At 43.0% G+C, this 124,398-nt stretch overlaps 1 protein-coding gene across 5 annotated transcripts; it reads left to right on the forward strand.

The window, feature by feature from the left end:
• Window positions 1-8,183: 8,183 nt before the first annotated feature.
• Window positions 8,184-118,497, forward strand: MITF (melanocyte inducing transcription factor). 5 transcript variants are annotated; one of them, XM_054215872.1, is made up of 10 exons: window positions 8,184-8,399; window positions 68,906-69,152; window positions 96,538-96,765; window positions 97,896-97,979; window positions 99,348-99,443; window positions 105,328-105,445; window positions 108,639-108,713; window positions 109,707-109,782; window positions 111,453-111,600; window positions 114,389-118,497. In XM_054215872.1, the coding sequence occupies exons 1-10, from the start codon at window positions 8,296-8,298 to the stop codon at window positions 114,788-114,790; spliced, it is 1,578 nt and encodes a 525-aa protein (XP_054071847.1). In that variant the 5' UTR covers window positions 8,184-8,295; the 3' UTR covers window positions 114,791-118,497. The 5 variants fall into 5 exon arrangements, with proteins under 5 accessions (XP_054071847.1, XP_054071848.1, XP_054071849.1 ...); XM_054215873.1 differs by having other exon boundaries at window positions 8,185-8,399; window positions 108,657-108,713; XM_054215876.1 differs by lacking the exon at window positions 8,184-8,399 and adding an exon at window positions 49,712-49,732.
• The last annotated feature ends 5,901 nt before the right edge of the window (window positions 118,498-124,398 follow it).

Consider the following 124,398-nt stretch of genomic DNA (forward strand, 5'->3'; position numbering starts at 1 on the left):
TTAAAAACCCCACAAGTCTCAGCAGGCTTTATGTACGAAAGATTTCTTGATTCTCTCACTGCTTACTTTTTATTTGAAGACAAACTCTTCAGGTGGTGACATAGAAATGTATTGCAGCAGACATACTGCAGATGAGAAAAACCAAAGGGATTCTGACTTCAGGTGGGGAATATTTTAATATTTAACAGAATAAAATATTAAATATCTTATTTTGATTTCAGGTGAGTGAGTATTTTAAAACATTAGGGGAGGATTGGTGTTTCATGATGCGTGTGTAAAGGCCTGATGTAAAGGAGAACCGTTAGGGTCTTGGTATTTGAGCTTGTTGTGACTAACTATAAATGTTCACGTCTACTATATAATCTATATTAAAAAAAAAAGGTCTTGTTCTCTTCAAGTAGCGCTTATAATGAAATCCCTCTCAAAAGACAGACAAAGCACAGGAAGTGTTCATCGGACTGTATCAAAATAGAAAGCTTGAGAAAGTTTTCACAGGAAAAAAAAAATCCGTGCTTTTTCCATTCAAAACTATTATTGGACAGTGGGGCAAGAAACAAACACCTTCCCCCTAAACTGATGAGATTATGTGTCTTTTGAAAAATGGGCTGTGATTTTTGGTCTCACCTTTTATAATAGGATTTTCAGGAAACAAATTTAGACCCAAGTGTTGTTGACGTGAAGATGACACAGTTTCTCAGGAAAGCTGAGAATAAGGCGCTGGAGACCAGTGCTGCTGGGCCAAGTCCTCTTTTCTCTATGCACTTTGCTCCTCGTTAAAAGCAGTTTCTTACATGTCTCTACAGGTTGTACTGGTTTAAATACAACAGGGAAAAATTGGCAGAGGTGTACAGCTTGCTTTTGATTTTAAATCAGCCCAGTTCAACCAGCGCGCCAGTACTTAGGGAAAATGTACTTAAACCAGTTAACTCTATAATCAGTTTAATGAGCATAGATACTGTACCAAATTACATTAAATCAGCATAAGTGAGAGTTTAACCTGGTTTATCTACGTCTGCTTTGGCCTTTGCACCAGTTTAATTAACAGGAGTTGTAATGCCACGCTAGCCAAATAAGGTTGCCCTCACAAACTTTATTCCGTGGACTTTTACTGAGTTTCAAGCGATTGTTCCCAGCCTGTCTATGGCTGTGTCCGAGTGCCAGTTGGCGACACGTGCTGGGGTCCAGCTCCAGCTGCTTCTGCTGCTGCCTTTCCCTCTCCCAGAGAGCCTGCAAAAGCCTGGCAGAGCTCAGCAGCAGGAGTTTCCATGCCTTCCTGCAGTGGTCTTTGAGAAGCAAGACCCAAACTATTTCCCACGGGGAGAATAACCCTCAGGTCCTGGGGAGGAGCCGGTCACACATACCCCACTGCCAGCTCTTCTGACCTGTTCTTGACCTTGGATGTGTCTTTCTCAAGGTGGTAGTTCTTAGAGTTCTGTTAGCTCAGGAGAACCTCAGCTTTCACTTAAAGAAAAGGCCAACTGCCTACCCCCCAGCTTGCAACACACCCCCATATCCGAGAGTGACTAGGCGTTACTGGCCGGGAGCCCAGCTTGGAGCCTGTCAGATCCTCCTCTCCAGGCCATGGACTGAAGGGGAGAGTCCTCAGGCATCTCTTCCCTGTCCTGCAAATTCCTTCACTGAATACCTCCCCAGATGAGGGAAGATTGACTGTTTGCCCCTACAGAGGCAGTTGTGACCCCCTGACACCCTCTGCTTGGACCTAGGAACATCTGCTTTGACCACCAAGCTCAGTCTCTAGCATGGAAATTATGAAGGCTATTCTTTTGATGAGGAACCAGAGGGAATGACTTAATCCCCAGTTTAGGCTTTTTTTTTTCCCCTAAAGCCAAGTCAGAATGACATTGCTCTTGCAGCTTCTGTTTGCGCCACTGCTGCTGTTGCTAACCAGTGTCATGAGTTAGTGTCTGGAAAGAGGAACATGTGAAAATCAAAACAAGGATGTTGAACAACAGAGATTGTCCAGTCCCCCTTTGAATTCTTCTGTTACCTATCCAAATATGGCTGAGTTGAAGAAAAGGAGGACTAGGAATTAGTGGATGATTCATTAGAGTAACAGTTCATTCAGGAGCCCCAGCTGCAGAATTAATCACCGTCAATTCTGCTGATAAAACCACCCTGGGACTGACAGGGTTTCAGACTTTGTTCCAAACCGATGACACAGTCTTAGAAACTATATTTTAAAACATGAATTCTGCTTATTTCTCCTGGGGTATTCATGTAATGGCGGGGGGGGGGCGCGCGCATTTTCAGTCTGAGAACTCAAAACTTTTTCTAAGAGAAGCAAATGCAAACCTTGCAGTGAAATTATTAGAGCTGGCAACAACATGTTGTGTGGGGAGAGCAAGGCTGTCCTGCTGAGATGTGGGGTGGCTGGCCTGTTGTTTTCCCTCATAAAATAATTTTTGGATTCCCCCTCAAAACATCTGGTTGCTTCTGGCTGTCTCGCAAAGCCCTGCATGCGAACAGGCAAAGCTTGAAGGAATTATCTCACTGTATGTGGCTGCTGTTTTTCATGTATCTCGGAGATATGCCATGTGCCGTTCCTGTGACAATCAGGCTAAACAGTAATTCTCTGAAAAACCATTAACTGGTATACGCACAGCAGAGCAGCAGTTAAATTTCCATGGGTTTCATCCCTCTCGGATGTTTTCCACCCTAAATGGGAGCAGGATTTCTGAGCTGCTGTGTGTAGGGAGCTTATGCTGAAAGATGCTTGTTTGGTTTATTTTCCTGAGCGCAGGGAGTGGGGAGAAGGAAGCCCCTTGATTTCGTATCAGAAAGGATGAGAACTGCACCTTATGGGAGACAAAGCTCAAATGGCACTCAGGGGAGGCAGGAACCGTGATTAAATCCTAAATAAATGGCATGAGGGTATCGCTGGGAGGTAGAAGGAGATGAGGTCTGAAATAGGGGGAAGCCGTCTTGGGTGGGCAAAGAGATAGGATGGCAGCTGGGGAGGGAAGGAGAACGGGTGACAGATTGGGGGTCTGCAAAGAAATGGTGCAGCTGGAAAAAAGAAACCGGGATGAGAAATGAGGCAGAATGACAGGGAGTGTGGGCAGAGTGGGGTTCTCGGCTACATCTGACCTGGGAAACAATTTTGATGAGATCTTGGGGATGGGGGATTTTTAACTGGCAATATATGCTGCTGGTGGGGCAAAGAAACAGGACAAGGATGTTCCTATGAGATTCTACATGGCTACTGGAAGCTCTCACGTACATGCCATCTTTCTTTCCATGTTGAATGCTGAAAGCTTTTAAACAAGTCTTCTGCTTTGTAGGGAGATAAAGAATGAGAAAGACTTCTTGTCTTTTAGTCTGCAGGGGTAAATTCCATTCTCTTCCCAGATTTCACAGTGTACCATACAGAGTATGAATGTAAAGGTCTGGGAACTTTCTTCAAAATTAAGTCACATGTCTGTATTTTTTTGAATAGCAGCATTGACTGCTTCCTTTCCCCTTCAAATGAATGCACAAATTGTTGGTGTGGGGGAATTTTTCCAAACTGGGAACTCTGATGGGTCGAGCCCCAATTTTTTGCCTACTTATAGAGATATCAATCTATACTGCTGCTCCCTGCTCTCAACTAGAGATCTCCAGACTGTGGTTTGAGTAACATTACTGATGGGAGAACCGTTTTACATAGCATTTGTAGGCCAGAAGAAGAAAAGTACAAATTATGAGAATTACAAGTGAAGATACCACAAATGAGGGAATTGCAGAGAGTAATCAAAGCCGGGGGGGGGAAACAGCAGCTCTGCCCAATGCGCTTGCTGCACGTTACATTGTGCGCCCCGCAGTATCTTTAAAATCATTGCCGAAATCACAGGAAATGTTGGTTCAGAATGAGGAAGAGCTGTGTCTCCTGATAAACCCATCTCCTTGGGAGCTTCGTGGCCAAAGCCCTTCAGTCTCCTGAACCTTTCTCAGACTTGATGAGAATCCAGTCTGAAAAGGAGAATTTCCCTAATAAACTGAACACATATTTTAGCAGCTTTAGCAATATCAGACCCATCAGTTGAAAATGACTGAACAATGCTGACCAGAGAGAGGACGTCTGCAGGGTACTGGGGAGCTCCCCAGAGCCGGGGAGCCCAAAGTAGCTCATGGCTTTGGGAGGGGGTTATGTTAGTTTGGGCGAAGAACAAGGCAGACGTGTCATATAGGGATTAAGACTGCCGATATCACTAGATGTTAATCTGCGTCTCTAGGAAGCAGTTAACAAGGCATGAAAATTTCATTCTGTTTGGAAAAAAAGGAGAACAACAACAAAAAACAAGTCGGTAAATGGAATATTATCTTCAAGGGAACAAACTAACATGTAGTTATCGGTATAGATGCAGTTGTTTGCTTTATTCTGGTTATAATTTGCATTAAACGATTCTTGAAAGCAAGGCCAGTTTCAGGCAATAGAAAACCAAGCTGTGTGTTCCCGGTGATCCCTAAATCTGATTTTGTGGCTGTACCCGCAGTGAAACCTGACTTTACCCCCTAGAGCGTGTTTGGGACTTGCTCACAGGCCATCGCCCATGGCGGAGTGACAGTGCTAGAGAAATCCTACCTGGTGAGAGTCGCAGGAGGGTTATGCCCATCAATGCAAACACTAGATTAAAGTTCACGTTCTGTCACCGATTTGATGTCTGACAAATGGCCTTTCTGTGTCTTGTTTTTCACTTTGCTAAATGGGATAATCGTTCTTGCTCTCCTCCCTAAAGCGGTTTGACAGCCAAGACTGGAAAATACTCAACAGAGCTATACAGAAATCTAGCTATATGGAATACAGAAATCAAAATCCTGCATGACCGCAGTAGTCACTTCATCTCTAATTTCACCTATTCTGCATTTTGGGTTTAATTTAATTTTCTTTATGGCAATCAAACTGTGATATTGGTATAATAGGATTCACCTTTAAGCATCATGTTTGTTTTGGGGCATGCTTACGTATTAGTATCCTGCTTGGGCACAGGGGAAGTATTGTTCCTTCACCCTGAAAGATAAACTCTAAAAAAAAAAAAAAATTATAAGCACAAATGACACCTATTATGAATAGAGAAAGCTTTGTATGAGTCAGCAAAACAGTTTGCAGGTCCCAATTAGCCCAGGTGCAACGAGAAATTGCCCCCATTTGAGCACCAAAACCAAACTTTGCATTGCGCGGAGGAGGGATGAAAGACAGAAATAAAAGCTTCATGGTCTGATGAGAAGAAAAGCAGCTTTCTCTCTCCCCGTGAGCTGTACGCACCGGCCCTACTGAAGCTGCGGTATCTCAAGTGAAGCAGCATTTGCCTAGGACGTGCATTTGCATACCAGATCTCAGCTCTTGAGAACTAGCGCTATAATTAAAACAGAGCTGAAAGCTCACAAGCTGTACGTTTTGAACAGCAGTGGAGAATATCACATTTTTACACCTGGAGAAACGGAAGCAAAGGCATTACAGAGAGATGAGTCCTGCTGCTTACCCCCTTGCACCAAATCGGGCACTATTTCCTCGCTCGTGCAAACGCAGTTCACCAGAAACACCCCCTAACCCACCCAGGCTCAGGATGCAAATGTAGCTTAGCAGTGGGGTTTTTCTCTAAGCTGTTTTTAATTGTTTGTTTGTTGGTTGCTTTTTTTTTTGCCCAAAGCACTGTTAGCAAGCCTACTCCTCTGTCGAGCTATCCCAGCCATCTGCCAATGTGGGCTCAAAAGAACATTCTTCGGGGCCTTATCCAATTTGTTGTATCTGATTCATTAAAGTAATTACTCTTGCTATTAAGTCATTGCTTGGAGTTTGGCAGCTAGATAATAATCTGGGACCTAAATTTCTAAACCGAGCTAAAATCTTGCTTGATTTTATTTTCTCAAATCTCACATCGCCTGAAATGAGTCCTGGGTGCGAGCAGTCCCTGGCGCGGCACCGACCAGCTCTGGCAGCTGTGACCAAGAAAAAGGACATGTGGAAAAACCTCTTTTCTGGCTTATCTTGTCAGCTGGAGTTAGTGGTGCCGCACTGATACAACAGGAGTGGTGTGATTTTAGCTGCGAGCAGTGTGATGGCACCAGAATTATTTGGCATCGGTTACCAACAGTATCCTCAAGTGTCCCGGGACTTTGAGTTGTGCTGTGACTTCATTTAGTGAGGTTAAAGCTCTGGGGAAATGCCATGAATGACATTTCCTATGGCATTTCTGAACTGGAAGGTCCCTTCCAGTAACATCAAAGCAGGTAAGGAGGTAGGACAGAGCTGAGGAAGATTTCTCACCCTATGGATTATGAAGGGGAGCGTCCTGATGATCAGTGCTGACAGACAGTCCCTCGTGAGCACAGCTCCCAAAATCCAGCTCCCTGTGGCACCAAAACCCCAATCTGAAGAAAACAAGCAAGGCCAAACAGGACCATTTACCAAGTCCATAACGGGACTCCACCCCCAGGGTCTTTGAAACTGAGGAGGGACCAACCCCCTCACTCACAGGAGCCAGGCAGGCACAGGACATGTCTGCTCCCTGACACCACGGAATCCCCCTGTGCTGAGATCTCCTCGCCCACCATCCCATCCCATCCCATCCCATCCCATCCCATCCCATCCCATCCCTCCTGCTTCTGTTCCCTTGGGAACCCGGCACCTGCTGCGGGTACGATGGAGCGTGGCAGAGACTTAACCCTGTGTTTCAAGATTATCGGCTCTTAGTTTCCCAATCCTGCAGGAGCCAATCTGGAAAACAAGGCAGCATTAAACATTTGCTGCTGCAAATAATGGAAACGCAGCTGGCTCTCAAATGTTTGATTTTATTGCACCTTTCTTCACAATGTTTATGAGCTTTTTCCTATTTATAAAGCCACAAAAAGTCTGAAGGAAGCCTCTTAGAGATATAAATTCTCATGCTGAGAACTCTGAAAGTGCCAACAGTCCCGGGATGCGAATGCCCATCACTTCTGTACGCAGCAAAATAAATTACCATCAATGTCCTCTTCTCTGTCACCTCTACATCTTTGTCGTTGGCACTCAAACACTTCGCATCCTCCTCTGCCTAATGTACCCCCCGCCTCCATCTCTATCCGAATCCTCACAAGGCCAATCCCCGAGCCTGGAGGTGCCAGGAATGCTGCTGTGCTGCTGGACACCCGACACTATGTTTGACCAGACCCTTTCACGGACATTTTCCAGGGTGTGATAAAACCCCCTTTGCCTTTTGTTATGGTTTGAGAAACCCATAACAATTGATTGTCATTTAGACAATTATTCTATCACCTGATGACCCCTCTCCACCCAGGAAGGGGAATCAGGGAAAAACAAGGAAACACAAGGGTTGAAATATAGATTTAATAGGATAAGACTAAATAATTAACAATAATACTAAAGAATCAGTATTGATCTTGATACCAATATAAAATATACAAGGATTATGCCCTGTCCATTCCATCACAGGAAGCTGTGGGGCAGGAAGCACAGGGGACAGCAAGCGTGGGACACCGTGAGCGCTGCGGCTTCGGGAGGAAGGGACGGACTCAGGGCTCCAGCACCGGGGCAAGGAGTTTCTCTGGATCACTGCCATCAAGGGGGAGCAAGCACTACACAGCAAACTTTCTAATTTATAGTGAACGTGCCGTTCATGGTATGAAATAACGCTGTTGGCAGCTTGGGTCAAGCGCCCGGGTCCGGCTCCTCCTCATCCCTGCACCTGGTGAGCTGGGAAACACCCAGACCTTGAATCCCGCACCCCATCGCTGGCTATAAAGTCAGTACGTTCATGAATTCAGACACTAGTCTTCTAAAAGTGCAGTTTTCCCGAGCATTATAAGAGAAATTAGCGCTGTGTCGCTCAAACCAGGGCACCTTTGCATCTCCCCAAGCCGGGGCCGGCAGGGTCCCCCAGGGAAACCCGCCGCTGTCTGCGCTCGGAGCAACCGTCTCCCGCTGCGGGCAGGCGTGACGTCACGCGCGTCACCTTGCATGACGTCAGAGCGGTGTGACGTCACACCCTCCCGGGCCGAGGGCAGGGAGGGGGCGGCAGGTGTCGGGCAGGGCTCGGCTGGGCCCGGCGCAGTGCCCCCGCCCCCGGCTGACAGCGGCGGGCCCGGCGCGGCCCGGCGGGAGTTGTAGTGCGCGGCGGGCGGAGGCGGGCGGAGGCGGGCGGGCCGGCCCCGGGGCGGACTACAAGTCCCAGGCGGGGCGGGTGGCGGCGCTGCGTGTGCGAGGGAGCGGGCGGCGCGGCGGGGCTGGGCTCGGCCGGGCTCGGCTCAGCGCGGCGCGGCGGTCACCTCCCGTCTCTCCCTCTCACAGCGGCGGCGACGATGCAGGCGGAGTCGGGGATCGTGCCGGACTTCGAGGTGGGCGAGGAGTTCCACGAGGAGCCCAAGACCTACTACGAGCTGAAGAGCCAGCCCCTCAAGAGCAGGTGGGACGGGCGGAGGAGGACGCGGTGCCCCCGCGCTGAGTCAGGCCGTGTGTCAAGGCTAAAATGTCCCCTGTGTGTCGTGCCCGCCACCCCCGGCCGGCCGCGCTGAGGGGAGGCATCCTGCGCAGCGGGGCGGCCATTTAGCGCTGCCTGCCATAATAGCGGCGTTGTCGGGCGGGAGGGCGGGCCGGCCTTATGTAAAGGGCATTGTTGGCCCTGCGGGGGCCTCTCGCTGTCATGCCGGGGCGGCCCCCGCCGCCCCTGGGTTCCTGTGGGGAGGGGAGGGGACGGGGACAAGGCACCGGCGGGACCTGCCCCCGGTGGGCGCCGCCGCCGCCCGTGACCGTCCCCGTTCCCCCCCGTCAGGTGCGGTGGCACCCGGGGGTGTCCGCGCAAAGGTGTTGCAAGGTCTTGTGGCGTGTAAGGTTGTTCTGGTGGCTTTTTTTTTTTTTTTCCTGACTTTGAGAGCAGGTTTGTTACTTGCAGTTGCTTGGGGACTGGAAACTTTTGCCTAGGTACGTCACTTTCTTCCTAAAGTGTTTTTTTCCACATCCCCCCCCCCCCCCCGAGATATATACTCTTTATTCTTATCTGAAGCGGCTGTGTCGCCTAGATATGGTCTGTGGAGGGAAATAAGGCGGTGTGTGTTTCTGTCTCTTGCGGGGTGTTGGGTACCCGCTTTCTGTCCTAGCGCTGGAGGAAGGAAGCTCTCCTGCTCCTTGAGCATCTTCCTTGTCAGCAGTGGCGTGCTGCTCCCTCCTCTGCTCTTTCATTCAAAGTTCTCCGGCGGTAAAAGAACCCTCCATTTCATCACAACCCTCTCCTCAGCTGTACTCGGTCGAATATAAGGTCATTGCTGCGAGTGTATCTTATTTGTAATCAGGTCTGTTGTTAGTCTGTTCATGGGTTTTAGTTTTGAACAATGCGCTTTGTAGGTCTGTGCATGTGTTTGAAAAGTGAATGGGAAGGTAAATATTTAAATAAAAAAGAAGCACGTTAGAATGCGCTTAGGTTGTACTGCCTGTCAGACAGATTTCAAAGTAAACAAACGTATTTGTGATCATGCTCTGAATGTTTAAGAAACATTGAAGGTCTTGTAGTAAAAGATGTTAAAAATTCTGTCACTGTTGCACGGGCTGGCAAACCTGGGGCCACCTCCTCCAGCCTATCTTCATGGCAGCCCTGTCTCACACTGAGCCTTTGGTATTGCTGAGAAATGGTGCGTGTGGTGGTGATGTGCAGCCTTTCGCAGCCTGACAGACCAGCCAAGCTGCCAGAACTCCTCTGCCCTCCAAGGTTGAGCAGGGAAGTTGCCATTACCCAGGTAATTAGCTGGGGGCCAGGCTAAGGTGCAGAGAAAGGACAGTGCAAAGAGGGTGGGTTCCAGCTGTGATGGAGGCAGCTGGGAGACCCACAAGGCTTTGGCTTCAGTGCCCACGTCGCCAGTGGAATGCAGCAATCGCAGGGTAGATCACGACAACCACAATGTTGCCAAATAGCCCTGTTTGCACCAGCTGTGGGTTCTAACTGGTGTGCAGGAGTTGTCTTGTTACGGTTGTCCACTTTGTAGTCAGCAGCTTTTCTGTGCCTTCAGATGGTGTAGGCATGGAGCATAGATAGCAGGTCTGGATTGGAGCTTAGATAGTAGGTCTGCATTTGACCTTGCACAGATGTTCCAACTGCTTTTAATTCCTGTGACTTGATGCTTTGGGACATGAATGCATCCCTGCGTTGTTCACTTTTCTCAGGAGGAAGTGCATAAGGATACTCCGTAATGAAGCACTGGAGTATCTGGCCGTCTGCTAAACGTTGTCACTTCAAACCTCCCTAGACTGAATTGCTCCAGTACATTCTTACCTGGTACTCCTGCAGAGCCAGCACTGCCCACCCTTTGGGTTTAAAGGGACCCCCATGCGAGTTATACAGACATTCTGGTCATGCCTCAGGCCAACACCTGATGTTTCCAGGAGGGCTTGTTGGGTAGGGGAAGTGACCAGCTTGACCCGGTCTGCCTCCCTGTCCCTCCACACGTACCCATGCATATAAGAAGAGGGAGGCCCGAGGGTGGAATAACAACCCATGGTTTTTTTGGCAGATAGCGAACTGTCGTGCTAACCTCAGTGTGGAGTCTGCCGAGCTCACGTACAGCTCTTACCTCGAGGTAGAGTCTCAGTTGTCTTCCTGGTCTTGTGGGAGACGAAGACATAAAGGAGCCAGGGGCCCCTGCCAGGTCCGTATAAACCTGTCCCTGGAGCCAGGTTGATAAAACTTGATGATAACAGGAGGCAAAAGTTGCTCACAAACCTGTTTGCTTCATGATGTGCAGATCATAATCTAAGAGGACTTCTGTAGTCCTTCAGCTTTGCTCAGGCCTGAAACCAGTCTGACTGATGATCATCAAGGGTATCTGACATCACTGTGCTGCTTTCTCTTGTGGATGTAAATCAGGAGTAATTGCGCAGCAGCCAGTGGAGTAGCACCAGGTCAGTGTGGTGTAGCGATGGGACTGTGGCCATGGGAATTGTTTTCTTACCATCTTCTCCCGAGCATTGCTCCGGGGAGCAGGCAAACCAGAGGCAATAACTGATGTTAGGAGATGAGTCTAAATAGCAATGTTCTCTTTTCCCTGGTGAGAACTGCTGATTTCCTAGCAACATTCAGGGCTTTCTCTGATCTTTTCTAACCATAAAGAGGTGAGAAGCATCCTTGGCTTACTCATAGCAGCTGAATTTTTTGAGTACTTAGAAAAAGCCATCAAGCTCAGCAGTATGTGAAAATGCCAGTCCTCTGAACCAAGAAGAAAATTTTTTTGTTGCCCAGTTTAACTCATCCCTGCCGATATTGTGGTCTTTCATGCAGTAAAACTCTCCTATTTGCTTCCTCCCAGGTTGCTTGTTTTCCAATATATGACATCCAATTAAAAGATTTCTCCTCTTCAATGTGTGCTTGCAGTTACTCCATCCATATTTCATAATTCAAGCCTGCAATCCAAAGCCGCAAGGGGTCCAATAATAAAAGCTTTTTGCAGTAAATACTGTACTAACTTAGGCCAAGCCACAGCTGAATGCTAGAGGCCAAGGAAAAATGTAAGCCCAGCAAAAAGCTTTAATCACCGGGGGTGGAGAGAATACATGGGGTTGAAATATGTCAGTCCCAACTGTATTTCCTAAACCCCTCAGACTCATGAGAAGTTAGCTTCTTGTGCTAAGTGCTAGATACATTTAAGGGTTCTCTGGAATTTGCTGTGGTTGAATGTCTTTGAAAACTGAGATGTTTCAGTTGCTTTGGTTTCTCTAGAGTCACTTTTCACCGTGGGAGGAAACTGGGCTGTGTGATTAGCCAGTAAGATGATGGGATTTATTTTTTCTTTTTTCCCCCTCACATTCATACTTTATTCCTCTCCTGCCATATTCCCAAAAGATAATAGTTTTATTTTAGAAGTATATGTACTTAAATATGTATGTGTTTGTGTAATGAACAAGTAAATAAGGTTTCTCTTCTGGTAGAAGCAGTGCACAGTGAAATTGATGGAGTTTTATTTTCAGGCAATCAGTTGAAGAAAATAATCAGTTATTACCAAAAGTAAACACAGATCCTGATGTGTCTGCATGCAGTCATCAAGGTGCTGTAGGCTTAAGTTACATCTGTCCTACAGCTAATATGGGTTCTGTAAATCATTTGACTTATTAAAGCGATGTTTTGGATATCAGACTGGTATCTGGAAGTAAGGACTTTACAGTCTGCCTTTGCAGAACTAACCCAGATGTGCCAAATGCAGCAAAAAAAAAAAAAAATCTATATTCAATTGCTTTTCTCTGTTTTTTGGTTCTCTGTAACGTGTGTCCGTTTGGATGGTATGTGTGACCTAGCAAGTGCCAGGAAATTATTGACAGTTGTTGTAATTTACTGCCTTGCTCTTAATAAAACCATGTACCTGCAGGTAAATTACTGCTATTTGTGCTATTTTCTGTTGCCCTTTCCCAGCTTATTTATTTTTGGACTGGTCAGAAAGCACCTGAATGATCCGGTTACTAAAGTATTTTTAGTGGAAAAAAAAATATTAGGAAATGCTATTAAGTTGCACAGTAATTTTTTAGGGAGCTTATTCTTACTTTATGAGCAACAACGTTGAGATGTAGTTTGTCATTACTAAAGCAGTGATGGTTTTATAGAAGTCTCATCGTTCCAGGTGTCCAAATGCCTTTTTTTTTTTTTTTTAAATGTAAACTTGCAATATTTTATTTATATCAACTAGTCTCTATCCAGTTAGGGTCCTCTGTAAAACACTCCTCCTTTTTTCTTTCTTCTCTTGCTGTGCTAAACTTTAAAGTTTTGACTTAGTAAGAACTTTTCCTTTTAATACACAGTGTTTGTTGAGGAAATATTAATTTCACCAAAGAGGCACACATTTTTAAACTGTATTTACTCTGGAGCCAAAGAGGACTTTTCCAAAGTGCCGTAGTCTGGAGATGATCAAATTTAATTTTGTAAATGAACTTTGCAGCATGATTAAATTTGAACTTGATTATGTTAGGCTTCTCAACATTGAGTTTGTGCCTTATTGGAGGTAGTCTTTTCATATTACTGCTATTTATGGATCTTATTCAAGTGTTTTATATTCTGGTTGGGTTCTGCAATGCAGTTTGTTCAAGCTACTGCTTATATCTGTTCCAGTTGTGCAAGAAGTGGAAAATATCCTTTATTTAGAACAGGTCACATGTGCTTGCATCCAGGAACCACGTCTCAGTGTGTTTAAAAAAAAAAAAAAATGTATCTTGGAGGAACAGATTTAAAAAGTTCCTGAAATATTTTTCCGTCTGTTACAGAGGAACATTACATTTTTTAAACTAAAAGGTAATAATAGCCGAGTTTAAAGTGATACGTAGGCTAGCACTGACTGAAGTAAATGGTAAAAGTCTTAACCGACATCAGTGGGAGTAAAGCTAAGCCAAAAGTACTTCTCTTTGAAATCTCTCCGGTAACATTTTTGTGAGTGAGTCAATAATCCCATGTTTATTCTGCACCTCAAATTCGCTTCACTGGGAAGGAAACCCTCGCCACATCTTTTTGTACTCTTTTATTTTTGAAAACAGTCTTAAAAGGAAAGGCTGCAATTGGAGTGTCTATTGTATAAACATGTGGATACAATAAGCGGTATGTCTTTGTATTTCCTTATACCGGGAGCCGGTGCTGCTCCCTGTCTGTAGCAGAGCATTTTCCATGGTGAGAGATCCTGGTTGACCTTTTCTCTTCTGTGAAACTCTCTCTGTGTTATTTGCAGTAGGCCTTTGCTATTTAGCAAGGAAACAGAAATAGCCCATGAAATTCAGTTCAGCATTTGCTTTGATACGAACTATTGAACGTCACCTTTTTGCTTGCCTCGCCTGCTTTCCTCGGGAGGATTTTGTTTAGCTGCCAAGCCGGTCAGAGAGTGCACAGATATTTTGAGGCTGAGCTGACTGCGCTGACTGTGCACCTATTTTCTTTTTATTTATCGGACTGCTGGTTGTATTGGTCGTGTCTAAGTACATATGCACTCTGCATGAAATAAATCTGTACCTTTCTGGAGAGCAGGAAGCTTCTCTAGCTGGCTGCTATCAATTTACAGAACCCAGGTGATAATTTGAATCAGTGTATTCTGCTTTTTAAGTGGCTGAAAATAAACCGATGCAGCCCTGCTGATGGTGCCCCTGGTGCTGCTTGTTTCCTTGCTTGTGGTGGAGGGAATTTCACAAACCTCTGGACCAGAATTATTTGGGCTGCTGTGAACCTACCAGTTGTCATTAACAAGTCATTGCAGAGCTTATTCTGCCCTATGTATGTTTTTATTTGGCACTTAGGGTGATGTATCGGAGGCCCATTCCAGCACGGTGGTAGGCAGCATGACTAATTCCTGCTGTATGGTTTGGTCAGGATCTAGAAGACTGGGAAACAAGAGCAGAAGAGACTTGCAGATGTGTTATTTTATAACCAAATGTAGCCTCTTGCCATATTCTGTGATTAAAAGTTTAATGGGAAGAAGTCTGTATAGCTGGTTAAAAATGAGGATACAGGAGAAACCTGTTCCAACACTTACTATGCTGTCCTCCTATTTCTGGGTTTGCTTTCCAAAGCAACGTGCTTTTAAGACTTTGAAAATGAAACGGAAGGAGTAACTTTCTGTTTACTTTTCTGCTAAAAATTGAAATTGCCTGTTGGCTGTTAATTGTCTTCTGAGAATGATCTGCTGTTTTAGTGTCAAGAACATAATGAGAGTTCAACATCCATTAAGCTGATCAGGCTCTTGGCCATTATTGTCTGTCTCGTTCTATTTTGGATTCAAGAAGTTTTTGAAACATGTTGGTTTGTAACATTTTTGTTTGGTAAAATTCACGGTCTTTTAATATAGTTTTTTCTGGAACAAAGGCAATGTGATTAAGCAGTATGGTATGGCAGATTTTGCTGGACAGTTAACTGTTGCATCACTATCATATTTTACTAGAACTGTGATTATTATTATTTTTTTTATAATCCCAGCAGCTAAACAGTAACAGGACAATTATTGGCTTGCATGTAGTTTTACACTTCATTTCATACTGGGGAAAAACAGCACAGGAAAAGGAATATTGTTGCATATTCATAATATGACAATGCTACTACTTTATCTGCAACAGCTGTAAAAAAAAAAAAAAAAAAAAGCTGATGCTGCTTTGAGTGTCAAGATTGAAATATTTAGGTTCACTGGAACCAAAGATTGTAATACGGTCTGAGACAGATCACCTGTGCTCCAGCCCATCGAGGTAGAAATTATGTGTGTTTTCCTGTGTTGGACACGCCAAGGGTCTGCTTGCTGTGGATATGCACTAGCAATTTTGGCATGCCTTTGGAAAGGGGTCTGTCCCAGTATCTTTGGTCAGAATTTCAGCTTGCGGCCTGCATAAGCCCTGGTCATCAGTGTCTGTGGGCTTCACCTGCAAATACATGTTTCAAAGAGGATGTAGGAGTGTCCAAGTGAAAGAGGGTGGTGTGGGTACCACAGGTACAAGTACAAAAATTGTGAAAATTAATACGGAAGTCTTGCAATACAACTGCTAGCTAATACTTTAACCACTAATAATGCCTTTGGATCAAGCTCATTTTTTCTGGTAACATCTCTGCTGTAAGGGCTGCTGTAATGTTTGTGTTAGCAGCTTTCTGCCAAGCATGCAAGCCAGGGTCTGGTGGTTTATAGCTTTTTTTTTTTTTCTTCTTCAGTGGTAAGTGATTATGTAGAAACCGTCTGCAGGCTCCCCCCGCCCTGACCTGCTGCTCACAGCTGCTGCGTGGACTGGACTGGCAGGTTGAAGGGCAAAAATGTGTTGCTGTGATATATAATTACTTCTTCCAGCATGAGCCAACAGAGCTGCTTGCTGTGATGATTGTTACATATACTGCTATGTAAAACAGAATGCAAGTTTAATGTAGGGTTCGGGCTAGTATTTTAATGTTGTAATTAACAGCCTCTAACAGTAAACAAGTTGTTTTTTTTTTTTAATCAGTTCCCATGAAGATTATTCCTTTATGATGTAGGCAGACATACATTTGCAGATGTGGAGTTTATGAATTCTGTATTGCTTGGCGAAATGAGCATCAAGAACAAACAAATACCTCTCTTTCAGACCCTTTTTCTCTTATTCTAGAATACCACAGGTACGGTGTCAGGTGGCTGGAGATCAGTCCTGCTGTTGGTATATCATAGGGACATTTCTGCTAAGGGAAACAGTCACATCTGAGATGATGTGGCAGTTCCCATCTCTTGGAAGAACTGGATTCATCCTTAAACGCTCCACAAAAAACGGTGATCTAGTTTCACAGGTACGTTTTGCCTCTGTTTGTGCTGTTCTTTTGACACAAAATGGGCATAAGCCCCGCTGAACCTGCTGCTTAGGCTGGAGTGGCTGGGTGGAGCATGCTGGGGTGTCTGATCTTCTGAGACCATCTTGTGAGACTGCTTGTGAAGAGACCTGTGAAACTGCAGGGAGTAGGAAGAAGGTTTGTATCTGTTCCTTGGCAAGCTTCCTTTGTGTGCGAGGGTTACATGCCTGGTTTGGCCAACTGTTACATTAAAGGATTTAGTTATGATGAATTCTGCAAGAAACAGACTTTACATGGTGGAAATTAGTGTTTTAGTTACCTGGAAAGATGTTGATCAGCTTTGAGATATTTAGGTGCTGGAAGCTTGACAAGTTTAATGTGTTTAAAGCATCACGCCAATAACAGATACTGTATTGTCGAAGCTTGCCTGTAGCCCTGAGATGCTGAGACAGTGTTTCTTATCTACGTGTATGTGATGACACAAATGGCTGTATGAATTGTAGAAACCTAGTAGAGCAGGGGTGTTGGGATGTGGAGGCCGGAGAAAAGTAACGAGAAGAAGTGGGAACAACTGGGTACTGATACTTCAGAGAATGGAGACAGAAGTGATGAATGATCGTTACCAATCTTATTCCTAGCCATCCTGTTGTAACATGTAAACACATAGAGAAAATAGGAATTACTGTGATTCCTTCTGGAGGAGAAGCAGCCAGCTAGAAAACTTGGGATGGAGCTAAATCAGCTGGGAACTGTTTCAGGGTGAGAAGATGGGAGCAGGCTTTGGAAGCTGTCAGATGGCAAGAGATGAAGAATATGGGCAAGGGGGAATTGTGGTCCTGGAGCTTCAAACTAGGAAGCTGGAATAGTACCGCAGAGATGGAAAAGGATCATTGAGTTATCTGAGTGGGAGAGCCTGGCTGAGCATGTTTTGTGCACGTTTACTATTTCCTCTCAGAATTCTTTCGGTTTTATCTAAATAAAGAAGGAGAGAGTTTGCGTAAAATATGACTGACTTTGGAAACGCTTTTTCTGGATTTGTCCCTGCATGTTAATATGCAGCTGTAAAGCCAAACTAGGAATACATAGGTAGAGAGAACAAACCAAGCCCTTATTATTATGTTTGTGGACTTCAGCCTGAATAAATAACAGTTGCAACCTGAGAGAATGAAATCAGAATGATATTGAGATGTGTAGACATACAAGAGGGGATGATCTTACAGAAAAACAAAGGGAAAAAACTCTTTTGAGCTGTTCACTGGAAGCTGGAAGGAGTTCAGGGAGGCGTGGGTCTCTTGCAGTGGGTCCCCTGGGATGCCATTAACTCCTCTGTTTGGGTTTCTGCTCAGTCTAGCAAACTTTATTTTATTTGTTCCAAATATTTACAGTTCTACCCAAGCTCAACCAAGCTAAAGGTACATCCCAGATGTCAGTCTGTCTAGTGGCACAGTTCAGAAGAGTTGCTGGGATCATTTATTTATTTATTGCTGTTGTAACACGAAGGTTGCTATCTGATAAATAATTATTCCACCCTTGGAGAAGGCACATTGTAAATCTGTTAAGCTGCTCCTTTGTTTGTTAGGCTTGTGCATAATGAGTTTGGAATTTAAGATTAGTAGTATACTGTGCAACTGCTCATTTTGTGACCTCATCCTCCTGCTTGGCTCGCCTGCCTGTCCACCTGTCACATCCTGTTGGGCACCTAGGGCTATATTCATAAGGGAACCTTGGTTTAGCATTGCATCATCTCATTTTTATGTGTTCTGCTGCCTAGTGGAATTAAAAAAACCCATGAGGTAGGTGTCTAAGTTCCCTACAGAACTCATGAGGGAAAGGTGGCTTCAAAGAAGGCTTGTGAAAACCAGCATGCGGAGTGGAGGATTGCCTGAGTCAGCCAGCGAAGGGTATAAGAGGCTGGTGTTGGTGTTGAACACTGTCCCTTGAAGATGTGGTTGTCTGGTCTAGGTGAGCTGTTGCTAAACCTTTCTCGGAGTGATGTGACAAAGACAGGTCTGCTCTTACAGAGATGAGGAAGAGCAGGTAGTACAACATCCCCCTACCCCAGCTTTATCCACTCGGGACACAGAAGTTTTGAGTTGCAGTCCTGTCTGTGACTCAAAACATGGGATTGAACATCTCCACCACTCTTTGCAGTGCCCAAACCAATAAACCATGGGCTTTTTAAGGTGTCTCTTTTGCAGGAGCTAGTCCCTTTTGCCTTGTATAGTATCAATTGAACTGCTAGGAGCAGGAGTGGCTCGGTGTAACACAGGGGAGTGAGCATTTGCCTGGGATGGTTCTCACCCTGCTCCAGAAAATAGTTCAAAGTGGAACAGCTCTGCCAGGAAGCAAGGAAGATGTGTTCAGAAATTAGATCGTTTTCAGCTCCATCTGTTTCTAAAAGGCAGTTGTCCAAATCTCTGTAGTTGGGGTCACAACATGAAATATGGGGATCTGCTTGAAATACGAGTGGTGATATTTGAGGCACAGGTAGCTGGATAAAGGGAAAATATCTTTAGGTTTATGGGAACCAATTGGTTCCTGAATTACTGCAGGAGGACAAGGAAGTTGAAGGGTGGTATGAATTCTCTGATGGCCAAAGGGCCTCTCCGAGTGGCATATATTAGTGAGGAAGTCGTCACGCAAAGGTGGATGTTAACAGGGAAGACAAGTAGACGTCAATTCTTGAGAGTGCTTAATTTTTTAGGAAGGTGAAATTATTTGTGGTGCAGCAAGAGAAGCTTAAATCTATGTAGAGGTGGGTTATTTCAAAGGAGTAAGGTGAGTAAGGCAGGAGATGAAATAGGATTATGTCTCTATCACGAACTTGTTTTTTTGATTTAGCTTGTTGCACAATTTACAGTTTCAGTCTAATTGCAAAACTATTCTGCAAGTGATAATTTGGTTCCCAGCTAATACAGCTTTTGATATTTACTGTACAGAGCTGTGCTGTAGGAGCTGCTTGCCCTGAAGATGATGTGGGCCGGCAAAGACTTTCTGTTTTTCAAGCGTGTCGAGTGATGTAAAAAAGGCATGAAACAGATCTGCCTGTTAGGACGATCTCAGAGGTGATGGAGCTGCCTGCAAAGAAAACAGGGCTGGCTGGAAGAGGCTGCTGCTGCTGCATGTTTGCAAAGCTGGGGAGAGTATTTCTTGGAGCCTTTTTGGTATTTCCCAAAGGAATCAGCCACCCTGCCTTTACAGCAGCCTCCTGCTTTCTGGGAGAGATCCCTCTGAGTAGGCAGTAATTACTGTATTTCCAAAGGAGTCCTTGGCTGTGGAGGAGACTGTTAATTATCCCTCACTTAGCCTTTCTAATGAAGGCGCCTGTAAGAGTTGTGCTGGGGTACCACAATCTCCGTAGCACAAGATTTTGCTCCTCTGGGTCTGCAGTGTGCATGGTGATCTCTTGCACTGATCTGGGGAGGGGAGTGTGTGTTCTTGGGTCTCAGGTGGGATCTTTAGGGACTTGCTCTTTGAAACTGTTGACTGTTTGGCCTTTTGCCTTGCAGCACTACTTGAGACTATAAATAAACCTGCGGAGGAACAGGTCCAATGATCTCGTGTTCCCGAATGCCATTCTGCTGTGCCAAGCGTCGTGCTGCATACCAGCTCAATGAAAGGAGGCTGGTGAGAAAAGGTGGCTCTTGCAGTGAGCTGCAACCTGGAGCACCTCTGATGGTGGTTGCAGTCTCAGCTGATAATTCCAGCATTTTCATACCCAGAGCTTCGCCTGGGCATTGCAGCTATTTTAGGTAGGCACAGAGACAGAGGCACACAGAAGGTGACAGGTCCTGCTCTCCCAAAGGGTCACAAGGGCATCAGTGTGCTATCGTTATGGTGCAATGTTCAGCAGATCATGGTGATGCTCTTGTCTGTGCCATCTTGGCGGGCTGATATGGAAAACCAGCGGTACTGCAGGAAAAACCATATTAATGATCTAAAGAAAAAATGCTTCAGTGATTCCTTACTGCTTCCCCCTTGTTTAAGTACTGGGTTTGCTCACTCATCTGCTTTCTCCTATGGTTTTTGAGATGTGCTATCAGCTGGAGGATGGTACTGGTTTGTATGGTTACCAGTCTCATCCCCTGCTATCTGGTAACTCCTGCCCTGTTGCTATGAAACGTTTTGGTGAGATGCTGTGTAAAAGGGATGAATATCCATCTGTAACTGCAGAGATATTTTTCCATGGCTCGTCACTTGCTGATCTTTCTGATCAGTTTTCTAATTCTGCTGTTGGTGGATTTAAATGCTTTCTGGTGCTGTCATACAGTTATCTGATGTGTGTTTCCCATCTGTAACTTAATACCTTTGCATTGAGGTTTATTAAATAACACAGTGCAGAAAATTGCAGTATCTGTCCTTGTTGTCTCTTTTCAGTGGGTTTATTTTTTGTGGCAAGGACTTTCACAGCTCTTGAAATTCCAATTCTGTAATCTCTGTTTACTAAGACAGTTTTCTGTGTATTTAAGATCTCCAAAGCATAGCCTGATTCCGTAGAAGTGTTAAATTTGGCTGTTTGCAGAGTCATCCACAGTACATAGGTTGTTCAGTATGTGCTGTTCGGTTTCTTGCAGTGCTATGGGGAATGCTGGGCTTTAGGGGCTACATGGTGGAAATGCAGTTCCTCCTTTCTGCATGTAGCATGGGAAGAAATAAGTGGTAGAACTAGGAACTGTGTGCACTTTATTTGGTGGCATTTACAGTTGCAGAGCACCCCTGGCAGCAGAAAGACGGGTGCTCTAGAACTGCAAGATTGTATTGATTGTGTTGCATTTCTGGTAGAACAAAAATATAACAGGCTCAGCGTTTGTACTTTCCACTTGTGTATTGTTTTCTCTTTATTTTGTGTATTTAGAAAATGCTATGCTCTGCAAACTGCTGGTTTAGTATTTTCTGTAGAATGAAAACCATCTGGATAATTTAACTGAATTTTATTAAAGTTTTGGTAACAGGCTCTTTTCTGTTTCCTGGCATCTTGTTAGATGAAGATGAGAATTCAAGTTAAAATTCAAGGAGGTAACAATGTGCTGGCTTATGACCTGGAATCTTAGAAACAACTTGGGCTTGTTTGAAGTTGTAAAAGTAAGTGAAATATTAAGATGGTATACAGTCTCTCCCAAAGACATTCTCCCTGAGCAAGTGCCTGCTGTAGGCTTCGTGATCCCCCCGCCCCCTAGTGTACTTGGAATCCTTAGTATAGTGGGAGCTGCAAGCTACAGAAAGCATACAGCATTCATGCTGAGGCTTCTTTGAAAGAGATCAGACTTAAATGCCAGCTAAAGTTAAGCGTATTTTTAAAGACTTCCCTTGATGAAACCTCTGTTCAGCAACACACTTCCATGTATTCTTTATTTCAGAATCCTAAGTAATTCAATTGGTTTTGTACTCATAGGTTTAAACTTGTTGTACTCATAGGTTTAAACAGCCCTGGGGCTGTAAGAAACACGGGAGTGCTCTACTGTGATCCAGCAAACCTTAAGCACGTGAACTACGCTGCTCAAGATTACATGTGCTTAAGTTTCAGCTCGTGGTTTGAATATGTTGCTGGATTGGGAGGAGTGTTCAGCATATGGCAGGCTGTTAAATCTGATGTACTTTTGAGCCTGACACTGTTATTTTAATGTATTTCACTTTTGTTGAAATACTACTTGGAAAAGTAAAAAAAAAAAAAGAAAAACCTGGAAAAAGATAAATGCATAATCCTTTCAAGATGAGATGCAGAATTAACTGAATTTCAGTATAGTCTAACAGAGTAACAGAACTAGCAGTCAGATTTTTCTTTCTCCCACCTGCCCACCGCCAGAAGACTTAACTGCCCATTTAGTTTCTGCCATCCTGATGATAGCATTGGCTTATGGGTTTGTTTGGTTTTTTTTGGGTCCTGTGTTTTGTTTTGGGTTTCTTAGTTGTTTTTGTTTGTTTGGTTGGTTTCTTTGAGAGGTGAAGGAAGGTGATAAAGTTCTCGGGGTTCGAAGTTCTAGGCATTTGAGAGATGAGTATTTAGATTTGCAGGTGCTTAAATCATGAAGAACAGTTCCTTGAGCGAGTACTCGTGTGTGTGTGTTTGTGTGCCTACCGTGATAGCGAGTGCTTGTGTGGCTCCTCTGATAAAAGAGCTGTATATGACTGCAGCTTTCTGAATCCAAACTAGGTTGTTCTCAAAACCAACCGCAGCATTGTTAGTCTAATATCAGGTGTCATGTGGACGGGTTCTGAATATTTGGAACAGGGTTATTTTCAACAGTCTTTTAAGTTTTTCCCAGTGGCTATCCAGAATCACAGAATCATTGAGGTGACACCTCTGGAGATCATCTCGTCCATCTCCGTTGCTTGTCATGTTGAGTAGGTTGCTCAGCGCCATGTCTTGTTGGGTTTTGAGTATCTCCAAAGACAGAGACTCCACAACTTCTCTGGGTACCTATTCCAGCACTGATGACCCTCACAGTATAAAAGTGTGGGATTTTTGTTTGGGGGTTTGTTGTGGGTTTTTTTTTTTTGAGTTATACATAACTGACACATGAACTGTTTTTTGACTTATGTAGCACAGTATGCACAAGATGAAGTATGTGGGAGGCAGCACGCCTCCTCCCCAAGTTGCACTTCTTCAGCTTTGCTTTTCTAAGTAAGAGAAGGGGAGTTACTGCTTGTCTAGACTGTTGCAATTTGTCCTAAAAGCAATTGATTGTACAGGCATAGTTAAAAGACCTGGTGGGCAAGGCTTCTGCCTCCTATTCAGTCTTGGCTCAAAAGCTGCCAGGTTTTCTTCCTCATCTTGATTCAATCTTGTTTGACACAAACTAGTTTTTTTGCTCTGTCATTCCCCATTGCGGATGGATTCAAAGCACCCTACAACATAACATTTTATTCAATAAGTACCTCTGCTTCAGTGCAGAGGTTGTCTGGTGCTGCAAAACTGTACCTTGGTGTTGTTTGTGCAGAGCATTTGACAGATGCTCACCGCTTGTGATGTTATCTGGACTGTCTAATGTATATAATAGTTCCACAAGGTTGTTGTCTAACATATTCCAGTTCTTTGATGCACCAGTGCTAACTTGTCTGCTATGAATTCATACAGTAAAGTTGAAATTACTTCTAAAATAGTAAACATGAACTTTGGCCATTTCATGTTATGGGATAGTTCTAGAATCGGTTCCTCAGTGCGCTGTGCACAAAGTGCCTTTTTGTAACCTGCAGCTGTGTCTGTGTTCATCGGGACAATGTACAATACACTAAGCTATATTAAATAAGTATCACATGGAATTGAGTATCTAAGATTCAGTTGGGACAGATCATGCCTTTGGTGTCCTGTGTCATGCAGTCATCTGGGACTACAGTTTTCTGCAGATTGCTTTTGGTAGCTTCAAGGACCAACAACTTGGAGATCTTAGAGAATATGTTCTTTAGCATAAAAAAGGCTTACTGGAATTACTGGAAAAGTTTACTTCAGAGATGCCTTCCAGGGTAAAATAAGGGTAGCAGTTAAATGTAAATTTTTGATGACACTGCCAATAGCAAGTAAGAGTCCAGTGCTATGCCATGCCATAGCAGTCTTGATTCGCTTGCTGTCGGACACAGAAACGAACGTGTGCTGACTACATGCCTCCAGTTTTGTGTTTTCTGAGGCTGCATTCATTTCTCTGTACTGTCAAGCTCTGACATGTTTAGGTAGCTGGAGTTGACTGGCAATAGCTAAACATGAAGTACAGAAAGTAAACCATGTTTACTGCTCCAGACTTTGTTCCTTTTGCATTTCCAGTAGCTATTGAGAAATAAGCAGAAAGTTAAGGGTGCTTTCCCAGAGCAGCACTTTTTGGGGAAGAGACATCTAGAAGCTTCAAGCAAACTTGAGAACCAATAGTATCAATGGTCCCTCTTGCTTTATAGATGAGGATGATGTCTGCATTTATGCAGTCCTTTTGGGCTTTTCTCATGCAAATGGCTGACTTTGGATGGTAACAAGCGTGCAGCAGTATCTGCACTCTCGGGGTGCTGTAAGGCTTAGTTAGCTGTTAGGTGCCTCTGTGACAAAGTTAATATCCTGTGAATGCTGGATGTTGCCTGATCTTGATGGTAGTTTTTGCCTCTACCTGTACCTGCAGTGAGGGCTCTTTTTACCCCATTGCTTCTGTTTGTCTCCCCTCTTTATTCTAAGGCTCAATGGTACAAGGGAAGTGAGGTGTGGGGAGAGGTCTGGACATCTGCTTGCAAGGCCATCTCCAAATGCCACTTGAGTGTCTCATTGCAAATGCAAGATTTGCTGGCAGGGGTCGTCCTGTCCTTTGTTATCTGGGTAAAACGTGGGATCCTGGGAGGTCTTATTCACACTGTGTGAGCTGCTGCTTGAATAAAGCTGTTGGGGCAGTTTAAGTCTACAATGCTTAACTTCAATTAAGTTGTCAAGTTTAGCATTGCTTTAGGCATTAATAGAGTATTACTCTCACTTAAAAATCTGGTTTAGTAATTAACCTCCATTTTATTCTGGAGTTCAGAAGGTGTTCGTTTAGTGCAGCAAATCTAATGTCATGTGAATTAAAACATGAAAGATGTTCAGTAATGAGAAACTGAAACAGGGTAGTGCAGAAATTAGATTATATGCAGTTTACAGGGAGTTGTGCTAGATGCTGAGTTCTTAATGAAAAGCATTTTGAAGGCACTGCCTTACCTCCGCATTTGCATGGTTAAGGAATGTTCTGAATTAAATTGGGAATTAGTAATAGACTTGGGATTTCTGTTCTTGCATGCTGACTTTTTATTGCACTTGCGTCTGAAATCTGGACGTTGGATGGCTGTGACAGTACAACTGCCGGAAGGTGTGAGGCATTCACAGAGGCTGGGAGAAAAGTGTATAAAGATGGAGGGACCCCTCATTCAGCTGGGCGATATGGACTAATAACCAAGATAACAGTCTCTGCTGTAATTGAAGGTTGAACCCAAACTCCAACGTATTCTGCTGGGTTTACTGTTGGAGAGAGGCACAGAAGGATGGTATGTGGGAGGACAATTACACCTGCAGGCAGCAGTCACTTCACAAGAATTCTCCTGGCCTTTGTGTTTTATCTGATAGTGTTCTTCTTGCTGCTGTGCCTGTATTTTACATCTTGCCACAGCTGTTACTGTTACAAAGAAAAGCGGTCCCCAGCTTTTCTGGCAAGAGGACTGTTTAACTGCTGTCAGCATTGGAGTGTAACTGTGTGCTGCTGCTTCCCTCCGCAAGAGCAGGGCTGCTATGCAAGGAGAAACAGGTTTGATTTTCCCCAGAAATTGCCAGGCTTATTGCACATGTGTGTGGCACATACGTGGAGTATGTGCCAACTGGCAAGTCCCATGCTTTTCAGGACTGGACTGCTAGCATCACATCAATTCATATGGTCTGACTTGCCTTTGGATAGAAGGTACAGGCCTTTAGACAGCCCAGAAAACTGCACCAGTTTCTGTGGCCCAGAGGTTTTGGGTGACTACAGGGGTAAAGGGTAGCTTTCCCCTTTTCTTCTGAACGTCGCGTGCATAGAATGTTGTTTGCGCATCTCTTTTGGTCTGGGTATCAGGGACTACGTAAGAGCGCCAATTCAGAACATGAACCAAAGGCATTTGCAAAGCAATACTGTCTATCATGCTTTTGCCCTGTGAGATGCATTCTCATGTTAAAGTGCACTTCTGCCAATTCTTTGATATTGTCTACTCCAGTAGATTTCCTAGACAAAGATGCAGGAGGCTCAGTGGTCACCCAGCCATCTCCTCTATAGCTTAGATATGTGGAATCACGGACTTTGTCTTTTCTATCATTTGAGTGATTTAAGGGAAAAAATAACCTCTTATCACTTGCCTAGCTACTTTATTTCTCAGGCAGTATTGTGGGGTAAAAGTTCACCTTATGAATACTGGCAGGGGGACTATGCACTATGCGGGGTGTGGTTTTGTGCTACACCTGATCTCCTCTGGCTGCAGGCTGCTGCTGGAAGGTATGGCCGTGCCCATCTCTGCCTTGAGTCTCAGTCCTGCACCTCGTGAAGGAGCTGGTTGCTAAATGGCTGCAGGGAGAGTTGGTTTATCTTGCTGATTCAGTGGAAAAGGACCACACATGCTAAAAAGAGAAATAATTAAAAAGTTTTCCATCATCTTACAGAATTGACTTGTGCCATGGCCACACAGTTACAAGACCCAGCCCAGGGGAGGACTGGGAACCAGGACTGTGGAAAGGCAGGACTCCTCCTTCCGTAGCAGCTTGCAGTTATGTTGGGTTAGATGCAACATAAAATCTTACTGCTGACCTTACAAAAACATGGTAAAAGTGATGTGCAAGTTGTTTGGCTGGTGTGTGGTTGGCTTCCTGTATGCAGCTGAATTTTGCTGTTTTAAAAACAGCATTCCAGTAGAAAGTGACAAGTACCATGCTTACAGTTAGTGATATCTTTACCAACGAGTCCAGTTTGATGACGGTATCTGACTGATTCTTAACATACTGAATCTCTTAAATGAATGAGCAGTAACGCAGCAGTCTGGTAATCGGCTAGGACTCTTATCTTGAGCTTTACGCTTACTCCATAAGAACCACATCCCAAATATACTGTCTTGCTGAGGTAATTGTCTTACAGCTCAAGCATAGTTTAGTTAATTCTGTGTAATAATTTACTGATGTCAGCTATAGTGCAGTAGTTATCTGTGTGCAAAGTCCTGGTCCACAGCAAATATGATGTAATGCAGGTTAACGCTAACCTCTTTGACCATTGACTAAGCTAAGCTGTCTTAGTACACATTGGCTATGGTCTAACAGCACACGTGGCTGCTCTCGCTGCTCAGCTGCTGAGTGGTAACTTGTTAAGCCAAGGTATTTTCATCGGCTGCTTGAGTCCTGCCACCATTGAGACCTGGAATCAGTTGTGTCGACTGCAGCTGTAACATCCAAGATGTCCTGTGTTAATTAGTTTTCCGTGGGAGACAGAAAATGTAGATAATGGATGAAACAGGATTAAATTCTTCCAGTGTGTAGCCACTAGTTTGATGGGCTTCACATCTGTGTTAAGTTTCAGAAGACAACATGAAGCTATTATGCAGTTACTACCCACTCCAGGATCTGCACATCAATTAGGAGAGGCTGCTTACTCATGCTCCTCAAAAGTTGTGCCAAAATAGCTATTACATTATGTCAGAGCCCATATTTTCATCCTGAACAATTAATCAGAATATAAACCTTGTTTCTTCTTGGCAGCATTGTATGTAGACCTAGACTTTGATACAAGGTACTTTGGAGCTGTAGTGGTTCAAGAGGGCTCCTCTGAAGTTGGCACGTGTCAGGGAAAATATTATGAAACGTGACATTATTTTTCCAGCAGTTTATCTGAGGAGCTCCAACAACAAAGACCTCTGTAAACAGCTTTTGTTCTGCATGTTATGACTTACTCTACTATAACGCTTAAGATCCCTGCTCAGGACCCAGCATCCCGTGCTGCTGGTAGGTGCTGTGTGAGGATGAAGGAAGGCGGTGGGATGCTTCACAGCAGATCTGCAATCTGAGAATAAGACATGAGAAGCAGATGGCTACAGGGGGAAACAATGAGGCAGAGCTGTCAGCATGATGGGAAGGAGTCCTAGCGCACCCACTGCCTTGCTGCTGTCAAAACCCTGGTCGGCGTCCTGCCCAGGAAAGAGCTCCTGAGACAGACTTGGTGGAGGATGGCAGGGCAGGTGCACTCGGAGGTACCTCTGAGGACATTCATTTGTAAAGAGGACAAAGCGCTGAGTGGATGCTGTTCCAGAAATGTGGCACTACTGGTGATCAAGTTGCAGCATTTCTAATCTAGCTTCTGGAGCTGGTGGTTCTGCATCCCAGCCCTGTCTCCTTAGGTAGTTGATGACCATTCACTAAGGCCCAGAGGTTCACAGTAGCAGAGACTTGGATGGATGTAGGGTCTCGGTTAAGACGTGATATGCCAAGGAAGTGGCATCTGTGGAGAAGTGGCAAAACCTATTGTAATGAAAACAGAAAAATACTGGCTGGACTGATGCTTTTGGTCTTAAACGGAAACCTGGACGTCTGTTTCTTGATCTTCCAGAATACCATCATATAAGAGCTGCCTGAGAGTGCTATACGGGAGCTCCTTTTTCCAAAGAAGAGAATAGGCTCAAATGTAATCACATGAATTATTTGTACAGTGCAACACACAACTGTCACACTGATGGGAAGGCTAAGGTTTGATCTGTAATTCTTGATCCTAATTCATGATTTTCTGTCCGTTTTGCCAAATGCCTTGTAATGCAGGGAAAACAATAATTCAGAGAAGATGGCGTACAATAAAAATAGAAGTGCTTGCTCCAACTCCTCCATATGTTAATGGCTGGATTTTCAGGCAAGAGATTCCAGTAAGGTGTGCCAGCAGTCTGAATACCTGCCTCTGCTGTGTCCCTCTTTCCATGAAAAAGCTATTTGGGTTAGAGACAAGGGTGAAGTCACTGGGAGTGTTCGGGTATCTCTGAGTTGGATCCAATTGCGTGTGATTTTATTAGAAGAAATGAAGTATCGTAATTCCTGAGGTACTAGTGAGGTTCTTGCTTTAGGAATCCCATCTCACTTCCATTTTTTTCTTCGTTATTGGAAAATTCATGGCGAGTGAATAAACTTGTCGCTTTGGAGGCCATCTGGAAATGGCTAGAGCAGGCTAAATTATATATGTATCTGATAAAAACTTTACAAAGACCCTTTCTCTAGGGAGAGGGGGGATGGAGGCCTGGAAAAAAGATTTAATAGGAAGAACAGGCAAAGAGATTGAGTTCAAAAAATACAAAATTATGGTAATGTTTTCATTCAGAGAATTTTGATTATGATTGAATGCAAATGCTGAAACATTTAAGTGGTACCTAGCCAGTGGCTGTTCTCTTGGTTTATTCTGTCCCCTACCAGGTGATGTATATAACTTCAAGATGCAGATCACCTTGCTATCGTTTGACATGATTAACCTGTGTTAAAATAAAACTAAATACATGCAGTGCAATGATAGAGGTCTGCACCTGGAATTTGGGTAGCAGTTGGCTGAGCTCTGGCAGGTTGGATGTCTAACTCCTTCTTTCTCTAGTTATTTCAAAACCAGGAACAACTCATCAAAGCCTGGGCTAATGAATCATTGCAAATGCTCGATGTGTTGGCAGCTACATGCCACCCAGCTTCACACTCTGTTCTGCTGCCATAATTTTAAGAAACTATTGGAACAGTGCCCTCCCCCCACCCCCCAAAAAAAAAAGTATATCCAAAGATCTGGGAACTAATATATGCAACCCTCCCCCAGTTTATTTGTACCAAGCTGTTTGGGTAGGCCTTCATGCTAGTTCTAGCTGCAGAGCAGGTTTTAGTCAGGAAATCAAAAGCTTGGATATCATTTACTCTGAGTAGATAAATGAGCCAGTTAATCCAGAATTGATGAAAAAAGTTCATCTGAGTTGGGAGAACTCAGTTAAAGACGTCAAAATCTCCTGAGTCCATAAGCAAGAGCTATATGATGCTTTGCTTTAAATGGGTTATTAGTCATTATCCTGTCAATCATATTTATTAGTTTGATTTAGTGTTGATTTAGAGGTGTCTCATGCCAAGCTGTGTTCATCTTCGTGTGTACAGGAGGGTTGTTTATTTTCCTGATGTATTAGTTCAGTTAGATTCGCTGAAATCTGTACTTCCATCAACTATTTGTCATATTTCATTTGACTCACAAAGTCCACATCATGATGTTCTTCAGTGTATGTGTTAAAACAACTTAGTGCAATACTTGTAAAAGGCTGCCTGGCTTTGGGGGAGCAGAGGTCTTGTGAGGGGGACCTGCTCCCCTCCATTTGCCTGAGGGGTCATTGCGTAGTATTTGTGCTTTCAGTAGTGAAGAAATGGAGAGTTATGAAGGTGAATCTCCTGACCAGGTACTTGATGGACCTTCAGTTTCTCACCCCCACCTCGTCCCTTTGCTGTCTGAAGCAGACCACAAGTCACATTGCAGGTGAGCCTGGCCAGAGGAAGAGTTTCCATTTTACGGAGACGTGAAGTCAGGGACAGTCTTTTATCTGGAAGTCGTGAATCAGGCCTTTCCTTCAAATCCAGAGCAACAGTCCCCTTCTCCAAGAACTTAAAACCTTTTCCAGTATTTGAAAAGTTGCCTGGTTGCCCATGCTAGCACTCCTGCCTCTTCCTTTTTCTCCATTTCTGCAGCATCAGGAAGAAAAAATAAATCTGTAATCCAAGTAATATTCTAAATATAGAAGTGCTAGTTTACAAATGAGAAATCTTTCTGGTGGCTTCAAAATGGGTTTTGTAATAAAAGGAAATGTATTTGACACTGCCAGAATTTACAGTCCCACCAGAGGCTTGTGAAATAACTGCTATACCAAACATCCTGGGCTGTAATGGAGCTTGTTGACACGTACGGGTTACTGAAGGGTATTTCTGGCTGTTGCCATGAGGATGGGTTAGCAGGAAAAAAAATACTTTCTTTGCGACTACTGTAGGGCCCTGTCTGTACCGTCAGCTTTTAAAAAGAGCTTGTTAATAAAAGGTGATTAAAGAGGTCTTTCAAAACGTGTCTTTCAAAACACGTACCAGAATATGGCCCCTGAGAGTCAGGAGGACGAGACTATGAGTAAATCTGTTGTAAGTGGTACAGACTAATACTGTTTTTGGCTGTTCAACTGATTAGAAAACTGTTTTGCTGGAGTTCCTGCAACTTGCAGGATTTTCTTGTGTGGTGGTGTTGTTTTTTTCTTTTCACTTATTTTGTTTTTCTTTCTCCAAAATCCTTTTAGGCCTTGACTTCTCTACAGCTACTCTGCAAGTAAAGGTCCCAGTTATTCCAAGGTGGGATAATGACTTTTTAATGTGGTTGCTTATAAAGTAAGTGTTGCAGGAGGGTGGTGTAGTGGTCTGCAGGTGATGTCAAACACAGAGGCTACTCTCAGCCATTTGGTGAGGTTTCAGCTATGGATTTAGAGGTAAAGTTTTCCCTGCTTGCTATTTAGTTTTTTTTCACTAGGACTCAGCATAGTATGTGAATGGTCTTACTGCCTTTGACAGTACTTTATTTGTAGCAATTATTTATAGGTGCATCCAGGGGTCCAGTTCTGTTTGGTACATAGAGGCATAACCATAAAGAAGTACATTAGAAGGAGTGTACTTTGCCATGATTTCCGCTTGGTCTAACTTTGGAGAAACTGAAGAGGGAGAGGGGGAGAGAGGCAGCTTCTGCCTGCTTCTTGTAGTGTCCAAAAGTAAAATCCTATGGGAGAACTTGAAAAAAGTATAATACCGTATGCTTGAAAGCAACAGTTCTCTTACTGAAAGTTAGTTTTCAGATTGAATAAGACAGTTAAAAGAAGTATTGAAGTTTGATCAGTGCAATTGTCTTTTAAAATGAGAAACTGGGGCTCCGATGCGTCATTCTGTCTTCAGACCAAGTTTCCCATCTCATTCACTGCCACACACACGAGGCTTGCGCCATATTATTTTCGTCTGCAGGTTTCTTAAGGCTTTTACTGCTTGTCTGTGAGTCTTACGTTGCCTGCGTGAGGGGAGCAGAAAATGGAACTTCGTGGTACACTGAACATTAAGGATTTGCTTGAATCCTAGAATGGTTTGGGTTGGAAGGGACCTTAAAGATCACCTAGTTCCAACCCCGCTGCCCTGGGCAGGGACACCTCCCACCAGACCAGGCTGCTCCAAGCCCATCCAGCCTGGCCTCGAACCCCTCCAGGGATGGGGCAGCCACAGCTTCTCTGGGCAATGTTTCACTTAAAAATGTTAAATGTTTTGCTTAAGATGGGTTCCCCATGCTGAGTGACAGGGATTTAGCCAGCAGGAACCCAGTTTTAAAGCCATGGTTTTCATCCACGTTTAGGCCTGTGGCTCTGTGTAACCCATTTCTGTGGGAGATTGGGCTTTGCTTTGCCTTTTGCTGTGCTTCTAACTTGTGGGCTTCTGATGCCTAACACACCACTGGCTATTGTCTGAGCTGGGGACCACTGCTCCAGGCTCTGCTTTCTCTCAGTACACAGTGAAAATACCTCCATGAGCTCTCAGAGATGTTTCAGGTTACATAAAACAGAATTTAAAATAGTATCTTTTTCACAACATTTGGAGCACGTGTTCGTGAATATAAATTTTTCAGCGCAGTGCCAGCAGAGTTAGTTTAACAGATGCAGAACTCTGTTACTAAGAATAGTTTCTGCAGTTATCTCCCCACACAAATTTTCTCCTTGGGCATTTGCAATGTGCTTATCAACACTGCAGAAGATCATATACATGTTCAGTTTTTCTGCAGAAAATAGTCTCCAAGCTTTCTGCTTTCAGAAGCTATTGAAAACATGCTCTTCTGAAGCCACGCTGAGTTTCAACTGATGAATCAGAATTCTGCATGGAAGGATTTGGGTACAAACACAATAAGGAAATTTAGCAATATCTTTTATATTCTTTTTTTTCTTTATTCTTGCTTTCCCTTGGTAAACAGCAACACTTGCTGGCAAGAATGGGAATAACAGATCTATCTGCTTATTTTCAATTGTTGGATTCATGTTTGTTAGTCATCCATCTCTTTTCCAGCTGTTACGCAGTGGAGAATTTACGTGGTGGGGAGGAAGATATATAATGTCTTGGCATAAGATGCAGACTCCTTCCTAATAACATTAAGGCCATAAGAGCACCTGAAGTCAAATCTGGATTTTATTCGTTTGAATGAAACCTGAATTCTCAGAGTTTTCCCACCAAAAGAAACAAAGTGCTGTCGTGAGTTAGGGAAACAGAATTTGGTCCCCAGTTAGCACACAAAATTGTGTTTAAACAAGAAAGAAAGTTAATTGAAGGTTGCCTGTTCCTCATTTGCTGGGCAGCAGAACTTTTATAGGGTGTGAAACTGTGGTTATTAACCATAGTTAATGGAGATTGTCTCATTCATTACCATACGCTGTTAAGAGTAACTGTTGGTTACTCTCTGTTCAAGCGACGCTTGTGTTGACAGTGATGTCAGGAGATTTGCTTCATTTAAAAAAAACAAAGACCTGGGCTTGGTATATTAGTAGTCATTGAAGGTGAACATAAAAGAAATACAATAGGAGCAACATACTGAAACATACGCAGTTTGTAAGGTAGTTGAGTGCTTAGTTCCTTTTGTTATCAAACAGAAGTTAAGTGCCCACATACAATAAAAATACGGCCTGGAGAAAAGAAAGGGTGAAAACTAGCAAAAAGACTTTGGGTCTGCTAAAGTAAAGCCAAAAAGCGAATAATAATAAAATAAATAAATAACTGATTTTAGTGAAGAGTAGAGGAGCTAACTTGGTTTGCCCTGCTGTCCTTTCTGGGTCCCGTTATGTCTGGCAGGTGGCAATGGAATGTGGAGGTTCTGCATTAGGTGTGACCGCTGTGGAATTACTTGTCTTCTCTCTGCTTTGATGTCCAGTAACTTATCAATGGATATAGTTTTAAATAAATGTTGGTGTTGCGGTTTTGTGTCTTTGTATTTTTGTGCGTATTTTAGGTTATGTTGTTAGATTGCATTGTTTCTTGTGCATGGGACAACACAGTCCTAAATATTTGGATAATTTTAAAAAAAGTGTGAGTTTCTGTAAAAGTATGTGGAATAAGATGTATTGCTTTGCTCAGGAAAGAGAACGCTTTGTATGTGACATAATTCTCCTGTAAACATCACTGCTGCTGCATTGATGCTCTGGGATTGGCAGAGCTGCATGTGCTCGGCTAACTCTAAGGCAAGAGAGGGTCTGCTGGAGTGAAGGCAACTCTCCATGCTTTGGGAATAGCAGGGAATAAGCTTCCCTGCTGACTGGCTCTTGTCATTTCTTTTAATGTACTTGATAATAGCTGTTGTGAAGGATGGGTGGCATTGATGTTGGTGGTCTGTAGTGGCAGTTCTCATCTTCCTAATCTGGGGTTGAGTTTATTGGCATCGCCAGCTGTGGTAGGTGCAGCCTCCCTGGGTGTCGTCCCCTCCCCACCCCTGTGGTTTCATAGAGATCTGGTGTGGGTTTTTTTCAGCAGTTTAAAACTTTTTCCAAAGGTGGCATTTCTCTTACTCGGTTTATACAGGCTGCAACAGCATTGGTGGTGCAAGCATTTCTTAAACAAGAGGTGGGGGAAAAATCTGTGCTGGAGTATTCACAAGATTTCCTAAACTTGGAGCTACCACCCCAAGTCTGGCTCTAAGAATTACAGCCCCTTTCCTCACCTAACGACTGCCAACGTGCAAATCTACCTCTCTAGCACAGGTTCATCTCCTAAGTCATTTTAAAAAGTGGTGTTGGGAGAAGAAAACCCATCTGGGCCAAGGAGCCTGGAGCCCGCTGGTGCATACTTTGCTTGTGCATACCTGGGGCAAAACTGATTCCTGAAACTCTGTAGGACTTCCCCCTTGAAACAGGGAGTATAGGAATATTGGGAGGCAAAGGAAAGCTCGGGATTTTCCGTATTCTTCTGCTTAATTTAGAACAGTGATTCAGACAGCAAAGGGAGATGGTTTATCTGTTCAGTTATGGTATAGGCGTTGCCTCTTCTTGTGCCAAATACCTTTGAGGATGGGAAGAAACCACGTGGTCCTTCTTAAAACCTGAGAAGAATTTAGATCGTTAAAAAGTAATAAACTTGTAGATTTTGAGTCTGCTGAGCCTCTGCTGCCATTTACACCTTGTAGAAGAGGGTAGGGATAATAATATGAGTTCAGGAAAAAAGCCTTTACTCAATGAGTATGCTATTGTTTAAGGACGCCTCTTCTTCTATTTCTGATTTATCTGGGTAACTTGATATTTTCTGTCTCTTGGAGAGGCTACTGTGTGTGGCTTTGTCCTGCCAGCAGCTGCGGTAGCCTGTAATGATCGAGTGCTGTGTGCTGTAGGTCTGAGATAAGTGTTGGAAATCTGACTGTTTATTTCTGAAACATGATACAAATGTAATAACTTCTGAGTATCAGCTATAGATTAGCAAATTCTTGGTGAGTCATACATTCCCCTTACAGCTTTTTTTTCTTTAGCATGTCATAAACATTTAGGAAAGCTCATTCATCCCAGGTAGGCGTGAAATCAATCTTTGATGCATGGGATTGTGACTCAGGGAGTGGAAACAAAAAGGCCACTTGGTGTAATGTCTGCTGCTATCCTCTTGCCAAATGCCTCGAGCAGAGGGGGAAATCTCCTCTGCTGTAGTTTGTTTGGAAGATGCTTTGAAGATTATGGATCTCTTCAATATAGTGTACACCAATTAAATGTGATTAGGAGTGTTGTAGGTAATAGCTCTGCTATGAGGATGAAAAGAAGATGAGAAAGATGAATAGCACAGGATATGAAGGTATTGGCTGGATGCGTGAGGGAAGGCAATGGGGTATTGGGAGTCTTGGGGAACAAGGCAGCAGGAACCCGTGAGACAGTCCAGACTGGCAGGAGCTTTGTCCGGAGGGTTTTCTAGGGCAGGCGGCAGGAACTGGCTGGGAGCTGATATCAAGGTGAGTTTCTGCTTAATCTTCTTGTTCTATCTGCTGGCCCTCTTGTTGTATATGTGCCTTTGGCAGTTTGTATAGAGTAAGTGGGAATACCTCTCTAGAAGACCCTTTGGTCTCTTATGCAGCATGGCGGGGAGCTCAGAGTCTTCAGTCTCTGTCTCTTGTCCATTCTTTCTTGCTAGAAATTAAGTATGTCAAATATATCCTTAGCTGTGAGAACTTGCCTTATCCTTTCACATCCATCTTCCGTCCCCCAGAACCCAGCAGTTCCACCAGGCTCCCCATCCTTGTTTCCCATACTTGCTCATCCATCCTGGAAAGGTTTTTGTCTGTTGGTAAAGTAAGTTAACTGGCTGCCGTAATATCATATGTGTCCTTCACCTTCTCTCTTCCCACCTGAAAGTCACTGTTGTAGATTTGTCTTGTGGTACAGCACATCTGCTTCTCCTTATGGAAGCTTTTGCTGTGTGCTCATCCACCTTCTCTAACAGAGCACTATTTCACGATCATTATCCTCGTGAGCCTTTTGAAATGGTCTTATTAATAAATAAGTAAGTTGAGAGACTGGCAGTGGGTTGGTGTCATGTTTTTAGGGCTGTCTTGGTGGCACACAGGAACCTCTGGGGTGTTCCCAGTGGATGACACCCATTCTGGTGCTTGCTATCACAGGGACAGATTATAACCACCTTCTTGCACCCTGGCAGCGTAGGGCTGATGGAGCAGCTTTCAGGGTGCTCTTGTGTGCTGTGTGTGTTTGAGCAGCGTTGGTGTTCCTGTAATTTGCACTGGGTGGACAAACAGGCTGCTTATTGCTCCTGTGATTGCCCAGGAAATGTTCTGTCGACTCCACCCTTTTTCCTGATGTGTAGCACTTCCCTCTGATCCAGTGTGGAGCTAAACTGGAGAGGAACAGAGAACTGGGTGAGTCATCTCACAAAGCTTTTACAGCAGGTGTCTCACTGAGTCTGCTTACCTTGCTTTCTTTTCTCTTGTGAGTCTTTTTCTGCCCCATCTCTTCATTTTCTTTGGGTTGTCTTTGATGAGATGCTCTTAATAGAAACAGTCTTGTTAGCTCAATTTTTCCATCTGTCTCCGTCTTCTGTTCTTTCCCCTGAGATCTTCAGCTTGCCAGCACAGGGGGTAAATTGGCAGGTAAAGATGATCTTGAGATGCTTTCTGCTACAACACTTCTTCATGGCAGCATTACATAAAATCAACTTCGCTTATAGAAAATGAAGGGGAAGTTTCAGCAGAGCAGCACCTGGGGAGGAAGGAGAGGGAAGACTAGCAGCTACAATGCTGTTTCAAGTAAAACGTTCTGCCTGTTGGCTTTGTTGTATCAAAATGAGTTGACCATTAACTTTAGTATGGAAAAATTATTTCTCCTTCCTGAGTATTTGTCCTTCTTTCAAAGGGAAGAAGAAATCCATGGTAGGAATTGGTTGTTTGTTTATTATCATTATTAAAAAAAGACAAACCGGCCCCTTTGGCTGGGATCTGTTGTAAGGACTGTCTCCTGGCATGCTTTTGTCTGGCCCTCCCGTGTCTGACTTCTGTAATAAGTTCTTCAGGACGTGAGTGGTCATGTTTGCTATTTATGTAGTGCGGTTTGGACAAGATGCCGATCAATGTTGACTGCTCCTGTGTGCTGTGGCAGTGGTATATGTGTGGCCCTTAGAGACTTGGCATATATATGAGTGAATGTGCATGACCCCATAATATGCTAATTTATGGCGGGGGGAAATGTATAAAAAGCTTGTGACTTCGATAAATAAGCTGTTTTCAGGTAGAGGGACAGAGCAATCCCCCCTACAGTGGGTAAAATAAGCAATATACTGTTGAATGGAATGTAGCGTAATAGAAGCCTCTGGGTATGGGTTACTGTCCGTTGGAATCACGGAAGCAAGTCTTTCAACAGCTGGTTTGTTTAATGCTTTCAAATGTAATTGTAACTTGTAATGCAGATGGGCAAAATCTTTACCCGTTTAAACAATTATTTTTTTTCAAATGTGTAGAGTGGAGTAAATGAATGCTTTTGATTTTCATCTTTTTTTTTATCTACTCTGAAAGAAGAAAGCTGTAATAAGATGCCTCCATTAAGTCCATTTTGACTACAGCCACTCTTCAGCTCTTCCATCACTGGGAGAAATGTTGTATGGTTTCTTTTTACACTGTAAATATTTAAGGAGAACATAACTTCTTGGTGGAAACGGTCTAATTAAAAATATTAGGAGCTGTGTTTATTTATAAGATGTATGAATAATTATTACTCAAAGTCTGAGTATTATTTTCTTGGGAAGTCCCTCATTAGAAACTCTGCATCATCCAGGGTGAACTGGACTGTTACTTAACTAGTTTTGGTTCACATCTGGGCAGAGATGTAAAGAAAAACTGCAGAGGCAAATGCAACACGTTGTGAATAAGAAAGCAAATCTTACAGCATCCCAGATACTTTTCATAATTATTTTTCTTGTTGTCTGGAACTTAAGCGCAGCCAATGCTTAGCCGCTTGTACAGTGAAATGTTAAGTTTATGGAATATTGTTCTGGGTGGTGCTGGGAGGGAGGGAGGGAGAGAGAAGTCAGGGAGGTAGGTGTGTGCTTCCCCCCCGCCCCCACCGTAATGCCAGCACTGCTGGAGATCTCTAAGCCTGCCATGTACCTTCTACCAGGCTGCATACCCTCGGTGCAGCTCTGCTTGGGTTATACATACAAGTATTTGGCATCTCTCCATTTTCTTCAGAGCAGGGACCGTTGTTTGTGCCTGGACAACAGTGGCTGTGTTTCCTAATTCAAAAAACGCCTTAGAGAAGAGGCCTTTATCATCATTCCTCCTTTGCAAATGTGCAAATAGAAACAGAAAAGGGAGCAGCTTCCCCTCAGGTGGTGTAGATGCGCAGCAGTCAGGATAAGAGCCCTCGTCCTTGCCAAGTCCTATAGTTAACTTCATCTGATGTCAGCATCACCACGCAAAACTCTCTTGTGAGCTTCTGAAAATAAGAGTTTATTACAAAATATTGCAGAACATAAACAACTCTCCCCTCTGTGCAGACAGAGCTAGCTTAGTTGCAATTACTGATAATCACTGCCTTAAGCTACTGGCCATGATATTCTTTGACATAGGAATAGCTCAATAGTCAGTGCTGGCGCTGTAGGGTTGGAGACACATGGCAGACAATAGTAACACATACAACAGGCTACTTCTTATCCATCAGGTTACTGGAAAAGGAGGTTTCTGCATTGTCTGCTCATGGCCAGGGCTGGGAAGTGTTCTCCTGCATGGTCCCACACACTGGGAGTGAACTCTGACCAGCTCACTTCTTGAAGTTGTCGTTTAGTTTGTGTTACACAACACTTGTAGCTTTGACTTTTCCTTAAACAGAACAAAACCTAAAGCTTTTGGGGTTTTTTTGTTCTTATTTTCTCAATTCTTCAATGGTCTCTTTTTTTTAACTTCTCTTTTTTTTTTTTTTTGAGAGCTGATGCTGTTCTTCTTAGGCCCATAAATATGCATCTCTTGCTCCATCTGTCTTTTTACCACACACACCAGATGAGTATTCCGCCATCCTTACTACGATGGTACTCAGTCACACTCTCCACACTTTTCTGGCCCTGTCTTTCCTTGTCTTCCCTCACCTGCCCTGATACCTGGCTCCTACCTTTCTCATGTGGTCTCCGCCTGTGCCGTATCCCTTGGGATTGTTCCATGCATGCCGACTGTTGTCCTGGCACCACCTGCTCTGCATCTTGCTTTTCTTGCATTTTCCTTTGCCCTCTTCACCTAAAGGAGAAGGCCTCTTGTACTCCTTTCTTTTGATGCAAAGACTTCTACTTTATTCTCCCCTCTGTCCTCTCCCTGTACCATTGAAGACTAAATGAAATGTGTGTACCTTCCTGCTTAATAGCCAGATCTTGATTCTTAGTATTTTCACAGTACAGTGGAATCCCAGCTACACTTCTGTACTTCATATTTTTTTGTACAGCACAAATCTAAGGATGATACCCATAACTCTTGTTTTGTGAACTTGCTTAGCTTGGATAGGATAAGAAAGTAATAGATACAGAAACAACGAATGGTAATATTAGTTACAGATACAGGTTGCAGGGAAAGGAGAGCCCACTTTCGAGGTAAGAATTTTTGTGCTGTAAGGATTTTGCAAACTGGACATTCCTGAGGCCAATGTAGGGTGGGAGAGCATGCACTCATGCAGGACAAGAATTTTGCATTCAGGAGAGAGCGAGGAGTTGTTCTTATCTCTCTGCCTCTCTTTTGCTTTTTATCCTCTGTCTGACTATCCATTAATTCTTATGTCTGTGCTCCAAACCAGCCATAATGTGCGCTTTGTGGCTTACATCTCACTGTGATTTATTTGTGGCTGTTTACTCAGAATTGTTTGCTTCTGTGGCTGGTCGTGGGGTAACTAGATTTTAGCATCAAAGGCTGCACTGCCTGACATTGGTGATGTTAAAGTCTCGCTATTCTCCTGTCATGGATGGGGAGGAATTCAGATGTGGTGACTTGATTGAGCATGTTCCTATCATACAATAAAGGAAAACTTGACAACTGAATTGGAAGTGATGGCTTGATTGCGTTAGGACTTTTCTGCTGATAAATGATTAATTATTTCTTGTGTCCCCCACGCCCCTCCTCCCCAAAACTAATCAAATTTAAGCAGAGTTGGCTTTGCATCTAAGAACTGGGCTTCTGCAAAATGTAGCAAAACGCAATCAATTAATGTTTTTATGGTTCAATTATTAGTTCATAAGAAATCTCAGTTTTTCCACAATAGTGGCATTTTTCTTGGTTTATGCAACCAATGGTATGTGAAAAATCTCTGCGTTGCTAATGATGATCCATCTGTTGACATGCTACTAGAACAGCAGTGCACATAACGGCATTTTATGTTTGGTCAACCATTAGGCAACCATTTTCTTACAATTTGGTAGTTTTGTTTCATTGTGTGAGAAAGTAGATGTTAAAACTGGTAGACCTGGAATATAACTGTGCTGACCTCACAGGAGAGAAATGGCTTTGTCCAGTGTCCCATCTGTCGTCTTGACCTGCTTCTGTCTTTTGTGAGAAATACCAAAACAAAAAAAGGTGTATTTTGGAGCTTGGTGGTGGTCTGAGCGGTGCTACGTGTGAGCACCTGGAATGAAGAATTTGTCTGCTAAAAGCGTATGTTTTCCTCCTCCAAGTGTTTCTGTTGTTCTAATGAAGTGGTCTCCTTATAAACTCTTGAATTGCTTATATCCTGTGATCATCATGGCTGCAAGAACATCACTTTTTGTTACTACAAGAATATAACTTTTGATGTTTCAGGCAAATGGATTTGTTCCTCAGCTGCTCTTAGCAAGTGCTTTGTGGATGCATCCCGCAGTCATCTGTCCTGGTTTCTTTTATATTTAGGGAAGGCAAAGGAGCTGTGCTGAATACTGTTAAGATTGACCAAGGGTGGTCTGGGCCATCTCCTTTGAGTCTCTGTTGAGTTCTGGCCCAAGACCTTTAAACAATGGCTTTTCTATGTGGATGTGTCTGAGTCCAGCTCATGTTATCTGCAGCCTGTCATCGTAAGCTTGGGGTGAGGGGTAAGAAGGACTAAGCTGGAAGAAGAAAGGGGAAGGAAAGAGAAGGGCAGGCAACGTTCTGTCTTGAAACTTGTAGCCTGACTTAGGGAGGTGGTGAGAGAAGTGGGGGCTTCTGTCTGATTTTCAGAGACCAGTCACACTGACCTTTCTGAAATTGAGGAAGATGGTGACTAAGATCTGTCTGCTAAACCTGTAGATGTAGCTAGCCTGCCATCTTTGTGTGGTGGTGGTGGTGCCTTTTCCTGAAAGCCTCTGGAAGCACAAAGTGTTTGTGGCCTCTAGGTTGAGCATCGAACAGAGTACAGAACCTGGAATGGCTGAATCCCGTCCCACCTCCTGCATAGGGTATCTCACAAAAAGCTGAAAGAAATGGTATCCTATGGACCAATGTTCAACCTTACACTTGAGAACAAGGTGGACACAGAAACTAGAAAACATATGCAGCGAGACCTCTCCTGCAGCAATTTCTGGTGGCTCCTGCCAGGAGGAAACCTCTTTTCTCACATCTCCCGGCTATAATGTTATATCACCAAATGTGAAACTTTTTTTTTTTTTTTTGATTGTGAAATGTGCCAAACCCTTAGCTAGGCTTCTTTTCAGATTACTTTGAATTTGGGCTCTTTTTTTTTTTTTTTTTTTTTTCCTGGGAAGACTAAGAAATAGAACAAATTACCTGTACAGGATTTATTTCTTTACCAGTTTTTGGTCTATTTGAAATGACTGAACAATCTTCAGTAACATGGTGCTTTGATTTATTATAAAATAATGAGCAGATTTTCTCCAGGTCTGTCTTTGTGGGCCTAAGATAGTGTCACCCTGAAATGCACGAGTCCTTCCCTGAGCGTGAGAATCATACTTTAATTGTCCCTAAAGCCAGACTGCTGCTACTGGGAGGTGTTATTTGTCATGGGAGTAGTCATCCTTTGGGAGCAATCTCTTCTGTCTTCAGCAAGAAGTTTAACTTTTGTTTGTACCTGAAATTTGACCTTTGGTAATAACATGGTGAATGTCCTTTTCTTTTGAAGTGTGAGTTGTTTGCAAGAAGGATGCTGGAAGTTAAGTATTTTGCGTGACAGCGCACCCAAAGTAGAGAACAAGCAGCTAAACTGAAGTCATCCATTCTTTATTTCCCAACAATTAGGCACCATTTATTATCTCTGTCCTAAGTGTCTCTGTCTTGTCTCTGTATTTTACTTAGTAATTAATACTTGCCTTCTAGTCAACGGCAATGCACTTGAAATCAGAGGCAAGTGCTGGGACACTGGTGTCACCCCTCTGCGCACCGTCACTCTGTGCAATGTGCTCAGCAATTACCAGAGGGATCGCGAATGCTTTCTTTAGAAGTTTTGGGAAGCCTTGCTGGCAAAGTGTATGTGCTCCAGTGCCCATAGCTTGAATGACACTGCCAGATGGACTATATGCTCAAGTGGCTCTGACCACTGCCGGGGTCACCGTGTGTCTAAAGGCTTAGTCACCTTTTAGATTAAGTTTTTTGAAATAATTTTTTTCTTTCAGTTTACCAAACAAAGCTCACTGAATTATTCTAAAATTGATTAAATATTGTTTGTTCTTAGTCCAATAGAAACAGTTTTAAAAATGTTTGGAAAAGCGTTTTTCAACATTTGCATTGGTCTTTCTGTTGACCCAAAATTGCTCATTAACTTGGTGATGCACCCAGGCTGCTCTCTGAAATAGATAGTCTAATACACCCTCTGCTGCTCTGCTCAGTCGGTGTGTGTGTTTCCTTTAAAATGCTACAAGAAGCACAAATACAGCTGGAGCACCTAGTCTGGAGTTGGGAACAAAAATAAACATGACATTATTATATTAGACTTGGACACAGTTCTAACTGGTGGTGTGCTTTGATAATTTTGACATCTAATATTTTTAAGCAGACTTTAAGGTTCATTGGCTTTGCTAGCTTGGTGGCTAAGCCTTTCTCAGTCCTTCTTTTTTCTCTGAGGTTCTTGGTTTGGTGTTTGTGTCCTTCTCCAAAGTCTGCAACTATGGAAAGCCATGGTTGTGCTTTTCCCTGGTCATCCGAAAGTGGCTGTTAGACTTGATGCCCCAGCTGCCAACTGCAAACACTGTTTTGCACAGCAAGGTCAAATTACACAGATTTCCCATCAGCTCGCGCTCTAACTGTTACTAATGCACTTCTGTCGTTCTCCCTTCCTGCACTGAAACTCCTCAGTTTAGTAACCTTGGAGCCCAAGGGTTAGAACAGACTGTGAATTTGCCACGATTCGTTTCATTTGCATTCAGACTCTTAAATGGCTATTCCCTTTCTTCTGCTTGGGCTTTAGGGAGCCATGGGCAGCTTGCCAGCAGAGTTTTGACCACAGGGTTGCTCTGGGTCTATGCCACTGCGATTACTCCCACCGCTATACCAATAGCTGTATTTATATTTGCAGTCTCACCAGCTACAGATCTTTCTATTTTAAGTATCCCTGGCATGCTGTAGGCTTTCCAGAACATGATTTGCACTCTTAGGGAAAATGAAAGATGCATCCAGAAAGCGGCAAGCTTGCAGAAGTTTGGATGTACATCAAGTTTCCTTGAGGCGTACCTTAGGAGAAATGACGTCTGGTTATGAATTATGACTGCTAGAAGATTTCTATCACTTATAGAAAACTAAAAAGGAAAGATTCTGACTGATTCTGCTTTATTTTTTCCAATGTATGTACATTGGTACAGTACTTCTGTTTTCAATGCTGAATAGCTATTAACTCAAAGCCTTAAATGCAGCGCGTCAGTAATGTGGAGTTGTCACTGACAGTAGTGTTTGGTAAAGAAGGTGCTCTTCCATGCTTCTCCAACCTACAGTCTTTTCCTAAACTTGCTTAAAGGTAATAAAAGGTTATCTTGGCCACTGGCACTGTTGCAGAATAGCAGTATGCTGAACAACCTGTGTGTGTGTGCACGCGTCTTGGATTTGAGCAGGAAAAACGCTGAGGACTGACTCACCAGAACGTTGCTTCAGGGGAAGGAGGGGGGTTCAGCTGCTCGTCGTTCCCTTGCAGTCAGATTTGATCCATTAGTATTTTAAGAAGGCAGTTAGGGAAATTTGCCATCTCTACATGGCATTCTGTGCCGGGCATGCTTGATGGGGAGAGAAGAACGTATGTGAGGGTTCAGTGGTTTCTTGTTGGCTCAGCTAACTGAATGTTAGTAATTGTCAACATTATTAAAAGCTTACATGATATCTCTATCTAATTCCATTAAAACAGTTTGGCTGGTAGGAACGTTCAGCTTCTGAATCTCTTGAAATTACAGTAGGTCAACAGACAAACTTACTTATGAGGATTAATAAAGACTATAACAACAAGGGCCCTGTGAGTAAATGACTTGTGTGTAGCAATATGTGCGCAGAGCAGTTACTGAAGAGTAGCAAGAGTCTTGTTTCCACTATAAATGTTCTTCCGTGTCTTTCCAAGGGGTGATGTGGTACCTGGGCCACATCATTCTTGATCCCATCTGCCATGGCTGAAACCTTTCAAACTTGGACGAATAAAATATTTTAAAGCATATGATAAGTAATTTAAGAGACAAAGACTAAACTTCAGTGTTTCTGGACCAAATATAATTTGGGTTGGAAGGGACTTTTGAAGGTCATCTGGTCCAAACCCTTGGCTCAATGTCCAAGTTTAAAGTTGGGCAAGGCTCTAAGCAGCCTTATCTAGTCAAGCTTTGCTTGTCTTCCAAGGATCACTAATGGAAATGTTGGACAATGTCGATCCCAGTGTTGACCCCACCAAGGACGGCTACTATTAACCACCCTATCCAGTGTGGGCTGACCTGCTGACCACTGCCTGTAGAGCTGGGCAGTCTGTCCAGATCTCCTTGCATCTTCTAGTCATGTAACCAGCGATTGCTGCTCTCTGGTTCTGTCTGCTGAGCCAGCCATCTCACTGTAGCAGGCAGTCACTTTGGTGAGGCACCGTTTGCTTGGCGCAGGAGCTGTCCCATCGCCTCTCCCCGATCCCCGTGTACTTTAGACACGTCTGACCCGTTTGCTTTGCCCTCTTACTAACAGCCCCAGACCTACGTGAACTTTGCAGTGAGCAGCCACTCAAGAATCAAGGCAGAGCGGAGGACCATGGATTTCTAATGTATTTCTTTTTGTCAGAGGGCTTAGCAATACTTATGTTCGCAGAATGACCTTACAGACCAGAGCTGTGGGGCTGTGGCCTCTCCTTCCAGCTGTCAGTGCCGGACACTTCCCAATGCATTTCACTGCCTGAACGTTCCAGGTTTCAGAACAGTCTCAGCTGTACTGATAGGTACATTGAGGGTGGGAAAAGTTTGGTTCCTATTGAAGAAATTAATTGCTGGTAACTTTCCACATTCTTCTTTCTCAGTTTTGCCACTGAATATTTTCCAGGACCCATTTTTTCCAGTACACTGTTCTGGCTGCGAAAACTATAGGCTGGTTTTCAGTACAGTTTAGTCAGGAGCAGCTAATATTAAGAAGAAAACTCATTTGCATTTTCAGAACTTGTGGATGATTAAGTTTTCAGTAGCAGAGATTTTTTTTTCTTTAAGTGCTAACAAAATATGTGTATGTACAAAAGCTGTATTTGAGTGCACAGAGATTAAGCCAGCTATAAATAGCATCTTCCATGACCCTGCTGGAATTTTCTTTAAGCTTGGAAACACTGAAGTGTGTGTTTTGTCAGATTTGAATCATGAACCTTGAAGAAGAGCTAATGAGTTCTTATTTCTTGCCCCTAATCTCCAACTAGAGCGTTGTTTATATGAAGAGCAGATCAGTCTGAAACTGTAGCTCAGGCTTCAGTTGCCTTATTTAACTTCTTTTACTCGCTTTGTTTATTGTGATGGGTTTTTTTTCTGCTCCAGTCGGTGTGTTTATGAAAATAATTAATTTCAACCCATATTATCAAACCCATGCAGGCCGTGCAATTGTTGCTGTGGCTGACAGTTTACAAAATCTACTTTATTTCCTTGTTTCAAAAACAAACTTCTCTTCTTGTAACTCAGCCTCCCCGTGAAATGCATGGCTTTCTCTGTTGTTCTCTCTAGTTTTTGTGGCAGCTTAATGAAGAGGTGTAGCTGGAACTAAATGATCAACTCTTGGGACAAGATCTGTGTTCTCTGCTACCTGTCCTGGTGGATCTGGTTGTAGGCAATTGGTGGCAAAGAAGTCATTTGCTTCTGGGGCTGAGATTTGGTTCTCAAAAGTGGGCTTCAAAAGTGTTCCCTGGCTGTGCTGCACCCGAACTGGCTGGGGTGCAATTAACATAATTGTTAATTAAGTTTAGCCAACAAAACAACAAAAAATGATAACCACCCACCCCCACCCACCCGGTCAGTTGAAATTGAAATGTTTTGTTAAGAATACATTGACTTTGACATCTTTGGTAGGAAGCAATCAGAATGCTTTGCATGTCCTTTTTGCATGCAGAATTTCTTTCAGCATATATTAGTATTTAAGCTATAATAGATGTTTTGGTAATTGGTTGAATCCTTGCTTCAGAAATCTTCTCTTTAAATTTCTCTTCTGTTTCTGCATAGAACAGAATTGTAAAAAATAAATTCCAGTGCTTGACTAGCTCTTGTTTGGCATGAAGTCGTAGAGCACTTAAAATTCCTCATACAACAGCTTTAATTGCCTGCTAATCTTGCCTAAAGATTGGCTGAGAATGTCAGCTCGGTTCTCCTGTTGCTTATTTTCAGTAGCATAGACTGCAAATGCTTGGAGAAAATGTATTGGGAGTATTTGCTGTAGAATGTGGGTAAAGAGGTATGGAAACCCTTGCCTAGAGGTCAAACTGTGGACATTTAGGTTGTTGGCTATTGATCTGTATCGCTAAGATGCATGGCTTTTGTAGAATTGAGTTAATAATTTCTTGGTGTAATGCAAAAGCAATAACCAGTTGACCTGAGCCCCTGAACAGGACCCCAGTGGAAGGAGATGGTGTGCGATGCTGCTCCAGCGCTGCTGCTCTGCTCCGTGGAGCCTTCCTCGATGAACCGCTCTTTTGGACAAAGACTGACCGATAGCCGTGCCTTCCTCTTTCCTTCCTACGTTGTGTTGAGCTTTGATGAATGTGTTAGTGCTCATGTTGTTGGCTGTTCCCTTTTTTTAGAAACAAATCTTGGCCGCAGTAACTCTATATCTATGGTGAGTAATGGAGAAATCATTGCTCGTTAATGATTCACTTACAGGTTCCTGTATTGCTGTTGCTCAGTCACTTGTGTTGCAGTTATCTACAGAAGTATTGCTCGGATGAGCACTTAATCCTGATTTTCATAGTTTCAGTAGGGTTATTGTAATGTCAGGATGGCGGGTGTCAGCCTTCCGTTACTGATCATCTGGTCCAAAGTGTATCACCCCAGAGCAGGTCCCGGTGATGCTCTTCGTAGATATTCTGTGCCTTTGAATCTTGCAACTAAAATAATGTTGGTGCTACTTAAAGGCCACTTTTAACAGGGTTGCTTTTTCTTTTGTTGGTTTGCAAGAGCTGGGCTTGGCTATTTGCTTAAGTTACTATTTACCTGTCCCACTGTGTGTGCCTTTTGTATGCTAAAAAGATTAAATACTAAATTTTGGTTTTCCATTTTGAAACTTATTTTCAGGTAAAGTTCTCATCACAGTCTCTCCAAAGTATTTGCTTTCTGTGAGCTCGCTTGGTGATTCGCTTTTTTGCGAAGTGCCTGTGCTTTGCTGCCGCAGTTACAGGAATGGTGCATCTGATAAATGAGCAAAAGCAAACTTCAACTCTTAAATAACTCAGTTGCAGAAACCGAGTCCTGAAAGAGATGCCTGGGGTCACTGAGTCCAGTCCTTTGTCTTCATTGTGCCTGTCATATCCTCCCTGGGCTGATTGAGTTACGCAGGCGAAGCTTGCCTAATAATTCAGCTTCCTATTTTGTAACAGTCATTATTGTAAGCTGTTTCATGGTGCCATTGTTCAAATAAACTAGAAAAAAAAAAAAAAGGCTCGCACAAGAACAAGAGGATGCTTGCGCTGCTTCTGGCTTGGTTACATCCTGTTAAAAAAACAACACTTGCCATGCGGTGCTAGGGATTATTCAGCAACGTCAACCCAATAATAGAAATTAATAAATTAAAAAGCACTGGAAGCTTAAGGATGTTAACAATATGAAAACGCTGTGGCCTAACTTTTAAATATTCAATATCTTTTTTTTTTTTTTTTTTCTTGATGTCTACTTGCCTTCCAGCATGGGCGGCCAAAGCCCAGCTGCTCTGAGCCATTTCCCAGGGACATCGTGCATGCTAACGGAGGCCCTGGGCTTGGCGGTGCTATGGTTGAACCCACGGTCAGGGTGAAAACCTGCGTGCCAGAGCAGAGCAGCTGAGAGCCCGGCCCTGGGGAAGAAGGGGAGGCTGTGGCAGACCCCGTCCCAAGGGGGTGTGCAGTGTGAGGCTCCCTCAGGTAGAAGCATGGCAGACTTTCTGATAAGGAGTGATTTTCAAGCCAGTTATTTCCGTTGCTTTTAGGAGTTGCTGTAATTCATTTGATTCTAGGGAGAAAAATCAGAATTTTTTAACAAAACTTTTTTTTGTGGTGGTTTTTCTTTTCTTTTTTTCTTCTTTTTTTTTTTTTTTTCTTCTTACCAGTAGTGAACCAGTTTGGGGTTTGTGCAGGGGAAGGCTTTCTCATCATCATTCCCTAAAGTCATTTCACAGCAATGGCTTCATACCCTCTCCATTTTCTTCCTTGTGCTGTCCTTCTCCCCTTTCTCTTCCCGCACACCGCCCTTTCCCTCCCGTGGTTCCCGGAGTGGAGCGGGAGCTGGCGGCGAGCCGGGAGCTCAGCCTGCCAAAGCACCTTTGCCTTTCTGAATTCATAAGCTCCAGGACGTCGCATACCAGAGAGCTCAGATTTGCGTTTGGGTTCAAGTTAGTGCAAAAAAGTGGGAATATCCCTGCTCAGATTTTTTTAATAGCTCTTAATAGCTCAAGTGAAGGAGCACAAAACCTGATTATTTTTAAATTTTTTTGTGAGGGACGCCCCTTCAACAAGCCTGAGATTGTTCCGCGTCGTGTTGATCCACATAAATTGTTTGAGGGACCTGGGCCTAAGCTCATATGGGAAACGGCACTGGATCAATGAAAGAAAACATTCAGCAATGTGCATTTTATACAAGCATTTAAACTTTTTTTTTGGTTTTGTTTAGTAATAAAAGGAACAAAGCTATTATTAGTGACCACGGGCTTGGGAGTTTGCTAAAGCAGCAATAGTTACTCATCTGTTTTCATTTGCAGAAGTATTCTAACAAAGGCAGCCACAAATGCAGCAGCGGGGTTAGGAGGTGGATGGTAGGACTGGAAGTGCAGTTTCTGGAAGCCGGTGCTTACTAAGTCCTTTCTGTCTAGTCTTGGTTTTGTGGCCATTAGGAGCACGGTTCCCGGTGAGTTCTTGCTTTGCTGGATTGAAACGAGAAAGAATGAATCCCCTGGGTAAGTTCTCGGTCCTTTTTCTTCTCTCTGCTGCAGCAGGGTTGTACAGAGCAATTGTCACGGCCGGTGCCGGCCTGGGGTTGCGTTTGCATGTCTGCTCCTCAGCTGGCTCACAGGAGTTGGAGAACAAACAGTGTTGTAGGATTTATTTAAATTTTTTTCTGCCCACTCCACTCCTGGCCCAGATAGCAATAAAATTAAGAAATTATCAGCCTTAACAACAACAACAACAAAAAAAACCCCCAAACTCACACAAGGTGGTAAATATTTCTTTGCTCCTTTCTTTTTCCTTCTACAAAACAGCCTAACAGGCATGCACAAGACCTTTGTATGTGCTTTAATGTTCAGCTAGCTGGTCTGTGGTTCGCTCCGTTGCAAATGCTGTGGGCTGCAGAACTGATGCTATGGGGTCGACGCTACTGTGCCATTGCCATTTTGGTGCAGTTTCCTCAAATAGGCAGTAAGGGCAGGCAAGTTTTCACCTGAAAATGCTGTAGTCAAATGCCGGCTGCATCAAAAGGGTGTTAGTCCATGGGAAGGAAGAATGAAATACTTCTATTGATTTCCTTGGGTTTGGGACCATGTCCTAGCTAAACTTGGTTAAAATGTGCTGCATGAATGTATGCTTGAATTTAGCGTTGTAATTAAATGCTTAGTGAAAGTTTGCTGTCTAATAATCTCATTAAAATCAGCCTCTTTTTCTCCCCAATCCTGCTGCAGTTAGGAGTCTGACCTTGCAATTTGAGTTTAAATCCTAAGGCTCCTAGGACAAATACCACGAGAAATATCTTGAATAAGTAATGTTAAACTTTCTGAAGTAACTTTCAGAAATTGCTGTTTGCTTAGACATCTGTATGCTGAAGATATGGACTTAAAACCATGGAAGACCTAAATGGAAAGCAAGGATGGAGAAGGAAAACTCATGTTTGTACAGAGATCTGTTGGGGTGGCTGAAGCCACAGTGTAGAAAGTTCCAAGTATTTTTCTGGTGTCTGAAATGATATTGTCTGTGGTTTTTAGATAACAGATAAGCAAGGGAGGAATAATTGGGCTGCTTTATCGGGCTGCTTACAGAACCTTGAAGTTTAGCATGATAGTTGAATAAAAGGTCTTATCTGTATTTACGGTTGTTAATGGTCAGAAACTGCCATTTAAGAGTAATTTGTATTTTACTTTTATTAAAATTGTAAATATGTATTTTTCCTGGATTCTGTACAAACATTTTTTCAAAAAACATATCTTCTCTCTTCACTACATGAAATAATATTTTGCTTTCAGATGCCAAGCTTTTGGGAGTAGACTGATAGAATAGGAAAAATGTTGCACTTGGTGATACAGTTACACGGGGCATTTAGCAGGGCTTTTTTATTTTCAGGAGTGAAGTTTTTTAATTTTTAATCTTCCAGTTTTCTTTTTTCTTTTTAACAAAGGTTTTGCAAGCACAATAAAATACGTAGACATAAAAGTTTGAAATGACCTGGTGCTAACGGGAACAAAGAAACCTTCGCACTCTTGAAAAGGGATTCTGTGCATAAAACTTCAGTTTGCTTGGGTTTCCTCCATGGCAAACAAATTTTTGAAGTTTACTTTGGCAGCAATTCATACCACCATTATGTTAAATAGGAGTGGAAGGATGTTTCCAAGCAGCATGTTGTTTCATTGCTATGCAGAAATGCAGGTTTAAATCTATTTTCTGTAGGTATTTTCGTTTTTTGTTGTTGGGGGTTTTTTTGTGTGTGGTGTGTTTTTTTTTTTTTTGGGGTTTTTTTTTTTTTTTTTAATTTCCTTGTCTTCTTCCCATGCATCTGTAGGTTCCCAAACTCATTGGAAATAGTTACATGCACCTTTTAATTGAAATGAGGGAAGTATGTGATTTAACTATTCTGGCTTGAAGTTCGCTGTTTAAATTTTTATGCACGTGAAAAGTTAACCAATACAAAAATGCATGCACGGTGGGTCCCATCTTGCATTTTCTTATTTGACTTATTAGTTCCAAAGAGTTTCATTGCATTTAATCTCAAATGAAAAATTATGAAGATGGACTTTGCTATAGATGATTTTAGCACTTCTCTGCCAATATCAATTTTTCTTTTGCTGCTCTGGTTATAATGGAAAACACTTACAGAAAAACTCCTGGATATTGCTTCTTGGAGGGTGGTACATGGATAGTTGATAAAATGGTGCCACTGTGGAATAATGCAGTGCTAAACAATGTATTAGTTAGAAACTGGGGTTTTAAGCTGCTGCAGATAAATGTAGAACATGCTGGCCAATTTCTGACAAAATTGACTTTAGGTTTTCTGGAGCGTGGTGTCTGTGTACCTCTGGCAGGGAAGCAAGATTGGGGGGTGCACCTTTTTGTTCCTATGGAGAGTATCAGCACAGGAGTGTGATGTTGGAAAATGGGTGTTAGCCATGAGTTATTCCTGTAATAATATGTAATCCTTACAGTAATACATGAGGAGTTGCCATGGTTTAGTGAGTGGTTTGGGGATTTTCGTGGCTTAGTTTTGTTTTGAGGAGGCTACTCTCAACTTATTTTCCTTAGACTGTGTTGGAAGTACCATGGTCCTCTCCTAGAGGTGAATCAGACCATTTCTAGCAGCTTCAGTCCGTTACTTGCATGTGGGCATGGAGAGGGCTTTTCACCCTCTCAAACTGCGATCTTCTGCATTCACTGGAACCTCAGTAGCCTTTTATTGCACTTTTTTTATGGCAGTATATCAAGGTTTTCCTTTAATATGGAAGGATACAACTTACCTGAAGTAATAACTGTAAGGCTGTTTTATTGCTTGTAAAACTGTTGATATCAGAGTCTTGAGTGCCTCCCTTGCTGGCACTCGCTGGTGCTTTCATTTCCAGTCCTATTCCAGGCTACTACACTACCAAGGTCTTGGACCTGTTTAAAAACCAAACCCCTTTGGCCTGGGAATAGCATTATTCTAGCTGACTTGGCAATTCTCAACTTACCTGGTGCTGGTTCTGCGGAGGTGTGTGGTGGGATGGGTTATGAATTTTTTTTTTTTTTCTGCTTAGGGCTTTTTTGCTCTTGTTTCAGGGGAATTTTTGAAACCCAGTCTGGAAAGATTTAATGTGCTGGCTTTTTAGTAGTACTAAACACTTGTTTGATTGTTAAAAACTAATACATAAGCTTTCAAATATTAAAGACTTCAGTTTCAAACAACTTTGTATATGGACTTAATCAGTAGAACATATTATCTAATGCATTTGATCTGCTTTATGTTTTTTTTTCAATGGAGCGTTTTCACCTTAACACTGCTGTGTATTTTGTAGATGGTCTCAGCTTTCTCCCAGTTATTTTCTAAAACAACAATTCTAGCAGCATGAACTAATGTAAGTGTCTTTAGAAAGCACTTGCTCTGCCAGACAGGAGGGTGTTTTTCAGGTTGCATACTTTGGTTTTGTGTACTTCTTAATTATTACTTTTTTTTCATAATAAATTAGACTGTATTAAAAGAGCACCGGAGGCTGAAGTTCTTTGTTCCCAGGCTGGGAATAACGTGGCTAGTGAAGGTGTTTTCATTCTGCTCCACTTTTGAACTTCAGTGGAAATTTTGGATGGCGAGTCCGGGACGTTGAACAGTAATGGGATGCCAGGGGTTTGATGTAACAGCTGAAAGAGTTCTCTGCTAAACTTGGGAATAGGTGTTGCAAGAGCCTGGCAGGTTCACCTTCAGTTATGTCTTGTGTTGCTTGTCAATGCCAGGTAGGATGATGAAAGACACATGACTGTTGGCTGCAGAGGATGGATGATACTGGGATTTAGAGATGTGGTTTCAAGTCCTGCCTAGTAAAGGCGGTGCATCCCCAAGTTAAGTCCCCTAAGGGGCTCTGCTCAAAATCCTTGCAGTCCTTATGGGTGATGGCATCTTTGTTAGGTGATGTGTGGCTGTTGGACCCTTCAGCTGCTGTCTTTGTCTTTGAAAGGTGTCCCTCTTAAACCTGCTCTGGACTGATTCTCTGCGTGCCTTCTATCTACTTCAAGTTTTCTCTTTTTGTAGTAGGTATTTCTTGGATTTATGTTGTTGTTGAGGTGAACCCCTAATCTTCGGGTTATCGGTTGTCAATCAGGAGAGGAAGGGCAGGTGAGCTTCTACAGATTAGATTAGCCTATGTAGCCTGGTAGGTTAAAACATGAGAGCTCCAGCTTTTCAGGATGGCAGAAAGTGGTGGGCAAATGGAGGTGTGATGTTAAGACTCTTGAAGGTAAATTGGCTTTGTTCTCCTTGCAAAGCAAACTCCCTGGAAGGGAATGTGAGTTTTCTTCCTCTGTCAAAGTCTGCTGTAAGTTATATGCGTGTTATAAACATCTTGACCTGAAATAATACTTAAATTGACTGACCAGTCTGGACTGCTAGAGGGTACCTCCAGGCTGGAAACCAGGGGAGGCTGCCTAGGACAAGAAAGTATACATCTACTGATGTATCTTTCATTTATTTTCCTATTTTTATTTTGTTCTGTGACTGAATAAACAAGCGAATATTTTTGCTCAAAACTGGTGACCTACTTGAACAATATTTGATTTCGGCAAAACTTCTTGATGCTGACTCTGTGGGCCAGTTAAACTGAATAATGTGGTGTGGTCAACAGAAAGAAAATAGGAACCAAGGGTGATTGTTCCGATGTGAACAAGTAACAGCTTCTCCTTTTCATCACCTGCTCCCACAGTTTTCTATCTCTAGCTTGCTTTTTGCACTATTATGTCAGTTATTTGTACCGCTTGATGAGAGTTTTTGCCTATTTAAGAAATATTGACTTGGAGGAGCTCCTTGCATTTCAAAAATGATCTTTATTTGGAGCCTATTCTCAGACCTTTTCCTAATGGTAGTACCTGAAATTAGTTTTACCCATTGACTTACTCCATTTCAACATGTGGCTGTCCCAAATTAAGGAAGCACTGGACCCCCCTGGTCTCTGCTTGGTTCATTGCAGAAATCTGGGGAATAGTGTAGCAGCCAGACACAAAAGGTGGAGTCAGCTAAACTGTAGTCACTTACTTGCAAAGTGGTGACATAGGCACTCCAGTTATTTCTAAATTAGTTAGAAAGGAGGGGTCACATTTTTGAGGTCTTATTTACTGCTTCAGTTCAACACTTCTGAACTCTGGCTCACTCAGCTGGGCTAACGTGGGAGAGGATACGGGCAAAAGTGTCCTTGAAGGTGGGGGCGAGGGGGAAGAGAGGACTTCCAAGAAATTGCAGCATGGTGACTGCTGACACTTGCTTTCTAGCCAACCCAGTGTGCCAGATGAGGAATGTTTCCCAGTGTGCCAGATGATGAGGAATGTTTCGTTAGGGTCTGGATAGGCTGGTAGATCTAGAAGAGCATCTTCGTTTTGGTGGGACCTGCTGAGAAGTCTGTTCAAGCTAGCATGGTGCCTTCTAGAAGGATTCATATGTGAAGGCAACAGCTCCAGTTGTGTGCATTACTATATTCCAGCACTACTTCAGGTATATATGCTCTGCCAAAGAGCTTGCTTTGTCCTGCATCTGTCCTGTTGGAGCTTTTGGCTGGAGGGCATCTTCTGTGGCCTGTAATTCGCTGCTTCGTTCCACAGTGACCTACTTTGATTAGGCAACAAGTTCTTTATCTGAAAAGAAGCAAGTTGTTCCTTTGCCAGTCCTCCAGTTGGAATTGGTTTCAGGACTGGACTTCTCAGAATGAGACTGCTGGTACCAGTTTAATCTTGTTCGTAGCTGGTTCATATCACTTGGTGAAATGCCAGGGTTGTTCTCTCCTGGGTGTTTGTTTCTCTGCTGTATTTATAGACAGCAACACTCATCCCTGTCAACCTCCATTTTGTGAAATTAAAATGCCAAACTTTTCTTTAGCTTCCCACTAAAAAGTGGGTTCTTCTTTCTTTTGTCACTTCAATCTCAGCTCCTTGTTCTTCAGCAGAGGGGCCCAGGCAGGACCCCTTGCCTGCAAGGTCTTAAACAGATGTCTTGGACTATGGACACTGGTGCTTCTCCATCCTCTCTGGTGTTACCTTGTCTGATAGAGCCTGAGGCTGCTACTTTTTATGCTTGGGTTGCAATGCTGGACACTTGTGCCATTAGGAGTGACTCATTCCCCTGGGCTCTCCTCTGTCCCATGGAGTTTAAATTCATCATAGAAATACCAATGACGGACCATATCCTGTTGTGCTTTGAAAGATCCTAATGGACTTGTGGCAGCTTACCAGAAGGATGAGCTGGTTTTCTCCTGAGCTATGTTCTGAAACAATATAGACCGAATCCAGCAGACACAAGTAAAGGGGAATTTTGCTCTAATCAATGAGTTGTTTCCCAGAAGTGTCAATGGATCCAAGTCTGGAGCCTTAGCAGAGGCATTAGGTACAGATGTTTCAGGTTACTAGAGAGGAGACTGAAGATTGAAAATATGTGGGGATGTAAAGAGGGGTACAAGAAAATATATGGGAATATAAAGAGGGGTACAGAAAAGCCAGTGAGCAGTTTAGGTATGTAATCTGCTAATAAGCTTAAATGCTGTCCCTTTATGGGGGGAGAAATAGCAATGTAATTTTAATGTGGTGGGAACTTGAGACAGTGCCTCTTTTGCCATAGCAGAGGCTGGTAGAAGTTGTAGCGTGTTTGGGATTTGGAGTTGTTGACATCTTTGATTCTTTGTAAATGACAAAACAGTGCTCGAAGGAGAGATTAATGGGGGCAGGAGGAGGGCAGGACCGGGGAGGGCACGGTGAGAGCCCAGATGGTGGGCCACTCTCCTGCTGTTCCTGACGCCGTTGTGCGCGCTCTGTTTGTCTGGTGGGAGGTTGGCGGTTCACCCTTTGCCTCTTCACCCGTTTTATCCCTAACTCTGTGGAGTGCCAGCCAGCAGGCTGGGGAACCAGGGGACAAAGCTCCATCTAGCGTGTAAAGAAAGGGAGATGTCTGGGAGCTAGCAAAATAAGCAATCCTACAGTAGATGGCTTTGCCTAGTCCAGGCATGGGGCTTGTGGTGGTTTTTAGTGGTGGTTGTTTTTTTCTTTTTTTTTTTTTTTTTTCATAACTTGTGAGTAGGATTGCAAATCTTGTGCAAGTGTTAATTGAATAACTTTGGCATTCTGACAGCTGATGCTCATTTTCTGTACCCTGGCACATGTAGAGGTTAATACCGGCTTTAATACAGTTTTAAGTAGTCTGTAATGTCAATTCTAGACAAAACCAAATATATATCCTTCTGTTAAGATTAGGAATTGTATAGTCAGGTTATAGCTCTGTGAAGGGAAGAGTCAGAGAAGTATAACAATATATAAGGTTAACACTTTCAAGGTAAAATATCTTTTGACCCTTCTGGGCTGATGTGTACAATCTTAAACTACAGTAAGTGTTAGATAATGCAAGTATAATTGGACAAGGCATTTTATTATCTGCTTTTAAAAATAAATCAAGAATAACAAGTCCTCTTGCTTGTTCTGGAGGTTGCTAAAAAAATAGATATTGCTTTTCCTATTTTTTTTTTTCCCTGAACACTTAGAAAACCAATTGCAGTTCCTGAATGTGGCTTTGCAGCAGCGTCTGTAAAAGTATGGGAAAAATATTTTCAGTGTATTAGATGTATATTGGCAACTCAATATTAGGCAGCTACTAAATTTCTGAATTCAGCAAATGGTTCTATGGCAAAAACAAGCTACTAGGATTTAATCCAGATTTTTTTTCCATGGATAATGAAGGAAACTTTTTTTTCCTTAATCCATCTATGATGTCCCATTCTTGTCCAAAAATATACTGCTTGTCCTTGTACCTGTAGTACCTCTTCTGTAGTCCAGTGCCAAAGACCACTTGGCAGAAGTCGTCCCTGCCTGCAACAGCAGCTCTTTGAAATCTGTGGGAATTTGGGATCAAGCACCTGCATGGGTTTTTGTTGTTGTTTTGGGGCTTTTCATGGTTTCCAGCGTGTTGGGAATATTGGGGATTCTTCCTGCTGGAGGAGGATCAGGAGGAATAGAAGGTGAGTTTGCATCCAAAGTGGTCGGTTGCGGTGAGGGGATTGTTTCTAGTGCTGACCTTTCTCAACCAAAAAACTAAAGAAACGGGAGGGTCATTTTGCTCCCAGCAATATGTTTGCCAAGCATTTGTTTTGCAGAAACGTGCAGCTGCTACTAAGCCCAGGCTGAGAGCCATTATAATGTGTTTTTTTAGGGACAGCAATACTGTTGGCTGCTGGGCTCCAGCACGTCTGGGACTGCACATCATTTCCAGGTGACTGCTGCAAGATTATAAACCTGGTTGAGTAATGTAGTGCTGTATAGTCATCTGCTGGAGCCTAAAATAACAAAAGGTGTGAATTGCTGCCCCACAGTATTGGTGGGTGCTCCCGCAGGTACTTTGCCAAGGTCACAAATGCTAAATAAACCAGATTAAACAAAACCCTGTTGCGAGAATTCATGATTAACTGTAGTCTTTGCAGGATTTATTGGTTATAAACTAAGTGCCTGCCTTTATTTTTTTTTTTTTTTGTCCTAGTAACTAAGGCAGATGTGAACTTCAAGCCCAGTGAAACACTTTTTTGGCTCTTGCTTCTGTTTACATGATTCAGGAGTTTGCAGTAGTTCACAACAAATATAGCTTTGAACAGAAATAGCCATTCAAGTGCTATGCTTCTGGCAGTGCAGAAGAGATTAAGAGAGTCTAACAAAAGAGCTTGTAAACAGTTTTCAGTTGGTCACCTTTTTTTTTTTTTTCAAAAATAAACCAATAGCTGTAATGTATTTTGAAAAGTGAGAAGTGGTATTCGTGCAGCAGGTTACATGGACAGCATGTCTCCGTTGTCATTAAAACTGAATGGTTTAGGTTAGAAGGGACCTTAAAGATCACCTAGTCCCTACCCTGCTGCCCTGGGCAGGGACACCTCCCACCAGACCAGGTTGCTCCAAGCCCCGTCCAACCTGGCCTTGAACCCCTCCAGGGATGGGGCAGCCACAGCTTCTCTGGGCAACCTGGGCCAGGGCTCACCACCCTCAGAGTGAAAAATTTCTTCTTGATATCTAATCTAAATCTTCCAGTTGGAAACCGTTACCCCCGTCCTATCACTACACTCCCTGATAAAGAGTTCCCCTCATCTTTCCTGTAGCCCCCTTTAGGTACTGGAAGGCTGCTATAATGTCTCCTGGGAACCTTCTCTTCCTTATGCAACCTTATTTGGTTGCATAAAGTTATTTCTGAGGATTTTTCCTGATGTCTCCTCTTTGAGAAGAGCTTATGCTTTTTAGATGCAACATAAGAAAGATGGAGAACAAAAGGGTGATGGCAAAATGAAATTAAGGCTGTGTATTGGCAGGGCTGTATTTGAGGTGTTAAGAAAAGACTTATGAATAGATTAAGGAGGATCTTTTTGTATATATTTTGACACTTTGTGAAATCAGGAAGTAAAAATGTTGCTTGCATGTTTTTATTTTGAATGAGACTTCATTCTGTATCATGTTTTTTGATTTGGTGTTTCTTTTATTTACATGCGATCCCAAATTTAAGTAATTATTTTCCTCTTTCCCTCTTTCTGGTGTTAATGAACAGTTTCTGCCTAGAAACAAGGTGCAGAATTTTTTTTACGGGGGTGGAGAGGGAATTGGCAGAACAATCCCTGGAGATGCCAGTTCCTCAGTACTTCAGCCTTTAAATCAATACTGCATATTTCTGTGAAAGACTGCCATTCATACAGTGTCATGAACTTAAAATGGAATTTAGAGCTGTTGGATGGCAGGTGAAGAGGTCCTCTAATCAACACTTGCACTGACCTACCACAGCCATCCTGTGCAGCTGCAGAGCAGTCCCTGGGGTGTTCTGACATGACCCACAGCCTACCCCTGAAGGTTGGAAGCACACAGAAACCGTATCCATCTTGGGAAATCCCCAAACTGGGAGTGGTTGGGATTTGGGATAGGTACTTAGAGACAGATGGACCTTATTGCTGGATGTGGCTGTACTGAGGATGCTGCTGGATCCCAGGTAGCTTAGCAGTGCTACCTGATGAACTGCTGGGGTTTGCTTTCTCCAGGAGCCTTGGTTTGATATTGCCCCATGTCAGGAATGGTGTCAGTCACATTGAATGGTTTAAGCAAGGGAACTGAAGGTCATATCTTCTATGGTTGTTTGCAGTTGGGCAATTCCTCTGGTGAGCGACAGTCGTTTTGCTTGGCCTCAATTACCAAGTTTGTAAACATCAGTAATGCTTTCTTACGTGGACAGCTGGAGCTTATCCCACCTCCCTGTCTGTGCTGTGAATACCCAAGGTAGCAAGACTGGTACGTCTGTCCTGCAATTGCAAATCACAATTGCAGTGTAAATATCCAAATGGATGGTAAAGTAACTTGTTGCTGAAAAGGCTTTTTTTTCCCCCTAAGTCATTCAGCCTGGGCAGTAAGTCAATCTTCTTTGCCCCAAAAACTCTTCCACAAATAGCCAAAAATGTAGAAGAACTATGGGCAATGCTTAAGTACTCTAAAATTGAAGTTTGTTTAATACGTTTGGATGCTGAGGAATTGGTTTCTGCAGTCTGGAGAGTTGCTTTGCTAGAAAGAAAAGTTGCTGAAGACACCCCCTGATCTGCTCGGGTCCTGTAGCGAACAGCTAGTGCTATGGCTAAAGATTGAAGGGCGAGTTCGCATAGTATCTGTCCAAGGTGATTTTAATGTTAGAGTTATTGCAGTAATGCCCTAGGGGGTTGGCTGTTCCCATGCATGTAATATTCACTGTAATGAGCCAGTCCTATACGCTGATAACACCGACCTATCACATACTGAGCGCTAAATTCACGTTGTGGTTTTCAGTATGACTGTTTGGGGTTCTTAATCATTTAAAGCAAATCTTCCATAAACACTTTCCCTCTTGCTCCTTAATATCCTGTTTGCTCAGCATACCAGAGCGAGGATGTCATCCGCGCAAGATGAAGCTTCGAGCTGCCTCCTTGTCTTTGGAAGGCATTGAATAGCGCTGTAACCATGGAGTCAGTAAGCAGAAAACTCGGATGAGCGGAACAGTTTAGGCTGGGAATTGCTGGGTCACTGTAAGCCTCAAGGAGCATGATGGCTTTTTGGCTGGGAGGGACTCTGAGCATGCGAATGACGATGACAAGCTGTGAACACAATATGGTTGAGTCTTGTATTCTGCAGGGCTGCCTCTGGGAATAAACTTGCTATCCCACCGTGTAAGCAATAGATAATTTCTAAACCAAGATATGGTGGAAAGGTGATGTGGAGTCAGATCTGAGCACTACATGGTTGCAAAGTATAAAAAAGTGCGGTGATCATACGTCATCTTCCCTCTCTGGCGACAGTGTTATCTTCTCTATTTACCCAGATAAAAGAAGGTAAATTCTATATTACAAAATCAAGCACTACAGAGTTTGTTAGTGGAGTGTTATCTCCTCGCTTTTTCTTTTATCTCCTCTTGGTTGTTTTAGCTATCTGGCTTTTTGTTTTGCAAATGTGCGTAAAGCCCTTTAGAGAGGGAAGTACCCATAGATGTGGTGTCTGAAAAATGGTTCAAAAAGCCTTTGACAAGGTCAGGCTTTCCAGTGAAAGACAAATCTACCTCATACCTCTCTTTTTCTTTACTTTTTTGTAATGGCTTCTCTAAGTTTGTAATGGCTTTGAAAGTTTGAGGAAGAGCACCAAACCAATATTGAGTAACACAGCCCGCTATGTTTTAAATTCTTTTAACCCTTCATGGAACGTTTTTGGGAGCTTGGGGTATTTGTGTGTGTAGGTGTCTTCACCTGCCTGCTCCTCTTCTGCTTGAGGGATTCAGGATTCAGCCTGTTTGAGCAGAAGTGAAAACAGGGAAAGGGTGTGTACGCCGTCACACCGAGTGCTCTTGTGAGATGAACCTCCAGTTCACTGAAGTGAACCTTGAATATGAAGGAGTTATGTCCCAGAAAACAAACTCGTCTTGCACCCACCCTTCCCCTTCGTCTTTTTGGTGATAAAAATCATGAGATAGCTGTGCTGTTACAGGCAGCCCTTATCTGCTTGTCTGATGGCATTAATGGTCTGATCACACCTCTCTTAATTAATGAATGGGAGAAGTGCTCTCAATGCCAACCCACATTTTCCGTTTCTTCAGACCTGCAGCGGGTTGTTCATCCAGGGGATGGGTCTGAGGATCACGCTCAGCCCCACTGTAGTGCCGAGCATTTGTCCGTGCTTGCTGCAGGTCCGTGCCTTGCTCCGGGCTGTCTCCATCAGGAGTTTGTGCAATACCCTCATGCAGGTGAGGCAAGATGTAGCGAGATGCTGGGTCTGAACTTCTGGGCTGTTCCGGAGTACTTTCGTGATCTCTGAAGACCTTGTGCATGGCTGTTTCAACCCCCCCTTCTCTTCTCTTCCTCGGTAGGTGCTGGATTGCACAGGTCTGCAGTGCTGGCAGGCACCGGGCACCTGCCTATGTTTCTGCTCCATGGGGATTGGAGTTGCCAGGTCCTTATCTGGAGCCACCCCTAGAGACAGGGCCAGCCAGGACGCCGCTTGACTTTCACCTGAGGGTTCTCAGCAAAAGCCCTTGGACATGAAGGGGGGGGGGAAGATGGAAGCTGTTAAAGTTCAGATGTTCATGCCCTGCCCCTTTGACAGCTTCTGTCTGTAAGTGGCGCTTTCCGGGAGCGACGGCACCGTGAGCAGGTTGTGTGATTGATTTGTTGGGATGGAGGTTGTGTTCTGGGAGCTAAAAATACTGTGCTTGGGAGCTATCTTGTGCAGAGCCACGGCAGGTGTGACTGACCGGCTGAGATAACGATGGTGACTTTCATGAGGGGAAGACTTATAAAATACTCCACGTTTAAAGAAAATTATAAATATATATACATATATATATGTATATCCTTCTGCAACTTCACGGCGCAAACACATTTGGGCTAACAGAGGTTCAGTTTAGTTATAAAAAGACTTGGTATGTTATGGTGATTATTATATAGAGGTCTTTGAGGGTATCCTAGGTTTGCAATTATTCGTCTACCTCTAACAGGAATGGTAGTAAAGGATTGTAAAATGCGACCTTTGCAGCTTCTAGATTGAACCTATTTAGTTTTACCTTGTTCCTTAATCTGGTGGTGATCAAGCTTTCCAAGCTATACTGCAAGCTGTGTCCCCAAGTAAATGGGCATTCAAGCAGATCAACTTACGGCCTTTTATTAAGTCAACACTCATGCAAGAGCCACCTCCAAAGCTTAATAATTATTTACTCAGTGCTCCTGGGTCATGAGAGAGGTTTTCATTAAGTTCAGAAAGCATTATGTTCAGCAGCTTGTGAAGGTGTGTTTAAAAGACAGGAAGAAAAATGGAAAACTACTAAATGGTGTACAGCTAATTAAAAAAATTCTTAGCTAAGGATTAAAGGAAGTGTTTTGTGTGGTTGGTTTTTGGTGGTGGGTTTTGGCTTTTTTTTTTTTTTCTTTAAAGACAACTGTATCCACTGAATTAATTTGATTTGTAATTAAACCCTTAGCTCCTGGGTAGGAGATCTGCATGGTGGATGTGTGAGGGTTTGTTTTTTTTTTTTTTCTTCCTTTCTCCTGCCAACCAGGTGCACTCCATGTGCTCAAGTGGGTGGATGGATGAATGGATGGATGGACGCCTGTTGGGCTGCAAGTTGTACTACAGGTGCAGCCCATGATGTAGGGTAAGCAGTGCTGCTGCAGGAGAGCAGCTCTGAGCAGGTTCTGGTGGGGATAAGAAGGCACTGGAGGGAGAGAAAAATGTTAACCTTGATGATGGAGCAGATGCAACAGCAGCCAGTGTGGCTCTTTAAACGCATAACCTTCAAATGCGGAAACCTTCTTTCATACAGAGGCCTGAAACACAGTCGTTGCTTTGTTATAAAGGCTGATAAAGTCTCCACACCGTTTATGTAATTGCTCTGTCCTTGGCAAGAAAGGACATAGGAAGGCGCCAGCTGTTGGTTTGGTTTTTTTAACATTGATACTTTAAGTAGCACCAGCCAGTTGGCGTGGTGAGCGGAGCATCGCTGTAACCCACAATCAATTATTAAATTTTAGGAATGAAGTACAAAGTGCTCTAGGGAAAATGCCTTAGTAGTTTTCTTGTATTTAGAATCCTTTGCTTTAGCTGAAGATAGGGGAGAAGAGTTTGTATAGCGGGCTTGTTTGTTGTTTGTGGTTTTTGTTTTGGAGTTTGGGGTTTTTTTTGGGGGGTAATCTGTCTCCCTCTTGCATTTATCTTTGTTCTTTTGGTATCCTTCCCTTTTCTGTCATCCCTCTGTGGCAAAGAGTGATGCTGGCTGGCAGGTTAGATGCTGCTAGAAGTGGTGTTTCTGCCACATATAGAATACTGGCAACAAAAAGTTTATTGAGGTTTTACTGCCTGGTAGAGAGGCTGAGAACAGGATCTGGACAAATAAACTTAGTTTTGAGGAAACTCCAGAGGTCACTGAAGAAGGAGGGGTGTTGGAAGGGGAGCTGTGGTCTCTTCTGATAGTGTCTTCTGGAGGTGAAGCCAAGTATTTGAGCTGTAACATTGGCAACCCCTCATCTGCTTGCTTTAAAGATCAAGATAGTTTTATGCTAATGTCAGATACTTAATGTGGATGCTTTCTTTTCTCTATAAATAATTATGAATGGGATAAGGGTAAAACATGAAACGCAAGCATTTAAATCCCATGCTATTTCTTACCTCTGACCTCCGAGAACTGGTGCAGCTCAGTGGATTTCTTGAGGTGCTAAATCTGCTTTTCTTGGCTGATTTCTCTGTGGACTAACCTATTAACAAACAGTTGGCATGAACGCAGGAGAGCGACAGCCTCCCTTGTGTGCCATTTTTCTGCGTATAGCAGGGCAGTCAATCCTGCAGAGCAAGTGGTGTTGAAACCTCTTTTTCTTCTTTTTTTTTTTTTAATGCATTTTATCCAATTCTTGTTCATCTCTGAGGAAGCTTTGGGCTTGAGGAGTTGCTCTGTGTCTTTAATTATTATAATTTGTCTAAGAAGCTTTATATTGGTGGCTTTTATTTTTTCTTTAAAAAAAAACAAATAACGTTCTCAATCAGTAGTTAAAAAGCAAAACTGAGTTAAATAATGTTTTCGAGTTCAGTATCTCCAGAGAAGAATACAAAATAATGTTTGTAAACCAGACAACTCAGGTAAGTAATGCATGGGAACCAGAGAATTTGTTTGATCAAATTATAAGAATCTGAAAACAAAACGAACCAACAAAAGACAAGTTTGTCTTTTTGCCCAAGGAGACAGAGATAAAATAATCAGTACACATCTGGGAAGGTAGATGAGGCTCTAACAGGTCTGGTCTCTGTAATCTCTTCAGTTGAGGGCAGCAAAATTAAACTTGGTTTTAATCTGATCAGTTGCTTTTTATTATGCAACAGCTATCTGCATTATAACTTATGTATGCAGTAAGTAACATTTCCCAGCCATCTATGCAAAGGATATATAATTTAAACTTATTTAATAAAATGTTGTCACTTCATGATTAATTGGATTGGCACATGGCACTCATAACTAATAACTCTCAGTCTGTATTACACTATGCTTATTAGACTGCTAATGGATAACCAGTTTAATCATATGTCAATTAAAAGGATGAGTCGGTTTCATTTATTGCAATCAAATGGTATCCATAAACTGTGTTTGCAGGAAGTATCTAAATCACATCATGTATCAGTTGTATGTGTGGGCTCTGTTACCAACTCTACGTAATCCGGGGGTGAATCAGTTCACGTATGAGAGCTTTGAATCCGCGTGTCGGGGTACTGGATCGTACCGTGGTACATGGCACCGTGCTCAGTCATGGGAGAAGGTCTGCTTGTGCAGCAGCACGTAAAGGTCAAGAAGCTTTAAAAATACAAATTTTCAAAACTCTCTTGATGAAGCCTTTGACATAACAAGTTTTTAATTGCTTTTTGATTGGAAAACTGAATTTCTGACAAAGTTTGTCCTGTTTGCTCTCCGGCGGGTACGTGGTGATGAAACCCAAACCATCTTCCATTCCATCTTGGAGCTTTGCGCGGAGTGTCTTGCAGAAGAGGAGCAGATGAGGTGGGGAAGGGGAAGCTGGGCGGGAAGATGGTCCATGTTGGGCATGGGACAAGCTTAGAGGCTGAGATACCAAAGTTTCAAAAGAGTTTTCCACGTTTGAGTGCTGCGAGTGGACGGAGTGGTGGTGTGGTGAGACCGCCCTGCCCACGGGAGGAGCTTTACAGCCCCTGGGGGAATAAATAACATAGATCTTGCATGGCAGGAGCTGTCTTCTGTTTGCCCAGTTTCCTTCACCTGGCTTGTGACAGGAGCATCTGGTCAGGCAAGCAGATGTTGGGCAGCAGCTTTTATGCCAGATAAAAGCATTATTTGAACTCAGATGCGTTGAGAGCAGTAGCTGCGGTCTGGCAGCACATTGCTGCCAGCGCTGCCTGCGTTCAGGGCTTGTACGCCTCTGTGGTGCATAATATCATAACGTGCCCAAAAAAGAGAATTATGAGAGTGATGTGTCTGCTGAGCCCATGGCTTTGTTGCAGCTGTACTGGTTTCCTGCTTCTCCTTTGAAATCAGAATGAACGAGACATTCAGTGAACTCCTCTTAAGCTTTTTCTTTCCCATCATCTGGCCACCAAAATCTGGTGTTCTGGATGTGAATAAGATCAGACTCTTCTTCCCCTTGCTGGGTCTGCTCTTCTTTAATGCTTCGTTAAAAAGTACATTGCCCAACCTTGCAGTACCTCCTTAATTACATCTAAGCTATTTTCTTCCAGTGAATAACTATAATATTGAGAAGAATTACAAAAGAAATAAAACTGGAAGAGTCTCTGCCCTTTGGGGAAGAATTTGTCAGAACAGCATTTTCTGGGATTATTATTTCTTTTAAAGACACAATATTTGAAGCTTTTGTTGAGAATTTTCTATCAGCAGTAGACCCCTGATTCGTCTGCAGGAGGCCGTAAGGACAGTTGTTGAGTTGTAGGTGTGAGCAGGTACAGAAATCGCGTGACTGAGATGATGTTCTTGGCAGGGGCTGTTTGAAATGCTGTGGAAATAATTTCACCTTCCTTCCCCTTGTAATCCCCAAAATTTTAGTGTAGAGGAAGGTGTTTCTGAGACGGTTTTCAGCACACTTGCCTCTGGGAAGTGGAGAAACAGTTCAAAAATGAAAGGTGTGAGCAACTGCTGGGTTACCAATTTTGCAGCATTAGGTATCTATTAAAAAATGCCAATAGCATGCAAATGAGATTCCTGTTTATGGGATACAAAATAAGCTTTTTAACAAATGAGAAGAATGAATCCTTCCTTAAAAGCAGCATTTGAGTGCCTTTTTTTGCTCATCTATTACAGCAGTCTCTAGGGCGCGCAATATTTTTGATGGGCAGGAAGAAAATATTATCACTTCAGTAATACATGTATATAATTCATAAATAGACATATATTGGGGGTGCATGTGCAAACACTTTTTATTTTTTTTTTTTTTTTTTTTTTTTCCTGGTAGCAGTGTGTGATCAAAACAAATTGGGAGACCGCTGATCTATAACCGTCCTGGTGACGGAAATAAAGCATCTCCTCAGTTTGGAAATGTGCAAGCGGTTCAGATGGGCAGCCAGGAAGCAGGCGGCTGGGTTTAGATGTGAGAATGCTTCGCCCTTAATTGAAAGGGTGGTGTTTTTTACAAGTATCACAGTCAATGACTTGTCTTGAGCAGCTAATTAGTGCGATTATTCCACAGCTGCATTAGTTTCACCACAAAGGTTTTCTCTTGTTTTATCAAAAGGATCAGTGTCTCTGTGAATGCTTCAACCTGACAGGTCTTAAATAGCAAGATGGTCCCCTCCCTCCCTGCCTCCCTCCCTGCCCCCAAAATGTGTCTCTGGAAGAGCAGAGTTTGATCTCTTGGGGGAGTAAGTGTGGGTTTTCCTTCTTCGTTTCTACTCTGAACTGTTTTCAACATCGGTCCTAAACAAAGCTGGAAAACTTCCAGCAGCGCAGTGTCCCAAGCACAAGAAGCTCTCGGTGCCCGCACCCTCCAGGGGAGACCTGGAAGGGATGCTGGCTCCTGCACTCCTTTGTCCCATCCGCATCCTGAAAGTAGCACTGGAGCCAGAGGTGGGCTTTTCAGTCACCTCCTGGAGCAGGAGGGGTTACTGCTAGCTTCCACAAGCATGGCCCTGCATCACTATAGACTAACAGCCCTTTCCTTCCATGGACTGACAGCAATTAGCTGCAGCAGTCAGAATCACAAACTAAATATCCTGAATTATGCGCACTGTAGCTCTTGCTTACATGGACTCATGTATTCTTAGCCACTTCCAACATCCTTCCCTTGAAGGTACTTATATACCCTAACTGTTCTGCCTTGTGCTACTGAAATGTCTTATAAATGGATTTTACTTCTGAGGGCTAGCAAAACGATGGGTTGCTTCAGAAGGTGTCCCTGCATTCCATGGCAAAGTCCCGTGGTTTGTCCTGTGCTGTCTGGTAGGAAGCTCTGCTGGCCAAGGGCTTAGAAATAGCTCTTTGGTGGTGAAGCAGTGCGGGGTGCTGGCTCAGGCCAGCCTGACACGCTTTACAAAGTGTGGCTGAAAGAAAGCCATTATTGTTGTTTATTCTGCCTGTTCTTGTGTCTCGCTGCTCTCGGAAGATGCTGGTAGGCCTAAAGTGGGAGTTGGGGTCTTTTTGGGGAGGGGAGTCTGGTTTCTAGCTATGAAGAGTGTTGACACCATCAAATCCAACCCCAAGGTAGTATTTTGCAGCAAATAACTGAACTTTGTTATGTTACGCTTTCACGGGATAGGTAGATTTACTTTTGTTTATTTTTGAGGTAGATCATTAGACCTGGAGTACTGTCTATACTTATCATTAGACTTGATACAGCCCTTTGTTACTTTTTTTAAAAAAGGCATATGAGTACCTGCTGCATCTATAAAAGCATTTGTTTTTCTTGTGGATGATTGCGGTAAAAATTGGAATGGCAAATAGGTCTTTACAGCTGGATATTGGCGTTTGGAAATGGTTGGCGGCAGTCAAGTTAAGGCAGCCTAATGTGGCTGTTAAGTACCTGAAGTAGGTCGGCTCCAAATTCCCCCTCGCGTGGTGCAGCGTATCCTCATCCATCCTGCCCCACGTTCCGGTGTAATTCCACAAGCTCCGACCGCTGGAGCTGCCATCCCGCTTCTGGAAGCTGAGCTGTCTCTCTCTGGTCTTCCCACAGCAATTCCGAGCATCCTGGCGCTTCCAAGCCTCCCTTAAGCTCCTCCAGCATGACCTCACGAATCCTGCTACGCCAGCAGCTCATGCGTGAGCAGATGCAGGAGCAGGAGCGTCGGGAGCAGCAGCAGAAGCAGCAAGCAGCCCAGTTCATGCAGCAGCGAGTACCTGTCAGCCAGACACCTGCCATCAACGTCAGCGTCCCCACCAGCCTGCCCCCTGCCACCCAGGTACCCATGGAGGTCCTCAAGGTACGCCCGTCTCTCTCTGCCTTTCTGCTGAGGAGCTCTCGCTCATCTAAACTTACCTTATTGAATACGAATGGGGTTATAGGGATTTTCAGCAATTAAATTTCACAAAGAAGCTGTGCTCTGGCTTGATTTGCAGCTTATTTTGGTGTCCTGGTAGCAAAGAATGGAAAACCTTTTTTAAAGAAAGTTTGTGTGACTTTTGTTCTCTTTAAACTTTGAGGTTTTGTTACAAAACGAATGTTTCCGTCATTTTCCCTTTGGAAAATGCTTCTCCGTCTTTCTAGTACTTCGTTGTTTTCAAAAAGAAGAAATTCTAATATATATTCAAATCAATATTTTTGTTTTTAAAAGAAAATGAAATATTTTTGTAAAATGGAGTCAAAACTCATTACAAAAGAGCTCCTCACAAAGTCTTAATTTGAAATACGGGTGAGTTTCCAGCCTCTTGCAATGAGTCTCCATAATCCTTTTTTGCTTAAATGACTTGTTTGCTATTAGGAGCTTTGGATTCCTTGTCCTACTGGAAACCGTAGGAGCTTGTTAGTATCCCTCTGTCAAAGGGGATGTAGCTTGCTAATTACTTGGAGGAAAAATGTGAACAGTTATAAGGAAAGAGAGAACTTCATGCACTGAGTAAGTCCAAGTAGAGTAAAGCGATGTGAAATGTGTGAGTAAAAGACTGCAAAATGTTCTGGAGAAGTTTGTTGGCATATTTCATGAAAATAAGATTTTCATTAGTTTTGAAGAGTTACCTATTTGCTCTGCAGTATTGCTAAATATTTTTATTACGGTCTTATGCTTAGTAACCGCCTCAGCTGGGACACGTATTCTTACCAGATAAGTTAATTTGAGTTACAGAACGCTTGTAGCTTGCTCATCGCTGTTATATATCAAGGATACGTATTCAAAGATTTAGTTTTAAAAGAGACTTGCAGGCTCAGGATTTTGAGGCAGTGTGTGTGACGGGTGTACGGAGGAAATGTAGGGGGCTTTTATGTATCGAATCTGCATTGTGGGATAGCGTTGACAGTGCCAGAACTAATGCTTAATTGGGACAGCAGAGTTGTACTCAAGTGTGGCCTACGATCTAGGAGCAAAAAGACAACAGTTGAATACTGAATTCTATATATTTTTTTTTCTATTAAAAGTTAAATATGATATACTTTAAGCATATGTGCATATAATAAGGAATCCGAAATTGACTGGGGAGAGCTATTTTGTCTAACGTTGTGTGCAATGCACAAAAGTTTGTGTATAACAATTTGTTAAACTTGTTTCCAGGTTATGACTCTGTGGTTATAATTCAGATCCAGCAGATGTGTAGATGCTATGAAATAGGGTTTTTTTGTTTGTAATGCACTTAGTTAACTAAACATATATTAGATTTTTACATCCTTTCATCCTAAGATGTTGTGATGTGAATTTTAGTGTTTTGTTCTGTTTTTTTTAAACTTCTCTGAAAACTTGTAGGGAAGTGTTTATTTTCTGAAGGTTTTTACCATTAAGGAAGGAGTGTAATGCCTTGAAGAAGCATTAGCAGTTGTCTGCGTTGTTCATTTTACAATTGCCTCTTTATATGAGAGAGGAGGGGAGGCAGCCCTTTATTTCTGAGGGACAAAGTACAGAAGACGGTGTGGCCGGGAGGTGATGCTCAGTTGTTACAGATGATGAGCTGGCTTGTCGTAGGACTTGCGTGTGGCTCTGTAACCTGCTGGAGCATTGCTGGGGAACTTCACGTGAAGGACTTGAACCTGAATCCTCATCCTCTGATGCAAAAGAAGTGTCTGTCCCTTGCTCCCTCCTGGAGGAGGGCATCCTGCAAAGAGGGAGGACACCTCCTCTGTAGTCACCTGCAGCCCAAACGGCAGCATGCATGACCCTGTAGAGCAAAAAATTAAGAGAACGTATGCTTAACTGGCTTGTGAATTAAAAGTAATACCTTGCAACAAGTGCCTTTTGGCGACAGAATTGTGCATTGAAGGTGACGGCTGTGTGTATGTGAGCTACCTGCTGGAACAGAACGGTGCCTGTCTCTCATCACCCGCATTTACATATGTAACAGTCAAAATTAGCAAAACCAGGTCCTCTTGGTAGCTCTATGTGCATGAGAGAAAAGAAACTGCTTTACATAGTTGTTCTGCTTGTGGTTTTGGTGGGTGAAAGCAGCTAAAGATTCATCCTTTTGTCCTTACTAATAAAAGTGAACCAGTTCTGTATAAAAAAAAAAAAATAGTACAAAATACCAGGCTTGACGTCATGATCTTGCTGAAAATTCACCACCGATGTTTCAGTGGGAGTAGGATTTCGCTAAAAGGTCCATGTGATTTTGGTTGTGTGTTGTTTTTTCTTTTAAATAGATTATTTGGCTCAAAAGAGGAGATTAACAATAAATCAGGATCTTCCTGGTGCCGATACGTTGTCAGTCAGCTCTGCCCGTGGTAGCACTGTGCGAGTGACATCATTTCCCTGCAGCTGCTTTTTACACTTCAGCTGTTTTTCAGCTGTAGACAAATTTTCCATATGAGCTGTACAGAAGTTTTAATTAGATAAATAGGGAACTAAGTTGGTAACTTTATTATCCAGATGGTCTGGATTTAGTGACCTTAAAGAATGTGATAGACAAAAAGGGGATTTTTAATTTTTTTTTTACACTTTCAGAAATGTTAATCTGCAAGGCAACCTTCTTTAAAAGAGATATTTTTGTGTATTAATTCACAAACAAATAAGACCAAATGTAGTAGCTGGTTTTGTTGTTGTTTTTCTTTGGTTTGGAACTTAGTATCAAAAAACCCCACTCCAATCCTGTTGAATTTGTCATCATTTCATGTTTTTAGTTATGTTGTGTGACTTGCCTTTTCTCCCATATCTCATAATGTGACAAGGAGAATAATGCTTGCATGTCTGAGGATGGCAGTTTGGAATGACAAGTTTAAAAAGAAGCTAAAGGTGTTAATGAGCTTGGATTTTATATTTGTTTTCAAGACGTTGAAGATGCTCATTTAGAAACAATACAGATGGAAAGAGAAATACATACAAATCTATGTCACATTGCATAGGAATCTCCAAATTACATAATGTGATATGCTCAAGGGCATATGAATAAATAGAATTTCATTTTCTTGAGTAATGACGACTTATTGCATCACTTCTCTGCCAAGTAATGTAGCTTGGCAAGGTAGGAAATGACCTGTTGGAATTCAAATTTTGTGTTGCTTTGTGCAGCCTCATTAAGAGATGGACGAGGAGTGGGTCTAATGCACTTGAAACAGTATCTCTCTGAATCTAATAGCAAAAGGAAGATTTGTTATGGCATTCAGTTACCCTTCTGCAGAGCTTCACAGCCGTACAGGCTGATTTATCATTAAGCACCTTCTCATCCATCTCCTGTTGGTAGCTGAGGACTAATGCTGCGGAGAGATGTTGCAAGAGTTTCTTTGCTCCTGCTGCCATTCAACTTCCTGCTCTGCCTTGGAAATAGGAGCAAATAACTTAACGTTGATCATTGGAGTAGTTCCAAGCCCAATCAATGTTGGATCAGGATTCGTTCCTGAGGCACGAAGTAAGTTTATATTTTTATTTAAGCGTTAACTTCTTTGCAAAGAGTTTGTCTTTAGATGTCTTCAGTGGGCTGTTATATGCAGTATCTTCTTCCATACAGGTGTGTTTAAGTTCTGTATACTTAATTGGTGTTAAGAAGCTGTTATTTTTGTTGTTGTTGATTACAGTTACTCGGTTGTCTTATCTGTTGGAGCAGAAGCAGTGCTGCAGATCTCAACTTCAGTATTCCAGAGGTGATCTCTGGGAACTGGTTGCTGCATTTCTGTAAGCAGGGTTAGCCCAGGACTTGAGGAGGTCGTGCGTCAGGTCCCTGCCTGTAGTCACTGAGACCTGATGATAGGTTAGTCCTTTTAGTCCTCCGTCATTCATTTGCAGAACAATACTGCTATTAATCCTGTACCTTGTAGAGTCAAATTTATTAAAGGTGATGAAATCCTTGGCTATTAGAAATCGAGAGAATACACTCTTGGTTTGTAGTGATGCTGGTCTGTTAATCAGCTTCTCCATAGCTGTCTTGGACTTCATCTGTTATTGTCTTCCTGCTTGATACCACGGAATTAGCTTTTATGCTGTAGTTCTAACAGCTATTATTTAGGGAGCATTTCCGGTGGATGTGATATAGTTGCTGGGTTTTGCTTTTTGTGTCTTTTGTGGTCCCCCCTCACCTGCTCACAGCCTCCTTTCCTACCAAGAAACTTGCAGGATTCTGGTAAAGTGAGTGATCTCCTGCCTGCCGAGTTACTGGCAGCAGCAGGACAACTCCCCACCTTTCTGACAGGCAGTGATACCCTACTTAGCCATATTTATAGGATGGGTTTTGGTCTTCTGTGTCACTCCAGGCTGCTGATTTTAGGATTATTTTTTTTATTCAGCAGGCCGAAACGCTGACTTGTATAACCAGAGTTTTACCTCATGTCCCTCTGGCATCTTCACCAAAGCTGCGCTATAGCAGTACGGGTCTGGGGCTCACCATCCTTTACGTGCTTTTAAGAGACAGAGAAGGAAAAGGGTTTTTCTTCATCTAAAAGATCCAGGGAAAAAAAACAAGGAATGACTCCAAAGGCTGAAATTACCAACCATTGTGCGTTATTCCCACAAGCAAGGCTTGCAAGATCCTCTACTTGATTTTTGGGTATGTCTTTGAGAAGTTCTGCTGATAGAAGTAGTCAGACCTGAGGTGTTGATTGGGGCTTGCCTTTGAAGATAGCTCTCTCTTTTTTTTTTTTTTTTTTTTTTTTTTTAAGTCCAGTTGTCTCAAAGTAGCCTTATCTACAGAATTTGCAATGGTCCAGAAAGTAAACTTATTGCAGGAATTCAGAGAAGTGGGCTAGGGGGGGAATGAGGACTCTCCTGTTTGTTCATTGAGAGACGTTACGAAAACTGAATCGTAGTTATGCTGTGTGGTTTGTGTTGCTTTGCCTGATTTCTGGATGAAGTCTCCTGTTCAGAACAAGCATAACACAGTCCCCTAAGTTCTGTGGACCTGCCTGCCCAAAACACGATGTGGCATTGCAGAAACTGCGACTGGTATGAGCAGGCTCATGTCCTCCATGGGAGCGGAAGTGCTAGAGCATCCTCAGGAGTCAGGAAAGGAGGCTCAGGGCCAGTATCAGCCCACAGAATTGCAAATCAGTTCCCTTGAAAACATTACCAGTTCTTGCAGGAGTCAAAACAGTACCGGCGGGCAGCTGACATCCAGCCCCCTGCACATCTCACTAGGCAGTTGGAAGGTGGAAAATCAAGGGTGAGCACTTCTCTCTGTCCTCCCATGTTATTTGTTGGGGTTCCTCAGTTGGTGCATGGATGTGAGACTTGTGCTGTCATGTTTTTAATGTGATGCACCAGGTCATTGATGGAAGCCCGAATTGGACATGTTGTGGTTGAAATGGCATGGTCCTGTCCCAGTCTATTCCTGCTGCTGCATGCTAATGCTCCTGAGGATGTGCTTGGTTTCCATCCCCTTCCTCCTGAGTGTTGTCACATCAAATGAATAGCACAATAAGAAATCTGCTGGGCTTCTCATGTCTCTTCCTCCCTCTTTGTCTGCCATTGGGTATGTAAGAATGAAGCTTCTGTTTGGCACAGGCACTGAGATGGGAGATGCCTGAGAGAGCCGCATCAGATGCTGCCGCAAAGTACAGCCTCCAGGGCTGGGGTGAGAACCCCAGCGGGTGTTTGCTCCATGAACTGGTGTGTTCCTGCAGTGGTGCAGATGTCTTTTGGATGCTGCATAAATGCTTTGTGGGTAATAAGATAAAAGCAGGTCTCCTGACCAGCAGATGATATAACAGGTCCCTTTCAGGATGCTAACATCCCCTTTATCCTTGTTTCTGGAGAGTGAGCAAACAGTTCCCTTGCTCCAGGAGATCTAGACAAGGCAGGTCCTGCTTTGGTGATCTGAGGTTTGAGATCTCTCTTCTCTGGCTGTGGGGTCTGTGCTCCCGCACAGCGCCTGCCCTTGCTTATGGGGCAGTTCACCTCAAAATGTGACATGTAGATAAAAACATATGAATGGAAATATACACTCCAAAAACATTTTTAATATTTGTTATTAACAGATTGTTAATAGTGTATTTGCATACAATAATATTTCTAATAAGCTGGATATTTAAAAATTTGTCTGCCAGTAAGGACCCCACTTAGAATTCCCCCTGCCGTACTGCCTAGGTCGGTGTCTTCATGGTAGATGCTACCTGCTCTTTTGGTGCTAGAGTTACAGCTCTTTACTGCTGCGTCTTGTCATTGTGGCTTTTCTTCTCTCACCTGGGGTCCTAAACAAGCTGAAAACTCTTATTTTCAAAGCCTAGAATCTGATACTGTTTACTGGATTTCTGCTTTAGCATTCTAAGAGCTTTTGCCCATCTCATGGCAGTATTGTGGTCTGATCACTTATGGTCTGGTCCCGTTGCTGTAGTTTGTGCTCATCTTTCCCCTTCCAGCCACTTTTTCCGTGTTGCCATTGGTGGGTGCAGGCGACCAGGCTGGCCTCTTGCCTTCACCCGTGTCTCATTGTTAATTCAGATTTGAAATGCGCCACCACGATAAGCTCTTTGCGTCGGATACACTATTTCTTCGTTTTTAAAATGCCAAGCATGCCTTCTGAGTGATGTTAATGACTATGGACGTATATGAAGAAAATACCCCATCCTAGCCCTTTTTCAGTGTGCTTATTAGGGAGAGACCTGTGGTGGTAATGCAAGCCCTGCGTAGCAGGGGGGGCTGTGCAGTTCGCAATAGTGTTCTTGGTGTAATAATTACCATAAAACTTCATTGTATAGGGGACTTATCTCACGGTTCTGAAGAACAGGAACAATGGGCCGTCAAGATAAACGTGTGGTAGTATCTGCTACAGCAAATGTGTTTGTGGCCACACTTATCTGATTAAAAGCTAATTTAATCTGACCTGACAATGGTAGATAGTAGTGTGTGCCGGTATGTTAAATAAGCGTGGTGTGTATTTGCAATTGAGAATTTAGACAAGTGATTTGCCAGGCTGAGTCTTGGTGAGCTACAGACAGACCATTTAAACTCAGGTTACTTACACTCAGGGACTCTGGTGTATATATATGTAACTTAGGCCTACAGCAAATTCTTCATAAAGAAAAATGTGCCTTAAACAGCTGAACCACTAAAGCCTGCCTTGTTTCCTAGGCCTTTGCGTAAGTAAAAGTATCTCTCAGACCTTAAACTTTTGCTTGCTAGTGGGTTGAAAGCTATTCCAAAACAAGCACTGGTGCTTGATGTCTGTGGTTAGTAATAGAGGTAAAATGTAAACTCTTGCTTAACACCTAAGTTATTAGACGTTAAAAATGCATGGAATTCAAGGGGGCGACATACTTCTGTGTACGAGTACCTGACTGCTTGGCTGCTGGTGCAAAACGCTGCTTTCACCCTTCGTCCCAAATGTCCTTTTCCTATGGATGCAAATTGGTGTGTTGCTTAGCTCTTGAGAGAAATGCTGTTGCGGATGAAGATGTCTGATGTTTCATCTTAGCTCTTCAGTTGTGGTCACTGTGGCACAAAATGCAGCTCCCAAAGTTATGGGACAAAGCGTAAATTGGGCTGCTGGGATATTTCCTGGGCAAACCGTGCTGGGAGCAGAGCACACAGGTAACTGAGCAGAGTGGGAAGGCAGCTGAGAAACTGCTCCTTGTAATAGAGCTTTTGCCTGCAAGTTCACGGTAGTTACCTGGTAGTTTGAAATAACGTTTTTGACATGGAGGAAATAGGGATATATTTTCATAAAATGATAGAGACATCTGGGTTCAAGCTTTGATGGCCTTGCAGAAGGTTCTCGGCGGTTTATACCCTAGTTGGTGGTCTTGAGGATTTGCTGTCTTTCCGCAGGCATGGTAACATCCACAAAGTTAATGAGAGCTTGCTAAGTTTGTTCTCTGATGGCTTCAAAGTGCTGTTTTTTTTTCTTTCCCCCCACCCGCCATGGTCTAGACGTATTATCCGATGGCTGAGTTACCAGACCCTGGGAAAATGGTGGTTCACCACGTGTCAGTGGCTGTTTCGGACCTGCAGAAGATGAGTTAATCTTCCTAAAGATTTGTAGATGCCCATAGTTGTGGGAATTAAAAGCATTGATGAGGCTCCATAGCCCACCAGTAAACAGGTTTTAAGATCTTCTACTATTAAGTCCTTTTTTTGGTCAATGTTAATTTAAAAAACCCTTATTCCACTCTCCTGGTTGAGCCAAGGACGTATGAAGAGGGTGAGTGCTGGTCATTGCAGTAGTTTGTCGAGTCCATGGCTTAATTCGTCAGAAAATAGTTCCCGGAGCCACACGCAGCGCTGGAGAGCAGGGGAGTTGGGTGGGGGTCTAGGGAGGCCTCTGCTGACACCTTCGATAGATGTTAAATTTTAAATGTGAAAATTTAGATCTGCTTAAAGTAATCTTTCGGTATTATGTATGCTTGCAAATATTTCAGTTCTTCAGCTAGTTTGGCAGCATTATTCTCCGAGATGCTGAACCTGTGTAGTGAATGAATTCAAAGTGACAAGCTGGAGACATTCCTGCCATTCAAGAGAGGCTTAAGGAATTTCTTATTGGCTAAATTACAAATATGTAGCATTTTGCCCAGCACTGCATGGCAGTTTCAACCTGCCTGACCGTGACGAGATTAGCACTTTTCCTCCCCTCCCCAGCAGTGATATTTTTTTTAAAAAAAAATTAGATTAAGAAGTACCAGGCAGAGATGCAAAAGCTTGAAAGAGTAAAAACCAGCCTTACCTTGAATGATTCTGTCTGTCACTGGATTGGTTCCTTAATTAGCCCCATGTCCTTTAACCTCTTGAGAAATAAGTAAGGGATAAATTTGGGGATAAAGACAAAGACGCCTGGAGATTTACCACACACCGCTAGGTAATTCATCAAGGAATGTTGGTAATTAGCCCTGCCTCTTTCCTTTCTGGCTCATTTAATAAAACTGGTTGATTTAAAATAATGCCTGCTGGTTCATTATCAACTACTTTAAGAGCCAAGTTATGAACTTGAAACAAAAACTAGTATTGTGTTGTCTGTAAAGGACCTGGCAAGTGTGTTTTGTTTTGTTTTTTAAAAGAAGAAATTACTCAGTCCCGTCATCAGTCTCTTCAACTTGATAATTAAATATTACTTTGTTTGGATTAACATTTGGCTTTTTGGGTGTATTTATTTCTAGTGTCTGCTACTCAGAGGCAGAGAGGAGGAAAAAAAAATCCAAGATCTTGAAGAGGTACATGTCAGATTGTGTTAAGAAAGCATGGCCTGATGGAATTTAACTGAATACGGACTTTACAATAGTAATAGTCGTCCAGTTGAGGAAATGGGTAACTGCTTTAACCCTTTATCTCTCGGAAATGAGTGCCAGCTTCATATCTTGTTCTTTGAGCAAAATGATCCATTTTAGTAACGCATCTCTTTAGTGTTTGCAGTGGAAATTGTCCCTGAATTGAGGACAGAACTCACCTGGTTTGTATTTGCTTAGGAAAATATTCATGCGATGTTCTTTCTATTTCTTTGTAGATAGGAATAGCATTACTCAGAAATTAAATGAGAGGATCAGGCTAGAACTGGATCAATACACTGCTGCCTTGGCACTTTTCTGGGAGAATACCTCTGTATGGCAGCGTCCCGTTTGAATTTGTTACATCAACAGTTGCTGGTCAGCAGATCTGGTTGGGTCTGTCTGTCTGACTTTAAGAATTAAGTTACTATTACTGTAAATCTTCCTTTAATAATTAATGTCAGACTTGGATTGCAACACTTCTGAAACTGTTGTGGGCTGGAGGAAAAGCAGGCTGTGCTGGCCTTCTGCTAAAGATCTGGCTTGACAGATCTTGAATCCCTTGGAAGACTTCTTGTGAACCTTTCCTAACTCAGCAGCATCGTGTGGGGTAGAATTGGACATAGTGTTTCAATGCAAATAAGAAAAAATATCCTTATCCCTTGTCTTTCATACACGCCTTGGGAAGATGCTTGATTCTGATGGAGCTTGTGGTTGTTACTTGCCACTGTGACCCAGCAAAACCGCAAGTCTGCTTTTGTATGCTTGGCAGATTGGTAAATTTTAAAATAATAATAATAAAAAAAAAAATCAATGTGTTGGCCTTTGAGGAAATATTACTCTGCCAATCTTTAGTTGTCAGCAATTCTTTTGTTACCAACCAGGAAAATACCTTGCTGCCTCCAAATGCTTGCAGAGAGGGCGCTGGGGTAACAGCTCAACCCTGCAGGCTCACTAGAGAAACTTCTGCTGGATGCCAGTTACACATGTTTATTATTTAGACACTTCGTAATAACCTTTTCTAGTTTAAATTGACTGAGAATTAGATACATTTTTTCCAGCTTGTAATGATGTGGAGCAGAAAATCAAGTATCTTTTTTTAGGGGGGGGGGGGGGGGGGAAGAGAGGAGGTCCCCCCACCCCCCCAACAAAGAACTCTATTTAATACCAGTGTCTTTGCAAAGTTAGAAAGACCATGCTGGAATAATAGTTTGGGTTTCCCACATCATATTATCTTTTGAACATACTGGAACAATATTTTGTTACAGACCTCTGTGACTTAGTGTCCTCAACTTGATGAGTATCAGTAGTTGAAGTTCCAGCTAGTTCTTTGAAAATTCTTGGGTACCTTACACAATGCAAGCAGATTTATTTTTCTTTTGAACTGGCTCCTGAGCAGCACGCATTTCAACATCGCTATTACAGTAATTAAACAATAGACAAAATGCTGGGAAGCACTGAGAACTCATTCAGGTAAATCATTCACTGCCCTGCATTTTCATAATCTCTCAGCAGATGGCATTACGGTTTCCAAGAGCGCGTGTATTTCTTGGGAAATCTCTCCGCTGATAAGTCATCTTTCTAGACTATTCCTTTCTCTGATGAAAGCTAATACTCAGGTGTTAAAAACTGTTTTGACACATTATTCTAATCGTGTTTTTCACTTGTGTTATTGTATTTTATTTTCATCAACTAATGTCCCAGAGGTTCCTTTAAGCCATTAGTCAGTTAAATGTTGTATGTAATTGTTATTACATGCAAAACCCAATTACTGTTAGAAAGTCTGTGAAAGACAGGCTGCCTCTTGTAAATAAACCTAGCATCCAGTAGAAGTAATAAACTTGTTCAGTAAGTAAGAGTAGAGTGCAAAAAAAAGCTTAAGTGATGAAACCAGAGTGTGTTTTCCATTGAACGTTCCTGATCCTCAAAGCTATGTAGGACACAACTATATTGTGTTAAATTATACCCCCCCCTTCCTGCTTTGTGCTACAAATCCTGGTTTTCGTAGACAATGTGAGGTAGCAAAAGAAAAATCATTTGAAGAAGTGATGGCTTTCTAGAAAAAAGTAGTAAATATTACTGTATTTCTAAACTAATGTGGCTTACACAACCCAGAAACCATCAGCTGTTTTCAGGCAACCCACCTACTTGAAGCCCTGGCATCTGCCAACAGCATTTTTGTTACTGACTTGGCTGGAATCTGCCTTATCTCCAAATGAACACATTGACATCAGCAGGAACGTGGCTTGGGTGCTTAAAGAAACCAGTGTTTCAAAGAGCTGGTTTTCTGTCTTGGAGCAGTGTAGTCCTTGTATCTATCTATCCATCCCCTCCTTTTGATCATGGAGAGCAGCAGAGCCGCTTGCGAAAAAGCATCACAGGCCACGAGTGCTATGGATGCTGAGGGTATGGGAGTGTTGGGAGCTGTCGCTGGAGCTGAGCTTGGAGTGTCAGCAGCAGTCAGGCACCTAAGCATCTTTAAAAGGTCTAAGGGTTCATTGCTGCAAGCTCCAGAAAATCCTGAGAATGAGTTTCAGATGAAAATAAAACCAGGCAACTAATGGAAATTCTCTTTTTAAAAGATACTGCCTTCCTTGAAAGGAACCTATTTCAACATTGAGGTGTAGAAAACAGTTTATCTGCCTAACCCAGGCCTTTATAAAGGTCCTGCCGAGGACCTTCAGGCAGCAGACTAAACCTTGTCTTTAAGAAGATTTCTAGTAGCTATCTAAGGCCGTGACTTCTCTCTCTGCTCGTGTTTTATCTTTAGGCGTGTGGGGGTTTTTGTTTCTTCAGGGTTTTGGGAGTCCTGTTTCAGGACAGGCTTACTCCAGTTTACCTATATCGATTATCCAGAGAGCCGTTGCCCTTAACCAGCATCAGTGTCCTAAGAGCAGCTTGACCGATACACCCAGTTTTGGCGAGGCAGCCTGTTCTTGCTGGGGGGCAGAGCTGCTCTTAGTGCTGCTGCCGTCTCCTGTGGAGTAGGGCTGTTGTGTTAAAGCAATGTGGTGCATTTCAGGAGCTGCTTTAAAGTTAATTCCTGCCTCGTTAAACGGTGCTTTAAAGTTAATTCTTGTCTTGTTTAACAGAAAATTCTCAGAAGTGAGACTTATGTTTAAAAAAAAAATACAGCAATCAGTATTTTCATAATTTACTTAAAAGTATTGTTGTAACTTACTAATTGAAAAGTTCCTTTGAGCAGTCTAATACTATTTTACTATGCTATTTACTTCGCTCTCTTAAAATTCTGCTTCCTGACTCCCACCAAAACTATAATCCTCTGAAGTACCACGATAGCCCGGGTCTCGAAGAAACAATTTGTTCAGGGAAGGAGTAAAATGACCTTGAATGAGTCAGCACTTGTGCGTAGCAATCGTAAGCTTTCTGTCCTCTTTGCTTTCTAAAAGGATATGAATTCTGGACCACAGGCACCATTCATTGCGCGGTAGTTAATGGGCTTCATTCACATCAAAGTTCATATATTCCTTAAGGGTTCAGCCCTGTATGGTTTGCTGTGTAAAAGGAAAAATAGTATTGAATCATGCTACTGTGGCTTTTCAAAAGAGTTTATCCTTTTCTAATGTACGTTGCCTTTTTGAGGGAAGAAAAGTGGTGCCGTCTGCTCTAGAGTGCCGCTTATTCAATAAGCGCCGCATCGCCGTGGATCACTGTTCAGATTTGCTGCCTCCTGCCTTTGCCTACGGTGTTTAATGTAAGTAACAAGGAAGAAGCTCCCAGCCAGGGCTTTCGCCTGTTTGCAGGACCTATCCTTAGAAAACCCTTCTCTCTGAACTTGCACCTTCCCCAAGAAAGCTTATTAATTCCATTTATCTGCTTTGGCTAAAGGCAGTACCTGTGAGGACTGAGTCAAGTCTTAATGGCTCTGCCTGATGTGAGCACACAGTGTCTAGATGTGCCACTTCGGATGCGGAGTGAGGAATGTGCTGACTCCTGTGGGACCCGGGGAATAATGACAGATAACTATTCCAGGAACACAGTTAATCCAACTTTGCATTTTCTTCTCTAGTAGCTGCAATTCCAGATAACATACCGAAATAGCTATTGCTACCAGCTGTATATAAGCAGTAGGCCACCAGATGGGGTAAAGCGGAAGCAGCTTTGGCTGTTACTCGTAATTCCTTATTTATGCCCACTTTTATTTTTTGGGTACAGTTCTGTGATACATTGACTGTGGCAGCTGATGTCCCTTGCAGCCCTGGTAGTTACTGCACCTGTGGCTGCACCATTTGTGGGGCCACACTAAAAATCATGTGGGATTACTGAGGCAGTTTGAGATTTAAAAAAAGGCCTGGTTTTGGAAAGGTGACTTTTAATCAGCCTAGTGGTTTTGATTGCCTGGGTCAATGTAGCGCTGCAAACTGCTCTACCTGCTTAACTGAGGGGTAAGCGCAGCGAGCTGATGTGGTAGGGCAAGAACAAGGCACTGGAGATCACCACCGACACCTTCTCAGACCAGCTCTGCCTTTAGTGCAGAGCAGCAATGCCGTTTTGAGGTGCATTCCCAATTGACGCCACTTTACTACATGTTATTTTTGGCCAGTGCTGTTGCTGGGTACTAGTTAGATTCTTGTTGGAGGAAACTAAATGAGAAGACCTCGTGTTACCCAGCCGCTCCTGGGAGTTCAGGCTAGAGCGGGTCTGACATAAATGGCTTGAAATGCATTTTGTGTTCTGAACCATTCCCCTGCGGGGTCACACGTCTTGCACCCCGCTGCATGAGGATGCACAGCTCGCTGTGGTGTCCTCGAGACCAGCTGCAACTACACCTGCCATTGTCAAACCCAACTGTTTGCTACCAGGGATGTACCAGCATCTCCTCTGTCTCCTAGTAGATCTTAAAAAAAGCTCCAAACTTTTACTGCTTTTACTTTTCCTCTGTCCAAACTTTATTTCATTTGAAATAAACTCTGTTCAGTGTGAATTTGTCTGCATTTTTTAGAGCATTAAGATCTCTAAAAATATTTATTCCATCCTGTAAAGTAGTGACGTGCTAAAATCGGTTTATACTTGAGGTTTAAAAAGGGTGAGGAAGGTGGGGAAGATTGAGTTAGGATCCAGTTAATTCACATCTAATCTGCAGTTATGTCCTTCTGACTCTAGCATCTGCTTGCCTTGAATTGTGTTATATTCCCATACTATTTCTCAGGTAAAGAAGAAACATACACAATGTACTAAAACTTTGTGTATGTTACCAATCAGTGATGAGAGCTACCTTGTGAAATACATGTCATGTTGTTTGTATTTTTTCAGTGTTAAAAGGAGATGCATGATTTTTTTACATAAATAAATATGGCTTTAGTGGAAGATATTGTGCCTGTTTGCCCTTATGAACATAGTTCTGCTCTCGTAATAGCATTTGAAGGGTTACATTAGTGTGGGTCAAGTGCGGTTTAAAATAGGATTCTTGTGAGACCAAGCCTGGAGGCCCTGAATTTCTTTCTCAAAAGGCGTTTTGATCTTCTGACAAAACTATTACTTCTGAATTTCTTGGCAATTCGTATTTGCAACTAACCTTTGGAGAACTGGAATGATAACACACTCTCTTTGTGTTTTATGAATGTGCCTCTCCTGGCGAGCTGTTGGCTTGTGCTTTTTTTGAAGTTCAGATGAAACCATTGCAAGAGTTTTTCTATAAGTTTTTTGGGAAGGTGGAATTTGTCTGGTGTCGTGTAATAAAATGTGATTCCACTCCTGCAGAAGAGCCCTAACCCTTACTTTGGGAGGACTCCAAGCAGTAGAGAATCCTTGTAGTCCCTTGCGGGCTGGAGGTCTTTTATGTGCTCACATGCTGAAAATGCTGCTGTGCCAGGGTATGTGTAAATGCTGGAAGAGCATCACGGCAGAAGTTTAGACCATCTTTTCATGTAACCTGTTTTTCACAGTCTTTAAGTTTTCGTGGTAAGAAACATACTTGTGCAGTATCTGTTGAAGTAATGATCCTGACGGCAGTTTTTTTTTTTTTTTTTTACAACTGCAGCACGAACACGGTTACTGACAGCTAACTCAGGTTTTGTCAAAGATTTCACCTGTGATGGTCCTGCAAGTGCCCCATCCTCTGGCCTGATCAATTCCCATTACACAGCGTAACTAATCATTTGCCTACCATATGTGAAACAACATGAGGAGAAGAGTTTTCAACAGCTCGTCTCTGGAAGACATGGAGGGGCAGGTGTGGGGAAGGTTACAAAAATGGCCGAGTGGCTGGATGTTGTTTTTGGAAGTATAAAATAGATCATGATGCTATGTCTCTATGTATGTAAGGCCTGAGATCTTAAAAGGGTGGAAATGTTGGCATCCTCGTTTAATAAATAAGCCCATGGCAGTCTGGTTTTTTTCTGGGAGCCAGACGATAGCTACTGTCTGTTGTGGGAATACGATCATGGGGTGTAGAGGTGAGGTCATGCAACCTAATGGCTATTTGCCTTAAATACGTCTTTGTGTTACAAAAGTATTACGGCAGCATTCCTTTAGCTAAGAAATAACTGAAACACTAAGTTTCATTGTGGTTTCTGGGTTTAAAATTAGAGTGGAATAAACATACTTTATTTCTTACTGTTGTTACCTGTAATCTCTTGTGGCTACTGTGATGTCTGCTGTAGCACCTACTTTGTGAGTGAGATGTCAGGAAATAAAAGATGCAATGTTGCTTAATGGAGGTGTTGGACGTTAGCACTCTGCTCCCCAGGAAGAGCCACCACCATTCAAAAGTAACCCTGGCAGCGTTGGCTTTCAGTTTCCATGCTCTGTGGCATCTGTTTGGCCCCCTGGGTTAATTCTCCTCCAGAGCGGTGGCTTGTCACCCTGTAGAAGGAGCGTCCCCGCCTTTGTGGCCTGCCAAAGTCCCCCCCAAAAATCCCAATTCTGGTATTTAGCAGAATGCTTCAGATCATAGCCGGTTGAGTTTGCATGAAGGTGACTTGGATTATCTTACATTAGAGAACATGATGATCAAGCACTCTGAGGTACTGAAACTGTTTTATTACAATTCAGTAGGTTTTAATACTGTCATAAATAACATCACAGCTCGTTGAGCAGAAGGATAAAAATCAAGCAGTTCGGTGGTAAGCCAGCATGCATTTCCTTCACTTAAATGAAGTCAGCGATTTATTATTATTTTAGGCTGTGTCTAATGATCATAGTAGGAGTGTGAATAAAATGGATGTATCTCAGGCTGCTTTATTCTTCTGCTTATTCAAGTCTTCCATATTGGGGCTGACATGAGACATCATCGGCTGTAGGCGAAGTGGTACAGAGCCCGACTAAGTCTTTCTAATTCTTTATTAACTGTGGCATGTAGAAGCTCAGGGCATGTTAACAGCGTGAAACTGTTTTGAATTAACAAAATCTTCATTCTCTTGCGAACTTTTTCTTGCGGCGCTGTGTATTTGTCATAAAGCAGATAGCCTCCAAACAGGCGTGTTCCAGAACAAGTGTTCTTTGTGCTGTAGCCAGTTTGTTGCCAAGTGGTTTGTTAAAATAAGTGGTCCTTTTGAAATGATTCTCACTCTTATTTTTGGAGGCTGCTTTAAAAGTTTCGGTGGGAAGGCTTTTCAGTAGATGCACAGGCCAAACTCTTCCAGCACACCCTGCGTGGCACTGGTGGGATTTTGGTGTATTTGTTTTCTGTTTTCATGTTTGTGTTGTGATTAGTGGCGTGTTCTTGAAATGTGCTTTGTAAGTGACCTTAAGAGCACGCCGCCAGCCTCACAGTCCCCATGTAATTATGTGAACAATGAGTGTAGCAGTCTTTCACCTAGGTCATTTTTAGACAAGTATGCAACAAGTGTAGATGTCCTTCTGATGTGCACTGTGCCTTCAAAGTAGAGAGGTTTTTTCCCCTTGAATATGATAACCCAAGAGTTGCATTTGAGTTTACAAATAGCTTTTATTAAGAAAAGAGAAGGATTCACCTGTTTCTGTTTGTGGGTTTTGGGTGTTTGATATATTTTGATCAAGTGCCATCTTTGCATCTCTCTCCCTATCTTCTGTTCCAGTGCTGAATGTTGAAATTTTGTAAATAAATACTTCAGTAGCCCACAGGCAATACTCTGAGTACCAATTCTTTCTCACAAGCTAACGTTGTGGATTTGAAAGAGTTCTAAATCAAAGTCATTTCTTGCTTAGCCCCAGAGTGCTGAAGATTACATTCCTCAACGTTTGAAGTTATCTTGGCTCAAAACTGTGTCTCATGCGATAAAATTGAGCAACCTTTCCCAAACCTCATAGTGACAAATGAGACCAGTGTAGTGGGTATGGGGTTTTAAAATTTGTGAAAGTAACAGGTTGGGTTTTTTCCCTTTCTTAGATTTTTTTTTTTTTAATTGACAGTTTGGCAAAATAGCCTATTTTAGCTTAAATTTTACCTGTGACAAGTCAGTGTTGCATGACACACATGAAGACAAGCCCATGCAGGGGCAAAGTAGATTTACTGCATTAAATCTGCTTTTGGCATGGAGACTTGAAACTTCTTGAATTTTATTTATTAAAGTCTGGATAAGCAAACACCCTGTCCCATTCTGTGTGGGGGTAAGTCCATGTCTCTAGGAAGTTGATAATAAGGATTTTTATTTTAGAGTCAGTGTGTGCTGTCTCTTCTGCTTTAAGCTTGGCTCTGATTACAGTTTACTCAACATCTTGTATGACACTGTTTCTGTTTTCTCATTTGTTTGTTTTGTGTGAAAGATGCCATGATTTTTACCCAGTCCTGTTTGCATTCTTCGCATGTGACAAATGAGCAATGATGAGCAACCTGAGCAAAACCCGCTGTGGAGAAGGATGCTGCGTCTCACCTGTGGAAACGTCTCCCTGGGGGCATCACAGGACTTGAGGAAAAACTCATGTTCCTCCTTTTGTATAGCAAAGTGCATGCTGTCTCGGGTGTGGGCTCTAGAAATAAACCCAGAATCTCTAAATCCTTTACGCAGGTGAAGGTTGGTGTGAATTAAGTAGCAGTCTGACCTGTCAAGGCCCTGCTGGGGAGAAGGGTCGATGTTCTGCACCTCTTCCCTGCCATGGGAAATGCAGTAGGGTGAAGTCATTAAAGACACGGGTTTTTCCAGCAGGCTTGTAGCGAACCAGAGACCTGGAAGTGAAATACTGTGTTGTGCAGGTCTAGCAGGGGTTACTGAGGGCTGGAACGGTGGCTGGATTAGTAACCCCTATGAAATGTAACTGATAGTCTTGCTCAGGCTCTAAATATGTGACTGCAAGTCAAAGCTGGCACAGGCTAGCACCATGCTTGGCAGCCTTAGGAGGAAGATAAGGTTGGACAAATACTCTTACCTCTCTAATGTGACTCTTGGTGAGTGAACTGTGCTAGAGTGATCTGGTAAACCTTGTGTTGGTGTTGCTTGAGCTGTAGGAAGGGCAGATGATTGTGCTTGGGCTGTGGAATGCTTTGCAAGGGGAAGTTGGGAGCAGAGATGGCTTCTGACCATCTGCACTGGCTTTGGGCTTTCGAGCAGCTGAAATATCTGTGGTCCTATGACTCTGCTGCCTCTTGAGTTCGCATCTCTACGCCAGGTCTTGCAAGAGAGCTTTTTGGAAGCAACTTTATGTCTATCTTTGACAGTTCCTGTGAGGAGGAGTCATTCGTGTCCTACTGCGAGCAATCTCAAAAGTGCTGATGAAAGTGCTTCCCAGCTTCCTTATGAGAGAGGAGGATGGCAGAAGTAGATGTAGATATGAGGTGCATGAATTAAGCTTTTTGCTGTGGCAGTACCATAATTCAAACTTGCCTGTCAGGTGCAGTTGTGTGGCTGATCTTGTTGCCTGTTAGTCATAAAATATTTACGCTCTGAAGGTAGGTGAAAACATAGCAAAAGATTTGTGTCTGACATTTTATGGAGTCAATTCCTTGTCTGTCCTAAAATGTTGCAATGCTTTTTGGTATCCTCTCAGTAACTGTATAAAATAAAAATTTATGGCATGTGTGTTGGGAAGTAAACAGCTGAAATACTGGTTTCCTAACAAAAAAAAAATGCAGCAGTTCAAAGGACTGAATCCTGACTGAAAGCCATACTTGTGGAATGGCAGCTAGCACGCCACTAACCTGCAAATTACATCAATTCCTGTTGCCTTAAGCAAATTTGGCTAACCTCTCTCTAATTTCCTTAGGTACTGTTGTCATGTGCTTCTATAGCTAAAGCACAGTTTTTAAATACTAATCCACAAGAACTTTGTTCTTTTCGTCTGCTGCATGTCTTTCCCTTGGATAAAAAAGTCACGTTACACAGAGGAATTTTCGGTGATGGGCAAAACAACCCCGAGTTGTATAAGTGATGTTCATTCTGTACAATGTGCCTTTTCTTTTTCATAATTATTTGTGCTTGAAGATGACTGTTGGATCCACTTAGACTGCAATCATGATGCCAGATCTTAAACAACTTACTTGTACCTGCCTTGGTTTTCAAGTTCAGAGGGTTTTTTGGGTGAATTAAGTAACCAGGGAGTTCTATTGCGCTAACTGATGTCGTTTCCTTGTGTTGGCTATGTCCTAAGGTAAAATGCTGGAATCAACTCATCGTGCCTGGATTCCCCAGTCAATACAAGTGACTTCACCTTTTTTTTCTGTTCTTGGGCGTTCTAGTCAGTGGTCTTCTGGATGCTTTTCTTGAGTTACGGACTAAAAGAAAGGGGAGCAAATATGCTCTAGAAAAGATGGAGGGAAGGGGAGAACAGAAACTGAATAGTTTTATCTATTACTAAATTCACAGTGCACCTGTGGGGAATGATATATCACAACCCAATCAACTGAATTTTGATTACATTTCAAATGAGGCAGCTGTTGCATCTTGGAGGACTGGAAAGGTTTCAGCAAGCAAGAGGACTGAAATTCTCATGTGAAGCTACTTTAGGCCACTGACGTCCTTAGGGGGAAAAATGTGATGCCGTTGCTTAATGCATGTGGGAAAATGTCTTTGAGAATGAGTTAAACCATTGTCTGGCTAGTTATTTGGATTGCTCCGGGTTGGGTGGTAGGAGAGTTCTTCTTGGCATTGCAGTGAAACCCATGATCAATATTTTAATGAAATAATTGAAGTTCTTTATGGTCTTTAGGATTTTCAGGCTTAGTGGATCAATCTGTGGTCAATATGACTTGCAGAATCTTGAACCTGGGTTAGAAAACTTCAGGAGAATAAATCGCTCTTAATGCAAGAAGCACTAATTGTTTATCTTTCTCGTATGTCATTCTCTTCAGATTATTATAGACACCTATTTATGCAGCTTTCTGGTTTTATTCAAAGTCCTAGAAAACAATTTGTTGCTGCTGCTGTCGGGTTTTTATCCTTGAAAGTGAAGGGTCAAAGTAGCTTTAAAAAGCAGCTTTGAAGCCCTGGACTAGGATGTTGAACAGGCTTTCTGGTGCGGGGGACCCAGCTGAAGCCTGTAGCCCTTGCAAAACACTTCAGTGGATGTGGTTTTGTGTAGTTGTTCTTTGGGTGCCATTAATTGTCAAATAACACAGAATTTTAACCTTTATTAAAAATCCCATGACATTTAGCTGTCTAAGCAACAAAAAGTTCTATTGAACTGAGAAAACTGACCAAAAAGTATTTTATTTGTAATCATAAACTGTAAGTCCTAAGGCAATTTACTTGAAACAAATGGTCTTTTTAATTAGGGGTGGAAAAAAAAAGTGAGGGTAGGGGGGAAAAGTCTTCCTCCCCCTTGGTTAGCTGTCCTCTAAGTCTCTGGTATGTCCCTATGCCCCAGCCTATCTCTGCTTAAATAAAGCATTCAGTGGTTTGGCTTTACTTTCACGGGAAGGTTCAGTGATGGTTTTAGTGAGAAGAATCTCCTTCTGTGTGGTTTGGGGAATGGGAATCTGCTCCTTCCCAGCTCGTGGGGGCCAGAGGAGCGGGACGGCCCCGAGCTGCTGGCATTGTGATGGCCTTTTGTCACTTGCGTCGCACCAGAGGAGGGTTTGACGCATCTTCAGCTTTTTGTGCTCAGGTGTGAGGTCTCCATCGCTTAACTCCACGTCCTTGTTGTTAGCAATCTGCTTTTTGCTCAGAAACAGGTGTTGTGTCCTGTAAGCTCAAATGGGAGGAGGAAAGCAGGGAAAGCTGTTTTGGCTGCACAAACGGCTGCCCTCTGAGAAACTGGGCCTGAACATGGCGGAGGCTGAGCATGGCACCGGAGATGGCCAGGGGCTCTGGAGTGGTGGTGGCCATTGCCAGAGGGGGTGAGAGAGATGGAGGTGAGATATTCCCCATGAAAAAAAGGGGTAGATGAGAAGTGGGGAAGACCAAGAGGGCGACAGAGGAAGTCCTGGGGCCAGGAGGTGTCTGGCCCTGGGGGTGAGGAGACCTATGCACGCTGGGCTCCATGAGGTGGGACATGATCACTGTCCTCAGGGTGGACAAGTCTTGCTCTGATATCTGGGTTTCAAGTGTGGCTAGTTCATAACTGGCTTTGTTGTCCTCAAATTCACTTACTGTTTTGTTCCTGGCCGTTTTTCTACTCGGCCTGGTTGCCTTTTCTTTACTTCGTGTGAATGCTGTGTGAACATGAGAAATCCAGTGGTCGTGTGGGTATCTGCAAAAGTTTTCGTGATGAAATTGCATGTTAAATTCCTCAATAGTTACGGGAAAGATCACAAGTGAATAAAACAACTATTAAGTGCTTCAGTTGTATAACTTCAGTATTACCTTTTTATAATGCAGCACCTAAGGCTGTTCATACAAAACTATTCTGTGATCAGACTGAAACAGATAATTTTTTTTCTTATTTCTCCCTGGATGGCAAGAGAAGTTTGAAAGCAGTTCTACTTGGAGATGTGACAAGTAAGACGTGATTTTAAGTAGTAACTGAGATGGCAAAGCCAATAAGCAGTGTTCCACCTTGAGGAGGTACTCTTAACACAAGATACGCTGTATTTGTGCTTGCTTCCTGCAGTTTCCCATTTCAAACAAAACAAATCCTTACGTGGACAAATTCACAAGTATATAAATACCACAGGCCGACTAACTTAGACTAGTTATCTTCATCCAGAAGTACTGGTGGGTCAAAGCTTGATCCTGCAATAATTAATGAACTCGAAGTTTTCCTAGAGGATGATTGGTAGTCAAGCCACAGCTAATTACTAATTTTTATTCTGCTATAAGTTCCCTGTTATTTTAATCATTAGGCATTTAGTTTCTGGATTACACTGTGCAAAACGCATTGGCCAAGCCAATAGGCTTCGCTGCCCTGCGCCTGCCCAAGTGTGAGCTCTCCTCTGTGCCTCTACAAAAGGGATTTGGTTCGTACATAACCACTGGGAGTGGGGGTCCATTGCTCTGTTGCCACGTAGAACTCTTCAAAGTGGTTGCTATCATTAGCAAGTTATTAGTAAATTAAGTCTCTGAGTGATTCCCAGCAAGACTTGACAGGAGGAGCAAGTATCAGAAGCGCTGCTTCAGTTGCTTGTGTTGGCTTCATACAGAGGAACTATTTGAGCCAAACGCTTCGTGCTTAAGCATGCAGCAATGCTTTGTGTTTAAATTCCTGAGCCCCTGATCACCTTAATGGGAAATATTTTTAGTTTTTCAAACTGAAGGAGGTAAGTGGGTCTACTCAGGAGTGCTGTCACTGATGTGTAATATAATACAAGTATTTTGAAGAATGTAGTCTGAAGTACACCTAAAATTCCTGTTGATATGGTGGGTATGCTTAAAGCTAGTGAAAACCATTGATAAAATGTTTGCTTGATTGACTCTAGACCCAAGGGCTGGGAAAAATCTGCTCTGCGTATATGGTTTATTACTATTGTTTCCGTGATGTGGAAAAAAATAAGCAGTTTCTCAGGAACTGTTTTTCCCCTATTCATATACTTGAACTGGATCTATTGTCATCTTCCTGCACTTTGTGTCATGAATTTGGAAGAACATCAGGAACTATTCTTCACCCCAAAGGCAAGAAGAGGCTGAGGATCAAGATTAGATCTCAATTAAGTCAAAGCTTTTATTCATGGTTTCAGATTTGGGGTAGTGGAATTTCATTTTAGGATTTGTTTTGCAGCTTTTTTCTTGTGAGATATTTTGTCAATAAACAAGATTGCTTTATAGCTTATCTACAGGCTGACCGTGACTGGTACATCTTGGAATAATTGCCCAAGTTAGGCACATTTGGGCTCTCTTTGATGTAGAGACTGCAGAAAAGGATACTCTAGGCAAAAGACAGAGTTAGTCTCAACAAAAAGCACTGACTTCATGAAGGTGGTCCCCACCAGATTTCAACGATGGAGCTCCAAAGGCAACTGAAGAGGGCCGCAGGTGACACAACAAAGAATCAAACTGAAGTTTCTCAGATGCCTTCTGTGTAGCTTGTTGGGCCTCGCACTTGGACGGAGCCAGGGTAGTTGAAACTGGTACGTCTGTCCAAAACGGACCGTGTGTGAAGCTTTTTCTGCCCCTGTTGTACTGACATGCAGGGTGGGAGTAGTTATGTCGCATTCTCCTCCATTCAGAGAATAATTTTATGTTCTTGTATTCAAATGTAAAAGTATGATTGGCCAGCTGTGGATTAAAAGGAAATGTTCTGTCCCTGAATCTCTCCTTTGCATCATTTTGGAGCAATTTAATGACAGAAAAGGCAGTTCTCTGTGTTCTTCAGTTCACTATTGTATTTGTGTGAGAATGTGACACGTCCTTGGAGAACTGTGCATATCTAGTGTATAATGATTATGGTTCTTCTGGTAGGTTCTTTCTGTAAAGGCAGTAGAGCGTCTTCTCTGCTGCTGCTGATTTGAAGCCCAGACACCTGACAGTAGATGAATTTCCTGAGTCACTCATTGCCCACGTGTAGCAAGGGTTGACTCTACGTGAAAATGTGGTCTACGGGGTAACTGTTCAGAATGCTTTCAGAAGGACGCACCTTTTTCTGTGAGCCAAAGTGACTGCGTGGCATATCAGGAATTAAATTGACTAGATTATAATTTGCCTTCGCAGTTATGCTGCACAGAAATATGCAGCAATGTGTATCTAGCTGTTAAATTCACTTTAAGGGTGGGCAGAGGAAGAAAGATTCCCTCCTCCTCCCCCCCTCTCCCCCCCCCCAAAAAACAGATTAAAAAAAAAAAGGGGGGGGGAAGGGTGGGAAGAGACAATAGCTTCTGAACTGCAGCTGAAATGGGTTGCCCTGTACCAAAAAGGATCCACTTCTCAGCAAGATGAAGATTCTCAGAGAATAGTTACACTTCTGTATTCAGTAGAAACCTGCAACTTAAAAGTCTGAGAAAGAACGCAGCTCCTTTGTTTAAAGTTCACAACTTTTTTTTTCTCTTGCCTTGCCTGGCATACCGAAGACAGCGCAGCCCATTAAAAATAAAAAAAAAAGAAAAAAAAAAATTATGGAGTAGCAAAATAACAAACTATTCTAATGTGGAATACTACAACAAAAACTTAGGGAATATATATTCTTGTGAAATAAGTATGTGTTTTGCCAACAAAAATCCAATGTGAATTAGTGTGTGTTTCAAAGGTTGGCATGTGGTGGTGTTAGTTCAGTGTATTAATATATATATTATAAATAATCTACTATTTGATGATGCACAGTGGAGATGCGGATCTTGAGATTTTGCTGGTCCCTCTCCTGGGAGCGTGGAGAGGAGATGGGTGCAGCGAGGAGAGGCTTTGCTGCGTCCCATCGCCCTGGCAGGGTCGAGGGGGAAGCGCCGTGGTATCTTACGGCTCTGGAGGATAAGGAACGTGCAAATTCTCTCAGGCACTAGGGCTTGTTTTTTAAAATAACATATTCAAAGATAACTCGTTTACTGATAACTTTATCTACTCGGAAGATGAAAATTTAAGTGGAAAATAGACTTGTCTGGGTACTGTAACTCTTACCACTGATGATATGAAAATTGATAACGCAGTTTGGGACTGACAAAGCAAGTGCTGTACTTATCACAGCGGACTTCTGTATTGTGTTGTCTTGCGATTTAGTGCAACAAATCAGATTAATCTCTCTAGAAACGCTATCTGAAGTGTGCTTCCCTGTGCAGCAGACGCTTTGGCAAGTAATGCAAGTTGAGCAGCTTTTGATGGCCTCTGCTTGACTACAGGCTTTTGTTAAGGAGTTGGATAGAAAGGAAAAGCAAGTTCTGGAAGGTGTGGGGACTGTGCACAGTACAGTGCCTGTGTACAAGTGCAGGTACCTGCATTTGGGACATGCTTTAGCCCATTGTCAGCCATTCCTGAGCTGGAAAGCCTCTCCCAGCTATAGGCTGGGACAGAACTGATGGGCTCTGAAGCACCAGGGAGGCTGAGGACATGGTGGAGCTTTTTCAAATCCTTGGTGTATCTGCATGTCCTGGGTGGATTGGTGGCTGCATGGGCAGGGCAGTGGATGGCTGAGCGTGGAAGCTGAAGATAGGACCACGTAGCCCTGTGGGTTTATCCAGTGCACCCCACTGCCAGGGGATATGCGTTAGGCTCGAGGGCATTTGTTCAGTTATTTCTTATTCTGTACTTAAAAACTTTTAACCTTACTGCTGAAGAAAAATACCATTGTCTATTAGTATGACTGGAACGAAAGATGAATAGCGAATTAGCCTTGAGCCAACTGTCAATCTGACTTTGATAGCCCATCACTTAAAAGGTCCTTTTATGTTTATGAAAAAGCATGACGTCAAAGCCAGGAGAAAAAAATAATACCAATACTTAGGGCTAAACTTGCACAGCTTCCAAGAAGAGCCCCTGTGTGAACTGTTTGTTTCTCTACATGCGTGGCTAATTAGCGTAGGTTACTTTAAGTCCGACCAGTGGCATTCAAGTTTCTTCTGCTGTTTTGGGGTAGCCTGTTTATGGTGCTTCTGTGTGTGAATCCCTCAAACTGGAGTAGCATAGAGCAAAGGATACTGCAGTCGCTTCTCTCGGAACCTATAAGTAGTATGCTGGAAATGCTTGAGTATAATCATTATCAGGTGAGTTGTTATTGCAGACTTATTTTAAAACTTGTTGCTAAGAAGGCTTATGGTATACAAGAAATCCTTTTCCTCAGGTATCGAGTACATATTATTTAATTTCTCCACAAAAGCACACGGGGACATATGTGGTCGCTTGAAACAGTTCCATTTAAGTGACTTTTGTTGTTACAAAACAAAAAGACTTCTCAGAGTATTATTATATTGTGGTTTGTTTTCTACCTTCTGATAAAAACATTAATGATCAAAGAAGGCTGTTAAAGAGTTTCCAGGATATGGTGAACATTCTGCATGGAAAATATTGCCTTTCTTCTTTTGCTTATTTAGGGTGCGCAAGATTAGTTTGGTATGAGTTTTTTCATATTTTGTATATAAAAAAAATTCTAAGTACTGAAAAGCTTGTCTTAAATACAAAAATAACTGTTGCTGAGGACAGTGATTGATCTGAACTGAAACACTTCTTTTCTTGCATCTTATTTGCATAATGTGCTTATAAACAGGCTGTCTTATTTGTATATGATTTAGGCCATATATCTGAGAGAGAAATAATTGGTAGGCAAAAAATGGTGTATTTTTTTTAACCAATGTGCTACTTTAAAACAAACAAACAAAAAAACACAACCAAACCCTAAAAAACCAACAGCAAACCTTTTGATCTCTCTATTACTTGACATCTGATAAAGGATAGCAATCATACTACTTGGTTTTTAATTGGTAGCTACTAACAAGTAAAATGAGTCCTGCAGTGCAACTTGTTTCTCCATATTTTAGTGAAAACTAAATGTCGCGTAGCTGAAGGTCTGAATGCAGAACTGTCGGTTCTGGGGTGTCTGTCTAAACTGGGAAACCTGAGCATTGCTCTTAAGTGGGGAATCTCATGTTGTAGAAAAATACGTGGAACTTCTTGGTTTACCATTAATAAGTTGGTTATAGAAACCACTAGCTCATAAACTGATTTCTTGCCACTAAATGTGAATTAGCGAACTGCTCTTGACTTCCTTGGAGCTGCCCAGGTTTGTACTTTTAAGTCAAATGCTTAGCTGGTATTTATGTCCCAAATTGATAGCACATGTAATGACGCTGTAAAACAATAAAGCACTCTTTAAATTGTGTCATGCAGGTGCAGACTCACCTTGAGAATCCAACCAAGTACCATATTCAGCAAGCCCAGCGGCAGCAGGTAAAGCAGTACCTCTCTACCACTCTAGCAAACAAACATGCCAACCAAGCCCTGAGCTTGCCATGTCCAAACCAGCCCGGTGATCATGTCATGCCGCCTGGAACTGGAAGCAGCGCACCCAACAGCCCGATGGCTATGCTTACCCTTAACTCCAACTGTGAAAAAGAGGTAATATGCTCTCACTGTGCATGTTCTTCACTAAAATGGAATTGCCATCTGCTTTCTTTCTGTTTTAAACCATATTTGTTCATTCTTAAGATGTTGTGTTTACCTTGTTTCCTGAACTATTAACTTTGAAAATGCAACTACTGCCTCTGTGTCTGCCTGATGAATATATATTTGCATAGAACATTTTGGCAAAAAAAAATTGTCCCTCTCTCTTCCTCTTTTTTGAACTATTTATCTAGTTCATGCTTATGAAAACGACTTTTTTTTTTTTTCTTCCTCTTGCGTGGTGCATGCAGTGAATAATTGACCTTTGGAGAATACAAAGCAGTTTTGTAAGCCATAGCTTTCTGGAATAATGTTATTTATGGCTCATTCAGTGTAGAAAGAGCAAAGAGCATAGCAAAAATAACTGAAAAACACAAAGCTTTTTGAGATATTTTAGATACTTTCACAGTAAAATTTGAGCAAGTCTCTTGCTTGGCTGGAAGGCCAGATTATCCCACCAAATATATCCTGAAATATTACTGATTGCTGTTTTGTGATGAGCTCAGTGCTGCAAATGTAAGACTTCACTAGCCTATGCCTGGAAGTCCTTCACAACCTTGTCTTAATCTTAGCTGGCAAGAACTTAGTTGGATGTTACATGTCTGCTCAGGTGCTGAAGGAAGATGATTTGAAAGATGTTAACAAGTGTAAGAATCATGTCAGTGTTTTTGTAACATGACAAATGAGAGACAATTGTAGAGCTCCTCATGTCCCCCCCATCCTCTTCCCTCAAGCCTTTGTGCCAGATAATACAGATGCACTCTGTGAGGAACGCTTTATGCAACTTTGAGAAACAGTTATTACGGAACATGCAAGAGAAATTATTTGTGCTCCATAACTTCAAAAGAAATGAAAATCATACAGTTTCATGCTATTGTCCCAGTTGTACCCAAATCTTTTTTTTTTTCCCTCTAGATATTTACAGCTTCACTTTGCTGTGTCATCAGGCACATGTGTGCATGACACTGTTTAAATCATGCTCTTTTTGGGACTGAGACTGTGCCATGAACTCAGATCCATGCTTTGCTTTTTCTTTTTTTTTTTTTTGTTTTTTTTTCTTCTTTTTTTCCTTTTTATTTCTGCAGGGATTTTATAAATTTGAAGAGCAAAGCAGGGTTGAGAGTGAGTGCCCGGCTCTGAATACACACTCACGAGCATCATGCATGCAGGTACTGGATGACACAGGAGTTGGAGCACAGGTCCCCTTTCTAATGAGCATGTTTCTTTGAATTAATGTTGAAAATAAACTTGCCCCACATTATCTTTAAGAAGTTGAATATAAGATGTATTTAAGAAAGAACAACATTGTTTATTAGCATTGATGTCAAAAGTGCATTAAAACACCCCAAGAGGGCTAATGCTTTTTGAGCACTGTAATGCTGCAGCAGAAGAACATATCAGCTGTGCTCTAAGGTCTCACTTCAGGAAGTCTTTTCTAATGTAGGTTTTCCCAAGATTGCGTGTATGTCGACTGCATTTCTATGTGGATCACATTTGCATTTAAAAAAATGATACGAATGATATGAGATGGCTTTAATCCATTCATGGTATTTTGTCCTCATTAGTGATCCCTTTTTATTATTATTTTATTTTATTTTACTTTTTAGCTAAGGGTTTTTTATTTCTAGTAGCAAGACTTCAGCTATGTGCTGTAACTGTTGGTTCCTTTCTTGCCCTCACTTAGTCAACATAATTCTTTCTGATCACACTTTCTTGATCTGACACAAAAACCCCATATGCTACCATTTCTACCATCAACTTTATGCATTGATTTTGTAGATGACTGTCATTTAAGCTCCTTTTTTATAGTGAGCAAAAAGCAAATACTCAATCCCGCAGAACAGTTTGAAGCACCTGCACGGGTGTTTTGGAGGGCTCTGTTTCTCCTGACCTTGCAGGAGCTTATGGAGGCACCTTCCAGCCCAGCCCCAGACAGAAGATGGCTTGTACCACCTAAAATCATCTCTGAGCTGGTCTTGGGTGGTGTTTCCTGGGAGGAGGGTGCATGAGGGACATGAATCCAATGGTTTCTGTTGTTGAAGGTGGGCAGCCTCTCACCCAGCAGCAAGCCTTTGTTCCCCCTCCTTCCCCTGCAGGTGTCAGGGGCTCGGGCATCGCTGTCTGCATGCAGGTTTTGACCCCAAAACTGTAGGAAAGAGGTGGTGGGTAGGCAGGCAGTGCTGCATGGCGGAGAGATTCACAGCCTTAGTGTAGCTTGTTCTATAGGGAGCTGTTTGCTCTGCTGTTCTGGGAGGAGCAGCGTGTCCGTGGGCAGAGAGTGCAGGGTAGCTGCTGGTGGGAGGAGTGGGTTAGAACATGAAGCCTCAGCTTTGTCATGACCTGATGACTGTCCTGGCTGAATAGCGGGAGTCATGGCCGAGGGGTTGGATCTGGAGCGTGGCAAAACTGCACAGGCACCTCTGCTTGGGCCATGCTGCCGAGAGCCAGCGTGTGGCTGAAGTGCTTTGTCGAGCCTCTGTATCCTAATGGCTTGGATAACTGTTTTCTTTTTTCTTTGTCCACCTTTTCTGCTGCAGATGGATGATGTGATCGATGACATAATTAGTCTGGAGTCAAGTTACAATGAAGAAATCCTTGGCTTGATGGACCCAGCCCTGCAAATGGCGAATACGGTACAATGACCCTTTCCTTCTGGTTTCCCTGTTAAGTCTAATTGTCTTCCCTTGAGAGAATGCAAAACTGTAGCATGACTTTTTTTCCAAGCAATTAAGTAGTTATCGTATTGTCCCATAGAGTGTAATTAGTTTTTCTTTGAGGAACTTAAGGTATACAGTTGCAATGAAAAACATGACTTTAAAAATGCAAGCTGGAGTCAGGTTGAGGGAATACAAAGGACAATTTCGCTTTTCTTATTTCAAAGGCAGGTTAGTCCGTAAGGAGTGAACTGAACTAACAGAAGTGAGCTCATACCCATTGATATTAAAAATCGACACGGACATTATACATGGCTTTAGAAAGCCTAGGAGGAACCTCCAGCACCCCAGGTTCCTCTGTCTTGTCATGTTCACGTAAGAAATTGTGCACCACACCTGAGCATGTGTTACCATCCCTGTCCAGAGACACTCCAGTTTAATTGTTAGCTCTAACACCATAGCTTTAGCTTAACCTGATTTCAAATGGAGAGAAGTCCCTAGCTAGATGACAGCAAAGATGTTACAAAATTTAGAGGGAGAAAAAAAAATAATTAAAAAACCAACCTTCAAAACAAACAAAAGGGGAAGGAATAAAGAAGCTTAAAAACTGAACAGGGGAAGGGGACGTAGGAAGCTCATGAGAAAAGACAAGAACACAGAGGTGCAAAAGTCGGTGAACGAGGGAAGGTGCAGGCTACTTTGGAGTTGCTGTTTCCATTTGCTGGTTCACATTGCTGCGGGCATTAATGTAATCGTACTTCTGGCATAATCTTATTTTGATCTTTTGTGGAGGGTAGCTCCAGTGAATTTTTTGCCTTAGGCTTAAGTGCTGTTAGATCTGGCTGAGTAGATGTCTGCCAGGGCTGGCGTCTGTTTCTTTTTTATCTAGTGCCAAAATGTACAGCTTACCGCATAGCATCAATTTTGTAGCATAGGTTTACATTTGCTGACAGAACTCGTCTGATTTCATGTTAACCTAGTCCTGCGCTCCCACGGATTCCCACAGCCCTCTCGGAGACGTGGTACATGCCCCAGGAAACGGCCCAACACCATCCCTTGCTAAATAGTGCCCTTTGAGCAAACGGAGAAGTAATTGCAGAGTCCTACTGGAAAGAATGAATTTTCCTTTCATCTAAGATGACCTGCAAAATGCATCTATCCTGGAGTTTGGGAGGAAAAATTAAAAACCTGTGAAAAGATAGTCTTCAAGATAGTTGCGCTCTCTTTTTTTTTTTTTTTTTTTTAAATTGAGGATTCAGGTTCTTCTGGAGTCCTTTCTTTGAAGTTCCATTGGATTGGGACCTGTTAAATTAGGGGGGATTTGGGTTTCTTTGTGCTTCTCTTCCTTTCTTGTTTCATAGGGACCCCAGCAGTGGCTCTTTGCTTCCACGCAAGCACATAATGATACTCTGCCTTCTTTTGGTGCAAGGAGTCCATGTAATCAATATTTAGGGTAGTCTGCATCCCTTCACAAGCCTTGTAAAAACTGCCTGGACCACATTTGCTGTGAAACTTCAGAAATTGCTGACTGTATGTGGTGAAGTCTGTAAAATAAGGATCTGAAATATCAGAATTAAAAATTCTTTACTGATACATTTAAGTTGCTGGAGACAAAAAGCATATTTCAGTCTCTGAATTAACCTAGTACCAATCCTGAAGAGATGGAAATTGAACCATCTTTCCCAACAATTGGTTTTGGGGGAAAAAATGAGCCTGATGTAGCAGACACTTTACTTTTGGAACAGGATTTAGCTCTTAAAACACCCAACATTTTACTAATAAGGAATTAATGTCTGTAGACTGAGCTAAGTAGAGGTGGAAGAAATTAAGAGAGGAAATGGTCTCTAAAGAGACACAACCTATAAATAGCTGGGCTGAAACTATGACAAAGGCTGCTATTGTTCCATAACCAACAAAGAACAAAAGGACCAGTTTGTTACATTTGGTAACAGTACTTAATTGATAAGCAAAATCAGAGATTTCTGTGTAGAGCGAGCTAAGGGAAGCTTCCAAGTACCTCTTAATTGAAAAGAGCTCATTGCAATCAACTGCTTTTGGAAACGTTTGTAAACTTTGGTATTGGGTCACAAGTTAACTGGCTTTGCTCCTGTGGTGAAAGGTCTCACAAAATGGTCACTCGTTTGCTGAGAGATGTACTGGCGATATGCGTAGGTATGACCTAGTAATTGAATTGCTGGGTACTGTGTAAAGTACTCCTGTGTGGCAAGTTGAGATGACAACTAATTCACCCAATTAAACAATTTCTAGCAGGACTCTGACATGGAAAGCCCTGTGAGTACATGCAGCTCCCCTTCTAAATGTGACTTTCCTGTGGTTTAAAACTCCAGAAGTAGAGGGGAGTCTTATTTCAGGGGCTGTCGCTGAGCATGTGCTGTAGGTAAAGGAACAACGCAGTACTTGTAGGCTGCATGGGCCGGGGAACAGAATCCCTCCAGTGTGTACTGATATCTCAGAAACAGCCCTGTTCATCACACAGCTGATGTCTCGATGATTTATATAAAGTCCGAATGACCTGAATGTGGGTGCTTGTTTTGTTGGAGTAGTGGAGGAGAAAGGAAAGCCTCAGACTTCCCTGTACATATACTATGATGAGTCTGCAGTAATAATTACTGTGTTTAAAATTTCTGTTATATAAAAGCAGTAATTCATTTGTGCACCTTGTGAAACCAAGGCCTAGAAATATGAAATCCCATAAATAAAGGCTTTTTAAACCATGCTGTTTCAATGAAGATAACAAGCTAAGCCTGGCATAAGCCACTCTTCCTTCATATACTTTTTGGGAGAGTAAAGATTGGATAGTCGAATGATGCTTTATTTAAATTTCTTGTTAGCCAGAAGTGGCTAACAAAGCCTTAAGGGAAGCATTTAAGTTGGAAAGATCCTAGAGTTTGGTGAAGGCAGGGAAGGAGCCTCCTTAACACCAGAAAAAGGACATCAAATTCCATGTCTTTCACGGTTTTGAGACTCACATCTTCCCAATGAAATAGCTGTGGGAATTTTGAACATTTTCCCATTACTTTGTACTTGTGGAAGGGGATGAACAGGGAAGTGGTTGAGTTGCCATCCCTGGAGGTATTTAAAAGACGTGTAGATGTAGTGCTGAGGGACATGATTTAGTGGCAGCTTGGCAGTGCTGGGTTAACAGTTGGATTTGATGATCTTAAAGGTCTCTTCCAACCGTAACGATTCTACGATTCTGTGACTGCCTTAGTAGATTAGAGCTGAAATGTTTGCCAATAATGTTTAATTTTTTCCAGTTTATTCCAATAGTAGGCATTTGAAATAAATACCAGGAGTTGATGCATTGTGTCCACCATAAGCACTGTTTGGTCTGGGGTTTTTTTGTTTTGTTTTTGTTGGTTTTTTGCCCCATTTCAACCTAGTGACTGCTTCTGTGTGCTCACAGCGCTGGCAACTTGTCCATCTCAAACCAGTGCCCCCAGCATAGGAGTCCTCTCTCCTCTGCATTTCCCTGAACTCTGCACTAATAACTATTGACCTTACCTTACAAGTCAACTAATTTTGATTCCTCTGGGACCTGGAGTAGAATTGGCAGCAGAGGATGTGCCTTAATTTTGGCTTAACTGCAGGCATTTTAGCCATGTGAGATGAGCTGACGTGTTGCACTTTATATTTTTCAGATGAAAGGGTTTGTATGGAGTTAGTTTCAAAGATGTGACTTGCAGCCATCCTGGAGAAGAGGCCTCTCAGAGGCTCTTACTGAGCGTGGACCATATACATAGTCACACAGTTAAACTTCAGCTTTGCCCTGCGGAGTTCAGCTTGCTGAGAAAAGTAGTCAAAGAAAGAAGCCGATCAGTCTCTTTGCTTATGGATCACTGATTTAAACTGAGATTGTTGGTGTCTACCTCTATCTAATGTGAATTTCCTTGATAGGCATTCATGTGTACATGCAAACCTGCAACGTTTTTCAGCTGTGCAAATTTCTCCCTTCATCCGCCTTTATTTAGCTAATGCCGCATCAGCAGCGCTTGTGCTTTGGTTGTTGCACAGCCCTGGGTCTGGTCCCTCTGGTACTTGCAATCCCTGCAGGACTTCAGCACGCTCATCAGCAGCTGCTGCCTGCGCTACATTCCCTTTCATGGTGATTGCTGGCACAGGAAATCAGGCACAGTGTTGACACCTTTAGAGAAATAAAAATAAATATCACAAACCTGTTGTAACGAGCACTGTCCATCTTGCACTAAGTAAAGCAGCTTGATGACCTTGACTGTTCTCCATGTTTAATTATAACCTATCTGTTTTATGCAAGCTTTGAGATGCTAGATTCTAGATTTCTGGGGAAAAAATAAAATATGTATTTTATTTCTGCCCCATCCCCCCGCTCCCCGCCCTCAAAATTCCTGATTAGATTTCACATGTCTGGTTCTGAACTTCAAGTCCCTGGGCTACAAACAAGTTCTTTGTGCTCTCCCCGTGCTTAGGAGCATGAATAGAAAAAACGCATCCAAGTCAGAAGGGTGTATGACGTTATTGCTGTGTCTGTGTCATGGATGCGTTTGAGGGGCCAAAAGATACAAGGGTCGGCCTTGTAGAGCAGTGAGAGAGAGAGTGGTCACTCTGACATTAATACCGTTAATATTGCAACTTGGACCATAGTCTGTGATGGGCAGCTGTGACCTTACATTTATTGTAGGTGTTTCTTTTTTTTTCTTTTTGTTTTTTTTTTTTTCAATTGCGTTCAAGAGCTAAGGGGAGGGTGAGGCTGGATCTTGGTGAGAATTCAGTTACGTTTTTCCTCTGTCGCTTAAAGATTGAGTCAGGGGACTTAACTTTTGTTGTCGGCCAGTGTCTGTTCAGGACGAGTATCAGCATGGCTTCTAGCTGGTGGTACTTTAAGGGATGCACATTGACTTTGCTTCTTATGGTAGCTCCAGGTGGCAGAGAAATTTTCATCGGTCTCAGTCTGGCAAGGACCATCAGTAGGAGTTTTAATAGTCCAGGCTGTGACTCACTCCATTGTATTCAACGGCTTTATTTACATGGGTGTGAAGTTAATACTCTAATCTCTGCAGGATCAGTGTCTTGGAGGGGTTGGTTTTCTTTGCAGCACCGATGATAAGAAGTATTGCTACTCAGATAGGACATCAAAGTGCTTTACACCTGTCATTTCAAAACCTAGTTGGAAAACAAAAGAGACAGGGTAAAATAATCCACTCAGGAATACCTTTCCATTTAAAGGGGTAGCTTTGATAAGTCTTGTTGGAATACTATCCTATTTCTGTATTAATGTCCTTGCTTAAACATGCCTAAATAAGAACAGCAGAATGAACAAGCTACTGAGGAAACTTAATGTCAAAATAATCTTCCTCCTACTGGTGCGTGTTCTTGTTACGTAAGTTAAAGTAAACTTAAATGTTTTCTGTGTAGGTAGCTTTCAAATCACATGAGAAATGTGATTGATTAATACAGTGTTCTTCCTCGAGCATGTGACAACTTGCTAAGTACTTTCACTCACATATTACTGGAAAAATGAGGGCTTCCTACAGGAGTGTTTGTAGGCTCTTTCCGATATTTTGAGTAAGAGAAGTGATGGGGGTACAGACGTAAGAGTTTCACAGAAAAATAAGGAGCAACAATAGAGCAATATTGTCAGCATGTTACCTCCTCTGCGTATTCTTGAGAAGACAAAATTTTCCCGAAGTAGGTGTTTTATTCCTCATGCCCCTGCATATCTGTGACTGTTGCCGACCTTACTGCACGCTCTCTTTGCACGTGGGAAAGAGCACAGATTTCTTAGCAGATCCTACCTCTGTTCTTCTGTACCAAGCCTTTCATAGGGGCAAAACAATTGATCCTTTTCCTTGTTTATCTTTTCCAGTTGCCTGTGTCTGGCAATTTGATTGACCTTTATGGCAACCAAAGCATGCCTCCTCCAGGACTAAACATCAGCAACTCATGTCCAGCCAATCTTCCTAATATAAAAAGGGAGCTCACAGGTAAATATGTCTATAATACCACCTAGGAGCAATAATATAATTGTTTTGAATTCAGGTGATATTGGACATAATTTCTGTTATGAGAAAGAATATACGGGTGACTTTTTGCTTTGCAGACCGTTTTTTTAGCAGACGTATTAGCCTGCAATGCAGTTCTGTTTGTGTGTGGGCACGTGTGTGTTCACTGTGACAAATTTAAGATAAAGTCCCGAGTTGTTATAGTGAAATCTGCACATTGAAAACATTGTGTCACAGGAAGCTTCCAAGCATCTCTTGCAGAGCTGTTTTATAGTCTGGGCTTATTATTTGCTCTATCAACACTAGACTTTTAATGGCTTCACATCTGGAGTATCTGTGGGATTTGTGCTGAGGAATGCTACATGTTGAGGCTTTACTCTAGTAGAGGACGGCAGTAATGGACAAATAGCCTGTTGTAATATGAAATCTGGACACCTAGATCCTAAAAAAGGTAAAATTAGACACAAGAGAGAGAATACGCATCTCTTAATTTGCGATGAAAATGAAGTATCCTGTAAATTTCTTGTCATGTCAGTTCTTCTAGCAGCGCTCCGAATATTCAAAGCCAGGAGAGGGAAGGAGGACATTAAAAGCCTCTTTCTCTTAAGCACATGAGCACAGAAGCTAGTTTGAAGGAAGAAATACTTAATTTCCTATTCTCAAGCATGCGTTATTTTTGCTGTTCTGCTTCACTTGAAAGGATATAACCACATGTAGGGTACAGTATACAAGGCAAGCTATGACCGCAGGAGGAACAAATGTCGATCCGTTCTAGAACCAATGACAAAATCATCTTAATACCCAGCAATGGCTGTTCTTAAGCCCAACAGGGAGTCATACTGTATGCACTAGGGTAGGGGCATAGTTTCTTTCTTGTCTGTCATCTTTCTGGGTTTCTGTTGTGAAAACTCACAGGCTGACTCAGTTGCAAAGCAGGTTCTGGGCAGGAATTAGTTTAAGTAGAGCAGTTTTAATAGCCCAGGAGTCAGCTTCTCAGGAGGAAATGCCACGTCTCTGAGCTGGCGGATATTTGCATTTATATGACTGCACAAAATTTGAGTGCAGCACCAAATGAAGACACACAAAACTGCTCAATGATTTGTGGCTGCTAGAAAAAGAAAAGCTTGTACGGCGACGGAACTATGCTAAGAGGAGGGTGGGAGGGGATGAGAACTACTCAAAATCCTGCATTACGCACAATTTCGTTGCCCCAGTTATAGAAAGTTAAAGGTGGCTGTAGACTGCTAACAAAACATCCAACTTGTCAGATGTCCAGGCTGGTGGATTCACTGCAGACACTTGTGTAAGATCAGGCAAAGAAGGTGGAAAGAGAGGGGAAATTAGTGAGTGAGAAGTGGTCTTAGGGAAGTCCTCAGTACATCACAGTAGACCTGAACTAAGTTAAATGTCTGTATGCTATGTTCACCTGTACACAGAAACAATTAAAATCAGTGCTTTTTCTGTTCAAAATACATGCTAGCAGATTGCATTTGATTTAGGAGAGATTTAGGAATAAAACTCAGATTTAGAAGCAGCTGCTTTGACATTGATCTGGCCATGCCTTTGTGCAGAAGGCGCTATTGCTGGTGCTTTCTGACAGCCAGTGATTTTAAAATCAGCATGTTATCGCAGGCAGGAGTCTTTTGGTTCTCCATTTCCTGATTTTGCGGTTGGAACTAGGCTGGAGATAGCTTGCAATATATAAGTCTAGCATTTGTCAGAAACCTTTATCCATCCTAATGTATAAATATCAAAATTATGAAGAACCAAGAAAAGTCCAATCTGTTATCCAGGCAGCTGATGTTGATGATGATTGTGAATTCTCAGCTGTAGTTACTGAAGCGTTCAGTGGGAATCCTCCTCACCTAGGAGTGCAGTTTCCTTCGGTTTTAGCCTTACAAACCTCATACCTGTTTCATAAGGCAAATTTCATTGAGACATGCAACGTTCTTTCAAGTGTTTTGGGGGGATCCTTTGGGAGCCTAGCGTAGAAGAAGATGTCTTGTTATAGTGCATGTAATATTGGAGTAGCTATGTATTCTAAGTAGTGAAGTAGTCATCTTCCTGTACTCCAAGGGAAACCCTTATCACCTGTTATTTTGAATTGGGTGGGACATCATCCATATTCCATAAAAATAAAGGAATACAGGGAAGAAACTTGTTGGAATGAGTGAGGGAATTTGTTTCCATAATGGACTGGGATAATAGATCACATGTTCACTTGTCCTCACTGCGAAACTAAATAATGCTTCCTGTTTTTTCAGATTTAAATGCAACAGGGCAGGATTAATGACCTCATCCTTCTTAAAAACTAAAAGGGATAGAGCAAACAAAAAAAAAAAAAACTAAAATTGCTTGAGAAATGTAAGATCAAATGAGAACTGAAAATAACAAATTTAGTTATGCTTTTGCCTGAACTATTGCATGCTGGAGCCCCATAACAAATGTGTAGAGCCAGGGTTAAGAACAGTTCTGAGTTGAGGAGACAAGTAACTTGATGTGCAGCATAGTTGTCATTCTTCTTCTTTTTGCTTTTCCTGAAGCAAGGACCATTGTCTCGTAACAATATTGCTAATAAAGGGGTTGAATTTTCCATCTTTTTTTTTTTTCTTCATATAATGAGAACAGTTAGTATAGCTGGAAAATACAGTATTTTTAATAGATGGCTTAAGTTATACCTTGAATCTTGTGGTGATGTGTGTGCACGTGCCATAAAAGGACGTAGCCTTCATTCCGGTGAGTAGAACCTCTGACTCCTGACTGCTTCACATCCTGCACAGGGAGCAATGCAATAAGCATGCTGTTCCTCTGGTTCAGCTTCTGTGGTACGTAAGCGTGCTGCCTGGATGTAAACGTAGGAGAAGGTATGTTGGATTTCAGCAGCTTGTTGTCCTCAAATACCTTGCTGAGTCAGGGCCTCTGTGGGAAAAGTTCCCCTCACGGAAGTCGGGATGGGAAGTGTGGGAAGAGTCGCTCCGCAGGTGCAGGGGTGAAGTTCAACACCAGCATTGTGTTTTGGCAATCACAGCTGACTGTGCAGGCCCTTCTCACCCCTTGGAATGGGTGTAATAATTGCTTTGACAAATATCCATCAGGCTTCCTGCGCAAATGTTTCACCAACTGAAACGTTGTGTTTGAATTACTTCAATTCTAATGACTTCATTCACATGCACAGCATGTATTTTTCCTACAGAGTCAGAAGCGAGAGCGTTGGCTAAGGAGAGGCAAAAGAAAGACAATCACAACTTGAGTAAGTTTGGGTTCTTCACACTTTGCATGAATCCTAGTTATGATTTCAGACATGAAGTGTTTGAATACTGGTGCTTTAAATCTGAATGGGACGCTGCATGTAGTATATGGTACCAATTCATTATGTTATGCCCATAGATCAAATATCTCGAATTCTTGTGAAACGTGTGCTTAAATCTGCTATTGAATTTTAGACTCTTCTTATTTTTTTTCAATAAGTCAAGTGAACAGGTAGTTGTTATCAATAGGATTACTGGGAACAACATTTGATCCAGTTGCTTTTAACAAATCCACCTTGCACAGTTTTTTTTTTTTTAATTAATCTAAAATCTTAGATATGTGATCAGTTTGTGACTTTAAACATCAGGGCACATCCTCAGTGTGGCAATTTTAAAAAAATTCATTTTTGAAGGGTATACATATTTCCAAGTTGGAAAAAAACCACTTTAAAATAATGACCATCTTATGACTTAAAAGATCCTTAAGTTGTCCTTTTATACTTTGTACTACTAGAAAAAAGGAAATGTTTCATGCCTTGAGCTATTCGGAAGCCTATTCCATAGCATGAAAAGCTAATGCAGGAAAATTGGTATTTAAGTTTGACTTTTGGATCCTCAAAATGCTACATCTGGAAGAGTACTTTAAAAAAGAGACTATACCTTCTGTCCCTTTTCCTGCTTTGGGATTCCCTTGAGTGTCTAAATTTTTGTCTCTGAATTTGGCTGTGATGCTTCTCAGTTGAGTCCTATGCTAACGCAGCCATCCTGGTTTTTAGAGTGTGTTTAGCTCTGCCACTTCAGCAGTCCCACATTTTTACAGTATAGACAGAAATCCCGTCCTAGTGTGTCCCATGGGTAGGAGAGCAAAATAAATCACTGGATTTTAAGTTTCACTTGAACATTTCCAAGGCCCTTAAAGAAATCTTTGATGAAACTTTCTATGTTGTAATTAAGTGTGAATATTACTTGTAACATTTGTCCTGTTTTTCCTAAAGTTGAACGAAGAAGAAGATTTAATATTAATGATCGTATAAAAGAACTAGGCACTTTGATACCCAAGTCAAATGACCCGTAAGTATTACGTGCCCAGAGACTGTGGGAGGGAGGTGTTAAAAGGAAAAAAAAATATTAAGGGAGAAAAAGAACTTAAAAAAAAACATAAATCCTGATTTTTCTTGTATGATCTTGGCACTCCATGACTGTAGAAATGCTTGAAGGTTCCATTCTATTTTTTGAAGATTGTTTTGGGGTTTATTTTTTTCCCTTTTGGAACTTGTTTAAGTTTATATTAATTTGATGATTTTTTTTGTCACAAAACAGTCAGCGTACTGTTGTGTGGCAGCTAAGCGTCTGTCAGGATCCTGTGCGTTGGCAGGGCTGGGGTTAGTGCTAGGAATGACAGCCGTACCAGAGGTGGAGCTGTCAGGATGTGAAACCTTAGTCTCTTCTTGCTCCTTAGCTGGCTGCCTGGCCGCTTGTCTTCCTAAGTGATTCTTTTAATTTATTAGATGACATAGCTCAGCAAGACAGAACCAATCCCTCTTTGCGTGAAAACAGAGGGCAGTTCCTCTGTGAGCCATCATATTCCCCTTCCCTCCAAGAAAAAAAGAAAAATAAAGAGCGTATCTGTGTATCTCTTCACTGATAATTTGCCAGCGTTTGTGGTAGTTTCCCAGGAGTTCTTTTAGATAATTTTACTGTTATGAACTTAGCTTAACTTTACCCAACACTGATTCAATAGCAAGGAGCAATTGCTCTGGAACCTGAAAGTCTCGCTTAAATCCGAATCAATGTGCCATGATGCTTTTGGGGAGAGTTTCCATTCTCCCCAACAGCAACTCCTAGCTCCTCTTCAGAGAGGCTCTTTACTTTCCTCTAAGGCAAGCAAGACAGTATTGCACAGCATCAGCCTACGGGCAGGTGGATCTTTGGTCTGATAGTCTGCAGTAAACTTTTTTTTTAATTTAAACAAAGTAAGATGATGTGGGGGAGAAGACGATGCAGGCAGCCTCTCTCTCTAAATCAAGTGTGAGAGGAATAACGTGGGAGAGGTAATATGGGAACCACATCCCCCCTGCCTGGAGAACCATCACCCCTCGGCTGAAATGGGGCATTTGTATTTTAGGCAGAGTTTAAGTTTAAAGCACCTGAATATGCTGCAGTATTGGGCTCTTCTCTTCCGACAGTAACACAGCTGTGATGCAGTGCCACCAGGAGGACTATTGCCTGCTGCTTCTTGGGGGCTAAAGCACTTCAGGTCTTTCTCCCACAGAAGCACCAGGTCATATATGGTCCGTATATGTGGTCCTTTTAGTTCCCCAACTGGAACTGGGCATCTCCCAGACAGCAAGCCTGGTTTGAGAAATGTCTTGTGGTTTTTTTTTTTGTTGTTGTTTTGGGTTTTTTGCAGCCTTGCCATAAAGCAACGAATGGAGACCCCGGTCTTCGGTGCCGGTCCCAAACTGTGTAGAAGGCGCAGGGGTTTGTCTCCGGGGGGCTGTGGGGGCAGCCTGGGCTCTGCACCCTTTGGATGGGGCTGGCTGCAGTGCGCTTCCTAATAGCTGTGCTCTGGCCCCCTCTAGTGCATTTCAAATGCCTTCTGCATTCATAAACTTGGAAGAAGTATTAGCCAGGTGTTATGTATGTATGAGGTGTAATCATAGCTGCCAATGGGAAGGTAATGATTACAAAATAAAGCCTCCCTGAGAGCATGAACTCTTCCTTTTTTGTTGATTTCAAAGGGATATGCGCTGGAATAAGGGGACTATTCTAAAAGCGTCAGTGGACTACATCCGTAAGCTGCAAAGAGAACAGCAACGCACAAAGGAGCTTGAGAACAGACAGAAGAAGTTGGAACACGCCAACAGGCATCTGCTGCTCAGAATACAGGTTTGCTGATAAATAAGCTGCAAATGCTCTTGATGTTGCAGTGTGTGACTGCAAATAACAGTAAAGCTTACAAACAATGAAGCTTGTTTGTAGGAATGTGGGTTAGAAGGAACCCCCATTTTAATTAATGGTGACCAATGCTGAGATGTCTGCGGAGATTTTTCCAGAAAAAAAAACCAGGATATGTTAGTTTAAAAAAATAAAATCCCAACACTCTAGTAAAGCACTTATGGCTGGTCTATTTTTGTTCTACCGTGGCCAACATAAGTTGCAAACCATACTATAAAAAAGATTTACATGGTTTATATGGTTTTTCTGGGTGCCAGACCGAAGAAATTGGGACTCCATATATCATCTGTTTGTTGACAGTGATGAAATTCAGTTCACCTGTTCAGGAATATGTTCACTTTAGCTGTCTTGTTTGGAGAGGTTTTTTTGACCTGTAGCTTTAGTGCTTGTTTTCTTTTCTTATGAGGCGGTTTTGGACGAATGGCAATGAATGAAATCTTTTTGTGTTGCTTGTGGGTTTTCTAGGTTGTGTGGGGACCAATCTAGGCCCTATCTGTCAGAGAAGCTCTGCAGATTGCAGTCTTTTACATCTGATCTCTTATTTCTTCTCTCGATCAGCCTCTCCCTGATGCTCTGCAGGAATCTGTCATCTGCTTTCCAGTGGAGGGTAAACACCACTCACAGGACAAAATGTGTGGGGAGGGCGGTGTTGGTGTCAGACACTGCAGCACTGTATCCTGAGTTCCCCATAGATATCGTGGGGACTGGCAGCTGTATTTAATGTTGAGGCTGCCCTGGCTTGTCTGAGAGCAGTTGCAGAGAAGCACACCTAATGTGAGGGTAATGTGAGGGCTCCAGGAGTTTTTGCAACAAGACAGCCAAGAGCTATGGATGTTGAGCTGCCTTTTTTGGTTTTGTTTTTTTTTTTTTTTTTTTTTTTTTGTCCAAGGAGCTGTGGTTAATTATGTTCCTTGTTCCTTGGAGTCTGGAGGACTGCAAATCAGTTATCCTCAACACTGAAAAGCAGTAGGTGGCATGAGTATGTTTTCTCCATGGGTTGTTGCCTTGTTAGATTCACCCAGGTTCCCAATAGCCTGCATTACATAGAGATTTAGGGCTGAGAACTCTGTTTCTCTAATTAATTCCTTTGCCTTCACCTCAAGCTGGATAGGCAGCCTTAGCCTCGCAGCCTACACAGCTTTTATTGTCAGTTCTGTTCTCCGGGTGGGCAAAGGTAGCTGGATATCCACCTCCCTCCATAAAGGGGTAATTAAAGAAGCCTATCTAGAGTTGGGTGTAAGAGCACATAACATGGAGACAGTGGTGTCCCAGAGACTCTCATGTTGCTGCTCACCTGCAGTGCGAACAGCTGAGCTCTGCGAGCGGGCTGCAGCGTGTCAGGCTGGCTGTTGGGCCAGGAGACCCCTGACCCACAGCACGGCTAATCCACAAAGTAGATAATGAAGCTAGAAATACCTGAGAGTCAAGTGTGGCAGTAAACAGCTTTAAAATAGAACAGACTGAGATGAACTTCAGCGCAGTTTTTGTAGTTTGTTGAGCAATCCCTTTGCTAGAGTGAGACGATAAAGAAGCGCAACCCTTCTGCAGAGCAACATCAAGCAGGGGTATTTCAAAGCTAAGTCAGATCACTTTTTAAGCATCTTTCATCTTCCTATGCATTATCTGCCTGCTCTAGCTCCTTCTTCAATCAAATAAACACAAAAACCAGACCCTTGAATAATGGGCAATACATCTGTCAGCAAATAACCTAAAGCCTGTATTTTCCCTCTTTGTGTTGATTCTGATTAAGCACAGAATAAGGAACTCCTGATTTTGGCACGTTAGCTGATGGAAGATGTACTTCCTTCTTCCACCTTCTCTGTTGATTCTGTAGCGTGCCCATTACCAGCTTGTTGTCTTAACTTGAAAATGGAAAAAAGGCTATTAATCAGCCTCAGTCATAGGAATATCCAGAAACAATGCAATCACAACAGTGATTGTGATTGCCTGATATAATGCATAAGTAGAAGCAAAACATCTCTCTTACTGCTGCATTTGAAAAAGGGCATTTAAGTGAATTCTTCCATTACCTGTCTTCAGTCAAGTGCATCTTATATGATTAAATGTGAAGGTGGGTTTTAAACTTTTTGTGAAGACTTGAAGAATCCTGGCTGTGTGCGAAGTCTAAAGCCTTCCTATGACTTGCCTATAATTTTTCTGTGCAGGAATAATGTTGCTTAGTTTTGGCTGACCTCTTTACTTCCAGCTTTACCAGACTTGTAGAATGAGAGAAGTCCCTTCCAGTGTGTCAGCAGGAAATGACAAGCGTCATATAGACAAACTACGCCTTCACATACGACTTTTTAAAAAGTACTAAGCATACGCTTCTGCTATTTCACTTTTCTTTTTTCCAAATTTTAAATGCTTTCCTCACCTGACCTGATGCCAAACTTGCCTGCCGTGGCACTGGTTTGAGAAGGAGCCCGAGGGGAACGTGTCTGTTCTGCAGGGCACTGGGTTTTGGCTCCGGTGTAGGTTCTGAGAAGGAATGTGAAGGACCTGTGTGCGGTGATGGTTACTCACCTCTTCAGGAGACTAGTGTTCAGGTGAAAATCTGCAGGGCAGAAGCGTACAAGGTGCGAGCACTTGTCGCTATTGGAAAGGGAGGAAACGGTTTGTGTCCAACAGAAGGAAACTGTAAGTCACAGTTCACATGAGTGTAAAATGACAGATTTTTGCTTTCAGATTTTTTTAATTTGTTCCTTGTCCTCCTTTACAGGAACTTGAGATGCAGGCTCGGGCACACGGACTGTCCCTTGTTCCATCTACAGGCCTTTGCTCCCCTGATATGGTCAACAGGGTCATCAAACAAGAGCCTGTGCTGGACAACTGCAACCAAGACATCATGCCGCACCACACAGACCTGTCTTGCACTACCACCCTCGATCTCACCGACGGTACCATCACCTTCAGTGACAACCTTGGAAATGTGACTGAACCAACCGGCACTTACAGCGTTCCTGCGAAAATGGGATCCAAACTGGAAGATATCTTGATGGACGATACCCTCTCCCCCGTCGGAGTAACTGACCCACTACTTTCCTCTGTGTCTCCAGGAGCGTCAAAGACAAGTAGCAGGCGGAGCAGCGTGAGCATGGAGGACACCGATCATGCTTGTTAGCATACACTTGGCACCCCTTTCATAAACTGCTTTGTTTCTTGATCAGTAGATTCAATAATACACCTTTTGTAGAATTTTTTGATTTTTTTTTCCCCTTGTGCTTCTTCAGTAGCCCAGTGAGTGTGCGTGTGTGTATATATTATATATATAGGATTTTTTTTTAGAATTTTTGTGAAGAAACTTGTATATTCTATTTTAAAACTACCAATGCCTCCAAAATATTGTACAGCGTATGTACAGTATCTGTGAACTGGATTCGCCAAGAACTTTGAACTGGTCAAATCTACTCAAAGCAATAGAATTACAAATGAAGAGTCTGTTTCTACTGGGGGGGGAGGGGGGAATCATAGAATTGTAAATGCAACCTATTTACTTGGAGACAAGATGTAAAGTTGAAGAATGTAAAGAAACAACAACACACACACACACAAAAGAAAAAGAGTCCAATTTGTAATTGTATTAATTGAATAGTGCTGCCTTAAAGATACAGGGTCCCTCAAACCTTGGTCTTTCCAAGACAAGTGTTTAGGGAAAAATACCCGCCCTACTCCACTCAGAACACAAACCGCAAAGAAAAAGTGTTAAGACATCCTGATTGTGTTGATTGCGATATAAAATGCTGTTGCTGAAAACTGCAGGGAGATGGGAGTTCTCTTTTCTCAGAGTGCCGTTTAATTTTACTCTGAGCTGATTTGGGTTTTCCTTTTGATCATGGTTCGAGTTGTTCTCTTAGATTTTTATTTCGTTTTGTAACACGCATTGCCGACTTGCCAGCGGTAAGCCAAGCAGGAGCACTGTAAGTTGGTATACGCTCTTTGGGCAAAAAAAATATATAAATTGATACATTTTATCAGCTGGGCACATTCTGTTGTACATATCTAATTGGCTTTATTTTTTTTAAAATTGCATTGTACAGTATATTTTGATTTGCATGGATTCCTTTAGTTATCCTCAACTTTTTGTTTTAAATATATTTGTATTTCATTTGTAAGATTTTTGCCTCTTAATATTGCAACAATTTTTTGACATTTTTAAAACTCATTGGAAGTTTTCTGCGTTCTTTGTAAACACTTGAAAGGAAGCTTTTATGCAGGGTTCTGTGTTTTAAGAGAGATTTTGAGAATATTTTGTATATTACAGTCTCACTTTGAAAATGTTTTTAAACACATTTAAGGTAGAGTACAAACTTAGATTAGGTAATAAAACAACTCTGTAGAGAAACTGAACTTATATATTTATTTTTAGTGATACAGAAAAAAGTAGTAATATGCTTGGAAACATAACTATATAGTTAATATACCCGTTATAGTAATTTGTGTTTTATTTCAGCACTGGGGCTGACTTAAGAAAAAAAAACAAAACAAAACAAAAAAAAAGAGTAAATTACTGTATCTGCAAATAACTGTTACTTGATAACAATGTTATTAATTTTTAACACGCAACAATGTTGTAAAAGTAGTTCGGTGCATTATCTACTCAAGTGTAGTCCTATGCAATAACGGTAGTTATACTTGTATTATATCAAGCCTAGGTGTTTCACGGAGGTGACATGTGGTGTTCCGAGCTGGACGGATGGAATGGATTTCTCAAAAGCAGCCTACAGCTGACTCGCGAGCGGCAGGCGAGCGCGTCTCGTTCAGAATGAAGTGCCTTAAACTCTAGTTGTAGTCTTCCTCGACTAGCACTGACTGAAGTGTGGCATAGGAGAGAGCTTCGGGGTGATGTTTCATAGGACGATGAAGTGTAGCGTGGTGCCTACGTATAGAAACCAAGAGCTTCCCGTTCTCCTTTGTGCTACACTGGAAATTACACAGGAGAAGTGAGACGGTTAGTGACTTGAGTGCCAGTTTGGCAGGCTTTATAGGGAAACTTTGGTCGCTGCAGTTAGTGCTCAGAAATCAAATGTGAATTGGGTAGCGATGGGACAGCTGAGGGCAACGTGGGGACTTCCCCTAGCCTGCGGCATGGCTCGCTGAGCTTTCACCCAAACGCTTCCCCACGGAAGGGTTCTTGAAGCGTCCCCAGCCTGGCACCGCTCCTCCCGGCGCTGACAGTAAGGAGCACGGGGCTCGGCGGGGACACGGCTTGCTGTCACCGTACTGCGGGGTCTGTCTTCATGTCACTCTTTCTGTGGCTGTTGCTGGCTGCGTCTGGCCGTCTCTGTTCCCGCTTGAGCAGCGAGCTATGTGTTAGCATTGATGCAACCACCGGGTTGTAAGTTGTTTTTATTTTTATTTGTTTTTTTTAATTATTATTTTTTTGAAGGAGGAGCTGGAGTTAAATTATAATGATGCCTCTCCCCCAACACACCCCAGACGGCTTTTGGGAATGTGTCTTTCCTAGGGTAGCGATGCTCTGGCCCAGGGCAGGACCCGAGACTCCCGCAGGATGCGCTGCAGCCGTGGTGGTCCCCGGGCAGGGATATTCCCTGCAGGGCAGCTGTGCCGTAGTTAGCTCCGAGTTGAGGAGGTGGGTACGGGCTTCTGGTGCTGCCGTTTGGTAATGGTGACAGGTAAAGAAAATCAGGGCTGTAAAATGCTTGTAGCTGTGACATGGGGTTGCGTTGCCCTTCCCCATGAGCATGGGACAGCTCTGCAGCATTGTACAAAATCAGGGTGCGCACGCTTGAGTGTAGTAACTGAAAACCACTGAATATATCGAATAAAGCTTTTGGGTTGATGCCCATGCTGGGCATTCCGAAATTGGAAGTCTAGACTGTGGTATATAAATATTTTTCAAACTTATGTGAAACACTGGTACTCGCTGACAGACATGCCTTCTGCTTTTTGGCTACATGGTGTGTGGAGGTCAGTTGGTTGTATCAAGAGCAGGATTTCTTGATAAAAGTCGCTGTGGCCCCAGCAGCTGCGTTGTGTGTTCCCCGTGCGTTGTGTGGCTGTAGGGTAACACACGACTCGGCTGTGCCCTGCTCGCTCCTCACCCCGTGTTTCCTGAGGCTCCAGCTCTCCTCTGAGGTTGCCCACCCTTTGAGTGGAGGCACGTTGATGCTGAAGTGGGGACATCTCTAGGAGACACGGACCCCCAGGCGGGCATGGGCTGGAGATGTCTTTGCCTGTTTGCCCATCGTGGAACATGTGGCCATGACATTTTACAGGGGATCGATGGCAGAGGACAGAGACAGCAATTGGAGGCAGGGTTTGGCATGAACTAGGTGGAGTGAGATGGACAGAAGGTGTTGCCCAGTCTGACGGTCTCCTGCGTGACACTGGGCCGGCAGTGGCTTCCCTGAGCAGGTGGACGGGATACCTACGGGTTCTCACTTTGCCAAAGCCATGCAACAAACAGGATCATGCAGAGTACCATGAAGTTCTTCCTTACTGCTTTTGGCCTATAAAGCAATATTTAACTCTTGCAACCTGTAAAAGCAAAAAGAAGGTACCTAAGGAAAGCACAAAGCACAAAATAATGCACTTACATTTATGTTGTTTGACATAAAATGCACTGGGGGGGAAGCTGATGTTGATAATAGTATAAATACCTATATTTCTTGAAAAAGTGACATTAATTACTGCCTCTTGCTATGATGCTTGGTACTGTAATGTTGATATTCATCTGCTGTTGACTGCAGCAATAATTTGTGTATGGTCCATAGCACTGTAAATTATGGATCAATATTAATGTATCCAATGAAATAATTTGAACTGTTGTTCTTGATAGATGGATTAAAGCATTTGGTTTTTCACATACGTCTGTGTAAGCCACTCGTTTTCCGTTTAAGTGGGTCTTGTTTTTTCTGTGCATTTGAAGTCCCAGCAGTGCTCTGTGTCTGTGCCTTGGTGGTGGATGTGTCCATGTTCCTGACCTGGTGCCATCCGCAACCCTGGTGGCACCAGGGCTCTCTGGTTGTGTTTGTATTGCGGTAGCACCGGGGGGATGGCGCTACGGATTAGGCCCCGCTTGGGTTTTGCGAAGCGATTAGACCTGAAGCTTATGGTCCAGCGTGAGGAACAAACCAGGTGAACATGGAAAAATGTTGTTCCCTTTCTCCCTTCCTGTGGGCTCTTGCCCTTCCACCTCCCTTCCTTCTCAAAGGGGTCTCTGACAACCCCCCCGGCTGCATTGCCATCGCCTCCCACCCACTGCCCTGTGTCAAGGCAGGTGAGCCTTTGGGGTACCTGCACCTCCTTGCCCTGCTGTCACTCCTGCAAGGTCACCTGCCCCCAGCAGTCCTACACAGAAGCCCCTCACCGCCTTCTCCAGCTGACCTGCGCACAGAGAGGTCCCGGTCCTTGCTCTGCCCACCCTTGAGGCACTCCTGAACCCTCCGCTCCCGACACGCTCCCGGGCTGTGCTGGGAGCTGCAGCCAGTGCTGCATGGGAACCGGTTGGGGTTTGGTTTTGTCTTCCCATCTTTGTTGTTTTTGCTTGTCTCTCTGTTGCTTTCATCCCTCCTGGTCTTGTTCTTCCACAGGCTGTCGCTTACTGTGCTCACAGCATGGAGTCCTCCCCATCCCTGTGGTCGTCGCTGCAGCAGCAGTGGAGGTTAATGCCTGTTATCTCATGGGTTTTAAACCCTGAATACAAAAAACAAGTTTTGAATTTGGCCTTTCTTGAAAATTTGGTACCAATTAGGAGTAGAAAGTACTTAATTCAGTTGCAATTAAAAATTACTAGCTGTCCTGCATCATTCAATTTAAAAACCAACCAAATAAGAATGCTGGGCAAAGCTACCTGACTCCACTAGGACAACAGTAGCAAATCCCTGCTCCCTCTTTGTGGAAGTTACCAGAGTTGAAGCTGGTGAGTGTTTCCAGCAGGCTTTGTGATGCTATTTCTTAGAAATTCAGCACAGTATTATAGAATGTGGCATTGTAGTACTGCAACAGGAAATCTATTATCAGCAGCCTACGATATAATTTCTAATTTGAGTTTTTAGGTGTATTTTGGTTTTCCTGTTGGTGGTCAGTTGTGCTAGCGTTGGGTTTTGGGGGTGACTTTCTTGCTGTTGGAACGGCTCCAAGTTTTGGCTGGATTGCGGAACCTGGGAGGAGCAGGAAGAAAACCCATCATGGGGGTAATGGCTGTAGGCAGTTGATCAATGTGTGTCACCAAAGAGGTGGTGGCAGGTCTGCTTAGAAGCCTTGTAGTTCCTTTGGGCAAGCCTGAAAAATTCTCTGCAGGGTAAGAAAGTGGATGTTAAAAATAAGGCTGCCACTGGCTGGTGGGGTCTGGTTTGCTGGAAATCCCCGTGGCCGGGCTGTGGGATGCTGCGGGGCTTGGTTACGTGGTGTGGTGGCACGGCAGGATGCTGCCACCATGTCACCGCATCCTGTTTTCCTTCTATGGAGACGCACCTGGGAGCTCGGCAGCTCCCGGTGCCGGGAAGGAGATGGTGATTGAGCCACCTCCACGGGTTCAGCGGCTGCTGCTCCTTTTGCTGTTGCATCTGGGGTCGGTCCTGGCACCGACTGGTGGTTGTACTCCCCGTTTCTCCAGCTCCTTTGGAATGCACTTGCTTAAAATTGCAGGGGAACGGCTTGAAAAAACTAAGATCGATAAGGCTTACTAGGATGCTGGCTCGTGGGTTAAATGTGTGCGCTCTGACCGTCGCCGTTGTCTTTGCCTGTGATCTGAAGTGCACCCTTACCTGAAACTGCTCCATTTTTAACTACAGTTTTTGAGAGCAACACTCTTGATGGACGCGTGTCAAGGCTTATGTCTCCACCGAGGCCTGAAGCTGCAGTTTCTTCCTTTTTACAACTTCCTCACCTGGATCGCAAAGGAGCGAGGAGGCTTCTGTCGCAGTCTGGCAGTGCTGAGCGTGGAGGGATGCTCTCATTTGCAGTTCCCTGGAGGGGAGGCAGCTCCCAGCCCCTTGCGCTGCCGTTCGCAGCCCATCCCCGAGCTCCCCAGGGCTGGGGTTGCCGGGCTGAGGCACCGCTGTGCTCTATGGTTAATGGGAAACGATCCTTCCTGCAACGCACCTTGATATTAAATGCTGTCCAAGAGCTGTGCGAGGCAATGAGAAGGCTGCTGCAGTCAGGAGGGCATGCAACGCATCTGAATAGTGATGGCTCTCCTTAATGTATTTATAAAAATGATGTACGCAGTTGCATATTGTGGATATTGTCTCAAAGGAGCTATGGGAGGCATCCTTAATGCCCTGATGCGTCTGCTGTGGGCAGGGGAGTTCCGTGGGGTGTCTGGGGCGGCTGCAGGACATCGATGGGTGCTTTGGGAGCTGGGCAGAGCCTGGCAGGGGTCACCTCGCTGCAGCCGTGGGTAGGGCAGCCACAGGGATTTGGGAGGGAGGGCGATGCCGGCGTCCCAGCATGGTGCTGGTCCTGCGGGAGCCACCCGGGCGCTGGCAGGGGGGCGCTGGGTTCCCAGCGGGGCTGGATGGACGGGACACAGCTCGGGGGGCTCCCATCTCGCTCGAGGGCTCCTGCTCTCCTGCTGTGCCTCTCCAGAGCTCCCCGCTGCCGCTGGCTTCCTCCTTGCCTTTGAGGACAGACGTTTATTAAAAAAAGCCGGGAACAGCATGTTCTCATGGAGCTGCATCCTTTCTCGCTGGCTGCGAAGCTTTAACGACGGCAGCTTCCATCGCTGGGCACGGACCCTGCCACGGTGGTGATTTTGGCAGCATCCCTGTGTGGCACCATGTTACCTCCAGGCCGGTGAACTTGGCTTGCTCTAAGGTGAGGTATGATTTAATACTCTCATTCACAAGGTGTTTTCTCTGAATGCAGCCTGTAATGGGTGATGGCTCCGGGCAGACCAGCACAGCCCCGTTGGGCACACGTTGTTGTACAAGGAACAGGGCGGGTGGTGTTATGTTCAGCGTTCTTTGTTTAGCCAATTTTAAATACATTCAGTCAAAATCTTTCCATGTCTTCAAGACCTCTGACCTGACTCTCATTGTACATAGGGTACATTTAATGCCACTTTTTACTGGACATGAGTAACAACTACATAGTTAAGCCTTTATTAAAAATATCAGAGCTCATAATCATTCTCTTTTTGTCCCTGCTGAAAAACAGTTTCTAGAGCAGGTTCTTGCAAAAGAAATTACTTCAGAACATGTAAATAATAAAACAATTTCTGGTTCTCTGACCACTACAGTAATTTTGTTCAAACAAACCCATGAAGAACTTGCGCTACGGAGAACCCAGCTGAGTCCCGTACGGCTTTCCACTTTTCTCTTTGGAGCAATACGTCATTGAAAGCAATAAGAAAATAAGCAGAGATTTTTAGGTCCAATGACAATAGTTCCATTTGAAAAAGCAGGAATTAAACCAAAGCTGAATAAATGGAAAAGAATTAAATTCATGCTAGACATAAAAAAAAAAAAAAAAAAAGCACTGCAAACAATGAGGTGTATTTTAAAAAGTCGCTGTTTTATTAATAATACTTTCCACCTCCTTCCCTTGATCTTTGGATGACAAGCCTGGCAGAGGCACTCTATCAGACACTGAAGCAATTTAGCTGCTGTCATGTGCCTTTCTTGATATACAGGTATTAGTCACACAGCCGTTTTATGTTCTTTAGCATATTTTAGTATATAATTAAAAATGTGGCTGTCTGCTACTAAGCAACCAAGCGTGTCAGGGGTTGATTGTATTCTGTCACCCACAGCAGAAGGGAGGGTAAAAAAAATAATAATCATGTGTTCACTTTTCAGTCTTAATTGTGCTCCGGCTCCTTTGATATGTTGTTACGCACACAAACGCCGGCTCCTGAAGACAGAGGCAAAGCCATCGTGTGGGAACGGCTGGCAGGTGACCCGCAGCCATGTCACTGTCACCAACGGCACATCGGCCTGAGGTGTTGGGCTTTTAGTGGGTACGTGTGGTTTTGTGAGTCTTCTGGGTTCAGTTTGGCTGGGCCCTGCTGAGCTGCTGCTTGGTTTTCCGTGGGACTGGGATGCTACAAGCCTTTGGGCTCCTGGGGGTCTCCCCCTGGACATTTAATATAAGGAGCGCAAGTTGATGTCTGTCTGGTACCTCCTCCACACAGGTAGATGGGAGTAGGAGTCCTCCACTGAGAGACGCAGACTGTTGGGCAGCCGATAATCCTGCGCTTCATTCATTTCTAGATTATCTGAGGTGAAAAATGGTCCATCCAGCTGCTGGAGAGGAGGTTAAACCACTTGTGAGCATACCCAGGTGATCACCCTAACCTCTGGGAGAGGAGTACCAGAGCTGCAGGTCTCCCATCCCAGATCATCTCCGAGAGGTGGCCAGCAGATGGGGCAGAGACACCACCACCCTTCCCTCCCACAGGCTCTTGGCACTGCTGTCCTTGGGGCTCTCTCACGCTCCTAAAAAGTTCAGATCCTCCTCTAGTCTTGTGTTGCACCATCCCTTTATGTTCTAGCCAAAGGCCGATGGTGCAGATGGCTTCCCCACAAGCAGGAGAGATGCTTTCCCCGCTTGGCGGCTGCTGTCAGGAACTGGCTGAATGAACCTGTGTTTGGTGGTCTGGAAAAAGGACAAAATTTCGTCAATATCCTCAGCCAGAGGCTTATTTAACGCAGGGCTTTAGGGGATGATTTTTATGGGAGGATGTGGCCATGAGGGTGTGCTTTTATGCTGATTGCTGCAGGAGCCCTGTGAGAGGTGTCCCTGGGTAGGGGGGCACCGTCTGTGTGAAACCCCGTCCCGAAGCTGGAGAAACGCACGGCTCTGCAGAAGGGCTGGGGAAGTCTTTTGTGTATTTCTAGGCACACGTTCTCCGAGCTCCAGAGGAAAAGGGATATATTATGTCACCTCTGTTCCTCACTCCTTTGGTGTCTTTCTGGCTCTCGAGCACGTGCAAATGTACACAGGCGCGCACTGTGTGCAGCAATGGAGTAGTTATTTTAAAAGTTTTCCAGTTTTAATAGCTTTTATTACTTCAGCAAAACAGAAGCCAGCAGATCAGCACAAACTGGTAGGACATAAGGAAAAAAAATAATGATATAATAATGCTGTAAATAATTCAAAGGCTGTTTGTTGATTGTGATCCCTTTGATTCCACCTGCAGGGAGAAGGATGACGTTGCCTTTATATTTTTCCCAGTCAGCATCTGATATGTAACCTGCTCTGTGTCTGCCGGGAGCCTGCGACGTGACACTGAGGATGCTTGAGATGATAAACTCGCTTGGTTTCTCTTGGTTTTCCCTCAGCTGACCTTACCTACCCGGAAAGCCCCGCGGTGGGGAAGGTAGGAGGAAGCCCATGGCAGACCCTCCGTGGGGCCGCGCGGGGGGTTCTGTGGTACCACCTGGAGCTCAACTTTGTTCACAGGCAACACTGATGCGGCTCCTGCTGTATTTGTCACACCAGCGGCTTGCAGGGTTTACGCAGTAAAACCACCGCTGAACATCTTGGCAGCAAGATGAGCCTTGCCAGCATGTCCTCAGTATCTAAGAGTCCCAAGACACAGGACCGCCGCGCAGTCTTGCTACGGCTTCTGTCGTGCTTCACAGTAGCAATATCTGCTGATCTGCAGCTACGTGACGGTGCCCGTAATCAGAGTTTGCCCTTCCCTTACTCTGGGAGCAAAGGCTGGCAGCTAACTTTCTTTTTTTGGCTAGTTTGAATGAGCTGAGAAAACAAGAAGAACTCAGAATGCCAAAACCGGTGAAAGAGATACCCCATTTCAAA

The sequence above is a fragment of the Rissa tridactyla genome, chromosome 10, assembly GCF_028500815.1.
Source record: "Rissa tridactyla isolate bRisTri1 chromosome 10, bRisTri1.patW.cur.20221130, whole genome shotgun sequence".
NCBI classification, from domain to species: Eukaryota; Metazoa; Chordata; class Aves; order Charadriiformes; family Laridae; genus Rissa; species Rissa tridactyla.

What these genes read in the sequence shown, in the direction of transcription:
- MITF (XM_054215872.1), top strand. Translation starts at nt 8,296, where the DNA reads ATGCAGGCGGAGTCGGGGATCGTGCCGGACTTCGAGGTGGGCGAGGAG. An exon ending in ACTCCAACTGTGAAAAAGAG is followed by an intron (nt 96,766 to 97,895) that starts GTAATATGCTCT and finishes TTATTTCTGCAG; the next exon opens with GGATTTTATAAATTTGAAGA. An exon ending in CACGAGCATCATGCATGCAG is followed by an intron (nt 97,980 to 99,347) that starts GTACTGGATGAC and finishes TTTCTGCTGCAG; the next exon opens with ATGGATGATGTGATCGATGA.